Here is a 144,179-nt window from a genome sequence, read left to right as displayed (position 1 = left end):
AAAAAAGATGTTGAGACTCTAGAAAGAGTACAGAGAAGAGCAAAAAAGGTGATTAGAGGTTTGGAGACTATAACCTATAAAGAACAGTTGCTGGAATTGGGTATGTCTAGTTTAATGAAGAGAAGGACGAGGGGGGACATGATAGCAGTGTTCCAATATCTCAGGGGCTGCCACAAGGAAGAGGGAGTCAAGCTATTCTCCAAAGCACCTGAAGGCAGGACAAGAAGCAACGGATGGAAACTAATCAAGGAGAGAAGCAACCTAGAACTAAGGAGAAACTTCCTGACAGTTAGAACAATTAACCAGTGGAACAACCTGCCTCCAGAAGCGGTGAATGCTCCAACACTGGAAGTTTTTAAGAAGAGACTGGACAGGCTCTCCACTTCTACTCCTTTCAGTTGTTAAAACAATTTTAGGTGGCTTGCAAAATGATAAAAAGATAAATATGCAAACAGTTATTATTAAAGAGACTTAAATAGAAACTAAAAGCCAAGGGGGCAGGTGGTACAGGTGCGAGGTCTTACCCCATCAACCACCTCCAGCAAAAGACTCCTGCCCTGGGCCCCCAAGCCAACTGGCAGACCAGGTTTTAAGGCCCTTCCAGAAGGCCAAAAGATTTGCAAGTTAAAACATTGATCTAGAAATAACTTTGTTTTAAATTGTGCAATCGGTTCGTCTGATCTAAGAAATCACTAAAATCCCTTCGAATGCTGGCATTCAAAAAAATTACTTGTAAATCAACAGCTCTCTCCATAATTATGCATTCATCTTGTTGCTTCTTACACCTGCTTGTATTAAACTTCCTTTTCATGGAAAAACAGTGTTCCTTGTTGCCATGGTGTGCAACCTTGGAGTTGTCTATGGTTGCGTATTTTCTTTAGAAGCATCTTCTTTGGCATTTAATTGCCTAGTTCGATATGTCAGCTGCCATTCAGAAACGTAGAACTAAATTGCATCTTTGCCATCTGAATAACAGAATAGAGTTTAAAATATGGGTCTTTTAAAAGACAGAAATACTGATTCTGTGCTATTGGAGAAAATCTACTTGCTGAGAAACAAAAGGAATAAGCCCAGGTAAAATCTATGTTAAATGGACATGTTATTTTAGAAGTAATGAGAGATGCAACTACATAGCACATATGTATATAATAATAATACATGGGATGTTGCCACAGACACAACTTTGAGGACCAGTCATAAGTTTTATTATTCAGTACTATTGTAACTGAATAGTTGTTGAATGAATGTTTGGTAAGCAAGGGCTACTTGTATATAAAACAACATACAACAGGTAGACCTCTACTTATGACCACAATTGAGCCAAAAATTCTATTGTGAAGTAAGACATTTGTTAAATGAGTTTTGCCCCCATTTAATGACCTTTCTTCCCACAACCACTGTAGTTGTTATGTTAGTAACACGATTGTTAAGTGAATCTGGCTTCCCTATTGACTTTGTTTGTCAGAAGTTCGCAAACAGTGATCACTTGAACCCGGAACACGGCAACTGTTATAAGCCAGTTTCCAAGCATCTGAATTTTGATCACGTGACCATGGGGATGCTGCAACAGTTGCGTAAAAACGGTCATAAATCTTTTTGAGTACTGTTGTAACTATCATGGAAGAATGGTTGTAAGTCAAGGACATCCTGTACTTTTGAACTCTATCCTGGCCCCTGGCTTCTTGCACTTGATAAGGAGTTCCTGTACTACATGTTTGCGTGAAAAATGTGACTCCAGTGCAGTTTTTGTATGACTGCATCCTTATGCACGTGTCAACATTTGCTATCCTTCATCCCTTGCCTCCCTGACTGATCTGCCCCGCTGCTTTGAAGCTGATTGCGCTGTCTTTGTATAAATAAAATAGCATTTATATTTGTTGAATATATTTTCTTCCCCTTGGTAGATCTGAAACTGGTGTTTAATAAGAGATGAGCAATTTCAGTGAAATGGCAACTGTCAGGAAAACAGCATGATGCCTCAACACAACCGAATCCCGAATCTTACATCCATCTCTCTTTATTACTATAATCAGTGCTCTAGATTAGGGAATCTCAATGCAAGAAAACAAAAATACTCTCAGTTACTAAATAATTTTGATATCTCGGAATCGTGGCGGTCTGGAACACTTTTAAGTATTTTTTTAATTATTTTATTTTTGTTGTTATTTGATTGCTGTATGCTGCCCAGAATCACGATTTGTGAGGTGGGAGGCTATATAAATTTGATAAACAAACAAATAAATAAATAAATAAATACCCTTTTATTTTGTCAGCTACAAAATCAGAAGCTGATTCTCAGTCCACAGAGAATTACAATTTCCTTTCCTTCCTATGATGTCAAAAGTATAACATTTTCACAAGTCAGCTGGGCTGCTCACAACAGGAGAATAAAAATGGAGTTGGCCAAGTTGGCTTGAGTTGACTATGTTTGGAGAAAGTTTAGCTTTTCAATCTGGGCACCTTTAAGATGAATGGACTCCAACTCCCAGAATTCCTCAGCCAGCAACCATCCTACTATATTTTAATCTAGTCTTTTGCAAACTAGTTGTTTTATACAGTTGCCCTCCACTGATGACCACAATTGACCTTGGAATCTTTATCGCTGAGCAAAGGGATCCTTAAGCAAGATGCCACGTAATTGCTTTGCTCAATGACCTTGCTCTCCCAGCTGCAGTCATTAAGCGGAGCACCAGGGAAAAGGCCTAGGTTTCCAGGTGGAGAAGGGTGGGAAAGGGGCACAGGCATCCCACCATGGACCATAAAGCACCCCTTCTGAGTGTATTGTGACTGTGAACTGAGTTCATGGCACAGATTCCAGTATTCGAAGGGCAACCACAAAAAAGGGGGTCAACTTATTTTCCAAAGCACCAGAAGCCAGAACAAGAAACAATGGAGGGAAACTAATCAAGGAGAGAAGCAACCTGGAATTAAGGAGAAACTTCCTAACAGTGAGAACAATTAACCAGTGGAACAGCTTGCTTCCAGAAGTTGTGGGTGCTCCATCACTAGAGCTTTTTAAGAAAAGACTGGACAGCCACTTGTCTGAAATGGTACAGTGTCTCCTGCTTGAGCAGGAGGTTGGACTAGAAGACCTCAACCAAACCTGACCCTCTTCCCCTACTTAATATCCTCTAAATATGACAGACCCTCAAGCTATTATTGAACACTAGGATATAAATGTAATAAAATGTAAGCACACACTGGAGCAAATGTCGGATTACACTGATTTTATGTTGATGGTAGTTATTACTGTCATTTGACATATTTAATAGTTTTTGACTAATTGTATATTATGGCTCATGTATGTTTTGCTCTAAGCTGCTTAGAGTTTGCTGACAGGGAAGGGAAGGGAAAGACTAAGAATACCTTGATGATCTGCAAATGATTTAATAATTAAGAGGGAGCTGTATGATTTGATTGATAAGCAGAGGCTACACTGACACCCAAGGAGGTGGCCAAAATCTAATTCAATCATTGAAATGGCCAATCAAATCTATTTTTTTTTTCATGTAGGATAGGGAAATAGATAGGAGATCCTGACAGCCATTTCAGTGCTTTTTAAAGATTCCTTGAACAGGTTGAAATAAGGAGGACAGACGATGAAGGCAAGTTTTATGCAGCCTTCCATGCAATTTTAAATGTCAACTTTTTAAAAATAATATTTCAATTTTGACTCTTGTTTGCCTTCCAGACTTCTTTCCGCTAAAATGGACAGCAATGTAAGTTTGTTTAATAAATAAATAAAAACCCGAGCTGAGATGAATGATGCTATTATTTCTGTAAACATGTTGAATTTCTCCCGACAGTAATATTTTTATCTATTGTTTTTGCTATTGTTACTGTTATTGCTGTTATATAGGATTCTTTATTCTTTATTATATCATTTGGATCCGTTCCAATTTGATTTTAACAGCCAGTGTATTCCAGAACCTGCTCTATGCTGCTTAGATACGCGACCGAAGCGGCAGAAGGAATTTTTGCAATACAGGTAGTCCTCAAGCTACGACCACAATTGAGCCCAAAATGTATGTTGCTGAAAAATTTGTTAAGTAACTTTTACCCCATTTTACAACTTTTCTCACCACTTTTGTTAAGTGAATCACTGCAGTTCTTAAATTACTAAATTATTGTCAAGTGAACCTGGTTCCCCCATTGTCTTTGCTTATCAGAAGGTCACAAAAGGGGATCACGTGATCCCTGGGGACATTGCAACTATCATAAATGTGAGTCAGTTGTCAAGCATCCAAATGTAAGTCACGTGACCATGGGGATGCTGCAACTATCCTAAGTGTGAAAAATGGTCCTAAGTCACTTTTTTCAGGGCCGTTGTAACCTCGGTCACTAAATGAACAGTTGTAAATCAAGGACTACCTGGAAATCCAGACCTGTTTTGCACTTCCCCATTAACGGTTTTATGGATGTCATCAGCTAAAAATCACAAGTTCCAAAACAATAATGTACCATCCTTCCCCCACCTCTCCCTAGTGGATTTATGGACCCCCATTAGTAAGAGAATAACAGAACAACACAGTTGGAAGGGATCTTGTAGGTCATCTAGTCCACCCCCCGCCCCGCCCAAGCAGGAGACCCTACACCCTTTCTGACAGATGGCAGTTCAGTCTCTTCTGGCAGTCCAGTCCAGTAGCCATCACACTCTCAGACCAGCAAAGAGCAGGAAAAGCGGCGACCCCGACTCGCAGCGGATCGCGCAGAAATACTCCATAGAATTTCTACGGAGATTCTATTAAGCGAGATGCACCAGCCTGGGCAGCACTTGTTTTGGCTCCGCCCCTCTCGGGGGTTCCCCTGCTGCCGCCCTCGCCGCCGCGGGTTGCCCCGTCGCCCTAGCAACGGGAGAAGCCTGCCGGCCCCTCCTGCAACTGCCGCCGGGCCGCAGGGGGCGTGGCCACAAAAGGCGGCAGCCGCGGCGGGAGGGCGGCCGAGATGCGAGGCGTCTTCCCCACCTGCGTGACGAGAGCCGCGGGGATCCGCAGGTGGATGGGAGAGTCCTGAGAACCCTCCAGGTAAGCTCTTGGACTGCCCTGAAGGAGGGCGCCAACCCAGCCCGAGGACATGTTGAGGCGCGCTCTGCGTATGCTCAGAGGACCTCTTCCCCGATTCCCGGGTTCCCTCGGAAATGGCATTTGTCGACTCGAACTTGCTCTGTGCTCCGCCGAAAGTCTCTGGAAAGGGAAAGAAAGCTTGCTCTTTCCCTCCCCACCCGTTCCACTCCTCTGCATAAGGTGAGGGCTTCCAGTGAAACTAAACTTTTCCTCTGTTTTCCGTTTTAAATAGATCTGACCAAGGCCAAGATGGAGAAGACCTTAGAAGGACTGCAAGAACAAATGATGGCTAGGTAGGTGGAAGGGCAGCCCACGATTTGACATCTTTAAGACATGGATCAATTTTGGAGCACGGTGGCTCTTTTTATTCCCTCGTTGAAATGACATACTGAATTAATTAGGATTAGCACAAATTAATTGAATGAATAAATACATCAATAACAAAGCACACTCGGAAGCCCATCTTTAGAAGGGCGTAGCTGGTGCTTATCTTTTCAAGCTTCTCTGATCTTTAGAGAGTCAAGTGGAAAAGAGGAAACTTCAGATCATCAATATTGCTTGACAGCGTATTCAAGAAGTCAAGCAGAGGCCAGAAAAGCTAGTTTTTCCTTGCAGCCCAGCCAGCGAACTGATTTTACCTTGCAGAGAGTCAGTTGGAGGCTGAAAAAGCATTCTTTTTTTAATAAGTTATATTTAAAAAAAACCCAGTACAACAAAATACACAAAAATACCCTAAATGCAAGAAAAGACCAACTGATAAACAAAACAAAGGAAAAAATATATATAAACAAATCAAGGCTATCACATATCCATCAATTGTTAAACATAGTATAAACATTGTATTTAAAAAAGTATTTTGCAGTATACAATATTCAGATGGTGGATTTTACCTGTAGCCTATTCAGACAGTGTGTGAACAGTGGATTGATGGGTGCTAGAGAGGATGATTTTACTTAGCATATAGTTTCCTGAGGGTGGAGATTCGTTCTCTGAGGTTAGTGAGGCTTATTTTTTTTTCACTTGTAAAATGTATTTATTGACTCAATATTTGGCATTGACATCTTTTAAAACATCTCCTTACATAGGCTTAGGGGGTGGTCTCAGTGCAGTACCTGCTGGCCTGAACCGGGGAGGAGGAGTGCAGTCCTTCTGGGCCTTACGGGATCGGTTCCTCACCACCTTGCTGTGGATAGCACAGCTAACACAATAGTGAAGCTTCACATAGAGTTTGGGTAGCACATAGGAATCAAAGACATTCGCTTCAGAAATATCTTGGACTGCAGCTGCTTCTACAATATTTTGGATGACAAACTTCTTAATAGCTTTATCCTTGGGATCACAACGGGCACAGATGGTACAGTGTATAGCAGTGGTTCTCAATCTTTCTAATGCCGCGACCCCATAATACAGTTCCCCATGTTGAGGTGACCCCCAACCACTTATACATCACCGGGTGCCAGGGGTGTGGCCAAAGAAAAGGGGGGGAAAATGGCAGACAGCCTTTTTTGGCAACCCCCCGTGAAATGGTCGTTCAACCCCAAATGGGGTCCCGACCCACAGGTTGAGAACCACTGGCGTATAGGCTGGACATGTCCTCAGCCCTTCTTGGCGCGGCCATTGTTTCTTCTCTTCCTTGTCATTTTGACGGTGAGGAGGCGAAAGAGCTAGCGAGGCTTATTTCTAAATAGCCTTACAAATTGGCAGAATCTGGAAGATACGGACAGAATTTGGAAACTAAAAAGGGCAAACCTGATTAGTACCTGGATATATCATACCACAATAAGTTGGAAAATTAAAAAAAAAATCCTTCCATACTCTTCTCAAAAAAAAAACAACAACCCTGCATGTAGACATTAAGAGTGGAATTTAACTTGAGACATTACACCCAGCACATATATAAATGATTGCTGACTTCATATTTTCATACAACGTTTGTGCTGGGGATTTAAGATGCTACAATCCGTACATCATTTTTAAAAACAGATTTGTAAGGCCTCCTTACAGATGGGAAAATTAATCCAAGGTATGGAGCTGATTGTCTGCCTTTAACACAGGGTTTTTGTCATTAAATTGAGATCGGGACTGTCTCATATTTATTTATTTGTCATTATAGTGACAAATAGTATGGCCTGTGATCCTTCAGTTTTTTTAACATTTTTCTAAATGGGACACTGTACAGGTAGTCCTCGACTTACGACTACATCTGAGCCAAAAATTTCTGTTGCTAGGCAAGATAATTGTCAAATGAGTTTATGACCTTTCTTGCCACAGTTAAGTGAATTGCTGCCGTTGTTAAGTTAGTAACACACTTGTTAAGTGAATCTGGCTTCCCCATTGACTTTGCTTGCCAGAAGGTCGCGAAAGGGAATCACATGACCCTGGGCCACTGCAACCATCATAAATATGAACCAGTTGCCGAGCATCTGAATTTTGATCATATGACCATGGGGGGGTGCAACGGTTGTAAGTGTGAAGAATGGTCATTAGGCACTTTTTTCAGTGCCGTTGTAACTTCGAATGTTCACTCAATGAATGGCTTTAAGTGGAGGACTACCTGAAATTTCAAAGCTTCTTTAAATTTTGAATGTACTTTAGAATCTAAAGAGGTTCTAGAGCGGTATTTCTCAGCAACTTTAAGATGCCTGGATTTTAACTCGCAGTATTTTTCCTCCATAAGAACGAATTCAATTGCCTTGATAGCATTACAACCCATTGCAACCCAGAATAATGGGAAATTAAAGTCCACACATCTTAAAGTTGCTGAAATTGGGAAATCGTCTTCTAGAGATTTATGCAGCAATCACAAATCATATTGTTTCACTATTACAGATGCAAAAGCCAGTCAGCCTGTTAATTAGCACCATAACGCTGGATACTGACAGATTTAAGATTTCATTTATTAGGCTATGGAGCCATGATGGGGCTAACAGCTTTTCACTGGGGGGGGGGGGCTTTCTTAATTGACCCTCATTACTTACTGAAATTACTTTCCAAACCTGGTCAAAGAAGAGGAATGTTCTTTTTTTAAAACTCTTTAGCACGCATAAACTTGCTAATTAGGAAAAGGTTTACAGTTTGATCATTTGCCCTCATCCCTCATCAAAAGAATCTTGTTGAAAAACATTTTCAATTGTTTTCTAATTGGGCTACTTCAAAAGCTTCAGTGTAAATGGTATGATAGTACTGCAACTGTTGTTCGTAACCCGGTTGTTAAGTGAATCTGCCTTCCCCATTGATTTTGCTTGTCAGAAAGTCACAAAAGGTGATCACATGATCCTGGGACACTGCAATGGTCATAAATGTGAAGCAGTTGCCAAGCATCTGAATTTTGATCACGTGACCATGGGGATGCTACCAAAGTTGTAACTGTGAAAAATGGTCATAAATCACTTTTTCCAGTGCTGCTATAATTTTGAACGGTCACAAAATGAACTGTTGAAAGAAAAGTCTTCATTATGGTTCAGTCCAAGCTGGGACTAAACAACATGGCGATTGCTTTAGAAAGAAGGTTGCAGTTTATTGAAGAGGAGAGCCAGACAGAAAGACGGCTCTGGAAGAAAAGAGCGAGAGCACATGTAGGGAGTGGGTTTTTATACCCTCTGGAGCCTTTTGTTTGGAGTTGTTCCTGTGGCATGAACTTTGACCTGAGTCTGAGTGTGCCCTTTGGCATCTGTGGGTTAATCCTATTATGTCCTGTCTTAGAGTTTGGGTGGGGTATGTAGATTTTAGGTGTCTTTGTCTTCTTAATCTTCTAGCTTCAACCTTCCTGAATGGTTTACATCTGCATTTCTACAGAGCTGGTTTCTGCTTGGGGGAGGGAGATTTGGGACTATTAAGAAAACTGGGTATGCTTTTCTGCCTCTTTAAGATCCTTTGAGGAAATATATTTTTCTGCCTTTTTAATATTTCCTTCTCTGGGGCGGCTGACTTCCCACAGAACTGTTGTACAGTAAGTCGAGGACTGCCTGTATTCTTCACTTGCAGAGCTTTTCTAAAGTTCAAAAGAAAAAGACAGACTAATGGGGAGGGAGAGATGTCATTTTCTGTATATGTTTTAATTCGCTTAAAGGATGAAACAAATGGTTGCTTTTAGATCTGTCCCTGGTGATGCTGAACTTCAAGAACTGATGCACCAGATTGATATAATGGTAAACAAGAAGAAACTGGAATGGGAAAAGAAGCTGCAGGGATTGGAAGCAAGAATGACTATCCGGGATCAAGAGTTAGCAAATGCCCAAAGCAAATTAGATCAGAAAGGTCAAGAGGTAATATTGCATCATTTATCTTGTGAATATTGCATTGAATGGGAGGGACTATGCAATAATTTGCCTTGGATGATCTCAAAAAAAAGATAAACAGAAGCCAGCCTGGTTAATTGTAGGATGGAAGTCCAGAGGAAGTCCCAGGCTTATAGAATCAGTAGATTGGGTAGCCTTTTTTCCTTGTTGTTGCCAAGGAAACAACATGAAGGACTACATACCATTTCAGACAAATGATTATTCAGTTCCCTTCTTAAAAATTTTCAGTGTTGGAGCATTCCCAACTTCTGGAGGCAGGTTGTTCCACAGATTAATTGATCTCAGTGTCCGAAAATTTCTCCTGAGTTCTAGGTTGCTTCTCTCCTTGATCAGTTTCCATCCATTGCTTCTTCTCCTGCCTTCAGGTGCTTTGGAGAACAGGTGGACCCCCCTCTTCTTTGTGGCAGCCCCTTAGGGTTAGGGTTACGGGAACACTGCTATCATGTCTCCCTTAGTTCTTCTTTTCTTTAAGCTAGATCATGTATGGTTTCATTAAGCTAGTCCACTTATCATCCGATTGTCTCCTTTTCCCCACATCTGACGCAGCTATTGTTAATCCAATGATGTCCCAGGTGGCATGGCTCTTCTAGTTTGTGTCACTCTTGTGTTTGAGGCAGTCAGGTGAAGTATGGGAGGTCTTTGCCCAAGGATCCCAATTGGTAAGCCAGGATTCACACCCTGTGAATGTGAAAAGTGGCTCTCTAACCACTACACTATCCAGCTACCCCCACACACACAAAGGAGGGAGGGAGGGAGGGAGGGAGAGAGAGACAGGCAGACAGACACAGAGACAGACACAGAGAGAGAGAGAGAGATCAGGCATTCTCTCAGCTATATTTTCCTGATCTTTCTGGATGTTATTTTTTTTTCTTGGAAGTTTAACAGACCATGTATAAAATGTTCCAGAACAAAAATAGTATAGCCAGGGCCTCCTATCTAACCTTTCTACATGGATTGCATTCATACATAACGATATACCATTTTAAAATAATACTGTGTTGCACAAGCTGCGGAGGCTTTTTCCGCACAGAATGCTAAGCCATAATGGGTTCATGCATCATGCTGAGCCGAAACCAGACAGAAACATAATGTAGCAAAATGTGTGAACCAGGCAATAGAATAAATATAACTGATATTTTGCATTATTTATCCTCTTTTCAAAAAGATAGACTCTATAAAATAATTAGGTTTCGACAGAGCAGGCTGGAGGGAAGGAAAGGCATTCTGGCTCCTGCTAAACAGTGTTTGTGCAGAATGGATGGGACTGCATCAGCATTTAAAAAATAAAAAGTGAGCCTATTGATGAGTTATTTTGCATGCAAAGGTGTATCTCTCTACTCTCCCCCTTCTGATAACTAAGATTTGTATGCAGAGATCTGGATCAGGTTAGGGACAACCAGATATTCGTCATTCCTCAATAGTATTTTTCTGTACCAGAAGTGCACAAATCCTTTTGAATTCTAAATCTATTTTTCCCCTTCTTCCCAAACATCCTTAAATCCTGCAAATAAAATTATGACTCCTGTTTTCTTGTAGCATCTTTTCCTTTTCTGACACAATTACCATCTTCCAAGGTCACTTGTAGTTTCCATGAAGTAGTTTGAAAGAGTAACCCACAATGTCTTTTTTCCATTTTTAAATGGTCATCCAATTGCACTTGAAAATCCAGTGAGTCCATCTCTGTTGTCTCAAGAGGGATTTGTTCATCTTCAGTAGTAATTTCTGGTTCCAGCCAAATGTTAAAAATGTCAAGCCCTTCACAGACCCATAAATCAAACATTTTCTTTAAACTAGGCATCTTGTGCTTTGATAATCAGCCTTCAAGGTTTTGTTTTACAACTGGTATGTAAACAAGACAGCTTTCCCACCAAGAAGTTCTTTCTATTCACCTTTTCAAAAAAGAAAAGTTATTTCTTTCCATTTAAATATTTTAATCTTTTTAATTCTCATTAAGCAAAAGGCTGGCAAGTTCTCAGACATTTCTAAATATTACCACCTCAGAAATAAACCACCAAAGAGAAACACTCACCTACTGTGTATCTGAGGAAAGTCTCTTTTTAACTAAAGGCAAAATTAGAATCTAAAACCGTGTTTCCCAACCTTGGCAACTTTAAGATGTGTGGATTCTAACTCTGAGACTTTCAGTGCTGGCTGGGGAATTCTGGGAGTTGAAGTCCACATATCTTAAAGTTGCCAAGGCTGAGAAACACAGATCTAAAAAGCGTATTAGAATTGAGGAATGTTGATTCTAGTGTCCATAATTTAGGCTGCATCACAGCCACTAAGTTGATGACAGACCCTGTCTCCCTGTCACTCAACTCACCAGCCAAAGAAACCACCATTTCAACAGTCTGGAGGGTAGATGGGTCAATCTGAAGTTTCCTCCTTAAATCTGGAGGAAGGAAACCCCCCCCCCAAGTAACTGTGGGGCAAACCAAACTGCGATACCATCTCCAGTTAAACATCCATTTCCCCCACTGGGAGCTGGAACCCCACACTTTCTTCTGTTCAACCACAGTTAAATCTGGGGTGTTACAAGCCAAGATTTTATCAGGATGTATTTGGAAATCCTACAGTATTTTACTCAGTTTGGTATAGTGGTTAAGGCTTCAGGCTAGAAACCATCAGGCTAGAAACCAAGAGACTATGAGTTTACTCCAGCCTTAGGCACTACGCTAGCTGGATGACCTTGGGCCAGTCACTTTCTCCCAGCCCTAGGAAGGAGACAATGGCAAATCACTTCTGGAAAATCTTGCCAAGAAAACTGCAGGGTAGTCTCCGAGAATCAGATATAATTGAACAGAAGAAAATTATTCTTATGTAGCCCAGAGTAGGAATAATTTTATCGGATTTATTTAAAGGCTCAGAATAATACCCCTTTCAAATACAGGTGGGCTTACTCAGACAGAAACTGGACAGCTTGCAAAAGTCAAAATATGAGATGGCTCAGAATTACGACGCACAGCTTCAAGCCTTGAAAACTCAAGTAAGGAAAAAGTCAGATTCCTATTTTACAGTGCATGAAATATTCCAAGGTTAGTTTAGTAATTTGGAAAAATTATTACCTAATTTTACCAGTACTAAGGGGTTTTTTATTCGTGGAACGAAAGAGGTCATGATGGAATCCTTCACTAGCATTTGGATTAATAATTTCCTTCTCACTTAAATTTACTCTTTTTCCCCCAAATTGGACTGAACCGTTTTTTTATCTATGGAGATTTGGTTTGATTCATATGTTTGATTAATTGCTAATTGTGAGGATTCGCCCCAGTCTGTTCAGATGAAACCAATCAAACCACAGTCTGAATCCAGTCACCCTTTATTCTTGAAGCTCAAGTGCTCAAACAGACTAGCCGAGGAATGTGATTGTGTGAATGCAGAACATGGGTTTGTTCTGGAAAGCAATCCACCTATGAGTTCATCCATTGTACTTGGATTGTGCCTTGGGAAATGGTTATGTAAGTCCGCCCTATTCCTCCATTCGCCTGAACATTTTGGTGATTGGCATAGTAGCCCTTCAAAGGCAGCATCTAATCTTGTCCATTAAAATCCAGGAATTCCCATTCAACACTTGGGGTGTAAGGAAGAGATATGATATGTCTTTTCGATAAGGTATCTGGGAGAAGAAAGTACTGTACTGGTAGTCCTTGACTTACAACCCTCTGCTTAGTGACCATTTGAAATTACAACAGCACTGAAAAATGTGACGTTGCTGTTGCAACATCCTCACGGTCATGTGTTCAAAATTCAGATGCTTGGCTACTGACTTGTATTTATGACAGTTGCAGTGTCCTGGGCTTTGGGACCTTCTAAAAATCAAAGCCAATGAGGAAGCCAGATTCACTTAACATCTGTGATTCTAACTTAACAACTGCAGTGATTCATTTAACAACTGTGGCAAGAAAGGAAATAAAATGGGAGGAAACTCGCTTGACAACTGTCTTGCTTAGCAATGGAAATTTTCTTCTCAGTTTGTGGTCCTGAGAGGAGGACCACCCATATAGTATTTCTCTCCCCATCTGTATGTAATCTTTCTTTTACTTTTCCCAGAACGATCAGTAGCCCTTCAAGCAATGTACTTTCTGTGCCCCTTTGAATGTAAGGCTCCTGTGCTTGCAGTCATTATGTTTGACACTGACTGTCGTATTTAATTATCCTTTCTTAGATACAGAAATGGCAGGACCAACCTATATATTTTACATAAGAATCTCGCTTTAAACATACGATTTTTATTAGTCTGAGTTGCTTGCTACAAGTTTAGAATTGGGATCACAGTGTTCAGGCGGAGACATGAATGATTCTCACTGCACAGATCCACTTTGTGAGCTAGGTTAAAAAAAATATATTTTTCCCCCAATGCTAGTTATTTATCACTTAGGGCAGACATATCAAACTCGCAACGTCATGTGACATCGCACAATGTATCGGAGCTTTCTTGCCATTGCCGGCAATGGGGTGGGCGCGGCTCTGGTATGATGAAACCGGCCTGTGGGCCGCAGTTTAACACCCCTGACCTAGGGAAGCAAGTATTAGATCATTGAAAGATTAGTTTATCCTAGTTAACCCAATTCTTTGATTTTTTGAAGAAAGGCTAAGCCTGTGTACAGAAGATGGCGCTAAGTTAATGCAAAACTTTTCCTACAAACACTAGGTAGAAATTCTTTTACACAGAGGTATAATAAACCAAATAAATACTGTTTAATCATGCAATTAATTGATACCACAAATTGTAAGAAAGTTCACCTGTGTTCACCCTTAACTGCTTAGTTGTAATAGGTGGCACAATTAAAAAAAAAAGAAGTATGGCTAATTATAATATTCAAGTTTAACTGCCTTAGCCCATTCTGCCATCAATTTTTAAGAAAGAAATAATATATTCTTGGCGTTCGCTTATTTTTAGTTTGCTAAGCTGACACAAAGCTATGAAAAGCTACAGTTGCACCAATTAAAGCAAAATAAAACTCGCAACATGGAGAAATGCACAGAAAACCAAGAAGCACCTTTCCAGATGAACAGTTTAAACCAGAAATTGGAGGTAAGGATCTCTGTTTGAAGTAATGCTTCTTTTGCAAACCTTGTACTCCAAGATCAAGCCAGGGGACAGGAAGGGAAAATAAGATTATTTGTCTTTGGAGACTTGCAAGAGTCAGTCTCCTTTCACCTTTAATCAGGTATGGCGTTCTTTGGCTATCCTCTGAGAAAAAAATGATTCTAGCTTCTGTTTATTTGTTTTGTTTGTAGACTCAGAAAGGAAGGGCATGTTTCATGTAACTTTTGATGGCAAACCAGAAGCATAAGCAACTAATGTGTGTCACAGGAACTTGACACAGGCATAGAAAGGTCTGCCTCTCCCACCCATTCTGATTGCCCCTTTCATGGGCAAGCCACAGGATAGAGTAGAACAAGGGAAACACCTGACATCAGGTATACCGTGATATCATTTTGGTAATGGTTACATGAAGGACATGATTGCAGCATCTGCCGGACAACTGTGGTCTTGTCCATTAACTTAAAATTAAAAGCACACCAAGATATGACAGGAACAGGGACTTAGACATGTATTTGGAATGCATTAGAGCAGAGGTAGGCAACCTTAGCTCTTTTATGACTCGTGGACTTCAACTCCCAGAATTCCTGAGCCAGCCATGCTGAGGGGAGAGGGAGAGGTTTCCAAGCTGAGCCATGTTGGCTCAGGAATTCTGGGAATTGAAATCCCCAAGTCATGAAGGGGCCAAAGTTCCCCCATACTGGCTCAGGAATTCTGGGAGTTGAAGCCCACGAGTCATAAAAGAGCCAAGGTTGCCTACCCCTTCATTAGAGTACCACTTGAGTAGATTGCATATTTATCAATCACACCTCATTAATATCATATATCTTTTGAGACTTAGGGTAACTATGGATTCTTTTATGTACAGTTGTTACTATCAGATCAGTATGATACAGTTTCTTTGAACGTAGCTAAATTCTACTATATTGTCTGTAAAATTTGGCCACCTGTTGATAATGGCCAGTCTGCCTAATTTTGCAGACAATACAGTATAGCAGAATTTAGCTACGTTCAAAGAAACTGCATCATACTGATGTGATAGTAGCAACTGTACATAACAGTGATCAAAATTTCCCAGGTATTTGGTCAGGTAAGGAGCTATAAAATGAGCCCGTAAATCCTTATAGATGGTACTAGATAACAGGACATGAGCTGTGTTTCCAGCTGTGTTTCCTCGTTCACGGGGACAGCTCATAGGGGACTTTTCTGTATCAATCCTCCATAACTTCTATGGGGAGATTGTTGCAGTGTGCTAGAGCTAGTGTTCTCCAAAATTTAGAGGCAGCTATATAAATATTTTGCTGATTTGTGAAGTGAAACCTGACTGTTCAAGAAAACATTGTTACAGTGATTGCAACAACTAGAAACCCTGGAAAGAATGTAGAGAAGAGCAACAAAGATGATAAAGGGTTTGGAGGAACAACTGAGGGAACTAGGTATGTCTAGTCCAGGGGTGTCAAACTGCCAGCCCGTGGACCGGATGCGTCACGCCAAAACCACGCCTACCCCATTGCCGGCAATGGGGAAAAAGTTGCAACACATCACGTGACATTGCAAGTTTCACATCCTTGGTCTAGTCCAGGGGTAGGCAACCTTGGCTCTTTTATGACTCGTGGACTTCAACTCCCAGAATTCCTGAGCCAGCATGGCTCAGCTTGGAAATTTCTCCCTTTCCCCTCAGCATGGCTGGCTCAGGAATTCTGGGAGTTGAAGTCCACGAGTCATAAAAGAGCCAAGGTTGCCTACCCCTGGTCTAGTCTAACAAAGAGAAGCACTGGGGTGATGTGATTGCAATCTTCTAGTACTTGAGGGAGGGGGCTGTCACAGAGAAGAGGGGGTCAGCCTCTTCTCCAGAGTACCTGACGACAGGACAAGAAGTAACGGGTGGAAGATCCAACCGAAAACTACGGAGAAATTTCCTGACAGTGAGAACAATTAGTCAGTGGAATAGCTTGCCTCTGGAAGTTGTGGAAGCTCCATCATTGGAGGTTTTCAAGAAGAGATTGATCAGTCATTTGTCCAGAATGGTATGGGGTCTCCTGCTTGAGCAGGGACTTGGACTAGAAGACTTTTAAGGTCCCTTCCAACCGTATTATTCTATGTTCTGTGTTCATTTTGTACGCTTGTGTTGGGCTACATGACATCCAGTCACACAAAACGTGCATTAATAAAATAAACGAATAAATGTCTTAGGGACAGAAAAGTAATGAGTATTTTGGGGAAAGGGGAAGGGGACCTCTCAGCTGCCAGCTTAATTTGGGAACAACAGATTTATAAACTACCAATAAACAAGAATGTTTGAAACTCAGGGTTGAAATGAATGGCCCTTAGTGCTCGCTGAGCTTGGATGTCTTCTTGCAGATCTTTCATTACCCAAACTAGGTAACACCTTCAGTGCTAGTAAGGAGTGGGTTTTGCTCCCACTTCTTACTAGCACTCCTTACTAGCACTGATGATGTTACCTAGTTTGGGTAATGAAACATCTGCAAAAAAACAACCAAGCTCAGAGAGCACCAAGGACCCCTTAGATGTATATGTCCTGAGTATATAAAATACATTATTTGGGTATCTGCAGTTTGGAGAGTGTGCTGGATCAATATAACCCTGACCAGAGCATATAGATCTGTATGTTAGAATGTTTGGCATTTATAGGGTTAAATGCTGTCTCCTTAAGAGATGGCTTATGTGTAGTGTCGTTTTAGCTGTTCAGTGAATTCTATGTTAATAAGTCAGTGTAACCATCTTCGTTGAGTTATCTGTCTGGTCTTGAATTACAAAGCATCTTAGTTTAGGATCCAGAACAGAGGGAGAGATTCTATCAATGGATCCTAAGCATAGGGAGACATTGATGAGCACTGCTCACTGAGTTTCTTCAACCAGTAGTGTTTAATTGCTAATTTGCTGCTGGATCTACTGCTGGAGCTGTCCTTGTGTCATAGAATGTGCATTTTGCCAACCCAAATTTACAAGTTTCCCCAGAGCTGCTTCAAAAGACAGTGGTTTCAAAACAGAGTATGTGTATTTCTCTTCTCCATGGCAGAAAGAGCTGAAGGAAATGCCCCTTTCAAAGGCAGCCTTGTCTTTTATTCTGTAAGGGATGAAAGAATAGCTTTTGCATTTGTTCTTAGCTTGAAAGCAAAGCAGGGAAGAGCTGTTTACAGGCTTCTGAGGCAGCTGCAGAAAAGTGCAAAACGGCAGAACTTTACTGCAGGAAAGAATGATAGAAAACCCCATTCAAGGGTGTGTTTTGAGTGTACTTGTCTTAGGCTAGAGCAGAGGTGTCAAACTGCTGGCCCGCGGGCCGGATGCGTCACACGGAAGCCGCACCCACCCCACCTCCGGCAAGGGGAAAAAACGCACGATATGTCGTGACACATCACATGATGTGGCAAGTTTGACACCCCTGGGCTAGAGCAGGGGTAGGCAACCTTGGCTCTTTTATGACTCGTGGACTTCAACTCCCAGAATTCCTGAGCCAGTCATGCTGGGTCAGGAATTCTGGGAGTTGAAGTCCACGAGTCATAAAAGAGCCAAGATTGTCTACCCCTGGGCTAGAGAGATAAATCACTGGTTTTATTATATATTCATCAACCTATTTGGGCTGTGGTACTGGAGAAGACTTCTGTGTGTTCCTTGGACAGCAAAGGTGACCAACAAGTCCTGGAGTGCATAACACCAGACATGTCAGTGGAAGAAAAAAAAATCACAAAACCGTGTCTCACTTATTTTGGCCATGTCATGCGGGGGAATTCACTGGAGAAAGCAATTATGTTGGGAAGAGTTAGTGATAAAAGGAAACCAAACCACCAAAGAACACGGTACTGGACACCATCAAAGCTGACACCAGCCAGAGCATCGAACAGCTCAAAGAAGTAGCAGAAGATTGGAAGATGTGGAGAGACCTGACCTATAGAATTGCCAAAAATCGGAGACGAGTGAATGGACAATATCATCATCATCATATTCATCCCCCTGCCCGTCATTATCCCTGCTGGATGTGGATATGCTGATTTCTGGAATGGTGTTCAAAATCCCAAAACCAGGCGTAGGCAACTTTGGCTCTTTTATGACTCGTGGACTTCAACTCCCAGAATTCCTGAGCCGGCCATGCTGAGGGGAAATGGAGAGGTTTCCAAGCTGAGCCATGCTGGCTCAGGAATTTTGGGAGTTGAAGTCCACGAGTCATAAAAGAGCCAAGGTTGCCTACGCCTGCCCAAAACCAATGTGTTGTGGTAATTCATCATTGGAGATGCCTTTTGAACTCCATTCGTAAACATAATGACTGGTATGACAACCACCCGTGGCTCTCTGTTATTGTCTCACCACACTGATCCTGGTAGTTTCCACTAAAGGCAAATCTGGAGATCTAGAATTAAGATTTTTTTTCTGAGGCTACTAACATGACCGGTCTTCTTCGTGAACTTTAGATTAGTATCTCCTTCACTAGGATGTTGGATTTACAAAGGTGTCCTTGGGTAAGAAGAACTGTGGATGCTCATATGTAATGATTGATGGATAGCTATAGTCCAACACACACCCTATAGGGCAGGGGTCTTCAAGCTTGGCCCTTTTATGACTTGTGGACTTCAACTCCCAGAATTCCTCAGCCAGCGTGCCTGGCTGAGGAATTCTGGGAGTTGAAGTCCACAAGTCATAAAAGGGCCAAGTTTGAAGACCCCTGCTATAGGGTGATAAAATGGAGGCTGTATCAATGCAATTGTTTGCAGATCCTTATTCGGTAAGGATGCCAAGGCTATAAAACAGACAAAACAATGGGTGAATAACAAATGGCCCAAATCTCATACTGCATATGAATAAGCACAAGTGAAAATACATTATCATGTCCAGTTGGGACAGCGCATCCTCAAGTATTCATCCCAAAGAGCTATTCCTGGAAGCAGATAGATTATTAAGATGAAAGCTGGCAGGGATATGATGAAACCATCAAAGGCCTGCTGTTGGGCAGGTTAGCAAGCCTCCTTCAAGAACAAAATTGCTCATGCCATCCCTGACTCTTAATGTCGGCATGGATAATTCCAATGAAAAGGCCAGCGGTAGACCCGAAGTGAGCCCCATCTCACCTATTACCGTTTGGGGATTGATCGCCTATCTTAGCCTAATGCTCTGAATAGCTTTCCAAGCGGGGGGCCCATAAGCCTGATATGACAAATATTTTTGAATACACGCAAGAGTGCATTCATAGCGGCACCACAGCAGAACTCTGCTCCTCTGTGGGGTCCAGCAAATGAATCGCAACTAGAGGAATTGCAGCCCGGCTTCATTGCTTCAGGCTGATGTATGTGAACAAGGGCAAGCGCTTTGTCATTTGAAGGGATGGTGGAGGAGGAAGCATGGCTCTATGTGAGAATGCATCTTTGCATACTGAGCTTTTTGAACACTTAAGTGCCGAGTGTTATTAATGGCGAAGAATGTGCTTTGCACCTGGCAAGGACCATCCAAATTGTTAACAACAATGTATTATACAAGAACTTTTAAGTGCAAAGGCCCTTTATACTGAAGGTTGCACCGGTTATTCATTTTTAAGAAATATAAAGAGAACGTAGATACTTTCAATAATTTGATTGATTTTTTGTGTCTGCTTTTCTCTTTCAGGAATTTAGAGCAAAATCAAGCGAGTGGGATAAGCAGGAAACACTGTATCAAAATCATTTGGTTTCTTTAGATGCTCAGCGAAAATTATTGTCTGAGAAATGCAATCTGTTCCAGGTACCATTCTTTGCTTCTTCTCTAAGAGGAATTGGAATTAAATGAACCGTGAAGCCTAGATAAATAGTTAACAGAATATATATATTCACCCACGTTTTCTAAGCCTTAAAAATGAATATGTAGATATCTTTGCAAATGAGGTTCGTCACATTTAAATATTCCAGGAATGTGATGCTATAGGAATTTTTTTTTTGTACAAGCAGACAAATCACATTTTTAATAGCAAGGACTGTATCTCAATCACTTCAAGTGCTTTTTCCACTCACGGATATCCCTATAACTCATACAGATATTCAAGGAGGGGGTATGTTTCTACATTCCCTTGATCAGACTGCAAGTTTTTTTAGAACAGAGACTAGAGCACACTAATAAAGCAGTACGCCCAGCCTTAACCAGTGACTTCCAACAAACCAGGTATTGCTTCTATCAGAACCATAAATCAAAAATGGCAGCAGCTAGAAGGACATTCCCCACTGCTAGGTGAAGATGCTCTCTATCCATCTTTGAGTTTGTTTTTTTTTTGTTTAAAAATAGATTGGTATAAAATGTGCTATCCCCACGGACAGTCTCCATCCTGCCATAGCTGAATGGTGGTGTTCTGACTAGGACGCATGGTGATTGGTTCTCTCATCTTAGCGGCTACAGTCTCCTTTCAATACTACGCCACTTAGCATGGAAAACACCCATCAGGCAGAGCACTGCAACAGGAATTAGAAGGATCTGATTTCTCTAAGTCAGTGGTGGCGAACCCATGGCACGGGTGCCAGAGGCGGCACTCAGAGCCCTCTCTGTGGGCATGCGCATCGTCGCCCCAGTCCTAGGCCTTCATCTAGGTTTTATAAAACCTTTTCGCTTTAGGCCTCCGCCACTGTGTGCAAAAAAAAAAAAAAAGGTTCAATTAGTCAATTTCAACTTTTCGCGGAAAAAAAAAGTTCTTGCAAAGTTGGAATTGATTGATTGAACTTTTAGTCCCACCCAGTCTGCCATTACCACTGCAGCCATGCCCACCCAATGGGCCACGCCCTCCAATTGGCCACACCCAGCCAATGGGCCACACACACCTGGCACTCGACCATGCATAAGTGGGTTTTGGGTTGCACTTTGGGCACTCAGTCTCTAAAAGGTTCGCCATCACTGCTCTAGGTTGGCAGATCAGCCTCTCCTCATATACCAAATTTGGGCCCTTCTCAAACAAAAAGACGATGAAATGAAGACAGGTTTGGAAAACACCAGGGCAGAAAGAGCCCCGAGGGGAAAGAGGCAGACCCTATCACGATTGGGGAACTAGCTTAAGTCCTGCAAAATGGAAGTGGTGACGCCAACTAGCTGCTGGCAACCTTTCTTCTCCAACTAAGGAAAGTAGCAACTAAATCCCAGACCTTCTCTGTCTTCTTCTCCACATCGTACAGTGAAGATTTGCTCTCCTTTCCTCTGCCTTGTTGGAAACCAAGAGAGACAGAAGGTGGGAGGTGAGAGATATAATACAGAAAAGGCAAAGGGTGGATTAAAAATGGCTGCAGCGGCGGCTTATTGGTGCCCAGAGGGAAAGAGGTATATCCTTGCCTCCGAACACTCCCATGACTTACTCTAATGGTTACCCATTGCTGATTCACCTAACTTAACCTGCAAGATGTTAGAATGCAAAGCCCAAGGCGAGGAAATCCTCGTCTTACAACATTTGTTTAGTGACCGTTCAAAGTTACAGCAGCACGAAAAAAACAACCGTTGCAGCATCCCTATGGTCCCATGGTCAAAATTCAGTTGCCTGCAGCTGGCTCATATATATTTATGGCGCTTGCAGTGTCCCAGGGTCATGTGATCATCTTTTGTGACCTTCTGCCAAGCAAAAACTACTGCAGTGATTCACATAACAACTGTGGCAGGAAAGGTGATAAAGGGGGGGATCACTTAACAACTGTCTTGCTTAGCAACACATTTTGGGCTCAACTGTGGTTGTAAGTCAAGGACTACCTGTATAACAGATATTATATTCCTTGTAGTTATCCTTGGGTAGTATTGAAATAAAGGAGAAAATCCTGCCCTTCTACCATACAGCTAAATGGTGACTTAAGCCTGTCTCATTCATAGATCTGTTTATGCAAACAACGAAGGAAATCCTTGCTGTCAAGGCACAACGTTTATTAGTTAGCTAGAGTTTCTGCTTATGCGTTAGACAGCCATGTAGATTGATTGAAATAAATACAACATGCTGTACTTAAATACAAGGGGGATATGACTCTGAGGAAAGAAAGAAGCTGTAAGACAAGGACTCATTCCTACAATATAGGATTGCAATAGCACTTAGACATATACCGTTTCACAATGCTTTACAGCCCTCTCTAAGCGGTTTACAGAGTCAGCACATTGCCCCCAACAATCTGGGTCCTCCTCATTTTACTGGCCTCGGAAGGATGGAAGGCCAAGTCAACCTTGAGCCGGTGAGATTCGAACTGCCGAACTGCCGGCAGTTAGCAGAAGTAGTAACTACTGCGCCACCAGGCCTCTGCACAGTTTGCACAGTGTTGGGGAAACTTAAGCTTCTCTTAACTCAAGTCCCAGCTGCTTCTTTCTTCTGGTGATTGATTCTAGTTGTAAGTATGACCGGGGAGAAATAATTAGACAAAGCATCATACTGTGCATTAAATCTGCATTTCTTTCTCACTCAGTGGAGAATTAGTTGTTGATGCGTTGATCATAACTGCAAGTTTTTTCCCCCACGTGGTCTTACTTCGGGAGATCATTGGGCTTACATGGAAAACTTTGCTCTGTTAGAAGTTTGGGCTAGTCCAAGACTGAGAAATGATTGGTACTACAAGGGCATTTCTTATAAATCTCTTACTGAAATTTGTTCTAAATAAATAGACTTACAGTTCTGAAGTGCCAGTATTCTGTAGCAGTATAAATTTATGAATAGGAGAGAAATACTGCTCTTCCCAAAGCAATGAATTTCATGCAACTGTTTTCTTGTTTTTTGTTTTTTTTTTGAGAAACAAGCTCAAAATTGTAAAATCCAAATACACTGTCAAAAGCTGACGCAAAATGATGGGGATACCTCCAGCCAGTACAGAAATGAGCCACTTGGTGTCCAGAACGGTGCTTTTACCGAGCCCGCTGATAGGAACAAATTCTTTATGGAAAAACTTGAATCAACTGTGAGCGAAATAGCGGTGAGCAGAAACAAACTACAAGAGGAAAATTTAAAGCTCCAACAGGAAGTAAAAATGTACCAAAGAAAATGCCAGGTAAAGGTTGTTGTTTCTAAACGGTTGCTTTGTAATATTTTATGTAAATGATTTCTGGGTGCTGCCACCAATCTAGAAGGAGTTGTGAGCACATGAATGCTGATAGGACATATAAGTGGTCACAGCTATGTATTATGGATGTAACCAGCTTTGCCCAAAGAAAAGGAGTTTAGAATCTCTTGGATTGCATAGGTAGATCGATATAAGTTGTCAGTAACCAAGCTTAGAATGAATGAATAAATGAACATCACTTCTTGATATTCAACAGTTTTCCCCTTCCCAAAGTCTTACTATGAAATAAGAAAGATTTGGGAAAACAATAAACTGTATCCAGAATTCAAAAGAAGAATCTGTGAGGAGGTGGGACTAGGAAGCTGATCTCCTATTTAAATCCTGCAGATTGCTCCTTTAGGAGCCAGGAGGGTTTATAATGCAAAGTTAAAAAAAAAAAAAAAAAAACCCAAACCCTCTCATATATATTTTCCTGGGATGGAAAATAGAAGAGTTACAGCTGTCAACATGTAAGGAATGCCTCTAGTTATAGCCAAGTTGTGTTGTGGGTTTTCCCCCCACCCTAATCCAACATTTTGTCCCTCATTACTGTTGCAATATCTCTGACTTAAGCAGTCTTCTTTTCTCTCTGTCCTGCAACCCAAATAAAACTTTCATCAAGGATCACTGAGCTTGAATTTACAAGAACAGTGCCTGGGTTTTTTTTCCCTTTCGATCCATTAGAAGCAGAAGAAGCAGAAGTTGTGCAAAATATTGTAGCTGCAGTGAGCCATTCAGTCGGGTCTGACCCTCAGCTACTTTACGGATAAGCACTCTCCATGCCCACGCTGCCACTTGGCAACAAGGAAACTCAAAACTTCTGCCAAAAACAGCTGTAGCTTTACTGCTTTTCCAGTAATGTCTACCAGGAACATAAACCTGGACATTATCATTTAACTTTATTGTTTCCTACTGGAAGTGGGGAGAGATTGCTTTTTTTGAATCAATAGAGGCAAAGCTGCTAACAGCAACTCCCTGACTGCTGCAACAGTTTATTCCAGCCTCAAGGAATGAAGCTTCTCTTCCTAATAACCCAATTAAGGCAACTTTTCCAATATTCTCTAATGTTTCGAAAGATCTCTTTCTTTCCACAAATCTACCATTCAAGAATTCTCTGGAAAACAGATGTTCTCTCTGAATGGAAAACAGATGTTCCTTCTGAATGATATGGGCATTTCTCAGATTTTTAGAAAGTTCCACATTTTAATCAGAGACTGCTTAGAAGGATATTAGGTCCATGCTTTTCCTGGGACCTCAGTTCGCAACTTCACCCTCGGGGTTTTTTTTTTCCTCCAAAGGACCAACACTTTTTACCCTGGAATAGAGGCAAGAACTGAGGTATCTCTTAATGCACATGACAGAAATTAGAATGCAAATCTCTCTGCAGTTGGCAAGCAACCTGAAGTATTGTGATTTATCTGGCACGAGGGGCTGCACTCACAAACTAACCAGGCAAAGACTTTCTACTCCAACTTTTAATCCAGAGAAAATTCAGGAATTGACCTTTTTTCAATCTCATAGTTCAGAAAGACAGACTAACAAAGCCAGGGCATCCCACTTCTATATGATTTTTTTTAATGAATTTTTGATATTGGGAGAGATAGATAAGAGAGAGTGAGAGAGAAAGAGAAAGAAGCTTTTATAAGTTTACAATGTCAGATTAATTTTGTGTAGAAATAGCGAATTAAATAGGAGTTCCAAATGTGTGGCTTCCCTCTTCTAGGGCCTCTACCAACTACAAGTTAAAATGCCACCACACATACTGGGGTCAATAAAAAAAACGGTCTCCAGCATGAAATTGATAATCCCTATTGTCAATTCCATTCTTACTGTCTCTATTACTAGTCATTGCCACTCACCAGAAAATCTTGCAGGTTATATCTGAGGGAGGGAGGGAGAAGTAAAGATATCTGCCCAAGCATTCTCCACACCCTCTTCAAATCTCAACTCCTAAGATATCTTTGGGGAAGCCATGTTATTAAACTGATGCAAAACATATATGCAGTCTGTTGTGTGAGGTGATATGTGATTGAATTATTGAATGTAATGTCATTCTGAAGTGCTTTTCAGGATATCCAGTCCCATAAATTGTTTTGGATTACAACTGATACATGTGCATAGCACATCCTTCATGTTAACCATATTGTTGTAATCAGGACATGAGTTTTCAATGTGTACAATTCTACTAACATGAACCTGTGTGAACTTTCTTAGAAGTAAGTATCTCAAAAGGCCCCATTTTATTATAAAAAAGGCTTGCACCTTATTTGCTTTATTTCTAAGCGATCTTCCTACAGAGAGAACCTGGCAGCTCAAAATTTTATATAAAAAATGTGAAGTCTAATTTCCAAATGAAAAGTGTCTTTGGTTCCCTGGAATATCAGCATTAAAGGCCACGCAAAAGAGCTCTGAACGTCACAGAGTCGTGAAGTGGCAAGTTATCAGTGAACAAATGAACTGAGTGCGGTGTTTGGCTTTATTTAGAACACTGAAGCCAGACTCATAGAAGTGAGGAACGAACTGCAGTCTCGTGAAGACCTCTTAAATATGGTGGAACTGGAATGCCAGCAGTTGCGAAAGGAAGTGGCCAAAATCGAAGAGTATAAAAACAAAGAAGAAAACCAAGTGAAGTATGTATTGAAACAGTACATCTAAACTTCAAAAGCTGGTTACATGGCAGTAGGCCAGCTGGGAAGTAAGTCTCGGTAGCTTTGATGGCGCTTACTTTTAAGTAAGGATGCAGAGCTTTCTACTTGTGATCAAGATACATTTTAAGTGCAGAATACAAATAAAAGCAAATTGCATTTTTTTTCCAGAATCAGTTAGAATGGTTTATGCAATCCATTTTCTCTTAAACTCTCAGAAGATATACAAATGTTGCAATATGTCATGCCTTCATGTTTGATGTTTTACATCGATGGTCCCCAACCCCCGGGCCACAGACCGGTACCGGTCCATGAATCAGTGGGAACTGGGCTGCAAAAGTGGCGGATATGCACACAAAGCTTTATTTGCGCCTGTGCGAGATTAGATTTCCACCACTATCATCCTGGAAGGAGGAAAGAATTTCTCTATTTTTATAGTGTGTATCCTGTCTTCTGATTTTAGTTACTCTGACCACTGGGAAGGCAGTGTGTAACTGGTTTCATTCTTATTAGGCATCGTCAGAGATACATCACCGGATTCTATGAAACTATTAGACAATTACTACCCTAGCTATAAAGATTGTATAGAGACTTATAGTATAATGTGTTCTATACACTAAAAATACATCAGGAAAATTGGTAAAAAAAGTTTACATTGTACACTATAATTGATACTGCTTTTTAGCAATCATTTTTGTAAGGTCAGGTCTTTGTATTATTTTTTACTTACAAAAGTGTATTTTTATTGTAAGTATATTCCTGTGAATAGCTCTTGAGAAGAAAATTGATGTATCACATTTATTGTAGTAGGAGGAAAAAAAACCTCTGACTTTCTCAAAAACTGGAAATAATAAGTTATTCCAGGAAGACATTTCTTATATCTTCTCTGACTTTATTTAAATATCTTTGCTTTGGGTGGGGAGCTTGAAATTTATATTTATATATATATATATATATATTAATAGGCTTCAGTCAGCTTATGCACAGTGCATCAAGGATCTGGAAATAAAGAAAACTCAGATACTTATTCTGGAAAAGCAGCAAGACAATCTACAAAAAGAGCTAAATGAGGTATTTTTTTTTGAAGAAATATTTCAAAATGTGTCATATTATTTGGGATAATGTAGTTAGGACCAAATAACTGCCTCAAACTGAGAAGTATTCTAGTTGGAGATTGTTGGAATGAACATAGTAGCCACATCTGGTGGTTAATAATAATAATAATAATAATAATAAGAGGGTGCCTTGGGTGCAATCCCAAAACAACTGGAGCAACACTTGAACACACTTGGCATCGACAATTCACCATTAGTCAATTGCAAAAGGCAGCCTATCTGCCTATCCCAGGTCCTTGGTAAGGACTCGACAGGTAGACAAAATGCCAAATCCAGTCTGAACATCTGGCTGACTGTGCGATGATCCATAATAATAATAATAATAATAATAATAATAATAATAATAATAATAATAGTAATAGTAATAGTAATAATAATAAAGTTGGAAGTTGACCTCCATCAACCCCCTGCTCAGGCAGGTAACCCTATACCATTTCGGACAAATGGTATTCCTTGATATTTCCTTGATACTGACTTTCAGTTAGAGGTTGCAAGGCTAATGAGAGAAATACCTCTCATTAGTCTTGCAACCTCCAATTAAAATCAGTATCACGAACGATCAACCAAGCACTTCCTGCAGAAGTAACTTTTGAAATGGGGATTGAAGGAAACAAAAGAGGAAGCAGGAAACTTTTGAGAGAAAGGGTTGATGGAGCAAGAAGAGTAAAGTTCAACAGGAGAGGTGGACCAGAATGTAAGAGCAGAAGAATAAGTTGGCTGTTGGGTGGAGTGAAGCTATAAAGGTTCAGGAAGTAGATATAGAAGGCAAGAGCTGTCTGTGGAGAATCTCAGTCATCCAGGTCATGGTTATCCCAAACATGCTTTTTCACAAGGCAACTGGACATCTTATTTTTCTTTGAAGATGTTTCACTTCTCATCCAAGAAATTTCTTCAGCTCTGTCTGAATGGTGGGGAATGGAAGGATTTATACTCCTTGCAGACAGCTGGTCATTTGCATTCTTTTAGAGAGTCATTGAGGATGCCTGAGGTTTATCTGTGTAATCAGGGTCACCTGAGTGGTGCAAATGGGTGTGGAGCCTTCTTTCCTTTCCCTTCCTTTCCTTTCCTTTCCTTTCCTTTCCTTTCCTTTCTTTTCCTTTCCTTTCCTTTCCACAGTTCCAAGAAGGCTCCATACCCATTTGCACTACTCAGGTGACCCTGACGACACAGATAAACCTCCAGATGGCCTGAATGACTCTCTAAAAGAATGCAAATGACCAGCTATCTGCAAGGAGTATAAATCCTTCCATTTCCTACCATCCAGTTAGAGCTGAAGATGTGTCAGGTCCCCAAATACTTATTGATTTCCTTGCATATATACTCTTGTGCTCTTGTTTTGGGGCCTGCCAATCTATTGGGGGGAGGGGGAATAATTGCTTTCACAATTATTTTCCTCTCCTGCTTCTATCCATGTGAGAAAGGAATGTGTCTCCCTTGTTAGGGAGATGGTTACAGAGAAACGAAACTGGAGTAGACCTTGAAATGCATGCCAACTGTGCCAGTTACCCACACATCATGACACATGTCAATTGGCCGGATTTCAAATGGACATTATGACTTTGGTGGGAGGAGGAAGATTGCTGGTTTAACTATACTGTTTGAGCGGGATTTTCCCCAGATCTCGCCTTGACTTCCCTACTGTCACTAACCCCTAATAAAAGTTTCCTTTTGAGACAATGCCTGCCTCAAAGAGTTATGCTTTCTTGGGTGGTTAGCTGATGTGGGGTCTTACGAGAAGCTTCTTGGATGAGAAGCGAAACGTCTTCAAAGAAAAAGAAGTCCAGTTGCCTCGTGAAAAAGCATCTTTGGGACAAGGCAAGAGTTATAAAATTGTTTGTCACTTTTCTGTGGTTTATTGTCATAAAAGAACTAAAATGTGTCATGTGGGGATAGCTCGCCCCACCCTCTCCTTAAGATATGCCCAATAAACTCCTGGCTCCCCGTTTAATCAAGGATATGAAACCTATGAAGCTTTTGAACGTTGATGAGCTACAGTGTTTCCATTATTCAATATTAGCTATGCTGCCTAAGGCTACTGGGGGCAGTACCCTCCCCATCTTCAGTAAACCAGAGTATGTGCTTCAGTTTGGAAAGCATCCTGTATCCTGGTTTTGGCATGTAGAAAAGAGGTAATAGCCCATGGAGAAAAAAATATAATATTAACAAAAATATAATAGAGACATTTGCATCTTTCTTTATTAGAACATTTGGATCATTGCTAAATAACTGAACTGAACTGAACTGAACTGAACTGAGTAGAATGGAATGGAATGGAATAGAATGGAATAGAATAGAATAGAACAGAACAGAACAGAACAGAATAGAATAGAATAGAACAGAACAGTGGTGGCGAACCTATGGCACGGGTGCCAGAGGCAGCACTCAGAGCCCTCTCTGTGGGCACGCGTGCCGTCGCCCCAGTCCTAGGCTTTCAGTTGGGTTTTATAAAACCTTTTTGCTTTAGGCCTCCATCGCCATGTGCAAAAAAAGGTTCAATCAGTCAATTTCAACTTCTTGCAGGAAAAAAAAGATCTTGCAAAGTTGGAATTGATTGATTGAACTTTTTAGTCCCACCCAGTCTGCCGTTCCCACCGCAGCCACACCAACCCAATGGGCCACGCCCACCCAATGGGCCACACCCAGCCAATGGGCCACACCCACCCGGCACTCGACGATGCATAAGTGGGTTTTGGGTTGCAGTTTGGGCAGTCTCTGAAAGGTTCGCCATCACTGGAATAGAATATTTGGCCAAGTGTAATTAGACACACAAGGAATTTGTGTCCAGTACAGAAGCACTCAGTATATCTGCAAAGCAACAGACATTAATAATAATACCAATAATACCAATCAAATGGGAAAAATAAAGAATAAATAGTAAAATAATAAAAATAATAAATAATAATACTATAGCAACACTTTATGGGTTAATATACATAGACTTTAAACAGAAGTGGGAGCATTAGGAGTTCAGCAGAGTGATGGCAGGAGGGAAAAAACTGTCCATATCTTGTTGTCTCTTCTAGTCTTCTAGTCTTCTCTTCTAGACTCTTCTACTTTTTCCAAAGAGACTCTTTTAGTACAGTGGTGTATTTCTCTTAGATTTGTTCTACATAAGTCATTTACGGAGTAAGGTAGTCACTGAAAATCATCTCCCTGTGGGTCGGGGCACTGCCATGGTTTTGGCCATCTGTGATACAAGTGGTCCTCAACTTAACGACCATAATTGATCCCAACATTTTCATTGCCAAGCAAGACACTCGTTCAGTGAATTTTGCTCCATTTTACGTCCTTTTTTGCCAAAGTTGTTAAGTGAACCACTGGAGTTGTTAAGTTAGTGACACAGTTGATAAGTGAATCTGGGTTCCCCATCGACTTTATTTATCAGAGGGTGACAAAAGGCGCTCACATGAGCCCAGGACACTGCAACTGTCATAAGTACATGCCAGTTGCCAAGCATCTGGATTTTGGGAGGCTGCAACAGTTGTTAGTGTGAAAAACAGTCATAAGTCACTTTTTTCAGTGTCATTGTAACTTTGAATGGTGACTAAATGAAGGTTTGTAAGTCAAGGACTAACTGTAATGGAAAAGGCTAAACCAGGGTTAGGCAACCTTGGCTCTTTTATGACTCGTGGATTTCAACTCCCAGAATTCCTGAGCCAGCCATGCTGAGGGGAAAGGGAGAGGTTTCCAAGCTGAGCCATGCTGGCTCAGGAATTCTGGGAGTTGAAGTCCACGAGTCATAAAAGAGCCAAGGTTGCCTACCCCTGGGCTAAACAATGAAATGCTGCAACTACCTGGGAGAAACCTTGTAAACCAGAGATCCCCAACCTTTTGGGCACAAGGGACCAGTTACATGGTGAGAGGTTTTTCCGCAGACCAGAGGGGGCGTGGTTTTGTGTGCTGCCTGCATCCTGTGGATGGGGCTTTGCTTGTTTGTGCGGCCCGGTAGCTGGCATGCCGCGGCCCAGTACCGGTCCGCAGCCCGGGGGTTGGGGACCTCTGTTGTAAACTTGCAACATTAAATAGATCTCACTTTTCATTTTCTGATCATTCCCAAAGCCAAAAACTTCCTTTTTTCCCCTCAGCAATTCGGAGTACACAATACTCTGACATGTGTACCTAATAGCTCTAATTATTGGTACTTATTACCTTCCATGTTTTAGCAATAGAAAATAAAAAAATGGAAAAAAAAGAACAAAGTGCAGTTATATAATTTCAGGGTAAAGATGAATAAGAAATCCCTAAATCAGAGGCTCCCAACCTTTTCTGCACCAGGTGGAGAGAGGTTTGTGGAGAGAGGTTTTGCCACAGACTGGAGGGTGTGTGGTTTTGTGTGCTGCCTGCATCCAACGGATGGGGCTTTGCTTGTTTGCGCGGACCAGTTGCTGGCATGCCGCGGCCCGGTACTGGTCCATGGACTGGGGGTTGGGGACCCCTGCCCTAAATCATTTCAGAGACTTTTGATTGCTTCTTTTGTTTTAACGTTCTGAATTTAGGGAATTTTTAGCATTTCGCCAACAATTGTTAGCAGGAAAAAAAGTAACCCCACTTTTTTTTCTAATCTTAGGACAGAACAGAACAGTAGAACAAATGTCAAAGCTACAACTAACAAGGCAGCTACTAAATGTGCCTTTTCTTCAGAAGTATTTTTAAAAATACCCCGGCCACATTTCTCTTCGATTTACTCCTGAAATTTATTTCTGATTGAATATAGAGTAATATAATGTTTTGACTGCCAACTTGTTTATTTTACAAGACAGCAGGCAAATAAATTCAATAAATAAATAAATATGACCTCTGGAGGCCATTTGCTGGGAGACCTGTGGGCTCCCTGATATAGCTGGGTGGCTTCTGTAAGACGAGACAGCTAGACTGGAGGAGCCAGAGGTCCAATCTAGGAGGGCACAGCTTAAGGAGAAATTTGACACAGAAGTATAGGTAATCCTTGTTTACAACAGTTCATTTAGTGACCATTCGAAGTTACAACGGCATTGAAAAAAGTGGCTTATGACCGTTTTTCACACAACTCTTGCAGCATCCCCGGGGTCACGTATTCAAAATTCAGACGCTTGGCAACTGACTGTGGGATGAAAGGTCGCAAAATGGGGCAATGGTCTCGCTTAGCGATGGAAATGTTGGGCTCAGTTGTGGTCGTAAGCTGAAGGTTACCTGTACAGACTTCCTGAGAGGGGAATATTGTAGCACAGTGGTTCTTAACCTGGGCGATATCGCCCCCCAGGGGGCAATTTCGTTTTTCAGGGGGGCGATGGAACGAAAAGGGGGCGATATGGGGGCAATGGAGTGAGAAGTTTTGGGGACACTTTTGAGACTTTTTTGTACAGTGAATCGCTGTATATCTGTCATACAAAAACATCAGATCACTCGCTATTAGTGGATTGAATTTTGTTTTCAGTGGTCATTACATTTAAGTGTCTTGAATAAATAAGATAATAATGAAATATATGTATCACAAAGTTTGGGAATAAAGTGACGGTGGCACCAAAATTTTTCACACAGTTGAGATATGGGAAAAAGGCTGGAAATAAATTATTTGCATCGATATGTCCTGATGACAATTTTAAAGAAAACAAAAAAAGTGTTTGCATAAATTGAAGAATTATTTCCTATGTTGTGATTGAGAGGTTATGTTGGGGGAGGGGGCGATGACAACTTCCTCATTGGCTCAAGGGGGCGATTTGTTCAAAAAGGTTAAGAACCACTGCTGTAGCACTTCAGTTTTTAAATAATTACAGCGATACACCATACGTTTTGTGACATTGAGCCAAAGGAACTTCTGACCTAAACCCTTCAAAGCATGTTTTTGTTAGTGCAAACATGTCTTTAAAGAAAGCTTTACAATAGTGTTCCTCAACCTTTCTGGCTTTGCAGACTGGGGCCAGGGAGTGGGGGGAGAGGGGATGGTTCCTCACAAGTGGCAGGCAAGTGCATATGCATGTGCAGTTTCATTTGCACACTTCCGCACAGCGCTTCTGCTGCCCAGTTCCAAACGAGCCACGCCCCAGCACTGGGTCACAGCCCAGGGATTGGGGACCCCTGCTTTACAACAACCAATACTGCCATTCCATACTCCTGTGGGAACGCAGCATGCGACTTGCAGCTGCATATCCATTGGCTCTCTGGTAGTTGTACTAAAGTAAAGGAACTAATCACACACAGTGCTGAAACCTCCCCCTGCTGCTGTTATTCCAATTATTTCTTCTAGTAAAATACCTTTATGTTGGAATCCTGAATCTATTGGTGGCAATGGATAATTCCATCCAAATCGTGTTTTATGCTGAGTATCTGTTTACCTGTGGGGTAGACATTTGGGAGCGACCTAGAAAAACCCATAAAACCGCTCAGAGTAGCAGCCAAGCTGTCCATTCTGAATCAAGCCATTTTAAATTTCTGCATGCTATCACTGCATGGTTGATGTTTTTGAACAGACAGCTCCAAAAGTCACTAGTGGGTGAAAAATGATACCATATGAAAAGCTAACTCTCATTGTTACTTTTCGGGCCCCGTTTGCTGCAGATAAAGGACCAACGTTCTCGGGAAGAGCAATCCCATTGCTCTGAGGTGGAGAGACTGAGGATGGAAAACTCTAGCTTAACAGAGGAGCTTCATCAGAAGGAAATTACTATAGCAACTATCATGAAAAACGCTGCAGTGCTGGAAAAGCAGGTACAAACAGAGTTAGAGATAAAAGAGAAAATATTAGCAAAACAACAGGTATGCAGTGCAAATAGAACATGGCTAAGGTCATTTGGTCATGGCAGAGATTAACACCTATTGACATCTGAAAAGCTGTTACTTGGCATCCTTAAAACCAAAAACATGTGATGTGCTGATGTCAAGAACAAAAACGTACAGGCTGATAAAAATCTGGACTTTATATTATTCCAGAATAAAAGCTTTAATGTTTATTATTTGTCTAGAGTCCTTGTTTTTGCTTTGTTGATTTTGCTGTTTATTATATTATTTTAGTCCAAGTATTTTTAGCTGTTTTTATGTTTTTTTAGTTTTATATGCCAGCCACAATCCGTCCATTGGAGTTGGACCGCCAGTAGATTTAAATAATAATAATAGCAATAGGCACTATTTAAGCTATAAATTATGGCTTATGCAGAACTAGTAGTAGAAAAACAAAGACTGCCAGCAAGGACTGCCCCAGAAAACCTAACACTTACAATGAACTATGGGAATAAGACATTTGCAAGTATTAAAATAACATCTGTTGAACAGACCAATCAGCTAGCCTACAGTAGAGCAGTGGTGATTACAGGAGACCTGGGTATAAAAATTCGAAAATCAAAATCATATTCAATCCTAAAGTAAAAGATCAGTCTAGAGGCCAAGATTTTAAAAAAAACAAGATCAAATGCAAGTAATTTGAAGAGCACAAAAAAGCAAAAATTGAATGACTGTAAGGATCAAGACAAGCCTAATTAAAAAAAGCCAGGAAACAAAATAAAGAAACTTTGGAAACCATAAAGCAACAAATCACAGCAGTGTCTGGGGAAATTGAACACCATAAGCCGCAAATCATCCAAATTGAAGCAAAATCAGCTATTTCAATCAGACCAGAGGCGATTCTGCCCAAAGTGTAAATGACAATAGAAATTCTGAAAATGGAAAGCCAAATAAAAAGGAAACAATTCTGTGGGAAGCTCAAAAGTCCTATAATAAAAATGCAGGATGGATAAAAGAATTTGAATATGAATTTAATAAAAAAATCAAATGGAAGAATTAATAATAATTATCCTGACTACAAACAATAGCATGATAAAGGAGCAACAGTGGTACATTGAAAGATCTGCAAGAAAAAAAATAACCTTTGCTTGCAAGCAAGAATTGGTGGGGCCAGGAAATAGAGAATGTAATAGAAAATGAAGAAACTAAAGTCTCTGGGGCTTTAGAATTCAAACCGACAGAAACCTGCCACATAACAGACTTAACAATTGTCTATAAGAATGACAAAAAAAAAAAAGTCTACATAGTGGACTTGCAATACCTGGAGACAGTAGACTAGAAGAGAGTAGAATAGAATAGAGCTGGAAGGGACCTTGGAGGTCTTCTAGTCCAGCCCCCTGCTCAAGCAGGAGAACTTATACCATTTCAAACAAGTGACTGACTAGTCTCTTCTTAAAAACCTCCAGTGATGGAGTGCCCACGATTTCTGGTGGCAAGCTGTTCCACTGGTTAATTGTCCTCACTGTTAGAAAGTTTCTCCTTAATTCCAGGTTGCTTCTCTTTTTGGTCAGTTTCCAACCATTTTTTTTGTCTTGCCCTCTGGTGCTTTGGAGAATAATTTACGCCCTCATCTTTGTGGCAGCCCTTCAAATACTGGAATATTGCTATCACATCACCCCTGTTTCTTCTTTTCTTTAGACTAATCAAATATAAACTCCTGCAAATAGAAGTAGAACGACTGTGATAAAATATGGGGTGCAAATCCCAAAGCATCTGGGGGCATTAAATGAACACCACTGGCATTGAGAAAATCACCATCAGTCAATACCTTTAACATCATCAAACATCTGCCTCTCCCAGGTCCTTGGGAAAGACTTGATAGGTGGATTAATATGCCACATCTAGCCTAAACATCTGGCTGTGCAATCAACCATAATAATAGCTCTTCCGCTGTTTTTGCTTTTGCTGCTTTCTCATTTTTTTCCATCGTTTTCCAAACATTCAGCTGGTTTGTTGGTTTGTTTTATATCCCGCCTTTATTATTTTTATAAATAATTCAAGGCAGCAAATGTTATACTTGTTCCATTTCTGCAAGAGAGGCATAGCTTTGAACATCAAGTTTTTCTTGGGTTTATTTCCAATAATGGGGAATAAGAGTAGGTTTGCGGGGTTCTGAACAGTAATTTATTTATAAAAATACAGACTGAGCATAAGAAGATGTAGATAGCTTAGTCTAGAAGTGGGACCATCTGGCCCAGATGTTCCATCACATTATCCACACATGTATGCATTTTGTAATGCTGGGACAGAGAAACCTATGCATAATCCAGCCAGAATGAAGCCTTTTAAAGTCTCACCAATTTTGAAGTGAGAGAGAAAATGTTGTTTTGGTCTCTACTGTTGAAATCGATAAAATCTAACTTTGGTTTTTTCAAGTCCTCGCTTTGCCTCTTAAAAGATTCTGTTGGTCATTCTTTTTCATCAGTACCATGGCAGGATTTTGTTTTGGGTTTTTTTTTTCCAGTAGAACTACTGTACGGCAGGACTTTTTTTAAAGGATTTTCCCCCCTCTCCTTTAAGACTACTATATTGCATCTTTATATTTATTTCATCATTTATTAACATTGGCTCTATAGAAATTTTGAAAGTACTGGTCTGCGTTTGCCTCTGGTGAATGCATAACTTGAGGTAGCATTTTAATGAAAATATTTACAGTTCTCGCAGCCTTTGAGCTTTTATTTTTGTGCTGCTTTAAGGCCTCGAAGGCAAGTGATTCAAATACGTGGAGTGCTTTTTAAAAAACATGGATACAGCCTTGAATGCAAGGTTCATTGAGGCCGTATAATGTGTTGTTTTTGTGTTCTATAAGCTATTATCTTTCCTACCCATTTGTCTTGCTTGCCGCTTCTAGAGGCAATTCTATTGCTATTATTATTTACAGTAAATGCTGTATGATTACAAGATATATATATATATATATATATATATATATATATATATATATATATATATATATATATATATTTGTTTTCTGAGTTTTCGCGGGTGTTTGTATGTAGGTCTTTGGTTGTTCGGGTTTTCTCCCGCGTAAAATTGGAAGTGTCTTGGCGACGTTTCGACGAAGTCCCATTCGTCATCTTCAGGCTGGTGTTTTTCAGCTTCGTGCTTTGAGCAGCAATGTGTGGTCTTAGCTGTTTCTTCCTTTTAACTGCCAGTGGGGGTATGAACTGATTGGGTGGGAGCTTGGCTGTGTTCTGATTGGGTGGAGGTGTGTTCTGAATGGTTAGGGGCTTGGCTGTGCTCTGATTGGCTGGGGGAGTGTTCTGTTTGGTTGTGCTCAGGTTAGTCTGAGTTGCAGAGGGGTTTAAGATTTTGGGGTTAGGGAGTCGTTTGTCAATAAGGGCAGGTTTCCAAATGGCTGGTAGGCGGGAGGTATCATCTCGCTTGTTCATGCTGTGTGGGCGTTTTTCTATCTCGATGGCTTCTCTGATTATTCTGTTATTAAAATGTTCACTTTTGGCAATGGTTCTGGTATTTTTAAAGTCAATTTCATGTCCTGTGGCTTTAAGGTGTTGGACCAGGGAAGATGTTGGTTCCTCTTTTTTGACTGAGTTCTTATGTTCTTCAATGCCTGTACTTATTATTCTGTTGGTTTGTCTGATGTATATATATATATATATATTAACGATACACCTGGTGATCCCACAATCACCATCTTTTGATCACCAAGTGTATGAAAGAGGAGGGGGAAACGTTGGGTAGTATAAGTCAAGGCAGGGTATTTAATACGGAACCCCATGGTAAGAGGGATGGTAGTGAGAACGATGGACATGAAAGAGGTGGAAGTAGTAAAAAATCCACTGTGATGGAGTACCCCAGTAAAGGGGGTGAGAGGATGAAACAACCCAAGGATTTGGAATGTGTGTCTGTTCGGAGTAAGATAGGGTATACTCCTAGATCACGGATACAGGAGGAGGAGAGGGAAGTGAGTAGCAATATATGCGCAGGTAAGGGAAGCAAGGGCAAATTACTTAGTAACATGGGAATTATGACCAGAGCGTTGATTGGCCGGCCAGGACCCATGACGAGGTCCATGAGTCTGGCGCAAATTTATTTATTTATTTATGAGACTTATATACCGCTTTAAGTGCAAGCACTCTCTAAGCAGTGTACACCAGTAAGCAATGTATATATATATATATTTACATTGCCTCCAACAATCTGAGTCCTCATTTTACCTACCCCGGAAGGATGGAAGGCTGAGTCAACCTTGAGCCGGTGAGATTTGAACCGCTGACCTGTTGAACACAGTCAGCTAAAGTGGCCTGCAGTACTGCACTCTAACTGCTGCGCCACCTCAACTCATTTTTGAAATGGCTTTTTAATCTATAAATAAGTTCTCTCATTGACCTAAACGAACCCTGACATACATACATACATACATACATACATACATACATACATACATACATATATATATGGATTGCTATATATATATATATATATATATGGATTGCTAACAAAGAATTAAGGGAGAATGGGATAGCTATTTCGAGTTTCTTAACTCTCTTCAGCCACACTTACCCTTCTGAGATTCGAGCCTGGGCTGTGTGCATGTTAGGCAGCTGTATTAACCTGTAGGCCACAGGCTCCTTCTCACTTTGTCAGCTGTATCAGGGAGGGAAGAGACGGGGGGGGGAAGATTTACCTTGAGTGTTTCTTGATACACCCTGTCGGCCCAAATATGGGAGAAAGAAATCTTCTTTCTTTTTCTTTTGCCTGTATCAGCTCAATCTAGAGCCATCCACAGGCAGCAGTCGCAACTGCGACATCATTTGTATTATAAAATTTGGATTGCTAACAACGAATTAAGGGAGAATGGGATAGCTATTTCGAGTTTCTTAACTCTCTCTATATATATACACACTATATATATACATACATACACACACACACACACACACACACACACACACACACACACACACTATACCAGAGTTATAAATAAGCATTTTTCCCCCCTACCTTCTTCCCACAGACAGTGGATTTATCAAAGAAAGAGCACAAAACCTGTTTGGATCCTGCTGATATGCTGGAGTATAAGAATGGAAGGTTACACAAAGAATTCCTTAAATTGCCGAGAGACACAGACATGCCTTCCTTGGTGAATGCCATTGCATACTTTGGAGCAAACCACGCCAAGCCGGCCTCTCTTAAAATGCAGGCAAAGGAAGAGAAGTAGGTACAGGACCCCGTGCACAAATAATTCTACTTTAGCCCTTAACGTTTTTTTTTCCTTTATTTTGTTTTTCTTTTGTCCTCATTGGAAATGAAAGAGATGGGTGTTGCAGTCACATCAGAGTTGCCTTGTTGAAGACAACTGCGTGTTCATTCTTAGTTCCGCTTTTGACACCAACTATCTTCAGTATATAATGCAATGATTTTGGCTGTTCCAAGGCGATTCTGATTCAGGTAACCCTGAAGGCACAGATAAAACCCCAAGTCTCGGGGAGGGTAAAAGCCAGAGGACTGCAAAGAAACACAATCCTTTCCCTTTCCTCCCCCACCAGAACCTATCCTTCCATCCCCCCTACATGAACTAGCTAGTCTCAACTGTCAGCACCTGTCTTCCATCTCCCCCACCAATCAGTACAATTTATGAAGCTTCCTCAATGGAAAGCAAAACGTCTTTTTCTTCTTCAAAAAATCAGTCCAGTTGTCTTTTCGAAAAAGAAAGAAAGAAAGACAGGAACACCTTTGAGAGTCCAGCTTTCAGGTGTCCAGGAATAGCTGGCCAGATGCCTCTGATTTTGCAGAGTCAGCTTTTGCAGATTAACTACTGTTAATATGCAAAATTACCACACAGCTCTGTTGGGAGGGGTTTTTCTTTACTGATCCATTCTGAGTAACTGAAAAACGTTTCCGTGAATAACAAAGGTGGGTCTCTTCCCCTCTAAAGCTTACACAGCGAGAAATGCAAGTATGGACAGGAAAAAGTAAACTCCAGTACCAATTCTGAAAAGTTTTTGTCTTACCATCACTGCTAGAGCAGTGGTTCTCAACCTTTTTAATGCAGCGACCCCAACCGGTCGTAAGTCAAGGACTACTCAACCAGTCGTAAGTCAAGGACTACTCAACTGGTGCAGCACCGTTTGCAGAATGGGACTTTTGGCGGGCTCAGCAGGGCAGAGACAGCCTGGACAATTCCTATTGGCTTTTGAAAGCCAATAGAATTAGACTCTATTCAAGAGAGTCTATTCTATTGGCTTTCAAAAGCCAATAGAATAAAAGGGAGTAGCACAGCTAAGGAAAAGGGGGGAAAAAATGTACGATGTTCTGAATGAAAGCCATCCAAGGGAAAGTGTTTCTGGATAAGAAACATGAATATGAGTGCAGACGGGCAGGCGGGAATAACATGAAACCACAGAAAAAGCGATTGAGCCATTAATTAAGCCATTAATTAGGCCATTAAGGAGACCCAAGAATGAATAGTCATGAATGAAGGCTAATATACGTTTCCTAGGATATTGTTGCAAGATCCAATCTGGGTCGGTCATCAGGATCAGAGGTTTAATCTTCCAAGCTTTTGGACTTGTGCTGGAGCCCATCCTGAGGGAACTTCTCTCTCGGCTGAATGGCTCCAGCATGAATCTGAAAGCTCAGAAGACTAAACCTTTGGTCCCGATGCCCAACTCAGTTTGGATCCTGCAATAAAAGTCACATGGTTTGGTGAGTATGTGCTTAATAGTTCTCTTTATTTCAGATAGCTGCCTTAAGCATCAGCTCCTTCACACATACACACGTCAAAGGAATTAATCTAAAAGCAGGGATAGATTTGTTTGTTTCTGACAAAAAGAGTGGGAAAATTAATGAGCCTACAAGGAGGGTAAGAGGTGTTGAATAGGAGGGACTGAAAGAAATGAGAGGGAAGGTAAGATGACAGCTGGGATGGAAAATGCGAAGCCCGTATAAAAAAAGTATCAGGCGGCAGATTAATCTCCCGACCGAACAAATGGAAATGGCCATGAGGAAAAAGAATGCAGAAGCTGCTCAGAGCAAAATGCAAAGAATTGTGTTACAGAAGAACGTGGAGTTATGCTAATGGGAAATATGAAAAAGGATGCTTGGAAGAACAATGAAGTGAAAGAAGATGCAGATGAGGGGGGGGGAAATGCCCCTAAGAGAATGATTGCGGCACAAAATGAGGGTGAAAGACAGATACTGTATAATGTCCATAAAAGAAAAAAAATGGCAATGGATGCCATGAAAGAGGCCGAGGAATAGTTACTTGCTGCTCCTCTGATTCACGTGAAGAGAACAGGGAGGAGGTAGCAGTGGGGACCAATTAGGCCACTTAAAACCCATCTTCCTCCAGTCAAGCCTGCTACCAACCTGCTTCTTTATCCTCTTCAGCTATGCCTTGAGAGCCACTACAGCTGGCACAGTACAGCAGCCATGAGTGGGGGAAAAAAAAGGAAGCACCTCTCTTAGTGGAATGTTCAGAAAATAAGAAGCTTTTCTATTAAACCAGGAACGAGCTTCTGTCAGACACACAGAAACAATATTCACCACCGGATTCCCAGCCGCCTGCAAGTGTGTGGGTGATGGTGAGATGACTAATCTTCCAGGTGACTTTATAGCTACTGCAAGCATCCAGATCTCCTTCTAAAGTGGATGTAACCATGCCATTAGAAATCGTGGGCGTTCCACCACTGGAGGTTTTTAAGAAGATATTGGACAGTCACTTGTCTGAGATGGCATAGGTCAGTGGTGGCGAACCTATGGTGTGCATGCCAGAGGCAGCACTCAGACCCCTCTCTGTGGGCATGCGTGCTGTTGCCCCAGCAGAGTTCGCCAGAGTAGCGAGCATGTGGCGTTTGGAAGTGACAGGGCAGAAAGTGAGCGAGCATGTGGCGTTGGCCCCCCGGGGATGCCCCGGAGATGGCGAGGGACTTGTCCCAGCCATGCTCACCTAGTGGGCCGTGACCACTGCAGCCACGCCCACCCAGTGGGCCACTCCCGTTTTCCCTGAGGGCATCACAATGTTGATGCAGCCTTGGCACTTTGCAATAAATAAGTGGGTTTTGGCTTGCAGTTTGATTGCACTCAGTCTCTAAAAGGTGTGCATCACTGGCATAGGTTCTCCTGCTTGAGTGGCGGGCTGGGCTAGAACAGAGCTTTTCAACCAGTGGTACGGGTACCACCTGTGGTACATTGGCACCTGGAAGGTGGTACGCGACTATCCTAGAAAAGTGGTTGCAGGGGAGAGGAATGAGCTGAACCGGTAGCAGCACTGCACAAGCCTGAGTGAGAGATGGCTGGAGCTGCAGGGCTGTCAGGGCTCAGTGGAAGCACCAGGATCAGCGCCAGGCTCCAGCTGGAGCTCGGTGCTGATCTTGGCGCTTTTGGTGAGCCCAGAAGAAGCGCCAATCAGCTGGAATGTTGAAGCATCTCCAGGGTCTTGTGATTTACATTCAGATGCATGGCAACTGATTCATATTTATGACAGTCACAGTGTCCCAGAGTCTTGTGACCAAACCCTGCTGCAACTATCCAGCAGATGGGGGGAATAAAAACCAAACACCCCCCACCCCACCCCCACTGCCAATCCTCAACAGAAACGCTTACAACAATGAAAACCTCGGACAGGAGGAAGAGCGCCGCCGGGCGGGTGGGCAGGCAGGTGTCTTGTTCGGCTGTGGCTTGGGGGGCACTTTTTTCAGTGCCATTGTAACTTCGAACAGTCACTAAGCAAACTGTTGTAAGTCGAGGACTACCTGTACTTTATCACTTTTTTCCTTTTTTTTTTTGGTCATCAAGTTTTTGACATCTTGCTAGGCAACTGGTGGTACTCGGATGTTGGCATAATCTAAAAATGGTACAATGGGTGAAAAGGTTGAAAAGCTATGGGCTAGAAGACCTCCAAGGTCCCTTCCAGCTTCTATTCTATTCACATTCATGTTGGTTCCTGCAGAAAAGTGAAGAATTAAGAAAAGTGTGGTGGAGGCAGAACAAGCAGCTGCTGTTGAACCTGAAGTCTAGATCAGGAGTCCCCAACCCCCGGTCCATGGACCGGTACCAGGCCACGGCATGCCAGCAATCGGTCCGCACAAACAAGCAAAGTCCCATTCACGAGATGCAGGCAGTACCCAAAACCACGTCCGCTCCAGTCTGCAGAAAAACCTTTCTTCATGGAACCGGTCCCTGGTGCCCAAAAGGTTGGGGACCTCTGGTCTAGATGGATTGTAGATTCATTTGAGTACAGGTAGTCCTCAACTTAGAAACCGTTCACTTAGTGACTGTTCGAAGCTTTTTCCAAAAGGCAACTGGACTTTCTTGCTGTTTTTTTCCCCTCTTTGAAACTATTTCACTTCTCATCCATGAAGCGTTTTCAGTTGTAGCTGACTATTGGGGAATAGAAGGATTTATGTTCTTTACAGCAGAGGTCTTCAAACCTGGCCCTTTTACGACTTGTGGACTTCAACCCCCAAAATTCCTCAGCCAGGCATGCTGGCTGAGGAATTCTGGGAGTTAAGGTCCACAAGTCATAAAAGGGCCAAGTTTGAAGACCCCTGCTTTACAGTCATCTGGTCATTAGCGTACTCCCTCCCCCCTGTTGAGGGAGGCTGTCTAAGCATCTGAGAAGAGTCACTGCCCAAAACATCTACACACACAACTACTTGTGGGTGGGGGACTTCATAATGTACAATGGTATTTGAGAATGACTTTGGGAGGCAGGAAAGAAAGCTGCAGTTTGGACAACTGGCTTGTAAAAGATGTCTCCACTCACAGAAGTGAGGATGGAGTGAGAAACATTTCCTGGTTCTCCAGAGAGTAAAAGGAAAGGAGAGGAGAAATACATTCAGTCTTGCAAGATTCTGTCAATGTAACCTTGCAATAAAGATAGAACTAATACTCCTGGTTGTGCTACTTATCTGGACTCCCTTGCAGGGCTAACAAAATGAGATCATACCATTAATGGCGACAAAAGTCCAACAGAAAGTTGTAACAGTAGATTTGCTATTCTAGACAGCACACCTGAGATCAGCCATATAGAACAAATGGCTTTTTGTAGCAAGCGAATAAAAATGTCCTTGCAGTGGTGATTGCCAGACTGCATTGACACTAACGATCTTAGAACAACTGATATGACAAATAACACTTCTCAGAAAGCTAGAAGACATGTGAATTGCAATAGTTAAAGACTTGGGGCTATGGTAATGATATCACCAGTAAAGGGAAGAATAGAATAAAGCAGACACAGTCCAAACGTGTCTTTCTTTCTGTTCTTCTCTTGCAGTCTGCCTGGAATATCCCAGCCAGGCGTTCAGGATCCCCTGAGTCACTAACAGATTGATTAAATAAAAGATGAAGTCAACCCCAAGTTGAAGCTGTTGACTTCAAGGATCTGTTCATCTAGTTTTCTTCTCAACCATGTAGAAGTGATTGGTAGCTGCTCTTCTGGCATGGCTTTCTTAATTTCCCAGCCAGTCTGTCTCACTTCCTCATGGTCTCCTACCCAAATTCCATGCAGGCCTGACCCAGTTGTGGGTCTAGAGCCCAAACAAGATCAACTAAAGATGGCCACCTGCTGAGACACTTAATAGGGCAGTGAAGATTAAAGGAAAAGGCAACAGAATTTACCTGGATTGCCCGGATGATTTTAATTAGGCTTCATTATATAGTGCGTGTGTGTGTACATATATATAACCACAATGGCTGTATGGTGAAGGATGCTGAGTTTGAGACCCAAGCACCATGCGACAGGGTGAGTTCCCGTCCTTGCCCCAGCTCCAGCTCACCTAGCAGTTAGAAAGCATGCAAGTGTGATTAGATAAATAGGTACCACTTTGGTGGGAAGGTAACAGCATTCTGTGTGCCTCGGCGTTTAGTCATGCTGGCCACATGACCACAGGACAATGCTGGCTCCCTTGGCTAAGAAACAGAGATGAGCACCACCTCCTAGTGTCAGACGTGACTGGTCAGAGGAAATCTTTATTTTTACCTATTATTTGGTAATCGGTTTCTCTTCCTCCCCCCCCCTCCCCACACACACCCAGCTCAATAGAAAATTATTTTTATTTTTAAGAGTAGGGTTCTTTGGGAGTGATTTCCAGCTTTAAAGGAATTGGGAAATTTGGGGGTGGGGAAGTGTTATAAGAGGTGGGTCCCACTTTTGAGGACATTGTTTGCTCAGTTATAGATACCCTATTTGAAAAATGAGGTTGTGATTTAGAGATACAGCCCGCACCAGCTTTTTAGGAAACGTGTGCTGGATTTGAAGAAGGCTACGCCAGCTTTTAATGCTTTTTAAGAGGACCTGAGAGTAAAACAGCTCGACATAATTGGGCTCAATCTATGGCAACTGTTTGACAGCGTACAGTGACAAGAGCCCCAGTCAGCACTGGACACCTTCGATCTTTCAAACCTCTTTTCATCCCTGTTGTTTTGCTGGTAGCAGAGTTTTGGAAATGAACCTGGCCCTGCTTGCTCCTTTCTAATGACACTTTAGGTCACTGCAGTTTATTAGAGGTTCTCTCTGACAAAGCCCTTGCAATTACAGCGGAGGGCAAACCAATGACGCTGTGCGTGTTGCCATTTGTCATATGTTAAATAAGGAGACAGGCCATTCCATAATACTCAGAGAACAATTACAATGTGATCATAATGGTCTTTGAGGCCCGAAAAAAAAATCAGATTTGATGGGACTAGCTGAGCTCTGGAGTTCTGTCAAGCAGCAAAAAGGGGCATTGTCTCCAGTGATAGGTTTTTTTTGTTTTGTTTTGTTTTTTGTCCAAAGCAGAAAGAGCACAAACAGCTGTAAAATCTTTGAATTTTACAATAGTTGTGTGAAGTCTACCTCCTTGTTATCGCTTTCACCGCTTTGCCTGTACATAACATATAAATAGTTAACCATAAGAGAGGATGCACACCTCTGAAGCTTCAGGCATGAGATTATGGATGGGATTTTCAGAAGCTGACAGTTACAAAGCAGGTTCTGAAATTCCTCAGATACCTTGAGATGAAACTCAGTGGAACCTACGTTTAATCAATCCATCTGAATAGAGCTGGAAAGGATCTTGGAGGTCTTCTAGTCCAACCCCCTGCTCAAGTAGGGACCCTATACTATTTCAGACAGGTAGCTGTCCAGTCTCTTAAAAACCTCCAGTCATGAGGCACCTACAATTTCTGAAGGCAATCGGTTCCACTGGTTAATTGTCCTCCCTGCTAGAAAGTTTCTCCTTAATTCCAGGTTGCTTCTCTCCTTGAATAGTTTCCATCCATTATTTTCACTAAGTTGTTTTTGTATCCTTAAACATTTGCTATTGACACTATTTGACATTCAGCTAGGATTACAGGTAGTCCTCGACTTACAACAGTTCGTTTAAAGACTGTTTAAAGTTATGAGGCCCTGAAAAAAGTGACTTGTGATCCGTCCTCGCACTTACAACCGTTGCAGTGTTGAAACTGGCATGTATTTAGATCAGTGGTTCTCAACCTTTCTAATGCTGTGACCCCATAATACAGTTCCCCATGTTGTGGTGACCCCCAACCACTTATACATCACCGGGTGCCAGGGGCGTGGACAAAGAAAAGGGGGAAAAAATGGCGGACAGCCTTGTTTGGCGACCCCCGTGAAATGGTCATTTGACCCCAAATGGGGTCCCGACCCACAGGTTGAGAACCACTGATTTAGATGGTTGCAGCATCTTGGGCTCACGTGATTGCCATTTGCGACCATCCCAGCTGGCTTCCCAGTAAGCAAAATCCATGAGAAAGCCGGGTTCACTTAATGACTGCAGGCTTCACTTAACAGCCTTGGTGATTCACTTAACAACCATGGCAAAAAAAGGTTGTAAAATCAGGGGTGACATGCATAAGAACCCACCTCCCGTACCAATGTCCCAGTTGTGGTTATAAGTCAAAGACTACCTATATAAGAATATATTATGTTTCATAAGAAAAATTGTAGTAATCGGTGCTCAGTCATTGCAGGGTGCAAATATGGCTGACCGCCTTCGCAGCGTTTATTCTTTTTATACAGTTTTCCAAGCAGCAAAAGTTTAACATGGCAATAGCGTAGCAATAGCATTTCATTGGTTAAACTCCTTACCAATCCTTAAGAATATAGAAGCCAGAGGCCCAAAACAGGGTGCAGTTTGTTGCAACATCCTGTTGATGTAAGCTAGCTGATATCAGGCAGGTGAGGTCATTGTACCAGCCTGGGGTATTTTCCCACATTGCCATGGTGATGCGAATGGATGAGATAATGTAGAGAGAAGAGGCACACAGGCTTTGGAGGGGCAGTTTGCTGCCACGACCTCTACCTGGCCCCTATCTCTACAAAAATGGCCCTATCTCAATAACAGGCTAATATTTTGCCCAGATACACCATACTTTATTCAGAGACACCAGCATAACGCCCCGCCGTTTCCAGAGCCATTTGAAAAGTATTTTCATCTGTTTGATTTTCTAAACAGTTAATGGATTTAAGGCTTGAGTCCGCGGATGCCCCAGCTTTCTTGATGGTGAAAATTTTTAACCACAAAGTCCTAGGTGACCTTTTTCACGTGGTATTTTTTTTCATTTGTATACCGAGAAATCAAGGACTAAATCTTTGTCTTCCAGGAAATGACTGGTTATAAATTGCACAAGTTAAGCCTTACAGTAATAAGATGCAGAAATTATTTCTCCTGATCTGTTGTTCCTACAGTAGATTTCCTCCATATTTCCACTAGCCTAAAAAGTTGTGTGTCCTTCTCTGGCAATATACAAAATGCACAAAGCTAGGAGCTATCAGGGCCCGAGTCGCCATGGTATAGTTTGTCTACAGGCTGCTTTTTGATTTTAAAAACTGCTTAGTCTGCCATTCTTGATTTTCTTGATTTTCTTCTTTTCAAGACTTGGGAAAGCACAAAACGTCCAACAGCATATTTCCCATCTTCGTTATATATATATTTTTTTCTCATTTTGCCAAAGCTCAGAGTTTCCCTTTGATTTAACAGAGGCTTATTAAAGAGATTTTTTTTAAAAAATAAAAAAAAATCTAAATCATATTCTTTTATGCTTTTCTGAACCTTGGACAGATATTTCCTTTGTGGGGGAGTATCATATTGTAAAGCCTTCCTAATATGCCCCCCTGGTTTTCCTCCCAATATTAATTTTAAAAGCCATATAGAATGTGTTAATACTATGTAATAAAAAGGTAAGGGGAGGGAGAGAAAAAAAACCCCAGTATGTAATGTAAATGGCTCAGTAGGAAATTATTTTAATAAGCAGTCTGAATTACGTCTTTCATCTCAGCTCTTTTCTCTCTTGCCAGATGCAATTTTGAGAAGTTTCATTAAAAGTACTTCAGCGCTGGTACAGCATGAAAAGTTGTGTGTCATTTCAGGCAGTACCAAATGAAGGAATATCACATGAAATTTTAACGTGAATGGAAAAAGAAGACAAAAGAATATATGTAACTTAGGCTTGAAGGGCAGAGTCTTTGGCGCTCCCTGTGCTTGGTTGTTTTCTTACAGATGTTTCATTACCCAACTAGGGAACATCATCAGGGTGAGAGGCTGTGGAGTTTGCTCCCTGTTTGATATAGCGGTAGGGCTTAACTTATGATTAGTCATTTGGTGACCATTCCAAACTTAGGACCTATCTGGAAAAGGAGATGCCCCCTCCCCATGGTCATATGACCGCACTTTGGGTACTTAGCACCAGGCCCGCATTTATGACCATTTGCAACATCCCACAGTCCCGCGTCTGCATTTTACAACGGTTTTGCCGGAAACTGCCATTTCCTTCCATTTTTTTGGGGGGGGGGGACAAAATTGCACCATGAGTTCATTTAACCCAGGGGTCTTCTAACTTGGCCCTTTTATGACTTGTGGACTTCAACTCGCAGAATTCCTCAGCCAGGCACGCCTGGCTGAGGAATTCTGGGAGTTGAAGTCCACAAGTCATAAAAGGGCCAAGTTGGAAGACCCCTGGCTTAACCAGTGCAGCGTTCACACTTACAGCCATCTTGCTCGTTTAACAACTGCCACATAAAAGACAAACTCGGGGCAGTCACATGACCGACCCGTTTTTATGACTGTTGCGACTTAATTGGCAGGCTCCGTTACAATTGGTAAGTCAAGGATTACCTGTACAGTCACCTGCCCTACTAGGAGGTGTGGCATTCTCCTGGGTGATTCCTGGATTAGGGTATTGCTTTCTGCTTGATTGTTTGCCTCGTTATTTAGATGCTGGCGGCCGGAGGGATTGTATCCTGGCTTTTTTTGTTTCCTCCTTGGCTTTTTTATTCATCTCTTTGGAATGGCGGGTAAATTGGTTTATCTCTATGCAACTATTGATAGCTGATTTGTGTGACTGCCAGGCTTCCAGGAATTCCCTTAAGATTTTGGATGTGGCTTGGTCTGGGATGCTTCCAGTTTCCCAGTTGAAACTTTGGTTGAGTCTGCCCTGTGTGGTGAAATTAAGGAGTTTCCATCAAGTTTTCTGCATTGGTGTTCATGCATGCACTCTGCCTATCTGTATTATATAGTGACTGTTATAATGTTACACTGCATGTTGTAGATGACTCCTGTTCTTAGGCTACTGGGTTTTGTAGTTTACTGAAGATGTTTTTGAGGGCTTTAGTTCAGAGGTTCCCAACCTTTGGGGCACCAAGGACCGGTTCTGTGGAGAAAAGTTTTCCCAAGGATCAGAGAGTGTGTGGTTTTGTGTGCTACCTGCATCCCACAGATGGGGCTTTGCTTGTTTGTGCAGACCGGTTGCTGGCACGCCACAGCCCAATACCGGTCCACGAACCGGGGGTTTGGAACCCCTGCTTTAGTTGGTTTGTGTGCTTTGGTGATGCCATGTGGTGGTAATAGCTCGTTGGTTGTTTCTGAGACATTTTGATGTGTGGTAGTGTTTATTCTTTTCATATCTTGTGTTGGTTGTACTGTAGCAAGTTGAGTGGCCAGACACTTTTTTGATAAAGTTGCGTGGGTATAGCTTTGTGTCACAACCATTGACCTTCCAAACACTTATTGGCATATTTCCATTCTATATGGCAAACAAAGGCATTTGCACTTCCAGTTGACTTGTGCAGCCTCCCAGGTCTGTGTTCTTCTCTTTGGGTTGGTCCCAGTGATGGTTTACCTTAGCTTATAGGGTACAAAACCTCCTCTTAATTGCCCTCCATCTTATTCCCCCTCCTCCTGCACCAATTAACAATTATCTAGAGGGGGAAGGAGGATGAAGGGGTGTAAAATTTAAAGTATTTATTAAGCATCACAACATCATCTGTCTTCCGACATGTCTAGCTTCCATCTGAGTGCACTAAATAGCTCCACTCAGTGGCAAATTGAATTATGTTTTTTCTGGATTCTTTCTTAAACTCTTCTAGGTAGAACAACTAACCATTTTATTATTGGAGCACTTGCGTTGTACAAGTCAACTTGCTGAAGTTTCTGTTGCTGGCTTGAAGGACATATAGAGATGTGAAGTTGGTATTTGTTTAACTGTGATGGCTGCTGTTGACATTTTCCCATCCTGGTACAGTAGCTTAGGAAAAAGCTATCTACCTTTTTTTGAAACTATAAATTTAAATGGATGAAATAAAGATTATGTATAAATCATGGAGTCCCAAATGGTTGGTTTTTTTCCCTAACTATGCAAATCTCTAGAAGTACTAAAGTTTTCTAGATCTCCTTACGCTTCTTTGATGGCAATCCAGAATTTTGCAGCTCATATTTGGCAACGGTAAACCTTGACATCCTGAAAATTAAATGCATCTGTGATTCTGGCTTTGACTTTTGATTTTTTTTTTAAAAAAAATTAAACAATCCATGATGGTTTTCTCCTTAAAGCTACTGTTAAATTATCAAATATCAAACAGACGTAGGTGAACCAAACCATTACTGTAGCTTATTTTAACTCAAGGGCATCGTTTATTTTATGATGAATGTAAAACCAACCTCGTTCTGTTTTAATTTGCTGTTCTGTTACCATGGCAATTATACCAAGCTTTTAAAAAAAATCGGCAAGGATAAGTTTGGGAGAGCAAAAATAAAAATGTGTTGGGCTTTGGGAAAGATGGGAGTAGATAATTGGCAATTTCTAGATGCCATGCTAATGGGTTTCTGCTATTTATAGGCACTCTTCCTGATCATGTTTGTCCAGTGGAGGGAAAAAAACAAAAACAAATGGATATAAATAATTTTCCTTCTCCATCTGTTTTACAGATACTTAAAATTTGGAGCAGAGCTTCTTAACTTTTATGTGTCAGATTCCTTTTAGAATATAATGAAGCTTTAGAGAGAATATCAGCCATGCCCAAGTTGTACACGGGGTCCATCTAACACAAAAAGATAACAGAAAAATTGGGGGCAGATGAGTCTTCTAACAGGATATGGCAGTGATGGCGAACCTTTTAGAGACCGAGGGCCCAAACTCTAATCCAAAACCCACTTATTTATCGCTGGGTGCCAGATGGGCATGGCCTACTGGGTGGGTGTGGCTGTGGTGGTCATGGCAGACTGGGTGGGTGTGGCCAAGGTGGGCATGGTCACCTCGATGTTGCTCGTGGGGAGGGACGCCTGTGGTGGCTGGGCAGGGTTGAGGGAGATCCAGGGGGTCTCTGGCAGGTGGGGCGGTGGGCAGGAGGCTCTTCCTGTGGGATGAGGCGAGGCAAGGCAGGGCGGGAGTGCCATTGTCGCAGGGCAAAGTGAGGCAGGGGCCAGAGTGGCTGCTGCCTGACACCATCGGCCCCCGCACAGAGGCCAGCAAGCACATGGGGGCTGACAGTGTCCTTCAGCAGCCACAGCCTGCCGGCCCCTTGACTGGCGCACTCTGGAGCTTCGCAGCCTGCCGTCAGACTCATGCTATGCTATCCTATCTTATCCTATCCTATCCTATCCTATCCTATCCTATCCTTCTATCAGGCAGGACAAGAAGTAATAGGTGGAAGATCATTAAAGAGAAATACAACCTAGAACTAAGGAGAAATTTCTTGACAGTGAGAACAGCATGCCTCCAGACGTTGTGGGTTCTCCAACACTGGAGGTTTCCAAGAAGAGACTGGACAGCCATTTGTTCAGAATGGTAACAACAACAACAATAATAATAATAAAGTTGGAAGGGACCTTGGAGGTCTTCTAGTCCAACCCCCTGCTCAGGCAGGAAACCCTACACCATTTCTGACAAATGGCTGTCCAGTCTCTTCTTAAAAACTTCCAGTGTTGGAGCATTCACCGCTTCTGGAGGAAGGTTGTTCCATTGTAACTGTCAGGAAATTTCTCCTCAGTTCTAGGTTGCTTCTCTCTTTGGTTAGTTTCCATCCGTTGTTTCTTCTCTTGCCTTCAGGTGCTTTGGAGAATAGCTTGACTCCCTCTTCTTTGTGGCAGCCCCTGAGATATTGGAACACTGCTATCATGTAACCCTGAATCCTTCTCTTCATTAAACTAGACATACCCAATTCCAGCAGCCGTTCCTTATGTGTTATGGTATAGGATCTCCTGCTTGAACGGGGGTGTGTGTGTGTGTTGGACTAAAAGACCTCATATTATTATATGTTCTAAGTTCTATCAGATCTGTATTATCTCTTCACTAAGTGAGCATAGTTAGTAATAATGCATGGCAGTTTGTAAAGCCCTGAATGTTGTAAAGGCTCTGATAGGCCAACCATAGGACATCTGATGATGTGATTGGTTACCATATGGCAGGGGTCCCCAACCTTAGCAACGTTAAGACCTGTGGACTTCAACTCCCAGAATTCCCCAGCCAACATGGCTGGCTGGGGAATTCTGGGAGTTGAGGTCCACAGGTCTTAACGTTGCCAATGTTAGGGACCCCTGCCATAAGGGACTCTGTGTTTGGGTCGGTGGGCTGCAAGGAGCCCTCTGGTTTAATAAAAACGGCAGACTTCCTATCAAAAGCAAAGTCTCACTAATAGACATTCCTCTGCCTTCACAGAGTTTTGATCCACACACAGGAGGGACCCTGAGGAGGTTGTGTCAAACTAATTCCGTTTGGCATATCATCGTGTATTAATTTAATTAGTCAGTATTTCAGCCAACTTCCCAAAAGAAGCCAAAAGATATATGCATTGTTTCATTTGTTGTCACAGTGCCAAGATTGATAGCAAAATGCAGTAGTGCTGCACTGTGATAAACAGATGTTCTTCCTAGCAACAGCAGCAAATGCTGGATGTTTGGACAGAGTCCAGACTTAAAAAACTGAGACCTAAAAGGCACTTCTGGAATACAATACAGGTAGTCCTTGACTTACGGCCACAACTGAGCCCAAAATTTATGTGGTTAAGCGGAAACATTTGTTAAGGGAGTTGTGCCGTCTTGTACGACCTTTTTTGCCACACTTGTTAAATGAATCGTGGCAGTCGTTCAGTTAACAACATTGCTATTAAGTGCCCCTGGTTTCCCCATTGACTTCAGCAACAGCACTCAGACTTATTTACCACTTCACAGTGCTTTACAGCCCTCTCTAAGTGTTTTACAAAGTCAGCCTATTGCCCCCAACAGTCCTCATTTTACCGACCTCGGAAGGATGCAAGACTGAGTCAACCTTGAGTCGGTCATGATCGAACTGCTGGCAGTGTGAGCAGGGTTAGCCTACAATACTGCATTCTAAGCCCTGAGCCACCACGACGCTCTGCTTCTGACTTTGCTTGTCGGAAGGTCACAAAAGCTGATTATATAACCCCCCGTAGACCAGTGATGGCAAACTTTTAGAGACCGAGTGCCCAAACTGCAACCCAAAACCCACTTATGTATCGTCGGGTGCTGGGTAGGCATGGCCCATTGGGTGGGCAGGGCCAATTGGTGGGCGTGGCCCATTGGATGGGCGTGGCCCATTGGATGGGTGTGGCTTTGGTGGTAACGGCAGACTGGGTGGGACTAAAAAGTTCAATCAATCAATTCCAACTTTGCGAGTCCCGCAATAAGTTGAAATTGATTGATTGATTGACCCTTTTTTTTTTTGCACACGGCGGTGGAGGCCTAAAGAGAAAAGGTTTTATAAAAACCAGCTGAAGGCCTAAGATTGGGGCAATGGAGCGCGTGCCAACAGAGAGGGCTCTGCGTGCCACCTGTGGCATGCGTGCCATAGGTTCGCCACCACAGCCTTAGACACTGCAACTGTCATAAAGATGAACCTGTTGCCAAGCTTCTGGATTTTGGTCACGTGACCAAGGGGATGCTGCAACGGTCGTTTATGAAAAACCGTCATAAGTCATTTTTTTGCACTGCCGTTGTCGCTTTGAACAGTCACTAAATGAACTGTTGTAAATTGAGGACTATCTGTATGAAGTCCCAGGAACTGGTGGGGTGGTTTTGTTCATATAAACGTTGTTCACATAAACCAGGGGTCTTCAAACTTGGCAACTTTAAGACTTGTGGACTTCAACTGGAGTGGCTGAGGAATTCTGGGAGTTGAAGTCCACAAGTCTTAAAGTTGCCAAGTTTGAAGACCCCTGATATAAACTTTCTGAGCAACCTTCCATTCAAGTATATACAGGTAGTCCTCGGCTTATGACCACAGTGGGCCCCCAAATCTCCGTTGCATGAGTTGTTAAGTGAGTTGTGCCCCATTTTTACTATGTTATTAAATGAATCACTGCAGTTCAGTGAATTATGCGGTCATGAAGTGAATCCAGCTCCTCCCCCATTGACTTTGCTTGTTACAAGCCAGTTGGGAAGGTCACAACATGGTGATCGCATGACCCCTTGGATAGTGCAAAAATGTGTCATAAATGCAGGTAGTTTGTCGATATGTTTTTAGCTGCAGTTGAAGGACCTGGTCCTTACCGGTAGTTCTCGAGTTATGACTTATAGTTAAGTTAATAACATAGTTGTTAAGTGAATCTAGCTACCCCATTAACTTTGCTTGTCAGAAAGTCGGAAAAGGGGATCACATGATCTCAGGGACACAGCAACGGTCATAAGTACGAGCAGTGGCCGAGCATCTGAATTTTTGATCACGTGATCCTGGGGATGTTGTAACGGTCATAACTGGGAAAAACGGTCATAAGTCACTTTTTTCAATGCCATTGTAACTTTGAACGGTCTCTAAATGAACTCTTGTAAGTCAAGGACTACGTATGCATGCCGGTTGCCACGAGCCCAAATTTTGATCCCATGACCACGGGATGCTGCGATGGTCGTAAGTGTGAACACTGGTCACGAGTCACTTTCCGTGGCATTGTAACTTCAAACGGTCACTAAATGAATGGTTGTAAGTGAAGGACTGCCTGTATTTGATATATTGTATATAAAATTAAAATATATTAGAGTGTAGACAGTTTAAAGTTTTTTCCTGCCACATGGAGGTTGCCTGCCATTCCCTAAAAGAAAGCTGGATGGACAGATTTGTACCAAATATTTTGCTTGTTAGGAAAATTATGAAGCTCGGACTGATCCCATAACCTTGTAAACATTTTGCTCTTTCAGGTCCGTGCAGAATTCAGCCCAGTCTGCATTATATGAACACTGGGGATGCTGCCGAACATGTGTTCCTGGCTGGCATGGCCTACAGGATGTTATAACTCTTGGAAGCAATGGCACCTCACCTCCTGAAAGATCAAGCAGAGTTCGTGAACCTGTAGCAGATGGTAGATCTCCATCCCCACTGGAGGTGCTCTCACCATTTTACTGCACTTCCTTTCCTGAAAGGAATAAATCTGATATATTGCTGAACCAGGTCTACATTATGGAAGAAAGACATATGGTAATTTATTATTTTGCTTCATAAGAAAGTGGTCAGTATTCACTTGGCGAACTAAGGGGATGCCAAACTTTTTCAGCTAGTGGGCACAAGTTTTAAGAGTCTGTTGTGGGTCATCCAACAAAATGACAGCTGTCAGAAACTTGTGTATTCACAAATGACAGCAGTGGTAGACATCTCAGTCCCACGAGGTCCATTTATCAACCTGTCAATTTATCAACCTGCTTCTCCTGCTCTCCAAGAAGTTCTTCAATTTCAACTTCAAAAGTTCTTCTGTTTGGTTTTTTTTTTTCTAGTCAGATTCACACACTTCCAAACACAATACAGGTAGTCCTCAACTTATGACCGGGGACTCAATGACCATTTGTTAGGACCATGGTTCTACCTAAGGAGTTCTTATGACCCAGATTCGAAGACCTAATGGCTGCTTCCTCCGACGGTCACATGACTGCACTTCTGGCATCCGGGCCACACTGATATCCATTTGCAGTCATGTGACCATGATTTATGCGGTCATGTGACCATGGTTTGTGACAGTTTTGTCAAAAACTGAGATTTACGTTCACTTTTTGGCAAAACTGGGCCCAAAAGCAAGCCATTGGTTTGCTTTGCAATCACAACGTTTGCTTAACAACCTCCACAAAAAAAAGGTCGCATAATCAGATTGTTCACATGACAATCCGGTAGCTAAATTTTATTGAGTCCGGAGAATCAGCTGAACCCATGCTGCTTCTGGAAGTCCGTTCTAGGCCTTGGAGGCCTGGAGGAGGTCTTCCAGGCCCAGAACAGCCCACAGGAAGCGCATGGATGTCATTTCCAGAAGTTTGTTCTAGGCCTCAGAGGTCTGGAGGAGGCCTCTTAGGCCCAGAACAGCCCACAGGAAGTGCATGGATGTCACTTCCGGAAATCCATTCTAGGCGTCAGAGGCCCAGGCATGCATCCATGCAGAGAACCAGATGTTCAGGTATTTGAATACCACCACTGGTTAGGACCATGATGGGCAGGCTCAATTACGGATTGTAACTTGAGGATTACCTGAATTTAGCTCACCCTTTCTATTTTATAAGGTGCCCTATGGAATCTACTATGCTTGTATCGTGCCAGTTGCACATGTATTTATTTAAAACCTTCAAGTCTGTATAAGCAGGGAACTGATTCACACCAATGCAACTGTGTGTGAACACATTCATGCTCAGAGATATCATATTGCCAGTCCCAACTTAAAAGTCAAGTAGATAGTCAAAAGGAAAAAAAAATTAAATGTGCAATCAGCCTACATTTAAAACTTTACGTAGATCTTTTTAAAAAGAAACATTGGTTTTTTTTAAAGAGGTATGTAAATATGCTACTTTACTCTCCTATTTTATTTCAGATTTAGATGCTCATCCTTTCGGTATCATGGAAATCTCACAATTCCATTTTCTTTGCTTGATAATTCCCCAGGAAGCATTAAATTTACTCTGCCCAAAAATTGTCACGTTAGTGATAATATCCAAAGTAATATAAACATTATAACTACTGATTCATTTGTAATGGTTCATTCATGCACATAAGATCACTTAATTTTGCATTAAAAATGGGAGAAAATAGATATGCAAGAAACTAAACTGAATATAAACCAGTATTTCTCAATCTTAGCAACTTTAAGATATGTGGACTTCCAACTCCCAGAATTCCTCAGCCAATGTAGCCAGAAGTGCTTTTCTAAAATTATTCACCATAATCATTAAGCAAACATTGCAGTCATTAGGCAAATTCATTCATTTGAATGACATTTTGTGAAAAAAATTGGTTAAAATATCACAAATCGCAGTTATGTTACTGCGGAACATTCTAAGTGATTATAAAGGCAATCAAATTGGCTGATAATACAAATACAATTACAATTGCATCAAATTGGCTGATAATATAACCCTGATTAATGTACTATTGATTTCAGACCAAAATAAATATATACATAGATAATGGAGGAGAGGCTGTTTATATGTATACTCTTTCCTTTCCATGTTGCAGACTGTTTCTGCACCTTCTTCAACATTAGATTATCAGTTTGGGCTGCTAAAGTTCTAACGACCACTAGATGGCAGCAGAGTGATAACAGAAAACTTTCTACACTTTGCTGCCATCTAGAGGCCCACTGGATTATACAGCCTGGATATAGGACGTCATAATATCACTGGAGGGCCAGGCAGGTTATCTGTAAAGATTGCATGTCTAAAAGATATAAAGCATACTTGCATTAGTGCCCCAGCACTAATAAGAAAAGCTGCCTAATTATACCTATCTTTATTGTGCCAATTCTTTGTGTCATTCAGCCTTCCCCAGAGACTTTGTTCCCGGCCGCTGCAGCAGAGAAATTCCTACAGGAGGAAGAGAGGCGAGCAAAAGACTTTGAACAGATTTTAAACTCTCACATTGAAGAACTGCAAAGGCAATCATCAAACACCATAAAGAACTATGCCACTCTCAAGCAAACACACCTCAGATGAACCTTTAAAAAAAAGAAAAACCCTTAAATTGTACAGATAATCCCTGCACCAATCATCAATTACCATTTAAAAAAAAAACTTTAGTCAAAGAAATTTTTGTAATGTGAGATTTTATATCGTTTCTCTATGGATTTCATTTCAGCCATGAATTTGGAAGATCGTGTATCAAAAGGTCTAAAAAAAAATCTGGAAATTAAATATGAATACTTTTTTAATTTTTAGTGCGATCCAAATTCTGTTTCTTATTTGAAATGCTGCATCCAAAATGTTCTATGACACTAATTCAAAGTGGTTGCAATGCTAGGAACAAAATTCACACTGAGGTGTCTCATCAAAACAAGAAACAGTTTCAGGTATTTATCTATGAGTAACCATAGGGATTTAGAACACCCTCTAGGGAGGCATAAATCTGGGTGACCGCTAGATGGTGCCAAAGCAGTGCAGAAAATCTATTTTGCTACAGTCCACTGATTAATTATATTTTTGCAGCCCAGATGCAGTAACATTAGCTTTAGCCTTCTTTTAATTCAGGTACAAAAATAATTTTCCCTGGAAAAAATCTAACTAAATAAACTGAGGGGGGGGGGAATAAACTATAGGTTGATTCTATGTTTCTGTTTTTCAAATGAGATGCAGACCCTTCAAAACGATTATCTCTTTCAGGGCAGGAGGGATAAAATAGGAAATTTTACTTGATTCATTAAGGTAAGGTGACCAACCGTCCTCCTTTAGGGAGGACAGTCCTTGTAAGTTCTGTCCTCTCTTGAAAGATGTCCTCCTACATGTCCTCCTTTTTGATATTTGAAGACTAATCTGTAAATCTCTGTATTCGATTGATGCCGATCCGATCCATTGCGTGTGATGTGACATATTTATATTTGACATGACGATTCGTCAAGGCTTGGTACAATGTGGCTAGACGCAATTATGAGACACATGCGCTCCGCACAGGAGAATTGTTTTGAGAGAGTGTGCCGCGCGCAAGTGGCTTTGTTTACTTCTTATCGAAACACGACATGGCATACACGCATGCATTAGACTCACTTTTTTTTCTTCAATTTATTTGCGTCCTCCTTCTCATTGTAAAAAAGTTGGTCACCTTAATTAAGGAGATTGCTTTAACAAATGTTTTAATGAATCTTTTCTAGATCTATATTGACTATTATACCTATAGATAATTGCTCACTTTGGAGGAGTTGGGGGGCCATATCAATGCAATGAACGAATGTCTATGTCAGGGGTAGGCAACCTTGGCTCTTTTATGACTTGTGGACTTCAACTCCCAGAATTCCTGAGTCAGCATGGCTTAGCTTGGAAACCTCTCCCTTTCGCCTCAGCATGGCTGGCTCAGGAATTCTGGGAGTTGAAGTCCACGAGTCATAAAAGAGCCAAGGTTGTCTACCCCTGGTAGATTCTCAGTCATCCAGGTCCTGGTTGTCCCAAAGGTGCTTTTTCAAGAGGCAACTGAACTTCCTTTGCTTTTCCTTGAAGATGTTTTGCTTCTCATCCAAGAAGCCTCTTCAGTTCTGGATGAGAAGCAAAACGAATCGTATAAAACCAACAATATTCAAGTAGATATTAACATAAATAAAATACTTATTTGTATTTTGTTTTGTTTATTTGTTTGTTTATTTAATTTATTTGTTGCCCATCTCATGTCAAAACAACTCTGGGCAGCTAAAAAGAAAACCCTATGTTTTATTAGCAAATAAAAAGTAATATGAGTGGAGTGACATTGTTTTAATTTTATTGGCAAATATCTTCGACATCTGGCAAAACAAAATTGATTTTGCAGATCTCTGCTGCACTTAATTATCCCGGAGAGTTAACTCTCCAGCCTCTGTTTGAAAACCTCCAGTGAGGTTCAGGAAAGTATCAAAGGTGCCTTATGAAGAAAGAGTCCAGAAATCCTTAGAAGCCACAAAAAAAGAAGTTCAAGAAGAGAAATACGCAACTCTCTGAGCACCATCATGCCAAAATCTTCACTTGAAGACACACAATTCATTGGAGAATTGCAAGGAACGTGTCCCATCAATAATGAAAGAAACCAGGAAAGGATTTTATGTTTACGCACAAAAAAAATGAATGAAACTTTAATCACATCATCGTAGTCACCGTTTTGACTTTTCAGACCACACCCTGTCGATACCCTTCGGCCTGGAAAGGAGGATTTACAAAAATGTCAAATGCGCTTAACATTTTAAAGAAAAGTGGGGAGAAAGAAGAGGAGAGGGGAAGAGAGCTATTATACTGCGTATTATCAATTCATTTTATAAGAAAATGATTTCCACCCTATCAGAGCCTGAACAACCTCTTAACTCAGTATGTCTCTACCTTGGCAACTTTAAGATGTGTGAACTGCAATTCCCAGAATTCCCCAACCAGTCAGGCTATTTGGGGAATTCTGGGAGTTGAAGTCCACACTTCAGTCGCTAAAGTTGAAAAACACCATCTTAGATCAATCTGAAATCCCAAGAGTGTTGCAAGTGCTCTTTTCTAACTGGTCTTCAGAGTCTCTCCAACTATGGCTACCAATCAAACTGTACATTCAGTGGTGAGATTCAAATAGGTGAACAACCGGTTCTCTGTGTGGATGCCGCTTCCGGAAGTCCATTCTGAGCCTGGGCAACAAAAAATTAGCTACCGGTTCTGTCAAAGTGGTGTGAACCGGCTGAGTCCCACCGCTGTGTATATTGCTATTGATCTTTCAAACATTTGAATATATAGAGGTCTCAGCAGATGGCAATGTCAGCTTTGTCTGGACAAAAGAGGCCAGCTCTGTATTTGGATGGGAGACCACTAGTAAATCCTAGGGCTGTAGATCAAACTGAGAAGTTAAAAAAATAAATAGGAAAAACAATGAGAAACTACTTTCATACAAGGAGTCCTCGACTTACAACAATTCATTTAGTGACCATTCAAAGTTACAATGGCACTGAAAAAAGTGACTTAGGACCATTTTTCACACTTACGACCGTTGCAACATCCTTGTCATCACCTGATCAAAATTCAGATGGTCCATAACTGGTTCCTATTTATGACGGTTGCAGTGTTCCAGGTCAGGTGGTCACTTTTTGCAACCTTCTGACAAGCAAAGTTAGTGGGGATGCCAGATTCACTTATCAACCATGTTACTAATTTAACAACTCCAGTGATTCACTTAACAACTGTGGCAAGAAAGGTCGTAAAAGGGGACAAAACTAATTTAACAAATTTTGGGCTCAATTGTGGTTGTAAGTCAAGAATGACCTGTATTATTGCAAGAAAACCCCCTTTAATATTTCCGTTCCTTCAACCAGGAGCTGAGCTCAATTCAAAGGAGGGAATAACTCTTTAAGACAGTGGTTCTCAACCTGTGGGTTGGGACCCCATTTGGGGTTGAACGACCATTTCATGGGGGTCGCCAAACAATGCAGTCCGCCATTTCCCCCCCCCTTTTCCTTAGCTGTGCTACTCCCTTTTGTTCTATTGGCTTTTGAAAGCCAATAGAATAGACTCTCTTGAATAGAGTCTAATTCTATTGGCTTTCAAAAGCCAATAGGAATTGTCCAGGCTGTCTCTGCCCTGCTGAGCCCGCCAAAAGTCCCATTCTGCAAACGGTGCTGCACCAGTTGAGTAGTCCTCGACTTACGACCGGTTGAGTAGTCCTTGACTTACGACCGGTTGGGGGTCACGGCATTAAAAAGGTTGAGAACCACTGCTTTAAGAGCATTTACTGTAGTTAATAAGTTTACATTGCTTATTTTGGAGGGGGTCAAGATGACAGCTAGATAATCATCCTGCCTGGTTTTTAATGTGTGTTTCATATGCCACATCCATAAAAAAATTATTGGGGCTTTGATTGCATGATTCTGATCATTTTTACTTTTTTTTTTTTTTGACCATCAGCCTTGGCACCCTCTACTTTTTAAGGTGAGATTGCAAGTCAAAGACTAGGTGTGACTCTTTTCCTCAATCAGTGGCACATCTCTTCCAGGGAATTACTTCACTGCCTTTCTAATGGATTTTTAGGCAAAGTGTAGGAAGTCAGCAGCCCCACCTCCCAGAGAATGAACTATTTTGGGGAATATTAAAAGAGGCAGGATAGAATATTTACCCTGAAGGAGAAATGGCAGAAACCTGAGGAGGTCAATCTTTAGAAATGAATATTTTTTTTAATTCACTCAGAAAGACTCAGGCCACACTATTCATAAACAAAATGCCTTCATTCACAGCTGATCAGATTAGAAAAACAAAGACTCCTAAAATCATCATTCCCCACCCAGCTCCAAGGACAGGACATGAACTCCAAGCCACAATGGGAGTCAGGAAACAATAAATAGAATACCAAAAAGACACACTCAAGCACAGGTCACAGTACATTTCACAACAGGCATTTCAAGTATAAAGCCCAAATAAGGTATAAAAACCCACCTACTCTCAACTCCATTTTGTCAGCTGTCCCAGAACTGCACGCTATTGCTGGTTCTGCTCATCAATAAACAAGACCCTTCTTTCCTATGCAACCTCCATTTTATTTCTAGCATCTTAGCCTCCATTTTATTTCAAGCGTCTTACTCCCGGCTTGGAACTGGATCTGATTTTTCTTTCAACAAAAGCATCCCTGGTGCCTTCATCCCAAATTAGAGAAAGAGATGTTTAGTCTCACCTTCATAGAAGACGAGCTAAATACCTGTATCACTGATGATGTTACCTAGTTTGGTAATGAAACGTCTGCAAGAAAACAACCACACTCACAGTTCAGCCCTGAGCTATAAATATTCTCTTCTATCTGTGTCAAATAATTGTATTCCATCTTTCCCATACTGATATGACAAAGCCCAGAAATTATGTGGAACACAGAAAAATAAGATGCAACCCAGAACTGCCAGGTAGATTTTACACCGCCTGTATAGTTAGTGCCTCTCTCGAGAAAATGGTTTGTGAGACACGTGTACAGTTGACCAAAATAATGTCTGAGCAATAAAAATAATGAGTCCCTGCAGGAGATAACTTTTAAAGTTGAGGAGACAGGCCTTCAAAAAAGGATGTGACCTAACCTCAATAGGCATCTGAAGGTAGCTATCCAAAATACAGGCTGAATGTTGTGTTATTCAGAAGGGGATTTGGAAATTGAAAAGGTAACAGCTGTAGCCTAAAGCACTTGCTGCCTCACATGTTGGGGCAGACTTTGATAAGTACAAGGTGGTTCTAATTATAGACCACATTTTATTAATCTTACTTATTTATAAAGCACCTGTTCTCCAAGAAAGATTTCACTTTCATTTTTAATCTGTACACAGCATTTACAGATTCCCTATAGAAGATACTTGGTGTGAATGTGGAGACGAACACTCCATTTCACATGTGCTTCGGTGCATACAATGTCCTTCGACATGTTTTCCAAAGCACCAGAAGGCAGGACAAGAAACAATGGATAGAAACTAGTCAAGGAGAGAAGCAACCTGGAACTCAGGAGAAATTTCCCAGCAGTGAGAACAATTAACCAGTGGAACAGCTTGCCTTCAGAAATTGTTAGTGCTTCATCACAGGAGGTTTTTAAGAAGAGGCTGAGCAACCTCTTGTCTCAAATTATACAGGGTCTCCTGCTTAGGCAGGGGGTTGGACTACAGAGTACAGAGAAGAGCAACAAAGATGATTAGGGGACTGGAGGCTAAAACATATAAGGAACGGTTGCTGGAATTGGGTATGTCTAGTTTAACTAAGAGAAGGACGAGGGGGGACATGACAGCAGTGTTCCAATATCTCAGGGGCTGCCACAAAGAAGAGGGAGCCAAGCTATTCTCCAAAGCGCCTGAAGGCAGGACAAGAAGCAATGGGTGGAAACTAAGCAAGGAGAGAAGCAACTTAGGAGAAACTTCCTGACAGTTAGAACAATTAACCAGTGGAACAACCTGCCTCCAGAAGAGGTGAATGCTCCAACACTGGAAGTTTTTAAGAAGAGACTGGACAGCCATTTGTCCGAAATGGTGTAGGTTTCCTGCCTGAGCAGGGGGTTGGACTCAATGATCTCCAAGGTCCCTTCCAACTTTATTATTATATTATATTATATTCCTAGATAGAAGATCTCCAAGGTCTCTTCCAGCTCTGTTATTCTATTATGTACAGAGGAAGACCTCATATTGTCAGAAGAAAATGTTCACATGGCCAGATAATAGTTGAATGTCCTTCAGTTTTAAGCATTTATGTTGCATACTTTTACTCATGCTATATTTCTATGACCTATTTTATTATTTTATTCACTCAGTGTTGAATGTTATATGACTATGTAGGTAGTCCTCGACTTACCACCACAATTGAGCCCAAAGTTTATGTTGTTAAGTGAGACATTTGTTATGTGAGCTTTGCCTCTTTTTAGAACCTTTCTTGCCACAGTTATTAAGTGACTCATTGCAGTTGGTAAGTTAGTAACCTGATTGTTAAGTGAATCTGGCTTCTCCATTGACTTTGCTTGTCAGAAGGTTGCAAAAGGTGATCACATGACCTTGGGACACAGCGACGGTCATCAGTATGAACCAGTTGCCAAGCATCTGGATTTTGATCACTTGATCATGGAGATGTTGCAAAGGTCATAGCTGTGAAAAACGGTCATAACTCACATTTTTCAGTGCCGTTGTAACAGTTCACGAAATAAACTGTTGTAAGTCAAGGACTATTTGTAATGTTTAGGTGTTTCTGATAGGAATAAAGAAGCATTTTCATAGGACCATATTTTACAATATGGTTGTTTTTTTTTTTGACAAAAAAACCACCCCCACTTAGTTTTGGTTTTAGACAAAACTGTGCTATAGAAAACAATGGATTTGCCTAACAACTGTGTCGTTTGCCTAATGACCACGGGGTTCGTTTTGCTAAATTACCAGTGCAAAAAAAAAAATTGTAAAATTGAGTCTGTCATTTTTTATGACTGTTACATCTTATGACCATAATGGGCAGGCTCCATCACAGTCACAGTTCAAGAATTACCTGTAATGCAGAGGTCTTCAAACTTGGCCCTTTTATGACTTGTGGACTTCAACTCCCAGAATTCCTCAGCCAGGCACGCTGGCTGAGGAATTCTGGGAGTTGAAGTCCACAAGTCACAAAAGGGCCAAGTTTGAAGACCCCTGCTGTAATGCATATTACAGAAGGGCTGTCAAACACAGTTCTCTGTTGCCTGGTATGAATGTGTCTGGTTTGTTATTCCAGACAATAAAGTAAATTTGCATGTAAGTTGAGTAGGTTATTGTCAGTGTGTTTTTTTCTGCCAGTGGAATGTTGTTTCTCAAGTCCTTCTTTATTAAAATTCTGGAAAAAGCCTTGCAGGGCCCAAGGGCTCTCACTCACTCCGTTGCATCTTTTGCAGGCAATTATCAGAAGTTCCTTTTTCAGACCCAGTTTCCTAAAAGACGTGTGTGCTGCTGTGATATTAACTCGTGGTAATGGCCAGCTTCTTAGGGCACATCTGTCTGTCTGAGTTAATAAAGTGGAAGGAAAGGGAAGATTGGGTGCACCAGTCCCTAAAACAGTCATTAATACACAGCCTCGGGCAGAATAAATATATTAAAAACAATTGAGCTGAGCTGAAAATTGATTGGGAAGTTTCCTCTACCTTGAGGTTTATGCCACAGTTCAGTTACACGTTCCCTTATTCAGTGCATATGGGTGATTTTGCTCAGCTGGGGTCCAATACTAGCAAAAGCGAAATCAACACCCCCCCCCCCAAATTTGTTTCAAATATTTAAATCTGGTTTTTTGGAGCCTAGAAAGAATCCAGATTTGTGAAAAGTGACAAGAGTGGCACGCTAAAGAAGGGAAAGAGGAGATACTGGGGTTTAGAAGAAGACTGTGATTGGAGCCAGAATTAAATATATCTCTGCCTGCCTGCCTGCCTGCCTGCCTACCCATCCATCCATCCATCCATCCATCCATCCATCCATCCATCCATCTATCTATCTATCTATCTATCTATCTATCTATCTATCCACATACATACACATATACATACACATACACATACACTCTGTGTGTATGTATCTGTGTATGTGTATAAATAAATAATAAATATAGGTAGTCTCAACTTACAACAGTTTATTTAATGACCATTCGAAGTTATAATGGCACTGAAAAAAGTGACATGACATTTTTTTCATACTTATGACCATTGCAGCTTCTCCATGATCATGTGATATACATTTGGATGCTTGACAACTGACTCACATTTATGACAGTTGCAGTGTCCTGGGGCCATGTGATCACCTTTTGCGTCCTTTTGACAACCAAAGTCAATGGGGACCCCAGATTCACTTAACAATTGTGTTGTTAATTGAACAACTGTGGTGATTCACTTAACAAATGTGGCAGAAAAAGTCATAAAATGGGGCAAGACTCACTTAACCAATGTCTCACTTAGCAACCTAAATTTTGGGCTCAATTGTGGTCGTAAGTTACTTAACAACTGCCTTGCTTTGCAATGGACGTATGGATCTCAATTGTGATCATAAGCTGAGGACTCCCTGTGTGCATGCGTGCGCACGGGTGTGTATATGTGTTTGTGTGTGTGTGGTGTAAAACAAGAGGGAAAGGGTACTGAATGAATGTGAATTGATTATAAAAGTGAATGGGCAGTAGAAAAAAGTTAGACTGAGATGTTTTGGCCATATGAAGAAAACAAATAAGGTTAAACTGTTAAACGGACGGCAGAATGGAAGGATGGAGAGGAAGGCTATGACCAAGGAACTTACAGGTGCTTATAGACCCATCACAAAACTCTCACTGATGATTCACACCTGACTCACCACAAGACCCTCACTTGACACACCCACACTTGATTCATCACAAGACCCTCACCTGATGTGACCATCACAAGACCTGCTGACCACACAAAGCCCTTATAAACAGAATACGTATGTTGTATGTAGTATGTTTTAGGTGTGTGTCTTGTATGTGTTTCACTTTGAGAGCCAGCAACTAAATTTCATTTTTGATGTGTATCATTAATGTGGAATAATGAACAATCACTAGAATAATGATGTATCTGCATAATTACTGGAATAGTACTGTGTTAGTAGTATGTGACTAACCTAATGTGCATTGTACTTGGATGCAATGTACGTAGCAAACTCTCCATTGTATACCCGTGAGAAACAAACCTAATGTATTACAATGTGTATTCCTTTGTTCCTGAGAAAAAGGAAAGTATAAAACTGAAGTCTGAACCTGCCCTCGGGGTTCAGAATTGCTTGTTGTTATTGCTTCTGAACCTGCGCAATAAATCTCTCTGCTAAAACCCTCTGGAATTCTTTCATTTTCCACAAGATCGTTATGCCCACAGTAAAAAAATGACAATAAAGGTTATCTCATCTTATCTTATCTTAAGAACACCAAGCTGGCATCCCCTAAACTCCGCTGAAGATGTTACTTAGCCTGGTAACAAAACATTTGGAAACCAACCCACAAGCTTGGAGAATTAATCTTCACTCTGACTTATAGGTATTCCTGAGAAAGCACAAAAGCTGAGGGAGCTGCCTTTTTTTTTTTTCCTTTAAATATTCAAGACAAACTTTTCCAAGTCATCTCTTTTTCTCGCTCTCTGTTAACTCATTGTTATCAAGGAAGGAGATTTGAATTTTAAAAATGCCATTAAAGTAGGTCAAAGTATTGCTGATTTCTTTATCTGAAATTCATCCAGCAGTCATGAATAATACACAATCCTGAATGTTTTCTTCATTGGCAAACGTCTTGTTCCCGAGGTTAACCCTGTCGTTTTTGATGACTAGAGACCCTTTCTAAACATTAAGTCTCTAAGGTCTGGCAGTGGGAGTGGCAAAGGACTGTGCTAAATTTTGGCATTAAATGAGGAATGGAAGGCCCATCCAAGGGGATCACATCTGATCATGGCTTACCCATTGTCAGCTGCCACATTATGCTTGCTTGTGCTTCGCCACATTATGATGACAGACTGCCATGAACTGTAGGGAAGGAGAAACGCAAAGGGGAAAATGAAAGTAATTGCTGTATCTCTTCGAGAAGCTGCTTCTCTTATGGAAAACGGAAGGACTCTTATGAATTCCAGAGGGTTTTAGCAGAGAGATTTATTGTGCAGGTTCAGAAGCAGTAGCAACAGCAATTCTCAACCCCAAGGGCGGGTTCAGACTTCAGTTTTATACTTTCCCTTTCTCAGGAACAAAGGAATACACATTGTAATACACATTGTAATACATTAGGTTCGTTTCTCACGGGTATACAATGGAGAGAGTTTGCTACATACATTGTATCCAAGTGTAATGCGCATTAGGTTAGTCACATACTACTAACACAGCATTATTCCAGTAATTATGCAGACACATCATTATTCTAGTGATTGTTTATTATTCCACATTACTTCGAGGTCACGTGGCATACCAGCTAGGTATCATCCTGTACCTGAACCGACTATTAGGAAGACATTCTACCTGAACTTGACTAGTCACATGGGGATGGGCAATGGGAGGCAGCTAAGGGAGGGAAAAGTTGAACTAGAGGATTTTGGTCCATGATGCTCTGATCTGGCTATGCTTTACTGCAATATACTTGACTTCTAATAAACTATACCAGTGATGACGAACCTTTTAGAGACCAAGTGCCCAAACTGCAACCCAAAACCCACTCATTTATTGCCAGGTGGGCGTGGCCCATTGGGTGGCGTGGCTGTGGTGGTCATGGCAGATTGGGTGGGTGTGGCCAAGGTGGGCATGGTCACCTCAATGTTGCTTATGGGGAGGGACAACTGTGGGGGGTGGGCAGGGTTGCGGGAGATCCAGGGGGTCTCTGGCAGGTGGGGCAGTAGGCAGGAGGCTCATCCTGTGGGGTGAGGTGAGGCAGGGTGGGGGTGCCATTGCCATGGGGCGAGGCAGGGGCCAGGGCGGCTGCTGCCTGACACCATCAGCCCCCCCACACAGAGGCCAGCGAGCGCATAGTGGCCGATGGTGTCCATCAGCAGCCACAGCCTGCCGGCCCCTCCACCGACACACTCCAGGGCTCCTCAGCCTGCCGCCAGAAGTTCAAAGAAGCCACCTCTGAGCTGGATGGCTGGCTGACAGCTGAGGAGGCAATGCAGTGGGTCGTGCCCGGGAAAAGAAGAGCATGCGAGGCCAGGAGGGACTGGGGGGAGGGAAACCAGCCATGCCGGGATGCATCCAGTCACGTGGGACCTCGTCGAGTTAGCAGGAGGCTGGTTGAAGAGGGACAGTTGCCATCTCTTGGGCACGGCGTGTGTGCCCACAGAGAAGGCTCTGAGTGCCGCCTCTGGCATGCGTGCCATAGGTTTGTCACCACTGAACTATACCTTTCTCAACAAATAGAACTAGAGGTTTAAGTTGTGGCAGGTCTGATACCAATATCAGTTTTGGGGTGGACACTATAAATCTAAAGCTTAACTCCAGGCAGGATTCTTCCTTGGAAATCCCATTTAGTCCAACAAATCTACAATCTTTATGAATTCTATAATTTTTCTTCTTCAGTTGGGACAGAAATTAACAAATAGCTCCAAGTACCTATTTAATATAGGAATATCTTTTAGCTCCTTCCTTTGATTGTCATTTTTCAGCTTGCTGCCAAAGCGATCTTATTTGTTTTATAGTTTTATACTGTAGCTGCCTGGTAGCCTTAGTTTTGCCAGCAGATGACAAAGGTGATTTAAAACATTGAAAACAAGCTTTGACTGACATCAAGATTTTGCATAGAATATTGTGATTTCCTTTTTAATCAGATGTGACCCAGCCTCAGGGCTGTTCCATTGGAGGAGGATATATTTTGCAGGTGAAGCATGGAAAAGATTGCCGGAGTGAAAATAGATCAAAAACAGCTTGTTTTGGAGAGAGAGAAATGAGATTTTTCAGATGAATTGGGGTATATCCAATAACAGGCATTTGGGGAGGGGGACTCAGATCAGGTTCTGACCATTATGCTGGAGGACATAATCCGCCCCCCAAAATGGATGAACATAGCACTGAACTGATTAAATTGCCTTTCATTTAAATGTTATTAGACTAGACTTTGATCATGAATTTAATAATTTCCCCCATTTATCACCTTAAATATTACAATTTATTCACAAGTTATGGAGCTTCCCGGGCTATCAACAATCCTAAGGCTCCAAGCTTGACAGAGATGCCTGCAGAGGGAGGTCCAAAAAGTTAAAATGGCCAATTAAAACCCTGCCGTTTTTATATTTGTGGGATATGTGAAAAAAGAATGGAGCTGCCATTTTGACTTATAATAATAATAATAATAATAATAATAATAATAATAATAATAATAATAATAATAAGTTGGAAGGGACCTTGGAGGTCATCGAGTCCAACCCCCTGCTCAGGCAGGAAACCCTATACCATTTCGGACAAATGGCTGTCCAGTCTCCTCTTAAAAACTTCCAGTGTTGGAGCATTCACCACTTCTGGAGGCAGGTTGTTCCACTGGTTAATTTTCTAACTGTCAGGAAGTTTCTCCTTGTTCTTCTTGCTTCTCTCCTTGCTTAGTTTCCAAATTTTTGCTTCCCTGTGTTTGCCTTTTTAAATTCTTGACTGCTTAGATGATTGGAATTGCCCTTTTACCTCACTTCCTTTTTAAATTTACCCTTCCAGCAATACATCCTATGCTTTAGCTTCCAGAGATCCTCAGTTGAGTCCCAAAGTTCTCTTTCTCTTCTAACATCTTTTTTACATTTTGGTTGAAAAAGGTGAGTGCCTTTGCTAAATAAAAATGTAAAACATTAAACTTGGTGAGTGAGTCCCTACTAAAACTCCAAGATCCCTCTCACAGTTACTACTATTGAGCAAGGTACCCCCTATACTATACCTGTGCATTTGGTTTTTCTTGCCTAAATGTAGAACCTTGCTTTTTTCACCATTGAATTTCATTTTGTTAGATAGCGCTCAGTGTTCAAGTCTATCCAGATCCTTCTGTATCTTAAGCCTGTCTTCCTGAGTGTTTGCTATTCCTGCCAGCTTGGCGTTGTCTGCAAATTTGATGAGTTCCCCATCTATCCCCTCGTCCAAATCATTGATATAGATGTTGAACAGCACTGGGCCCAGAACAGAGCCCTGGGGCACCGCACTACACACTTCCCTCCATGTAGATGCGGTTCCATTGAGGACCACACGCTGAGTACGGCCAGTCAGCCAGCTACAGATCCATCTGGTGGTGGTGCTTTTCACCCCACATTTTTCTATCTTGTTAAGTAGTAGGTTGTGATCTACTTTATGAAATGCCTTACTGAAGTCCAAGTAAGTTATGTCCACAGCATTCCTCTGATCCACTAATTTTGTCACTTGGTCAAAGAATGCAATAAGATTTGTCTGGCATGATCTATTTTTGACAAACCCATTTTGGCTTTTAGTAATGATTTTGTTTGCCTCTAGGTGTTTGTTGATTCTTTGTTCGATTATCTTTTCCAGGATCTTCCCAGGCATTGAGATCAGGCTGATAGGTCTGTAATTTCCTGGGTCCATTTTTTTTCCTTTTTTGTAGATGGGAACTACATCAGCTCTTTTCCAGTCCTCTGGTAGTTCCCCTATGCTCCAGGATCTTTGAAAAATATAGTTCAGTGGTTCTGAGATCACATCTGCCAGTTCCTTGAGAAGCTTGGGGTGTAATCCATCTGGTCCTGGCGATTTGAACTCGTCTAGGCTGGACAGGTGTTCACTTACCATTTTCTTGCCTATCTTAACTTGTATTTCTGTTTTGTTTTTTATGGCACTATCTTTGATAGATTGGTCTGTTTTTTCCCTTTTTTTATTCATATTAGTAAAGTTGGAAGGGACCTTGGAGGTCATCTAGTCCAACCCCCTGCTCGGGCAGGAAACCCTACACCATTTCGGACAAGTGGCTGTCCATTCTCTTCTTAAAAACTTCCAGTGTTGGAGCATTTACTGCTTCTGGAGGCAAGCTGTTCCACTGATTAATTGTTCTCACTGTCAGGAAGTTTCTCCTTAGTTCTAGGTTGCTTCTCTCCTTGATTAGTTTCCACCCGTTGCTTCTTGTCCTGCCTTCAGGTGCTTTGGAAAATAGCTTAATTCCCTCTTCTTTATGGCAGCCCCTGAGATATTGGAATACTGCTATCATGTCCCCCCTTGTCCTTCTCTTCGTTAAACTAGACATACCCAATTCTAGCAACCGTTCCTTATATGTTTTAGCCTCCAGTCCCCTAATCATCTTTGTTGCTCTTCTCTGTACTCTTTCTAGAGTCTCAACATCTTTTTTACATCGTGGTGACCAAAACTGGATGCAGTATTCCAAGTGTGGCCTTACCAAGGCATTGAAGAGTGGTATTAATACTTCACGTGATCTTGATTCTATCCCTCTGTTAATGCAGCCTAGCACTGTGTTGGCCTTTTTGGCAGCTGCAGCACACTGCTGGCTCATATTTAGGTGATTGTCTACTAGGACTCCGAGGTTCCTCTCACAGTTACTACTATTGAGCATGGTGCCACTTATGCTTTGTGTAAAGACAGATGCAAAAAACGAGTTAAATAGTTCTGCTTTCTCCCTGTTGCTTGTCACCTTCTTGCCACTTTCACCCACTAATGGACCAATCATTTCTTTCACTTTTTTCTTGTTTGTTACATGTTGAAAGAAGCTTTTTTTGTTATTTTTGACATTGGTCGCAAGCCTTAGTTCATTTTGAGCCTTGGCTTTCCTCACTTCATCTTTGGAGGCTCGGGCTATTTGCTGATATTCTGACTTAGTTATGTGCCCCTCTTTCCACTTTCTATACTTGTCCTTGTTGGACCTTCTTTCCCTATGAACATCTCTGGCTTAGTATCTCTAAGCTATATACCTACTTTGAGTCAACTCTAAGAAATCAGGCTTTACTCAACTTTGGGACCACTTTTGAAGCTTGTGAGAGCTTTGCTGCTGCATTGTTTTTTGATGTTACTAAGATCCTAGCCATGCTGAAAAGGGAATGAATATATATAACCCATATTCATATGAATTATTAAGGGAGCCCGCTTGGTCTAGTGATGAAGGCACCAAGTTACAAATTCTAGTCCTTCCTTAGACATGAAAGCTGGCTGGGTGACTTTGAGCCAATCACCAGGAGATTGTGAGTTCTAGTCTCTCTGTAGACATGAAAGCTGGTTGCATGACTTTGGCCCAACCACCAAGAGATTATAATTTATAGTCCCATTTTAGGCATGAAAGTCAGCTGGGTGACTGGACCAGTCCCTCTCTCTCTTAGACCAACCCACCACACAGGGTTATTGTTGAAAAAAATAGAGGAGAAAGGAATATTAGATATATTTTCCAATCTGAGCTATTTATAAAAACAATAAAGTTGGGATAAAATAATCTAAAAAATAGATCAGATTAACAGTGGGGAAAAAAGAAATAAATAAAACCTAAAAATGGAGGATTCTTTATCCCACCCAGCCCCCTTCCGATCATTCATTCCCAAAGCCATGGTGGCACAGTGGTTAGAATGCAGTATTGCAGGCTAATTCTGCCGACTGCCAGGGGTTCGATCCTCACTGGTTCAAGGTTGACTCAGCCTTCCATCCTTCCAAGGTCAGTAAAATGAGGATCCAGATTGATGGGGGCAAATATGCTCAGTTTGTAAACCACTTAGAGAGGGCTGTAAAGCGCTATGGGGTGGTATATAAGTCTAAGTGCTATTGCTATTGCTATTGAGCTCATGTCCCCTCCCACCGAAAAAGCTAAGTGTATTCCTGACACCAAATGTTGTTTGCCTCTGATTTTAATTTTTGAGAAATGGCTTGGGAAGAATGTGAAAAAAGAAACATCTGCTGTGTCTCTCCCATGCCTCACATCCTGCTCCATGTAGATTTCCAGCAAGGCAAATTTCTCTCTACCCTGCTTATGAATCCTTTTATAATTCAATTCCCCTCCTTCATAAATATTTTTCCTGACACTTTGAAATAAAAAGTCACTACCAAGTGGGTGCAGGCTGGATATTTTACCTCAGTATACAGATAGTCCTCAACTTACAACCACAATTGAGTCCAAAATTTGTGTTGTTAAGACATTTGTTAAGTGAGTTTTGCCCCGTTTTGCGACCTTTCTTTCCACAGTTGTTAAGTGAATCACTAACAACTTGATAAGTTAGTAACATGGTTGTTAAGCGTTATCGGGCTTTCTCATTGACTTTGCTTGTCAGGTCGCAAAAGGGGATCACATGACCCCGGGACACTACAACGGTCATAAATATGAACCAGTTACCAAGCGTCTAAATTTGGTATACATAATCATGGAGATGCTGCAAAGGTCATAACTGAGAAAAACAGTCGTAAATCACATTTTTCAGAGCTGTTATAACTTCGAACGCTCACTAAATGAACCTGTTGTAAGTTGAGGACTATTTGTATAGTGAGGACTATCCGTATAGTAGTCCCATTGGCTTTGTCAGAAAGTTGCCAAAGGTGATCACATGACCCCATGACACTGCAACCATGGTGAGTCAGTTGCCAAGCATCTGAAATTTGATCATGTGACCACAGGGAGGCTACAATGGTCGTAAGTGTGAAAAATGGTCAGAAGCCACTTTTTTCAGTGCCGTTGTGTGAATGGTCACTAAATGAACTGTTGTAAATCGACTACTCTAGCAAGGAGCAAAGGAAAACTGAAGTAAAATTGCAAGCACAGTCAGGATCACATGACTTTCACTTAGTGGCCCTTTGCTTAAAAGCAGAGTTGTTGGTCCCAATCGTGGTCGTTAAATGAGGACTGCCTGTATACCCAACTGACTCATATTTATGACGGTTGCAGTGTCATGGAGTCATGTGATCACCTTTTGCAACTTTTTGACAGGCAGGGTCAGTGGGGAATCCAGATTCACTTAACAATTCACTATGTTAATTTAACAACTGCAGTGATTCACTTAACAACAGTAGCAAGAAAAGTCGTAAAATGGGGCAAAATACACTTAACAATTTCTTACTTGGCAACAGAAATTTTGGGCTCAATTGTGGTTATACGTTGAGGACTGCCTGTTATTGCTATAATTATTATATTGCAACCTTTCTTTAAAGAACTACATACAGTATGCCTTGCAACACGTAGCTTATTTTAGGAGTTTTAGAAATTATGCTAATACTTCCCTGAGAGAAAGTTGGGATGTTCCTCCTTGTAATACCCTTGTATTATTAATTCCCAATTCTTAAAAAGCACCATTTTTTTCCACTTTTTGTTCTTTATGGTCTTTGTATAAATGTTTGATACACCTTTGAGGATGACACCTCCATTGGCACAATTTAAATTTTGAGGCCAAATACTGTATGGGACCTTAGTAATATATGTAGGAATCTTTAGACAAAGATTACAAAGAGGAAGGAAATAAATAAATCCTGGATTTAAAGAGGTTCAGTCATGTAAAACTAAAATACCCATTTTCCCATATCCTCACTCTGAAGATTCTGAACTGAAAGATAATAAAATTACAAAAAGAAATTGCCTCTCTAAATGCTTGAAGTCACGATAAGATTCATCATAAGATTGCATTGCAAGCCATAACACCATGCTATAAATGGATTTGTGCAAAGGGAAAAAAAAGGTGGTTAGAAATATATGTAAAATGGCTTTATCAGGTAATAAGCACTTCTGGTAGCTTGATCATATGATGAGGTAGGGAAAAAAAGCAATAAGATTTTTCTGTTAAAATGATTCTAATAAATCACTCCCATTCTCCTAGCATCACTTCATGTTAAGGGAAAAAAACAGCTTGAAAATTCTGCTAGTGAAATGCTTTGCTTCTTTTAATTCCTATTACTGTATGCTAAGTCAGGAACTTTTTCTAATTTTGCTATAAAGAAGAGGGGGTTAACCTCGTCTCCAAAGCACCCGAAGGCAGGACAAGGAGCAATGGATGGAAACTAATCAAGGAGAGAATGTCTATGGAGATTCTCAGTCATCCAGGTCACAGTTGTCCCGAAGGTGCTTTTTCAGTTGCCTCTTGAAAAAGCACTTTTCGATCAAGGGAGAAATTTCCTGACAGTTAGAACAATTAACCAGTGGAATGACGCCTCCATAAATTGTGGGTGCTCCAACCCTGGAGGTTTTTAAGAGGAGATTGGACAACTATTTGTCTAAAATGGTATTAGGGTCTCCTGCTTGAGCCGGGGGCTGGACTAGAAGACCTCTAAAGGTCCCTTCCAACTCTGTTATTCTGTTAATGTGTGTTAGATTGATCTCTAAGCAGTAAATATGGATACTGCCCTTTTTATTTTTGCATTTTCTTTTTTATCGCTTTTTATTTATTGTTTATCAACCATAACCCTACTAATTAAAGCAATTCCTGTCATGTGGTATTTTTTTTTGTAAGGACAAACAGGCCACACAATGCCTAAAGCTAAAATCATATTAAGGCTAAGTATACCACATTACGCATACCACATTAAGGCTTAGAATGATGTTTACCACCAGTTCATGAATTTTACGGATACTTAACAGCATTGTAGGGCTTATTCAATAAAATATAGTTTATTGTGGCGTGAACTCAGTGCCCCTATTGGTCTTGTGTCTAAATGAAAAGGTGAAAAATTACATTTCTGCTTCAGCTTTCACTCTTCTATTTTTTTAAAATGGATGTTATCAGACGAAGACCTAAGATATCATAATTTCACCAAAATGTGCCAAGCCAAATTTAGAGGCTGCCTTTTGGATATATTTAAGGATTTGGAAACACTATTTTAAGCATATTCTGACTATAAGCACAAGAAAGAGCTGGGTTACATTCCCTTATTACTGCAGTGTATCTCAAAATTAGACTACAAAGAGCCTGGGTATTTGCATTTCATCATGTGGTAAGCCATTGTTTTAGTATACTGCAGGGGTAGGCAACCTTGGCTCTTTTATGACTCGTGGACTTCAACTCCCAGAATTCCTGAGCCAGCATAGCTCAGCTTGGAAACCTCTCCCTTTCCCCCTCAGCATGGCTGGCTCAGGGATTCTGGAAGTTGAAGTCCATGAGTTATAAAAGAGCCAAGGTTGCCTACCCATGGTATACTGGATGAACCAAGTCATCAAGTTGTACTGTAATTTAGTTTACCTGTTTGAAAGTATAAACATCACCTTTTATCTCACCTTTCACTTTATATGTCAGCTCAAAGAAGCAAACATACCTAAAATTCCTGTTTCTGTTTTCCCCGAAACAATCCTGTGAGGGTTTGGTTGAGAGAGAGAGAGACTGGCCACCAAGCCAGCTATTGTGCCTAAGGACAGACTGGAACTATCTCCTGCTGCATCAAACTGGCTCTTATAGCAATAGCACCTAAGACTTATATACCACTTCGTAGTGCTTTACAGCAGGCTCTGAGTGGTTTACAAATGTCAGCATATTGCCCCCAACAACTTGGGTCCTCATTTTACCGACCTCGGAAGGATGCAAGGCTGAGTCAACCTTGAGCTGGTCAGGATCGAACTCCCAACAGTGGAATGCAGAGTTATCCTGCAATACTGCATTCTAACCACTGTGCCACCAATGGCTCTTATGATATACAGATAGTCTTCAACTTATGACCGACTGCTTAGTGACCCTCTCAACTTACGATGGACATCCCCCCAAAGGCTGCCCTACCCTATAGCCATATGACCATATGTTGGTTGCTTGGCAGATGGCCCATATTTACAGCCATTTGCGGTGTCCTGCAGCCACATGTCTACTTTTTATGATGTTGTTGATGTAACCGGAATTTACTTCCAGTTTTCAGCAAAATCTACCTATAGCAGACAATAGGTTTGCTTTACGACTGCTGTTCTCTTAACGATTGCCACAAAAAAGATAGTTTGGGTCATGTGATGACCTGCTTTACTACTGTTGGGTTCTATTACAATTGTAACTTGAGGACTACCTTATAAGCATAGCCAATGCATTATTTTAAACCAGTTTTGGCAGGATTAATACAGGTTATGTTTGAAGAGCAAATTGAAAACGTAGTTCAGCTCAGAATGCTACAACCAGGTTGTAAGTCAAAACTAATAATTAAAAACATGCAACTGTGGTGTTACAATGGATTATTTGCTATAATTCTTTCAATGCCAATCTGAAACAAGGATTAGAAACTTAAATTGTTTGGAAATAAAATACCTTAAAGTTAGCCTCTTCTGGATGATGTTAGAAAAGTAGGACTTTTAAAAAAAAGTTTAGACATTTTTAAAAATCAACATTAATACTGTCTGAATTTCCTACCATTTTAGTAGAACAAACATATCTGATGTGAACTTAAGAATTATCTTAAATTATTCATTGGTAAAGCCTCATATGGAGAAAGGAACTATTCTGTTTATATTCTGGCTTAATTCTGAGGAATACATCATCTATTCTCTGTCATTTTCCACAACAGAACTGTTTCAAGAGGAAATCAAGAGGAAAGACTTTTATGTAAGACATGTTCTCTTTATTCCAAAAAATAAATACTTTTTTAATCAAAGATTTTCAAATGCCATTATATAATCACAACAGAAGGGGAAGGTCCACTTCTTTGGCAGCTGTGAAGCCAACATACAAGAACTTGACAGGAGCAATGCTGCTGACAAACTCAAAGCTGATTTATACAAATCTCCAAAAGCAACAGAACCCCCTTTTTAGGAGTGAGCAAGAGACTGTTAAAGTCTAAAAGGCACATTATGCTAGACAATAAAACATACTTTGTGTCCCTGCAAACAAGTATGTTCTATGTTACCTTCCACCAGAGCAACTGTGGACTGTGAATTAAGTCAGAGAAAGAGGATTCCTTTGTAAAAGGATTATTAATAACAGTGATTAAAAAAGGATCCCCTGGGGAAGAGGGGACTTTGATTAGTTGTTGGAGCTTGGCATGCCCACCCAAGGGGCACAGTTCTAAATCCATGTCATTCAGTTGTATTAGGGCGGGTGGCCACATAAACAAACACCACAATCAAAAGCACCACCACAGTCAAGGTGGGAAGCACCACAGTTGTGACTTGCTGACGGGCTTCGTGCATTGCTTGCTTTCTCTCCTTTTTGTCTTTGGATGTCTCTTTTTTGGGCTTCCCTTTCAGCTGTCTCATTCTCCTTCCTTTCTGGATCTCTAGTCAAGGAAATCGAACCAAATAGCCAAGAGGTGTCAAATGCGCAACCAAGAGATGCTTCTTCTGGTCGACTTCGTCCTTCTTGGCGTTGGATGGGGTCCTGTATAAAAACCTGGAAGATAGAGAAGAGAGAAATGATAGTCCGGTGGAGGTTGATGGTGTTGGTCAGAGGCGTCCAAATGTGGCCCCCTTTAAGACTTACGGACTTTATAGACTTCAGCTCCCAGAATTCCCCAGCCAGCATAGCTGACTGAAGAATTCTGGGAGTTGAAGTCCATTAGTCTTAAAGTGACCAATTTCGGAGAGTCCTGGTGCTAGTGAACAAGAGTGACAGGGTTAATACTGAGAAATACATCCTGTGCAGCTGGGAGCTGACTCCCTAAAGTGTTTCCAAAAGTTGCCAATTTTTTAACCTTTTTTTATGAGATAGCTATGCCTTTCTGTGAATAGCCAAGCCCCTCCCATATCTATAATCAATTTTTTAAAAAAGGATGATAGTAGTGGGAGAGCTACTCATCGTATTTCAGTAAACAGCCTGTGAGTTTTCATATTTATTTAGCAAGAACACTGAAATCTTTGAGACTGCAAAATGTTATTTATCCAAAGGGACAAGTAGAAAAAAATCAATAAAGATACACAAAACCTGTCCTCATTTCTACACAGTCTTGTTATCTAGACTTATCCAAATTGGTAGGTTACTGATGTACTGGGATTTTAAGTTCCAGATTATGTATTATATATGGAAAGGAGAGGATACGATATTATTAAAGTAAAATTTCCTAGTCAGTGAGATTACCAGTGTATATTTCAGGTGTCGTGAATATTTTCCACTATGCTATTGAAGGAGTCATCAATTTAAGACCATTTGAAATTACAATGGACCTCAGCTACTTATGACCAGTTTTCAAAGTTATGACAGCCACACATATAGGCCATAGTCACATGGTCTCATTTTGGGTGCTTGGCAATTAGCTCACTTTTATGTACGTTTGCAGCATCCTGCAATCACATAACCACAATTTGTGACTTTTTTTTTGCCAGTTTCCAGCATTTATTTCCATGTCTGGCAAAAAACACCAATGGGGAAAACGGATTAGCTTAATGACTGCTGCAAAAAAAAAATGTAGTGAAACTGGGCCTGTCATATAATGTTTGATCTAGAACCAGAACATCTTATGATAAGATATTGGTCTACCTCTGGAGTCACAGTATATAGACAGATAGCTTTACTCCACAGGCCATATCCTTACCAGAAAATGTAAAACCTGCTTTACCTATAAAAATGAATTAGCAGGATTTTGCTAACTTGGATTATGGGAATCAAGCTGTTTTTCACATGCTGACAGTTGCAAAGATTTGCAAATCTTTCATTTGGCCTCCAGTGTACTTCCAAAAACTCAGCTTGAGACGCAACTTTGTGGTGTGGCTGAAAAATAGAAGGGTCTTGGAATTAGAGGGACAGGATCCAAATCTGGGTGGCATGATTATTTGCAGTATAATATAGTCAAGGTTAATGTGCATTTTTTTAAAAAATCATTATGTTAGACATTCCATGTCAAAACTACAGAATAGATACAAATCCAGGTTGTGCCTGAAAACACTTTTGTGGCTCTCAGCACAAGCATTTTATACATGAGAAATAAACACAAAAAGCTAACTTATTGTGGGATAACAGAATTTTGTCAAGGGAAATGTAAAATAAATCAAGAGAAGCACTGGAGGTAGAGGGATATAGTTGTCAAAGGTTTTCTTATTTACTGTTATTACAAAGATTTAAAGTAGGCAAAAGAGTCTGGAGTCTGAAATAGAATTGGGTACGAATGAAGAACATGCAATTGATAAAATATATAAACTTTTATTAAAATTTGAAACAAGAAGAAGTGAAAAAAAGTTTGATAAAGTGGATTGTAACTTCATTTAGGTCAGTGGTTCTCAACCTGTGGGTCGGGACCCCATTTGGGGTCGAATGACCATTTCACGGGGGTCACCAAACCATGCTGTCCGCCATTTTTTCCCTTTTCCCTAGCTGTCCTACTCCCTCTTATTGGTGGCCACACCCACTTGGGGGTCACCACAACATGGGGAACTGTATTATGGGGTCACGGCATTAGAAAGGTTGAGAATCACTGATTTAGGTTATAATATACAAATGGTTAATGGAAAATATGTGGCTTAAGGAACTGAAAATCACACTACATTGTAATCATAAAGACAGTTTTTATAAAATGATTGGACTATTGGTATCATTTGTTATAATTGTTACATATATAATTGTATGTATGTATGTGTGTGTGTGTGTGTGTGTGTGTGTGTATAAAAAATAAAGTTTGCTGTCCAGCTGGCTTCGGTTTCAGAAGCTGGATCAAAAGAGTTATTTGAGGCTTTTATGCTGGTTTAAAAAAGCTAAGTTGAAAAGGTGGAACTGACAGCATCTCTCTTAAGAGCCATCACTGTCACAATCATAATGAATGCTAAAACAACATAACATGAAAATTATATAGAATCTACTTTATCCGCAGCGAATGGTGCACGATGGCACAAATCTCTGTTGCACCCAGCTCTATAATTATAGGCCTTTGAATGCCATGCCAGGGATGCAATCACCAAAATGGGTTGGACTGGGACAAAGAAGTGGGAGGCCTCAGGAAAGCACTGAATCAGGTTTAACCCAGTTTAAATCAAATTAATGAAATATAGTCCATATTACACTATTTTACTTTTTTGTTGCGTTATTTTTTTCCTTTAGAGCAGAGGTCACCAACCTTTTTGGTTTGGCAGCCTGGAAAAGGAGGCAGGCACCGTTATGCGCTGCACACACACACAAATGGACCACGCGTGAGCATACATGCACACGCAAATGGGCCACGCATGCACATGCGCAAATGGGCCCAAGCAAGGGTGAGAGCCATAAATGGGGTGGCTCTAGTGTCGGTAGGACATTCAGGGGCAGGGTGGCACTAATGCCGTGGAATGCACGGAGCAGCGCTAGGGCCGGCAGGACACTCGGAGCGGTGCTAGTGCCGACGGGATGTTTGGGGTGGGGCGATTGTAGCACTGGTGGAATGCTCAGGGCGAGGCTAGCGCGAATGTGGGAAGTGAGTGCACGCACACACGCTCATGCACTGGCCATCCCTTCACGTGGCCTGGTGCCCAAGAGGCCACGACCCAGTAGTGGGCTGCGGCCCACAGGTTGGGGACCCCTGCTTTAGAAAGAACTTCTGGAAAGGTTTTGGGATACATCAACAGGCCTATTAATTATATATCCAATACAATATTTCTCTTGATATATCCACCATAATTGCAGTACAGGTGATCCCCGGCTTACGACCACAATTGAGCCCAAAGTTTCCATTGCTAAGCAAAATAGCAGCCAAGGGAGCTTTGCCCCATTTTACAACCTTCCTTGCCACACTTGTTAAGTGAATCACTGTAGTTGTTAAATTAGTAACCCAGTTGTTAAGTGAATCTGTTTTCCCCATTGACTTTGCTTGTCAGCAGTTTGCAAAAAGGGATCCCATGATCCCGGGACACTGCAACCGTCATAAATATATGCTGTTGCTAGGCGCCCAAATTTTGATCATGTGATCATGAAGATGCTATGACTGTTGCAAGTGGGAGGGCTAGTCATAAGTCGCTTTTTTGAATGCTCTTGTAACTTTGAACACGTGCTAAACAAAGTCGAGGACTGTCTGCACCAGGTCTCAACAAACAGACTGTGTACAAAATACACCTTTCCTGTGCTGAAATCAGTAAAGAAATTGTAACTGTAAGCTGCTCTGAATTTCTTTGCAGAGAGAAATGGGCGGCATATAATTTAAATAAATAATAATAGATAAACTGAATGTGTTTGGCTCTTCGTCTTTTCTTCCCTTTTCATCACTTCAACAACCTAAAGATTCCTCATTTCCTGGCTTGGAGTGCCTACAAAATAAACACCTCAGCCTGAAGTTCTTTCTGATAGATTAAAACTACAGTTTTGCTTACTTAAACTAAGCCTCACGAAAGTCACTGAAACATAACTTGCGAGCAGATGCGTGATGAATAGGGCCTTAAATTACAAACTGAAGTGAAATATTGGAGCACAAAATACTTGGCCATAAAAGCAATGGGCTGACAGAATCACAAGCTGCTGTGGTTTAAATTTGACTTTCTTTTATTCGGAGGCCCCTGGATGAGATGGGCAGCCACAGAGATTTAAGAAAACAAATAGTAAACCAATACAACGTATCACAACTTTTCCGCTATTGTTTGGTTTTTCAAAATAGGCATTTTTTGGATCTAATTTAAACTTAACTAAATCCAGTGACTGCCAACTCTGGAGTAAAGCAGCAACTAAAACCGTGAACAAGAAATGACCAAATTCCATTCAACTTTGGCCCCATATAAAGTCTCTACAGAGCTTTAGACAAACTGCTAGTTCCTCTATAATTCTTAGCGCTATTCTACACAGAATTACAGTGACATTTATCTGTGGTAATTTAAAGACTAAAAAAAGCAATATATGTGCCCATTATTATAATTGTTTAACCTTAAGTTGTTAAAGACCACTATTATTAATCATGCTTCCAACTGAAAGCTAAATTGTTATGGTTACTACATAAAAATAGATTCATATCTATCTGAAAAGCTGTGGAATGGATGCTTAAGCCTCTGTTTTTCTGGTAGCTTGGTTTTCTTGTAAAAGAGAGCTGAGTGGCTTGCAGCCTAATCAACTTGACTTTATAACACCTACAATCTCACTAAGGATATTAAAAGAAAATACACGTTTCTGCGGTCTTGTGATTGCAGTTTGGATGCTCAGCAATCAGCTCACATTTACGGCTGTTTGCGGTACCACACGGTCAAGAAGCAAAGCTTGACAAACTCTTGGCACATTTCCACGTGCGTCAATTTCAGAGGCTTCATAGTGCTGAAATTATAAAATTAGGTAGAACTCTAATTCTGAACGATGGCTCAGTGGTTAAATATGCTGAGTTTGTCAACTGGAGAGCTGACAACCTAGATTCCAGATCTGAGTTCAGTGCAACAGGGGGAGCTCCTGTTATGTGGCCCAGCTCCTTCTCATCTACCTGTTTGAAAGCTTGCAAATGCGAGTAGATTAATAGGTACCACTTGGCCACGCAACGGAGATGAACACTGTGCCCTAAAGTTGGACATGACCAACAGGGAAACTTTTCCCTTTCCCTTTCTGCAAAACTATTGCCAAAACTCATAAAATATCCCAGGGCTGAATGCTTACCTTTGGCTGGAGGTTCTCTTTCTATAGCTCCTGTTTCTAAAGTCTTGTTTTCTCCAAAACACTGGCTCACGCCACCAACAAAGAGACATTCATGCTGAAAGAAAATAAATAACTTTATTTTAGAAAGTTGGCCTAGGAACTTCTATCGATAGCTTAATAGAACAATTGATTATAAATCCTAATAGAATTATCAAAAAGTATTTAAACCTAGAGAACGTGGTGGTTAAGGCATCAGGCTAGAAGCCAGAAAACGATGAGTTCCAATCCCACCTTGGGCATAAAGCCAGTTGGGTGATTTTGGGGCAGTCATTTTCTCTCAGCCCTAAGAAAGCAACATTGGCAAACCACTTCTGAAAAACCTTGCCAAGAAAACTGTGGGGACTGCCCAGGCAGTCTCCAAGAACTGGACATGATTGAATGGAAGAAAAAAAAATATTTAAGCCCTATACAGAAATAGAAGAGAGCATCTATACAGAATGTACAGGTAGCCCTTGACTTACGACTGATCACTTAGCAACCATTCAAAGTTACAACAGACCTTACCTGGGGGCTACTTATGACCCAGATTCAAAGTTCTTTTTTAAAATTTACTTATTGTTTGATCATAACAGGTAAAATACAAAAGAGAAAAACAAACAAATAAAACAAAATGAAACAAAAGCATGCTTTTAGCGCCAATAACAACAATAACAAAATGGTGTACAAAAATGGAGAAAAAAGGTGATCCAAATATCAAATAAATTTAACATTTAACATACAGGTGAATTCAAAGCTCTGATGGTTTCCCCCCTCCCCAATCGCAGTCACGTGACTGAATTTGGATGCTTGGCAACATGGCTGCCTAGACGGGCATCTGCTGGCTGCATTATAGGCTGCAGCAGCATCCTATGGTTACACAACAATTTACAATGGTTTTGCTGGTTGTGGTTACTTCTGTTTTTTTAGCAAAACTGGTCCTATAGCGAATCATGGGTTTACTTAACGATTGCCGCAAAAAATGTAATATAAAAATCCGGTTGTCCATGTTGAGGACTGTAGCTGACTAGAATTCTAACAGAGCCATATTATATAGTAGTATTTTGCTGAAAATCTCATTTATGCTTAGTTTTTTAACCGCAGTCTAACCATTTTCCCCCTAGGCTTCCATAATATTTGCTTCACATCTATTTGGACTATTTTTTTTAATAACTGCATCCCTTATTATAAATTTAATAAACCAAATCTTGTTTAGAACATTGATCTGAACAGCAGCGGACCCACTATATTAAGTGATGATGGTAAAAGTGATAGTTCCACAATTATTGGATTTCTCACCTTCACATCCATGAAAATCATGGCTAAATCAAAATACAATGCTGGAACTCTATAGAGTATAAACTATAGAGCGTTGATCATGGTGCAGGATTCTAATGGTGATGATAACCCACATTAACTCTAACAATGGAACATTTTAGATCAGGGATCAAGGTTGATTTGCACATCTTAGTTTGCAGTGATATATTTATAATACAGAACACACAGCTAAAATAAAGAAACTGACTTTCAACAGCAAAAAAGAAGAAAAACAGGAAACATGTAACATGCCCTTTTGTTTGCTCCAAAAATACATTTCTTTTGGACAAATTTTCCAGGAGCCAGTATAATTATTTCTCCTCTACCTCCAGTTCCCTATTTTCAAGGGTAAGAAGCTTTTAGTTATATGCAAAGCAATTCTGGGAAAATTAGGACAGCGTACAAAATTACTATCCTTGAGAAGGCAGAAGGAGTATTTCTCTTCCTTGGCAAATTACAGGCCTAAATCAAAACTGACCCGCCATTAGCAAAACATTGCTTTTAACGGAAGTGCAGATTTGAGAGTTTCCATGCTTTCCAATTGCATTTGGAAAAAATGAGTTTCATCTCTGCCTCTAGCCAGAATGATAGAAAGTAGGAGAAAAGGGACATTCAATGAGATTTTAATAGTTCCCAACATCAGGAGATGGCTTTGTAGCTCTCATGTACCTTCTCTAGGAAGGTGCGAAAGGGAAGGGAGGAAATACAAGTGGTCCTCAGCTTATGACCATAATTGAGCCCAAAATTCCTGTTCTTAAATGAGATAGTGAAGTGAGTTTTGCTCTATTTAACGACCCTTCTTGCCACAGTTGTTAAGCGAATCGCTGCAGTTGATAAGTTAGTAACACAGTTAGTAACACAGAAGGTCGCAAAAGGGGATCACATGATCCACCCAGGACAATGCAACCATCATAATTATGAGTCAATTGCCAAGTGTCTGTATTTTGATCGTGTGACCAGGGGGATGCTGCAATGGTCGTAAGTGTGAATAATGGTCATACGTCACTTTTTTCAGTGCCACTGTAACTTCAAACAGTCACTATATGAACTGTTGTAAGTCGAGGACTATGTGTACAGCACCACAAGCTGGCCTGACAGGGGATGCTATTTAAAAGGCCTGGAAAGGCAGTAGTCCAAGTCACCCTGGGGAGTTATTATTGCAAGAGCCTCTGATATATTCCAAGCTGCTGTAATATTGGCTTACATTTCAGCGATGCTGTGAGGGAAAATGAGAGAAAGGTTAAGTCCAACCATTTTGCACTCAAAGGCTGAGAAGTGAATATTAGGAAGTAGGTTTACATGAATAGCGATCATGGATTATTAGAGCGTACAGGTAACCTCAACTTAACAACAGTTCATTCAGTGACCTTTCAAAGTTACAACAGCACTGAAAAAAAGTGATTCACGACCATTTTTCACACAACCGTCGCAGCCTCCCTGTGATCAAAATTCAGACGCTTGGTTCTAACTTTCTGAATTCTTCCTTCAACTTTAACTGTTGTTGTTTCTTTTCTTTATGCTTTTTAGCAGTATAGATTATAGCCAACCCTCTGAAATATGCTTTAGCCGTATCCCACACATTTTGAAGCGATGTTTTTTCTTGTTTATTTTGAAGAAAAAAAATCCATTTCCTTTGTCGCTAGTTGTATAAACAACATGGCGACTGCTTTAGGAAGAAGGTTGCAGTTTATTAAAGAGGCGAGCCAGACAGAAAGATGGCTCTGCCAGGAAAGAGGAGAGAAAAAAGAAAGGGGTGAGCAGAAGAGTCTTCATCATGGTTCAGTCCGAGCCGGGGATAAACAACATGGCGACTGCTTTAGGAAGAAGATTGCAGTTTATCCCGGCTTGGACTGAACCATGATGAAGACTCTTCTTCCAACAACTTTTTGCGACCTTCTGCCAAGCAAAGTCAGTGGGGAAGCCAGATTCACTTAACAACCGTGTTACTAGCATAACAATTGTTGCAAGAAAGGTGATAAAATGGGTGAGAAGTCACTTAACAACTGTCTCTCTGAGCTATAGACATTTTGCTATCAATTGTGGTTATAAATTGAGGACTACCTGTCCACTATTCCTAGGATGGAGAAAGAGTAACTGGCCAAGGTTATCCATGATAGACTAGAACTTTTCCTTGCTCCTAATCTAACGCCTTAACCACTAGGCTAGATTGACTCTCTTAAAGCAACTTGTTGCAAGGGGTTTTGGAAGCTGGTTCTGACTTCCTCTGCACGTGTATGTATGCACAGCTTTCTTACTAAGAAAGCAAATGGACATATCTTTGGACAGGGCTCCTGATGCAACAATATGACTCTTACAGCTGCTTCAACCAATTGCAAGATGCTTTGTATACCTATATTACAAATCACATCTTTCAAATCCTTCAGACAACAGGTAGTCTTTGACTTACAACTGGTTGCTTAGTGACCATTCAAAGTTACAATGGACTCCCCCATCCAAAGTTACTTACGACCCAGTTCCAAAGTTAGGATGTCTGTGGTCATGTGAATGAATTTTGGGGTGCTCAGAAACCAGTCGCAGTCATGGCTGTTTTTAGCACCCCTTAGCCACGTTTACTGCAATTTACAATTTTTCTCTACAAACTGGCATGCACTTCCAGTTTCCAGAAAAAAACACCACAATGGGTTTGCTCAAATACTACCACAGAAAAGGTTACAAAATCAGGTCCAATCATGTGAGGATTCACTTTACGACTGCCATGACTTATGACAATAATCGCCAGACTCAATTACGATCTAATTATGAAACTTCAAGAGCTTCAGTGAAACCTGAATTCTGTTCCTATAAGAAGGCAGCTAGGAGATCCTGAGTCAATCATTCTTTCTTTATCCTAGGAAGAAGGAAATGACAAACCACTTGTGAAAAAAGTTGCCCAGAAAACTGCAGGGCTATCTCCATATAGTAACCAAGGAGTCACGATCTACTTAGACAAAAAGAATCATCTTTCCTCATAATACTGGAGAATATAAACCGATAAATGAGACAGATTAATAGACTGCGCATTTTCTATACAATATTTAACTTCTCTGCAGAAAAATAGATGTCATATGGTTCTGAAGAACCTCTACTGTTCACTTTGCACCCTTCTAATACAATGTTGGGAAAGAAGTAGAAAGAAATAGAAAAGCAATCAAGCAAGCAAACCAAAAATCTAATCCCCATGTCCAAAAAACCAAAAACAGAAAAACGGCATCCGTGATCAGATGGCCTCTACATATTTCACAATTACAATTTTCTACGGTACCTTGACGGACAGGCAGAATGACTCACAGAAAACATCTTCGAAACATTGTTTTGTTTTTTTAAAAAAACCACAGACGGACATATTATATTTATTGTATGCCATCATATTCGGCGGTATCTCACAGCCCGGTTTATCTATTTACCGGCCAGTTTGAAAAGAAACTTCAAAAGAAACAAGAAGAGCTTCGGAGAAAGATGACAAGGATCCTGAAAGGAGACTGAAGACATTTGAGAAGACTTAAAATACTTTTAAAATAATTGAAAGGTTGTCTCCTAGAGGCAGGTCAAGACCTGCCCTTCTTCTCCCAGATTGCAAGATACAGAGTAATGGATTTAAGTTATGGGAAGGCAGATTCCAACCAAATGTTATGAAAAAGAAAACCCTTTCTAACACTACAAGTCACTTGATGGCAGAACCAATTATTTAGAAAAGTGATGGGGTTCTTTTCCCTGGATGGATTCGAGCAATCTGTCGAGTGATCTGTCACGGATGCTTTAATTTGGATTTCTGCACCGAGCAAGGGGTTAGATTTAATGGCCCCTTCCAATTCTATCCTTCTGTGAAAGAATAACCAGCATTTGATCTTTGCCATAATTATTAAAGCTAACAACAGTATGTTGCACAATGACAGGTAGAGAAAGCAAATGGGTCATACAGCTGCTTGTTTTTCTCCTTATAAAAAGGAGGAAGGAGAAGGAAAGCATCCTCCGTACAGAATACATAATAATAAGAGCTGGTGAAGAGACCTTAGAGGTCTTCTAGTCCAACCCCCTGTTCAAGCAGAAGACCCTTTTACCATTCCAGACAAATGGCTGTCCAGTTCTCTTCTTAAAAGCCTCCAGTGATGGAGCACCACAACTTCTGAAGGCAGGCTGTTTCACTGATTAATTGCTCTCACTGTTAGGAAATTTCTCCTTTGTTCTAGGATGTCTCTCTCCTCATTAGTTTCCCATCCATTGTTTCTTGCCTTGCCTTCTGATGCTTTGGAAGATAGCTTGACCCCCCTCTTCTTTGTGGCCGCCCCTCAAATGTTGGAACACTGCTATCATCACCCCTAGCCCTTCTTTTCTTAAGACTAGCCATACGTAGTTCCTGCCTCTGGTCTTGATATGTTTTAGTCTCCAGGACCTTTATCATCTTAAATGTCAAGCTATGAAGACTGCTTGCATCTTCTAACTTACTTACAGTTGGGGGGGGGGGGAAGGTTTGGAATGCATAGGTGGATTTTATCCGGATGGGAACCAAGGTCACCGAAGAAATGTTGTGACAAACAGCAACATTCTTCTCATAATAACTGTCTGCAGAATAATTGGACAATGTGATCTGACCTGTCAGGGAGGGGAGGGTAAGTTTTACTGGTTTAATTATTGTTTTCCCATCATATTGCTAGAGCTGGTTTTCCATTCTTTAGTGCCGGTATGCTGTATCCAATAAAGTTTTGCCTTAGAGATCGGAATGGTTCTGGTGTATTTACTTCGGTGGAATCCTTAGCTGGAACTTTGCCACTTACCTGCTCTTCTCTGCACTCTTTCCAAAGTCTCAACATCTTTTTTATAATCCAGTGAACAGAACTGGGTGCAATATATTCACATCAATTGTACCTTTGCGATGTTTTGGATTTCAAAACACCCCTCTGCATGGGACTGATCTGAGATGGGCTTAAGCAGTAATGAGATAATCACACTTCTAACATCAATCAAGCATTTTTTGTGGAGTCAGCCATCCAGGAATAGTCTTCATCCTAAATTTATTCTCTGGACTTGTGGCTTCTACTTTTGAATCTATTTATATATAGGTTTTCCACTGAAGTGGGGGGGCGGAGGCTAACCCACTAAATAAGATGTATCTCAGTAGCAGGACTATGATACATGTATACAAGTCTTTTGTCACTCTGCATTTGATGTCAAGTTATCTTAGATCATGAGGGGTTCTTGGTACTCTATGAGCTTGACTGTTTTCTTGTAGGTATTTCGTTACCCAAACTAGGTAACATCATCAGTGTGATGCACATCATTGCACTGGTGATGTTACCTAGTTTGGGGTAATGAAACATCTGCAAGGAAACAACCAAGCTCAGAGAGCACCAAGGATCCCTCATTTCAACCCTGAGCTACAAATATTTTCCTTTAAAGACACCTCAGACCAGCCCAGCACAGTATCTGTGTTTCTACCACTGGATTTACTCATGAGATTTGGGAAGGGTTGGTGGTAGAATTGCACTTTCAGACTTACGAGACAGATGTCGGCCTCACAGGATAGAATCACAACAGGATGAGCTAATTTGGAGAAGCAATGGGTAGAAACTAATCAGGGAGAAAACCAACTTAAGGAAAAATTCCCTAACAAATAGAACAATTAATCAGTGGAACGACTTGCCTCCATAAGTTGTGGAACACACTGGAGGTTTTTAAGAAAAGATTGAACAACCATTTGTCTGAAATGATATAGGGTTTCCTGCTTGAGCAGGGGGTTGGACTAGAAAACCTCCAAGGTCCCTTTCACTAGTTCTGTTATTTCACTTTACGGTAGGCCTGCATTGACAGAATCTTGCAAATTTGAAAGTGTAAAGTCACCTTTAGAGATGAGGAAACTAGGCAGGGTCCCTTCTGAGTCTCTTGCCCTTCCCATTATACAGCTGTGGGCTACGCTGTCTCTTCTCTGACCATTCCCTAGGAGCATCTCTGCATTTGTTCTCCCAAGGTCTTTCCCATATACCGTTACAAATCTCAGTGGCATGATTTGGTGATGAATCACCATCTTTGACCGAAGCATGAATTTTGTTTTGTATAGAAAAATTCTACAGGAGAATAACAAATCAGCTGAAGCTGTTTCATAAGCAGAACTTATATAAGCAAATCCATAAGAAAGTGGATCGAAGAAGAATAAATTCAACGTTCTGGAATGGGCCAAGTAAAAGTCCAGGGCAAAATTCAAGAGAAATGATGTGACAGGATTCCTAGTTTATGCCAGAAAACTCAAATGCTAGTGAATTGAAGTGGTTTGCCACAGAGGCATAAACCACATTCCTACACAGATGGAAGACTGTTCACAAATTACGGGAAGCATTTGCTTGCAATTCTTTCAGTTAATGGTGGGGTAGGTATCTGAGCTTGGCAACCTGAAGATGTGTAGACTTCAATTTCCAGAATTCCTCAGCCAGGATGCTACTCATCTTCAAGTTGCCATGGTTGAGAAACACCAATTCAAGGGGACAATTACTTTCCTATACTGGCATATCGTTTGTGAGATTATTTTGTTTATGAAATAAATGAACCAAGTATTAAATACTATTTCTTCATCCTCTTTATACATCTGTGGGATTCACAATAAGCTTTGATAATATTCAACATGCACAATCCAGAACACCTGTAAGAGAGAAAATAGTTTTCTACCAAACTGCATAAAAATGGTTAGTGTGCTTATTTATGGAAATGGCAACTCAATAAAGAGAGAGAAGGAACACTTTTACAGTTCATGTTTCAGTAATAACACTCACTCGCTTCCGCAGGTATTCAAGCACTTTCGCAGTATGTAATGTAACATCTGCGCAAGGAATTTATTGACCTCATTTTCCCAAAGTACAGCACAGTGAAGCACAACACAAAGATCTCCTGAGTGCTTCTGAATCAAACCCCAGTTGGCATTAAAATTCTGGCACAGAAAAAAATAAATCTTTCAGGCACTGAACTTGGCAGGATGGCACCCATATTAGCAATGGATTATTAATTCTTAAAATTACGAAATTGAAAGGCTTCCACACAGGTGATTAGAGGAACCAAACAAGAGCTTGGTTTAGAGTTTGGGCTAAATTCCAACAAAAAGAGCTCAATTCGTTTTGATCTTAAATTCTAGGATAATCATAGATCTCTGCTCCCAGCACTTCCATTAACTTGACATCCTATGCCAGACATGTCAAACGCAAGGCCCGGGGGCCGGATGCGGCCCACAAAGTGGTTTCATGTGGCCCGCGAAGCCATCCTGGAAACAGTGAGGGAACGGCCCCCGCTGCCTTGGCCCTGGCCCAGGCCGGCCGGGAGCCAATGTACAATTTTGTAGTGGCCATCTATGCTGAAACGCATTCAGTCTTAGCTCCACAAGGCCATCTAGAAACAGCGAGGAACCAGCCCCTGCCGTGTCGGTCCCGCCCCCTAGGTGCATGCTGGGGAAGTGTCACCCTTTGTGAGGAATGAAGAAATGGACTATGCCTTGGCGCTTGACCTGGTCCCACACCCTTCTGCCAGAGACCCTCAGATCTATCCGATTCCTGCCCAGGCCCCCACAGGCATCCTTGATGCGAACGATGTAGAGCTGACCATGCCCACCCAGTAGGCCACACCATCCACGCCCACCCAGTAGGCCGCACCCACCCTGGCCACCCCCCCACCCCCCCGAGAGCAACCGCAATGCTGATATGGCCCTCAATGAAATTAAGTTTGACACCCCTGTCCTATGCTATTCTACATCAATTTAGACAAATGATTACAAATTTTCAGAAATGATCTATTGTTGGTGCTAAGAATTTATATATTTATATACAGATACAGATACATAAATCATAGATAGCTGGTTGATGGCTAGATGAAAGATACATAGAGATGGAAGGATGGACAGACAGACAGACAGATAGATACAGATAGTCCTCAAGTTACAACACTTCATTTAGTGATTGTTCAAAGTTACAACAGAACTGAAAAGTAACTTATGACTGTTTTTCACACTTACAACCATCCTCGTGTTCATGTAATCAAAATTCAGACACTTGACAACTGACTCATATTTATGATGGGTGCAATGTCCTGTGGTCATGTGATCACCTTTTGCAACTTTCTGATAAGCAGGGTTGATTAGGCAGTGGCACAGATTTCAACTCTTCTTCTCCAAATACTTGAATCCCACAAATTCAATATCCCTAATTGGAATATCCTAAAAATACAGCCATGACCTATAAATCATGAACATTCTTACAGAAGAACTAATGGAGATGGTTTATTGTTTCCTTCTCTCCTAACTCGTAAGGGGAAACAAATTGTGAATTAAGAGTGATTTGATGTCTACTCAAGGATAGTGCCAAGGGACCAAAAAAACCCCAACTGACCAGCAGTTCTTCAGCAGTAGAATATTACAGAAAAAGAAGACTACAATAAAATTATTCTTGGGTCCTCCTATGAATGGCAGATTCATATCCCCAGAGGGGCTATATCTTGAACCGTAGATTAATATCACCTTCAGCTTTTTTATAGCCCAATGGAGTGACAAGGTCTGAGAAAAGGCCAAATAATTAGAGTTTATCTTTTAGGTTTTTCATTCACAGGGACTTAAAAGTTATTGAGCAGAAATACTGTAGAGTAAGCTGGTTGGGTCAAGCAAATGTCAAAAGCTCAAAGCAGATCAAGACTGCCATAAGAACATCATTGGTCAGGGGTTCTCAACCTTGGCAACTTTCCTCTGGCTGAGGAATTCTGGGAGTTGAAGTCCACAAGTCTTAAAGTTGCCAAGGTTGAGAACCCCTGTCCTTGACTCATCTAGTCTGTTCTTACAGCAGCCAACCAACTATGCAAGGAAGCCCAATAGCTTCCCAGCAGACGGCCTTCAGAAGCAATTCCACTACCACTGTGGCTAATACTGTATCTACTGCCAAAAACGCCAATGCAGTGTGCCCTTTTCCCCTCTTAAAGCAAGATGTTCCCAGGTGTTTAAAGATCACTTGAAGGATTAGCACTGCTTCATACGGCACTAGTAGGACCACACTTGGAATACTGCATACAGTTTTGGTTTATCCAGAACCAAAGACAAGAAACAAAAGGATGAAAGAAGAAACAATATAATCTACAAAATAAAACTGTTAACGATTGCAACCAGTTCTACGTGGGACAAACATCACGCCAATTAAAAGCCAGGATCCACGAACACTGGCTGGCAGTCAAACGCCATGATCCCAAATCCTTAATCTCTACCCACACCAACACCAAACACCACAAGTTCGATTGGAGCAACAGAAATATCATCGGTCACGCTCTCACCCGCCACACTCGTGAGTTCATTGAAGCCAGGCACTCCACAAGCAATTCCATCAACAGACACATTGACCTACAACCAGCCTACGAACCCCTCAGGATCCAAATCAACCCCATAGCCAACCAGAGACAGCACAGGCCCTCAACCAACCTACACAAGCCCCCCTCCCACCAGCAGTTCACCTCCCAATGACCCTCACCTGATGTAACCACCCTATCACAAGACCCATCACAAGCCTCTCACTGATGACTCATACCTGACCCATCACAAGACCCTCATTTGACACACCTACACCTGAAGCCCTTATAAACAGAAGAACACGGACACTGACATCCCTCAACTCCGCTGAAGATGTTACCTAGCCTGGTAACGAAACGTTCGGAAACCAACCCACAAGCTCAGAGAACGAACCTTCACGCTCATCCTGCACCCGGGCTACAGATACTGATCCGCCAGTATTGCAAACCTCTCTAAGCTGTTTACAGAGTCAGCATATTGCCCCCAACAATTTGGGTTCTCATTTTACCAACCTCAGAAGGTCGAGTCAACCTTGAGCTGGTCAGGATCGAACTGCCGAATTGCTGACAGTCGGTAGTCAGCAGAATTAGCCTGCAATACTGCATTCTAACCACTGCGCCACCATGATTGTTAGGTCGAGGATTACCTATATTCTAGTCACCCTCTAATATCACAGGAAATGACAATAGCTAAATCAGAAACTATTTCTTCCCCTCTCTCCAGCTAAGCGTAATATTATTAAAGAAGAATGGGACACTGCCGTTCCTTTTATTCACCTTTTAAATCTGCTGTGCCATTCTTTTTCACTGGGCAATCACAGCCAGGAGCGCAGCAACCAATCTCCTGCACTTGAATTTATGAAGAACCTTTTTGCTATTATTTAAGGCATAATTATAGGCAGCTCGGAAAACAGCTGATTTAATTCCCTGTTCATTTCTCTTAATACTGTGTAGAAAGACAGCAGGGCGTCCATATTACCAGAAGCCCTTTTTTGCTGAAATAAATTCCTAACTGAACTTTTAAAAAGATTTCCCTAACACAGACAGGTCAGGTAAACATGTTTTTCACATTTAAGTTTCCTCTCGCTTGAACAACAGGAGGTTCTCTTATAAAAACCTGCAGCTCGTTTTGCACCCCTTCGGTGCCAATGACGGAAAACAAGTTCCCGCCACAGTAGAAGAGATTCATTCAGCTTTGGTTCGAATGGGTCAGCAGATTGCCTAACTTTTTTTCCTCTGTTCAATGAACCCATACACTTTGCGCTCTGGGCCCCTGGCAACTGCCCTGCATTTATGCCTGTTTGCATTGTCCCCCAGTCACACAAACCATTGGTTCACTTAATAACCGTGGTGTTTGCTTAATGACCACAGAAAAAAAGGTCATAAAATTGGGTCTATCACGTAGGTCAGGGGTCCCTAACCCCTGGTCTGTGGACCAGTACCGGACCGCAGCAAGTCAGCAACTGGTCTGCACAAACAAGGATGCAGGCGGCACACAAAACCACGCACTCTCAGGTCTGCGGAAAAACCTCTCTCCATGGAACCGGTCCCTGGTGCCCCAAAAGTTGGGGACCTCTGACGTAGGTGACTCAATTTGCGACCATCAAGAGTTCAGTGTGGAGCTAGTGGGATAATATGTGGGACCGTATGAAACAGAACAAGGCAAAATAAATATTTCACTGACCCATATTGATTTTCCCCAACACAAGCATGTTTTACAGGTAGTCCTCGATTTACGACTGATCCCTTAGCAATCACTCAAAATTACAACTAGCCTCCTGGGGGGGGAGACTTATGACCTGGATTTTAAGTTCTAGCAGTGCCCCCCCTCCCACTGTGGTCACATGACTGCACTTTGGGCACCTGGCAACTGGCCTGCATTTATGCCTGTCTGCAGTGTCTTCCTGTTCACTTGACAACTATGCTGTTTGCTTAATGACCATAGCCAAAAAGGTCATGAAATTGGGTCTATCACATAGGTGACCCAATTTGTGACCATCATGAGTTACAACCATGATAGGCAGATTCCACTGAGGTCATAACTCGAAGACTTCCTGTATGGACCTAACCATTAGAATATGGGTCTTAATGGCCTAGCATTTTTTTAAAAAAGTATCTTGGAAGACTAGTATAATAGAAACATGGGGAATAATAATAATAACAACAACGAGTTGGAACGGACCTTGGAAGTCTTCTAGTCCAACCCCCTGCTCAGGCAGGAAGTCCTATACCATTTCAGACAAGTGGCTGTCCAGTCTCTTTTTAAAAACATCCAGCATTGGAGCAGGTTTAACAACTGATTAATTGTTCTGTCAGGAAATTTCTCCTTAGTTCTAGGTTGCTTCTCTCCTTGATTAGTTTCCATCCATTGCTTCTTGTCCTGCCTTCTGGCGCTTTGGAGAATAGGTTGACCCCTCTTCTTTGTGGCAGCCCCTGAGATATTGGAACACTGCTATCCTCATCCTTCTCTTCATTAAACTAGACATACCCAATTCCAGCAACAGTTCTTTATATGTTTTAGCCTCCAGTCCCCTGATCATCTTTGTCACTCTTCTCTGTACTCTTTCTAGAGTCTCAACATCTTTTTTACATCGTGGTGACCAAAACTGGATGCAGTATTCCTAGTGTGGCCTTACCAAGGCATTGTGAAGTGGTATTAACACTTCACGGGATTTTGATTACATTATCTGTAATGTTTTATGTTTGACCTTATCTACTGGCACTTCTAAAGCATCTCAAAACCTGCATAATTTTTCCTGTTCCTATCTCAGCATGGTCCTCATGACAGCAACATAACACATGGTTCTCTTTCCTGCTGCTTCTTATTAATTATTGTTATTATTATTCTTATAATTAGTACCTTGAGGTATAATTTCAGACAAACAGAAACAGCTCTTAGATGATGAACTCTCTTCCTCCCTAATGATTCCCATTTATTGCACCAAATATAAAATCTCCAAATTATATTATACAAAATATGCCATCTTATTCTGTACCATAATAGCAAGATAAAAAAACCACATTTTTGAATCATGTAATGTAAAAACCAGAAGGAATCTGGATTATTTAATCCAATGCTTCCCAAACCTTTTCTTTCATTAATCAAAACTGCTTATCATGAAAATTTAATCGAACTTGGAAGTCTGGTTGTTACGTTTCTTCCTCCAGCACTGTTGTAACTTCAAACGGTGAATGGGTATAACTTGAGGTACCTGAGGGCTAGCTGAGGAATTCTGGGAGTTGAAGTCCACAAGTCTTAAAGTTGCCAAGTTTGAAGATCCTGCTTTACACCAATTTAGATGTGCCTGTTGTGATGGGTAATGGGTTTGTGTTAGTGTTACCCCCAAAAAAATCGGTTTAGCCCATTTTAGCTAATTTATCCAGATTTGGGAAGCACTGATCTAGTTCAATTGGCTTACTGCAGAAATGCACTACAACGGTAATCTTAGCTCTTTAGTGAGTTTTCCATCGCTGGGTACCTTCCAAATGTGTTCTGTTTCAACTTTCATCATTCCTAGGTAACATGATGACGGGAAACAATGGTTGGAAACTGATCAAGGAGAGAAGCAACCTGGAATTAAGGAGAAACTTCCTGACAGTGAGGACAATCAACCAGTGGCACAGCTTATCCCCACAAATCGTGGGTGCTCCATCACTGGAGATTTTTAAGAAGAGACTGGACAATCACCTGTCTGAGATGGTATAGGTCCTCCTGCTTGAGCAGGGGGCTGGACTAGAAGACCTCCAAGGTCCCTTCCAGCTCTATTCTATTCTATTCTATTCTATTCTATTCTATTCTATTCTATTCTATTCTATTCTATTCTATTCTATTCTATATGACAATGCAGGCTAAGAATGCTAGAAGTTGAACCTCAGAATCTTAGGAAGGTACAAGTTTGGGAAAGACTGTAATCCAGAGGCCCCCAGAGGCCCCCGACCTTTTGGACACCAGGGAGAGAGATTTTTCCACGGACCAGAGGGAGCATGGTTTCATGTGCTGCCTGCATCCAGCGAATGGGGCTTCACTTGTTTGTGTGGCCTAGTTTCTGGCATGCTGCAGCCCGGAACTGGTCCACAGACTCGGGGTTGGGGACCCTGGCAGTAATAGAGTGTTTATGAACTCCTTCAAGATGAAAGAATCAGGGTTGCTGGTTGACAACATAGTACAGTGGTGGCGAACCTATGGCACGGGTGCCAGAGGCAGCACTCAGAGCCCTCTCTGTGGGCACTCGCACCGTCGCCCCAGCCCTAGGCCTTCAGCTGGGTTTTATAAAACCTTTTTGCTTTAGGCCTCCACCGCTGTGTGCAAAAAAAAAAAAAAAAGGTTCAATCAGTCAATTTCAACTTCTCGCGGAAAAAAAAAAGATCTTGCAAAGTTGGAATTGATTGAACTTTTTAGTCCCACCCAGTCTGCCGTTACCACTGCAGCCATGCCCACCCAATTGGCCATGCCCACCCAATTGGCCACAGCCAGCCAATAGGCCACATCCACCCGGCACTCAACGATGCATAAGTGGGTTTTGGGTTGCAGTTTGGGCACTTAGTCTCTAAAAGGTTCGCCATCACTGACATAGTACATTTAAAGGCAAACTAACCCACAAGCCAGCATCAGGAGGAAACCAGAGATTCTGATCAGCTCTCAACCCTAAAGGACATTACTATGGCTAAGTGGTTGCTGGGTAATCTGTTACCGGGGTAGAATTTGCATATGGAATGCGGTATTTGGTAGGCAACAGACATCAGAAGATGTTCATCCAATTGGCTTCAGGTATGGAAATGAGAGCCCTGGATGTGCAATTGCCCGTATCTGAGTTAGCTGCTTCTTTTTTTAAATATACAACCTCTCGCACTCCGCATACAAATGCACGCCTCAGCACCTGACCCCAACTCGGTATTTTCCAACAGCACACTTAAATGGAAAGCTGCCCTAGGGATCCATGGGGCTCAGAAATCACCACAAATCACTCATTTTGGACCAAGGAGAGGGGTGGGGGAAGGAAGCATCCATCCACCTTCATGAAATGAAGGTATTTGGAAAGCTATTCTGAGTTAAAACAGGTTGCTGTCCCCTTTAAGCGCCATTAAGGGGGTCCTTTTGTGGTGTTCCTCAAAGAGCTTCAGGGACATTGTGTGAGAGTGTGCTAAACTCACTCTCTTTTGACACCTTGTACTCCAGCAATAATTCAAAGAGGATTTGGGGCTGAAGGCCAAAATATATGATGAACCATTGCAGGAATTGGGTATGTCTAGATTAACGAAGAGAAGGATGAGGGGGGACATGATAGCAGTGTTCCATTATCTCAGGGGCTGACACAAAGAAGAGGGAGTCAAGCTATTCTCCAAAGAGCCTGAAGGCAGGACAAGAAGCAAAACAGATGGAAAGTAATCAAGGAGAGAAGCAACCTAGAACTAAGGAGAAATTTCCTGACATTGAGAACAATTAATCAGTGGAACAGCTGGCCTCCAGAAATTGTGGGTGCTCCAACACTGGAGGTTTGTAAGAAGAGATTGGACAACCGTTTGTCTGAAATGGTATTAGGGTCTCCTGCTTGAGCCGGGGGTTGGACTAGAAGATCTCTAAGGTCCCTTCATATTCTGTTATTCCTCCTTAGCAGCCATCTTTTCCAATTGTCTTATGTATTTATTTCAATTTATACAAAGAGTAATTTTGTGACATAATAGCTTATGTATTATATTGTTGTTGTTGTTAATTGCGAAGTCGTGTCCGACCCATCGCGACCCCATGGACAACATTCCTCCAGGTCTTCCTGTCCTCCACCATCTTCTAGAGTCCATTTAAGTTCACACCTACTGCTTCAGTGACTCCATCCAGCCATCTCATTCTCTGTCGTCCCCTTTTTCTCTTGCCCTCCATCTTCCCCAGCATTAGGCCCTTCTCCAGTGAGTCCTTCCTTCTCATTAGGTGGCCAAAGTATTTGAGTTTCAACTTCAGGATCTGGCCTTCTAAAGAGCAGTCGGGGTTGATCTCGTCTAGGACTGACCGGTTTGAACGCCTTGCAGTCCAAGGGACATGCAGGAGTCTTCTCCAGCACCATAGTTCAAAGGCTTCAATTCTTTGGCGCTCAGCCTTTCTTATGGTCCAACTTTCACAGCCATACATTGCAACTGGGAAAACCATGGCCTGGACTATACGCACTTTTGTTGGCAGGGTGATGACTCTGCTTTTTAGTATGCTGTCTAGATTTGCCATAGCTTTCCTCCCCAGGAGCAAGCATCTTTTAATTTCTTGGCTGCAGCCCCCATCTGAGGTGATCTTGGAGCCCAGAAAAATAAAATCTGTCACTACCTCCATTTCTTCCCCATCTATCTGCCAGGAATTGAGAGGGTCAGATGCCATGATTTTGGTTTTCTTAATGTTGAGTTTCAAGCCAACTTTTGCACTCTCCTTCTTCACCTGCATCAAGAGGCTCTTTAGTTCCTCTTCACTTTCCGCCATTAGAGTGGTATCATCTGCATATCTTAGGTTGTTGATATTTCTCCCGACAATCTTAATTCCAACTTTTGATTCATCTAGCCCTGCCTTTCTCATGATGTGCTCTGCATATAAGTTAAATAGGCAGGGCGACAGTATACAGCAGCGGTTCTCAATCTATGGGTCGCGACCCATTTGGAGTCGATCGACCATTTCTCGGGGCTCGCCAAACAAGGCGATCCGCCATTTTTCCCCCTCAGGGGGCGCCACCGCGCATGCGCACCGTGCATGGGGGCGCCACTGCGCATGCGCACGGCGCATGCGCAGCACGTTTGTGTGACAGGGTCACCGTCACACAAACGTTGAGAACCACTGGTATACAGCCTTGCCGGACTCCTTTTCCAATTTTGAACCAATCAGTGGTTCTGTGTCCAGTTCTCACTGTTGCTTCTTGACGCGCATATAGGTTTCTCAAGAGACAGATAAGATGGTCTGGTATTCCCATCTCTTTAAGAACTTGCCACAATTTGTTGTGATCCACACAATCAAAGGCTTTTGCATAGTCAATGAAGCAGAAGTAGATGTTTTTCTGGAACTCCCTAGCTTTCTCCATGATCCAGCGTATGTTGGCAATTTGATCTCTAGTTCCTCTACCTCTTCGAAATCCTGCCTGTACTTCTGGTAGTTCTCGATCCACATACTGCTGGAGTCTAGCTTGTAGGATTTTAAGCATAACTTTACTAGCATGTGAAATGAGTGCAATGGTGCGATAGTTTGAACATTCTTTGGCATTGCCTTTCTTTGGAATTGGAATGTAAACTGACCTTTTCCAATCCTGTGGCCACTGTTGAGTTTTCCAAATTTGCTGGCAAATTGAGTGTAGCACTTTTACTGCATCGTCTTTTAAGATTTTGAATAGCTCAGCTGGAATATTGTCACCTCCACTAGCTTTGTTGTTGCTCAGATTTTCTAAGGCCCATTTCACTTCACATTCTAGGATGTCTGGTTCGAGGTCAGTGACCATCTCATTCGTGGTTATCTGGGACGTTAAGCTCATTCTTGTATAGTTCTTCTGTGTAGTTTTGCCATCTCTTCTTAATCTCTTCTGCCTCTGTTAGGTCCCTGCCATTTTGGTCCTTTATCATGCCCATCTTTGCATGAAACGTTGCCTTCATATCTCCAATTTTCTTGAAGAGATCTCTGGTCCTCCCTATTCTGTTGTTTTCTTCTATTTCTTTGCACTGTTCATTTAAGAAGGCATTCTTATCTCTTCTAGCTACTCTCTGGAATTCTGCATTCAATTGGGTGTATCTTTCTCTTTCTCCTTTGCCTTTCGCTTCCCTTCTTTCCTCAGCTATTTGCAAAGCTTCCTCAGACAGCCATTTTGCTTTCTTGCATTTCTTTTTCTTTGGGATGGTTTTAGTTGCTACCTCTTGTACAATGTTGCGAACTTCCATCCATAGTTCTTCAGGCACTCTGTCTATCAGATCTAATTCCTTAAATCTATTTGTCACCTCTACTGTATATTCACCAGGAATATGATTTAGTTCATACCTGAGTGGCCTAGTGCTTTTCCCTACTTTTTTCAATTTAAGCCTAAATTTTGCAACGAGAAGCTCATGATCTGAGCCACAGTCAGCTCCTGGTCTTGTTTTTACTGACTGTATAGAGCTTCTCCATCTTTGGCTGCAGAGCACATAGTCAATCTGATTTCTATGTTGACCGTCTGGTGATGTCCATGTGTAGAGCCGTCTCTTGGGTTGTTGGAAAAGAGTGTTTGTTATGACCATCGTATTCTCTTGACAAAATTCTATCAGCCTGTGCCCTGCTTCATTTTGTACTCCAAGGCCAAACTTGCCTGTTATTCCGGTTATCTTTTGGCTTCCTACCTTAGCATTCCAATCCCCCATGATGATAAGGACATCATTTTTTGGTGTTAATTCTATAAGATGCTGTAGGGCTTCATAGAACCGGTCAATTTCATCTTCTTCAGCACTAGTGGTTGCGGCATAGATTTGGACTATTGTGATATTGAATGGTTTGCCTTGGATTCGAAATGAGATCATTCTGTCATTCTGGGGATTATATCCCAGTATTGCTTTTCCTATTCTTTTAATGACTATGAAGGCTACTCCATTTCTTCTGAGGGATTCTTGCCCACAGTAGTATACCTGATGGTCATCTGAGTTAAATTCACCCATTCCTGTCCATTTTAGTTCGCTGATTCCTAAGATGTCGATGTTCAGTCTTGTCATCTCTTTTTTGACTACATCTAGCTTGCCTTGATTCATGGATCTTACATTCCAGGTTCCTATGGAGAAAAAATCTTTACAGCATCGGACTTTCCTTTCACCACCAGATATATCCAGAGCTGAGCGTCCTTTCGGCTTTGGCCCAGTCGCTTCTTTCTTTCTAGCCCTCCGCTCTTCCCCAGTAGCATATTGGACACCTTCCGACCTGAGGGGCTCATCTTCCAGCGTCATATCTTTTTGCTTTTTAGTACTGTCCATGGGGTTTTCATGGCAAAGATACTGGAGTGGGTTGCCATTTCCTTCTCCAGTGGATCACATTTTGTCAGAACTCTCTGCTATGATCTGTCCGTCTTGGGTGGCCCTGCACAGCATAGCTTATAGCTTCATTGAGTTACGCAAGCCCCTTCGCCACAACAAGGCAGTAATCCATAAAGGGGATGTATTATATAGGTAGTCCTTGTCTTATAAATATCTGTTTAGTGATGACTGTTCAAAGTTATGATGGCACTGAAAAAAAAAGGGATTTATGACCATTTTTCACACGACCATTTTGTCATCCCTGTGGTCACGTGATCAAAATTTGGACAATTGGTAACTGGCTCATATTTATGACAGTTGCAGTGTTCCAGAGTCATGTGGTCACCTTTTGTAACTTTCTGACCTTTCTTTGCCCTTCTCCTTTTCCATCTATGGCTTTTTTTTGAAAATATCATTAAAAAAATGTAACACACAAGAGAAATGCACACAAATGATATTACTGAAAATCTGCAGTATTTTCTACTATGACATTTCATGGGCTGGGTTCCCACATTGTGCTAAGCCATTATTTACCAAATAAATCACAATTTGCTGGGCTCCCCCTTGAACCAAGCAAAACCCAAGACTTATAAATGTCAAAAGTTGGAATCAGCCAACACGCTAAGTAAGACATAATCGAGCCGTAATTAAGTTAGCTTGATGTATAAACTAGATTATATAGATCCAATTGAAGAGAATATATGTCGATTTTGAATCTTGTGCTGTCTTGTGCATATTTTTACTCAGTGGAATGCCCACTCTATGTAATTAAACCTATTTCTAAATAAATTCCACAATCATGGGCCAAGAATCGGTCATGCATGCTTCAACTCAGTCCTAAGTGTATCAAACTCAGCTACAATCAGCACTTTTATTTCCAGTTTGGGAAAAACAACGCAGCAGACATAACGGTGTATGTTCTAAACAACTTGAAATGGCAAACACTTGCTCTCCCAAGTCATCCATAAATCAGGACTGACACCAGTAGATTATTACTCAGTCTGTTCAAAGCACCAATATGGTCCTAAGAGAGCTGGCATTATTTCAAAAACTGGTGAACGCTGGTTAATATAAATGCATATGTTTTATTATTATTATTTTTACCCTCAGCAGGCAATTTTGTAAATGAAACATCAAATTAGAGACAAGGTAGGGCTTTTATTTGCAGTTTTATTTCACTCCCAGAAACACCATTGATTCAACAGGGAAAAGATCTTGCCTTCCCTTTGACAGAAAGCCAATTTTGCTGTGGCATCATTGAAGCACTTTATATAAATATTAACCAAGAGAATTCTTCTAGGTCAAAAGCAGACAAGCTTACTTTAGGCTCAATGATTGCCTCAGCTGCCAGTAGACACTGGAAGAGAGGAGCATGTTTCAAATTAATGTGTTTTTCCGCCTTGTGTATCATAAGTTTGTGTGTATGTGTGTGTGAAGGGAGAAGATTTGTCAAGTAATTCCAGTTCACAAAACAAAAACAACAATTTTACAAAAGTCGGGGAATTCAAATTCAAAGAATGCAATTTAGGATTGCTGAGGGACTTCCTCCATGGAACTGGAGAGGCAAAACCTTTTGTGTGTGAGATAGACCAGTGTTTCCCAAACTTGACAATTTTAAGGCATGAGGACTTCAACTTCCAGAATTCCACAGCCAGCAACGCTGGCTGTGGAATTCTGGGAGTTGAAGTCCACATGCCTTAAAATTGTCAAGTTTGGGAAACACTGAGATAGACCAATGTTTCTCAACCATGGCAACTTTAAGGAGTGTGGACTTCAACTCCCAGAATTCCCAGAGTTGAAGTCTAAAGTTGCCAAGGTTGAGAAACGCTGAGATAGGCAACCTAAAAGATACCCTTATACAATCTAGTATGTTATCAGTAAAGACCAGTCCTTGAACTGCACCTAAACACTTAATGACAATGTAGTCGCCACAGCCATTTGGGGAACTGAATTCATACACATCTGGAAGACATCAAGTTTGAAACCCTGATCTGTTTTTTGTAGGTAGCTGTTTTTTCTGTTCCTAGAGCAGCGGTTCTCAATCTTTTTATACGGCGACCCACGGTCACACGACGCGCCGCACATGCACGGCGCCGCCCCGAGGGGGAAAAATGGCGGATCACATTGTTTGGCGACCCCCGTAAAATGGTCGTTCGACCCCAAATGGGGTTGCGACCCATAGGTTGAGAACCGCTGTCCTAGAGAAAGACTGATCTCCTCACTATCCCTCAATCCAGTTCCCTCAAGACATACATTCTGGAATTCCTAGCTAATATGGATTTCATGCATCTGAAGGCATCAGGACAGGTTAGGTCAGAGATAAAAGAGAGGTCATGTTGCACATATACCATGTTCACCTTATGATCTGCTGTCCAAAAGAGTTGCCTCACTTTATACAATGATGTGGCTAGTCCTAGCTGATGTCAATGCAGTAGAATTCTACTTTGTGAGCAAGACCTGATCCGTTTAACCGACAAATGGTTGTCCAATCTCTTCTTAAAAACCTCCAGTGTTGAAGCATCCACAACTTCTGGAGCCAAGTCATTCCACTGACTAATTGTTCTCACTGTCAAGAAATTCCTCCTTAGTTCCAGGTTGGAACTCTCCTTTATTAGTTTCCATCCGTTGCTTCTTGTTCTGCCTTGAAGTGCTTTGGAGAACAAGATGACCCCCTCTTCTTTGTGGCAGCCCATTAGATATTGGAATACTGCTGTCGTGTCACCCCTAGTCCTTCTTTCGATTAAACAAGACATATCCAATTCCTTCAACTGTTCTGAAGAACAGCTGAAGGAATTGGATATGTCTTGTTTAATCGAAAGAAGGACTAGGGGTGACACGACAGCAGTATTCCAATATCTAATGTTTTAGCCTCCAGTCCCCTAGTTCTCCTCCAGGGTAATAGTTTTGCTTCAAGTGTTGAGGGCCAATAATTTATATTTATTTATTATTTATTAAATTTATTTGATGCCCATCTCATTTCAAAAAGACTTTGGGCAGCTTACAGAGTTAAGATAATTCTGAATACTTTAAAAAGTTTGGGCCCTCCACGCAGGGTTCAAGCCGTGGGAGAAGGCTATGAACTTTGTGTTGTTATGTAGCCTGTAGCTGACAGCCTCTCTAAACAAGCTGAAGGGCAATGTGGATTTCAGAACCACCTCAGTTACAACACTTCTAATGAAACCTACCTCCCACTTATTGCAAACTTGGTTTTTACCCTGGGAACCAACGCTGTAGCAAGTAACTGCAACTGAGTTGGTTTCATAATCACAGAAGGAGTTCATCTAGCCAGCTTCTCCTTCAGTGTGTGATCTGCAGCCCAGGACGTAACTACAGCATAAATGACAAATGATTGTTCAGTTTTCAGCAGAGACGTTTTCAGTAAGAAGAACCTTACAACCTCTAATCCTACTTCTTCTTAACTACAATCTTTATTTTTCTCTTTCCACCCACTTCTTTGCCCTCTCCTCCAGCAGAACACAAAATAAGTTAGCTCGATATGACAGCATTTCAATATATCTGGATGCAGCTGACATGTTTCCTTTTAATCTTCTCTTCTGCAAGCTAAATATGCCCGGCTCCTTTTATCATTTGTCAAAGGACTTGATGATTAGAATCCTTCCTATCCAGTTTGCAAGTGGATCTAAGACAGATCATCCTGCAGAGCTTGACCATGAGGAGGGAGGACAGGAGTGCATAGATGAGCCATCTTCGGCTCCAAAGCTTGCTGCACGGAGAGGCAAGCAGTGTTTCTCACCCTTAGCAATTTTAAGACGAGTGGGACTTCCACAAGCCTGGCTGGGGAATTCTGGGAATTGAAGTCCACCCATCTTAAAGTTGCTAAGGTTGAGAAACCCTGGCTGCAAGGTATGAACCAGAGTTCAACTGCACTCATTTGATCATCAAAATAATTCACAGGCTCAGATCTTAGCTCCCATTTAGATCTTGCATAACCTTGATCCCTGAGGTTGCTCGATTTGAACTCCTGGCAAATCAACCAGCATATCCAATTGGAAGGGATGCTCTGAATGTTATTTAGCTACATCTGGCAGGCCAAGTGAGTTACCCATCTCGCTAAAGGCTCTTTTGTGCATCTGTGCCTATGAATGCACACATGCTCACGTTAAACAGGGTTGCTTTCGTATAATTTTCCTTATTTTTTAGAAATATTTTATGGAGATGGTGAATTATAATCTGCTTGCCAGAGCAGAAAGAGGATTTACTGTATCCGTAAAAGAAAACATGTTTAAAATAAAAAGTAGGACAAAGAGGTAAGTAGCCCCTACTGAAGCATGCAAACAATCAGAGCTTTCCAAGAACAAATTTACAATGGTACCTTGGTACTCAACTGCTTTGAAACTCATCAAATTTGGTACTCAACACATTTTGACATGAAAATTGTGTCCCAAAACTCCTTGTTCGCTTAGTACTCAATGCACAAGGTAGAACTTGTTGATAACAACTGTTTTGTGACTCACTATATTAAAAAAAATCTGTTCAGTACTCGTTTTTGGTACTCATCGCGCCTTCTGGAACTTACTAACGACGAGTACCGAGATACCACTGTAATTTAGAATTCTGGGTTTCTTCCCACTTGTTCCCAGAAATCTAAAAGCTGCTCACGTCATTTTATAGCTACCATGATTATACACCAAAAAATGGGTATTATTTTTTGGTGTATAATCATGTCAGCATCCAGCTCGAGAATTCAAATAAAACTCCAGGTTCATTCCGTTTCCGAAAATCTTACTGTTTATTGAATTCACTCCTTGGTTATGTCGAAGCAAAACTAACTCTGAAGTTCCAACACCAATTCATAGACTTAAAACAATAATTCTCCCAGCCAACCCCTACCCCCAAACATCTTATGTTATTCATATCAACAAGTTCACTTTGTTATGGGAACCGTCTGCTTCAAATCCACACCTGTTCTGGTGTCCTTGAAAAGGTTTCAGTCTCTCACGGTCTTCAGTTGAATTGAAGAGGTTTCGTTTCTCCATTTAACCCACTTGAAAGTAACATCTCCCTCCCACACACACACACCTTAATCTAAAGGCAAGATGAAATGCAGAGGCACATAGGTGCCAAAGTTTCATCCTTGATAGCAGATTTCTCTGGTAAAGTAACAACTTAACTTACAACCATTCATTTAGCAAATGTTCAAAGTTATGATGGTGCTGAAAAAAAGTGATTTACAAGTGGTTTTCGCACTTACAACCTTCACAGCATCCCAATGGCCAGGGAATTGTGACTTGGGTGCTTGGCAACTATCACACATTTACAACCATTGCAGCATCCCGCTCTCATACGATTGCTATTTGTAACCTTCCCAGAAGTTACACATTTCTCAGCCTAACCCACCTCACAGGGTTATTGTTGTTGTTATCATGGGGAAAATAAAAGGAAGAAGGTGTGTTGGTTATGGTCACTGCCTTGAGTTATTTGTAAAAAATAATAAAAGCGGGATGGAGGTAGTCCTTCACTTACAACAGCTCATTTAGTGACTGTTTGAAGTTACAAGAGCTTTGAAAAAAGTGACTTGTGACCGTTTTTCACACGACTGTTGCAGCCTCCCCCTGGTCACGTGATCAAAATTTAGAGGCTTGTTAACTGACTCACATTTCTGACGGTTCCAATGTCCCAGGATCATGTGTGATCACCTTTTGTGATCCTCTGGCAAGCAAAGTCAATGGGGAAGCCAGATTCACTTAACAACCACATTACCAACTTAACAAAGGCAGTGATTCACTTAACAATTGTGGTAAGAAAGGACATAAAATGGGGCAAAACTCAGCAACAGAAATTTAGGGCTCAATTGTGGTCGTACGTGGAGGACTAACTGTATAAATAAATAAACAAATCCTTTAACTGTGGTCAGAAGTCGAGGACTAACTTGACCAGTAAACGCAAATCCGAATATATATTGATAAGAACTCATCATTGCCATCCTAGCGTTAAACCAACCCTTGAGAGATAAGAAATAAAAGCTCTTTTGCAATTCGACTTTTCAGGTTATTTCACTGCACAGGTTGATCAAGGCAGAAATCCACTGCATTAACCTTTATTAAAGCAATTGCTAAGCATCCACATCCTGACAGATCCTGCTGCCAAAAAAAATCTATGTGGTCGCTAAAAGTTGACACCAACTCGATGGCATATAATCAATCAACAGGCTGATGCATTTTGCAGATTGCAAACATCCTACCTTTTGTGTGCTTGTTAATGATATTGATGGGCACATTTGAACGAAATCCTTTCAGCAGCAAGTGGGATGTTAATTTGGAAAGTTAGACTGCCTAACAAGTCTTCCCCATTGGATTATTATAACGTGGCTGTCGGCCTTCACACACTTTTGGTTTTTGCACCACTGGTAGTTTTATCAAAGGAAAAGGGAAAAGAAAAAAGGAGTTAAGATAAGATAAAGAGGCCAGTTTATCTGAAACATATTGGACCCATTCCCAAAGGTGCTTTTTCAAGAGGCAACTGGACTTTCTTCTCTTTCTTTGAAGATGTTTTGCTTCTCATCTAAGAAGCTTCTTCAGCTCTGACTAGATGGTGGGGGAATGGAAGGATTTATACTCCTTGCAGACAGCTGATCATTTGCATTGAACAGCCCTCTCTCAACAGAGGAGGGATATGACATCATCTATCTCCAGTCTACAACACATTCCTTTCAGCCGTTGTGTGTACAGTAGTGCCCAAAATTGTGGAAACCTTTTGGGAAAAGTGTACAGTAGAAATGCCACCTTTGGTTAAGTTTCCACCAATTTTTCTTCTATTTTTTTTTATAACTGTAGCCTTGTTCACTTAATAATACTATTTTACATCGCTTTCTGGGCGACCAGTCAACTCTTTGCACCATGACTTTAATTTTATTATATTTTACAAGCTCACTAAATGAAAGAACACAAAGGCAACTAACCAACTTGATAGCGATCACATAACACACTGACAAATGTCCTCCTCTCAGCTTCAATACATGACATCAGTAACTGAATCCTACTGTGATCTGATTGGCTCATTGCCAAAACAAGATGATACCTGATTGGCTCTCTAAACACTCACGCTCATTGGCTACAATCAGATGAAGGAAAGCTACCTGATATCAACCTAAGCAAGTTGTGCTTCCTTTTTCTGGTTATTTGGCTATACCTTTTCATAGAATACAGTACAGATAATTGAACAAACTTTGTTGCATTACATTCTTGATTAAATTATCTTTCCATTGATATATAATTTATGGTGTTACTTCAAAAAAAAAAAGTGGCGTTATTAGCCATCAAACCTCAAAAATACACTTTTCCTAAAAGGTTTCACAATTTTGGCCACTACTGTATTTGCAGCCATCAGAACTTTGTAATTAGATCATACATACCTTTTGAGGGGTCTGTTGTAACTTTGAATGCTTGCTAAGCAATTGGTTGTTAAGCAAGAATAGCTTTAAGGTGAACATTTTATTAGTTTCTGCTCTGAAATTACCATATAAATAATATTTTGGCTTAACGTGATTCTCTTCTGGTGTATCAGTTTCTCCTTCTAGAACAGTGGTTCTCAACCTGTGGGTCGGGACCCCATTTGGGGTCGAACGACCATTTCACGGGGGTCGCCAAACAACACAGTCCGCCATTTTTTTCCCCTTTTCCTTAGCTGTGCTACTCCCTTTTATTCTGTTGGCTTTTGAAAGCCAATAGAATAGACTCTCTTGAATAGAGTCTAATTCTATTGGCTTTCAAAAGCCAATAGGAATTGTCCAGGGTGTCTCTGCCCTGCTGAGCCCGCCAAAAGTCCCATTCTGCAAACGGTGCTGCACCAGTTGAGTAGTCCTCGACTTACGACTGGTTGAGTAGTCCTTGACTTACGACCGGTTGGGGGTCGCGGCATTAAAAAGGTTGAGAACCACTGTTCTAGCACTTATTAACCTGGTTTGCCCACTATTATTCAAAATTCTAAACTAAAGACAACTAAAGACAAACAACTATGGCTGGATTTCAAATATACAATTTGAAATGAGATTTCCTTTTCCCAACTTTACCCTTAAAAACCTGAAATCCTTGAAAAACAACAACAGGCATACAATTTCCTGTGATGTCACATCATGTTGGTAAAATCATTGTCCCAGTTCTCTGAGACAAACCCCCTCCCCAAGTCTGGAAAAATTAACCACACAAATACTGCCTATTTTATACACTTTCATCATTATACTGCCCTTTTTTAAGCTAAAAAAAAAAAAAAAAGACTTCAAGCCAAAGCTGGAAAATAAGAGAGCCCCTGGAGATTTTCCTTGGTCCTCTTCAGGATGTACCTGTCTAATATTTTAAAGATTTCTTTAATTTTTTTTTTTTTTTTAAGGAAGCTGGATTGCAAAAAAAGCCAGTAGCAAATACCTAGGGCCCACGGGCATTTCAGAAAAATAAAAATAGTGGATGGTGCAACCTAATTAGAAGTGGGCCAAACTGCCTGGGAGAGAGATGTACAAGACTGTGGAAAAGAACATTACTAAAAGGAATAATTTATCTTCTGCTATATGAGTGTTTTGTAACCAGCGATACACAACGCTGTAGTGATTTTATGAAAGTGCAAGTCTCTGTCATTTGATGTTGCTGACAATGCTCACAGCATGTTCTCAAAATCCCAATTTGGCCCACTGGCCCAAGTAACACCTTCCCTCCCATCAGATTTAGGCACGTAGTATGCATGTGGAGTAGGGCAAAACATAATTATGAACAGCCCTCACCAAACAACGTAAAAGATGGGAATAGGAAATAGGAAATGTATGTTAAACGTTAATTCAACCATCACTTGGGGCTCAGAAATGAGAATCCCTCTCTTACTTTTCTTGTGACAAAAGCTTAAGCAACTGAAGCGGAAAACGCTTTTAAAAGTGAAATAAAACAACCCTGTTGGGATCAGTGCTTTCTTTGTTCAAAGAGACAATTCTGAGCAGGGACTATAGGGAGGGGATTGGAGAAACGAAGCTTTATTCACAAATCACCAGCCCTGTGTCAAAAACAATGAGAGTCAAGAATGCAAATGAATTTAGCTCAAAATCAGGGCCTGGCAATCAATAAAAGGAAGGCTTGAGTGGGAGTCGATTCCACAGGAGGACAGGAGGAGTAGAAAAATGCAGGGGGTGGAATGAGGGAAATGAGGAAAAAAAAAAAAAACGCCATGGAAAAGCAAAAGTGGAAAGCTGGCGTGTTTGAGGGAAGGGACAATAGCAAGAAAGCACAGGTGTTGGCTTCAGCAAAAGAGCTCCACAGGTTTGAGACAGAGAAAGAACAACAGAATAAGAATAGAACAACAGAGTTGGAAGGGATCTTGGAGGTCTTCTAGTCCAACCCTCTGCTCAAGCAGGATATTAACAATAATAATAAAGTTGGAAAGGATCTTGGAGGTTATCTAGTCCAACCCCCTGTTCAGGCAGGAAACCCTATACCATTTCAGACAAATGGCTGTCCAGTCTCATCTTAAAAACTTCCAGTGTTGGAGCATTCACAGCTTCTGGAGGCAAGTTGTTCCACTGATTAATTGTTCTAACACAGGGGTCTTCAAACTTGGCCTTTTTATGACTTGTGGACTTCAACTCCCAGAATTCCTCAGCCAGCGTGCCACAAGTCCTAAAAAGGCCAAGTTTGAAGACCCCTATTCTAACAGGAGACTCTATATCAGTGGTGGCGAACCTATGGCACACGTGCCAGAGGCGGCACTCAGAGCCCTGTCTGTGGGCACACGCTCCATCGCCCTAGCCCCACCTCCCCTGCGGCCCCCTCACCAGCAGTCCCCCAGGAGGAGAGTCGTCCTGAGTGCAGCCCACATGGAGCAGCACAGCCAAGGACATGGCAGTGGGGACAAGACGTGGCTGCCATGGCGCTGCTGGGCCGCCTGGGCGATCTGCGGTGGGCCATGGAGGTGGTGGGTGGCCCTGTAGGTGGGCAGGGGTGGAGCGGGGGCAGGCTGGGGGTGGGGCGGGCTTGGGGTGGGCAGGGCAGGGATGCAGAGGGTGAGGTGGGGAGCAGAGTGGGGGTGGGGGCGGGGCCGGTTTTGGGGCACTTGGTCTCTAAAAGGTTCACCATCACTGCTCTATATCATTTCAGACAAATGGTTGTCCACCTCTTCTTAAAAACCACCAGTGATGGAGCACCCACAACGTTCCACTGGTTAATTGTTCTCATTGTCAGGAAGTTTCTCCTTAGTTCTAGGTTGGTTCTGTCTTTATTAAGTTTCCATCCGTTACCTCTTGTCCTTCCCTCAGGTGCTTTGGAGAATAGATTGACCCCCCACTTCTCTGTGACAACCCCCTCAAATATTAGAAGATTGTTATCACCTCAGTTCTTTTCTTCATTAGACTACACATCCCCAGTTCCAGCAACCCTTCTTCCTATGTTTTAACTTCCAGATCTTTAATCATCTTTGTTACTCTTCTCTGCACTCTTTCTAGAGCAGGGGTAGGCAACCTTGGCTCTTTTATGACTCGTGGACTTCAACTCCCAGAATTTCTGAGCCAGCATGATTCAGCTTGGAAACTTCTCCCTTTCCCCTCAGCATGGCTGGCTCAGGAATTCTGGGAGTTGAAGTCCACGAGTCATAAAAGAGCCAAGGTTGACTACCCCTGATCTAGAGTCTCAACATCTTTTTTGTATCGTGGTGACCAAAACTGGAGGCAGTATTCCAAGTGTTGCCTTACCAGAAAAAGTTAGTGTGAAGTCAAGGAGAAGAAAAAAATACAGATTGTAGAAAAAGGATACGTATTTGAGAAATCAGAAAGAGGAAGCAGCAATCAAGAGGGATGTCATCTGTTTTAAGATCTTGTTTGAGCTGGCTTTAGTCAAGAGGCAAAGCAGCTGTTTGATATGCAGAACAGGCCCTGAACCTTTTGTAGAAGAGACAGAAAGATCTCTGATCCCTTGACAGATTTATTTTATTTATTAAATTTATATGCCTCCCATCTCACTGTCAGGCATCAGTGGCTAATCCGGGGGGATCGGTGATAGAAGGCAGTGACTTCCTAAAATACAGAAGGTCTTTTGCAACCTTCTGACAAGCAAACTCACCAGATTCACTTAACAACCGGGTTACTAATTTAACGACTGCAGTGATTCACTTAACAAATGCAAGAAAAGTTGTAAAATCGGAGAAAGCTCACTTAACAAATTTCTCACTTAGCAACATAAATTCTGGGCTCAATTGTGGTCATAAGTCAAGGACCACCTGTACTGCATCATCTGGGTGTAAGTGTTTACTCTTTCTGGATGCTCACCGTAATGCCACCCGGTCATATGCAAGGAATGGTGTTTGCATTACACCAGTGATAATGTTGCTTTCATCACTTTGAAGAGTATTAGATGCTGTTGGATGCTTCTGTGCATGGGCTATAATCTAAGCTGTAATAAAGTATACAGCTGTGATCCAGCAGCTTATGAGACAGGGGTCTTCAAACCTGGCCCTTTTATGACTTGTGGACTTCAACTCCAGGAATTCCTCAGCCAGCGTGCCTGGCTGAGGAATTCTGGGAGTTGAAGTCCACAAGTCATAAAAGGGCCAAGTTTGAAAACCTCTGTTATAGGAAGTACACATTAGATACCCTAAGTAAGTGCAAAAGCACTGCTCAGGTTTCTCATTTTTGCTCAGATTGCTTATATTTTAAAACAGGGATCCCCAACCTATGGTCTGCGGCCCAGTACCGGGACGTGGCCTCTTGGCCACCAGGCCCCAGGAATAGCTGGTGAGCCCCGCCCCACTTGAGGTAGCACCGCCGCGCAGGCACTAGCAGCTCCATTTGCGCATCCACAGAGATGCTAGCACCGCTGCCAATGTCACGCAGTCACCAGTGGCCCGTTTGCACATGCGTGCCTATGTGTGCGCAGAGCCATATACGTACACTTTCTTTGCTGCTCCCTTTCTTTCCAGGTCTCCAAGCCGGAAAGATTGGGGAACTCTGTTTTAAAACACTGCCTGGCCTTCCTCTCCTTTCATTGTTTTGCTATTCTTCTCCCCTGCACACCCATGAACCTACATTTCTCTCGGATTTCTGCACACACAGACCTCAAACACTGGCAATGTTTTATTGAACTCCATTAATCCATCCCTGAAGAGCTTTTAATTGCATTTTGCAGGATACTTTAAAAATAATAAGACTCATGATGCCATTGCCCAGACTAACCCGGAGATTAATTTGCAATGCACTCTATAATCCACTTTCCCTTTGGAAAAAAACAACAACAAAAAACTAATGGAGTGAATTAATATGGCGCGATCATGAGGAACTTGGCATCATGGCGCTCAGCAAACACTTTTGGATTGGCGATATAGGAAGCACATAAGAGGTGATGTGGCCTTGGAGTTCTTGGAATATTCTTACTCCTGCTTAAAAAACACAACCACAGAGACCTTCTCTAGACAAGTAGTCCTCAACTTACAACCATTCATTAGTAACCATTCAAAGTTCAAAGGCTCGGAAAAGGTGACTGTGTTTCCCCCAAAATAAGACCCAACTGGAATATAAGCCCTAGCAGGATTGTTCAGGATGCTCGTCATATAGCCCCCACCCAAAAAATAAGCTCCAGTTAAAATCGTCAGCCAGACAGATGCATTTAGTCCGTATTTCCCTGAAAATAAGACCTAACCAGAAAATAAGCCCTAATGCAGTGGTATTGAACCTATGGCACGGGTGCCAGAGGCAGCACTCGGAGCCCTCTCTGTGGGCACACGTGCCGTTGCTCCAGCCTCGCCTCCCCCTGCGACCCCCTCCTCTCCAGCAGCCCCACTGAAGGAGAGTCGCCCCTGAGCGGGGCCCACGCGGAGCAGCGCAGCCAAGGACATGGCAGCCAGGCAGCGTAGACAAGACTCTGCCCTCACACTCCATCATGCACAGTTGATGCTGCAGGTCACGGGCAGAGAGCGTGATCGCCATAGCGCTGCTCAGCTGCCTGGGCAATCTGTGGCGAGCCCTGGAGGCGGTAAGTGGCTCTGCGGGCAGGCGGGGTGGGGGATGGGGGGGCAGAGTGGGGGCAGGGCCAATTTTTGGGCACTCAGTCTCTAAAAGGTTCGCCATCACTACCCTAATACATCTATTGGAGCAAAAATTAATATAAACCCCATCTTATTTTCGGGGAAATACATGGTATCACTGGTTTTCATACTTACAACCATCGTAGCATCCCTAGGACCATGTGATCAAAATTTGGGCACTAGGCAAAATGGCATGTATTTATGACACTTGCACCATCCCGGGATCATAAAGCACCATTTCTAAACTTCCCAGCCAGCGCAATACAATCAAAGCCAATGGGGGAAAGCCAGATTTGCTTAAAAACTGCCTGGCTCACTTAACAATTGCAATGGTTTGCTTAACAATTGTGGCAAAAAGGTTGTAAATGGGACAAAACTCACTTAACTATGGCCCTAAGGGGACAAGGACCATATTTACCTTTTGAGTGGCAGGCAGAAGGTGCACATCAAAAGACAAGGCCATTGGAGAACAAACTACAAGTAGTCCTATACTTACAACAGATCACTTTGTAGAGAATGTTATGAACCTGAGACAGTTTACAACAGAAGTCTTCAAACTTGGCCTTTTTATGACTTGTGAACTTCAACTCCCAGAATTCCTCAGCCAGGCACACTGGCTGAGGAATTCTGGGAGTTGAAGTCCACAAGTCATAAAAGGGCCAAGTTTGAAGACCCCTGGTTTACAAGATAATCTTTGACTTACAACCGTAACTGAGCCTGGAATGCTGGTGGTAAATGCTTATGCCTCTTCCAACTCTGTTATTCTGTTCTGTAAGTTAACTACAACTTAACAACAATAAGGATATCATGGAGCACAAACTAAGCATGCATCATCCTGCTTAAGCACAATCATACCTTGCCCAGTATAATCCTACATGAACTTCTCAAATTTTACTCACGTCTCAGCCTTTTGATCAAAATTTTGCCAACATCTTCCCAGGCATACTTAAACAAATCCCCCTGTAGTTTTTGCACTTATTCTTGCTGCCTTTTCCCTTCTATAAATGGCCTTTTTCTAATCATCCGACAACAAGGTAGTCTTCACACACCAACACACTGCATTAAACTATCCCTCTCCCATTGGCATCTACAAGGGGGGAAGTGACAGTGTATGCATCATTGCACAAATGACATGAATAATGTACCTGGATCATGTTGCATAATGATATAGGTACAGTGGGGGGGGGGAAGTATTTGATCCCCTGCAGATTCTGTACGTTAGCCCACTGACAAAGGAATGATCAGGCTATAATTTTATTATAAATAAAATAAATAGGTTTATTTTAACAGTGAATGATAGAAGAACAACAACAAAAATCCAGAAAAACGCATTTTCAGAAAAGTTATAAATTGATTTGCATTTTAATGAGTGAAATAAATATTTGACCCCTTTGCAAAACATGACTTAGTATTTGGTGGCAAAACCCTTGTCCGCAATCACAGAGGTCAGACATTTCTTATAGTTGGCCATCAGGCTTGCACACATCTCAGGAGGGATTTTGTCCCACTCATCTTTGCAGATCCTCTCCAAGTCATTAAGATTTTGAGGCTGACGTTTGGCAGCTCAAATCTTCAGTTCCCTCCACAGATTTTCTATGGGATCACGGTCTGGAGACTGGCTAGGCCACTCTAGGACTTCAATGTGCTTCTTCTTGAGCCATTCCCTTGTTGCCTTGGCTGTGTGTTTTGGGTCATTGTCATGCTGGAATACCCATCCATGACCCATTTTCAATGCCCTGGCTAAAGGAACGAGGTTCTCACCAAAGATTGACAGTACATGGCCCTGTCCATCGTCCCTTTGATGCAGTGAAGTTGTCCTGTCCCCTTAGCAGAAAAACACCCCCAAACCATAATGTTTCCACCTCCATGTTTGATGGTGGGGATGGTGTTCTTGGGGTCACAAGTAGCATTCCTCCTCCTCCTAACATGGTGAGTTGAGTTGATGCCAAAGAGCTTGATTTTGGTCTCATCTGACCACAACACTTTCACTCAGTTCTCCTCTGAATCATTCAGATGTTCATTGGCAAACTTCAGATGGGCCTGAACATGTGCTTTCTTAAGCATGGGGAACCTTGCGGGCGCAGCAGGATTTCAGTCCTTCACGGCATAGTGTGCTACCAATTGTTTTCTTGGCAACAATGGTCACACCTGCCTTGAGATCATTGACAAGATCCTCCTGTGTAGTTCTGGGCTAATTCCTTACTGTTCTCATGATCACTGAAACTCCACGAGGTGAAATCTTGCATGGAGCCCCAGACCGAGGGAGATTGACAGTCATGTTGTGTTTCTTCCATTTGCAAATAATTGTACCAACTGTTGTCACCTTCTCAGCAAGCTGCTTGGCGATAGTCTTGTAGCCCATTCCATCCTTGTGTAGGTCTACAGTCTTGTCCCTGACATCCTTGGACAGCTCTTTGGTTTTGGCCATGGTGGAGAGTTTGGAATCTGATTGATTGATTGCTTTTGTGGACAGGTGTCTTTTATACAGGTAACAAGCCAAGATTAGGAGCACTCCCTTTAAGAGAGGGCTCCTAATCTCCACTCATTACCTGTATAAAAGACACCTTGGAGCCAGATATCTTACTGATTGATAGGGGATCATATACTTATTTCACACATTAAAATGCAAATCAATTTATAACTTTTTTGAAACGCGTTTTGCTGGATTTTTGTTATTGTTCTTCTGTCACTCACTGTTAAAATAAACCTACCATTAAAATTATAGACAGATCATTTCTTTGTCAGTGGGCAAACGTACAAAATCAGCAGGGGATCAAATACTTTTTTCCCCTCACTGTACTTATTCTGTAGGATTTGCAGAAAAACATAATGATTCATGCCACTTCATTTGGATATCACCAAGTCTTCTACTAGGCACCTCTACCCACTTCATAAGCCAACCCGTACCTATATTTTAATTTCTCCAGTTACAGTATTTATGCCTGGAGTATTATCATATTTCAACATTCTTAAAGGATTTATGATGTCTTTCTCCTCATTTTTCTTGGATATTCGCATTTGTGTCATGTTTTTTTTTTCTAATTTCATTTTCTGAGATAGTACTGTAACTCTCCCACAAATTTCTTCAAGCTTTCCCTCATTTTAGATTCGTATATTAAATCATTCACTAAATGATTAATCGCATTCATACTGCTGGGGGTTTCTTATTTAGACCTGTTTGTTTAGTTCTAAAACAACGTTCTGCATTTTCTCTGCCTCTTTTAAAAAATCCCCTCTTTAATACATTCATTGGAACCATACAAGTGGTCTTTGACTTATGACCACAATCAGGACCAGAATTTCAGTCACTAAGCAAAGCTGCTATTAAGTGAGTCACACCTGGTTTTTATAACTTTTTTTTTTTAAAAAAAGACAAAAGATATTTTTATTACAAGAAAAGCAGTTGAACAAATCTAGGAGAAAGTAGGCTATTAACTACAATAATTCAAGCAAGGAGGTAGGAAGGAACAGCCGTTTCCTCTGCAAGCAGGTTTCTCTTTAGAAGCCTTTTGACAGTCAAAATTAATTTCTTGGAAGGGGGGGGTTCCCCATTGGCCTCTCAATCTTAAAGGTCCTTTAAGACTCCCAGCGCTGCTCCTGTGGCTGTTATTGCTGCCGACACGGCGGCCGGCACCCCTGCAGCCCCAATGGACTGCAGGGTGGCAACCACGCCCCCAGCGGCCACTCCGCCTCCATTCATGATGGCAGCAGCAGACATCATTTTGGCCCCAATTGAACCAGCCGCAATTCCTGCAGCATGAAACCCAGAGCGCCAGCTGCGGTTGGGATGCCCACCACAGCCACGCCCAGGCGCAGCACTGATTTTTATAACTTTTCTTAATAATAATAATAATAATAATAATAATAATAATAATAAAGTTGGAAGGGACCTTGGAAGTCATTGAGTCCAACCCCCTGCTCAGGCCTTGCAGGGCAGTTAGATAGAACTGTAAGTGAAAACAATAAGAAAAGACTGTGGGAGTGCTGGAATTTACAACACCACAAATTATTTTTAAACATAAAAGGGTTTTAAAGCTCAATCCCTTATCCTTACCTTATCCCTTAATCTGCCCAAAAAAGGATATCTATCCTTTTTCCTGGGTATTATCCTTTATCCTTATTTTTAACATCCACTCCACTCTACTTTAATATCTACTTTTTTAAAGAGCAGAAAAATTCAATCTTGACCACTCTAGTGACGTCATGATCTCACTAGCAGATGTCATTTCCCTCATTGGGGGAAGGCATAAAGCAGGCATGTCAAACTGCCAGCCCACGGGCCAGATGCGTCACACCGAAACCGCGCCCACCCCATTGCCAGCAACGGGGAAAAAGTCCCGATACATCGCACGACGTCATGCGACGTTGCGAATTTGACATGCCTGGCATAAAGTGTGCCCCCCCCCAGGCCAAAAGAGACTGCTTATCTCTCTCCTCCCATGATTATCTCCTTCATCAGCCATTCCATACTGGCAAAGCAAGGTTCATGGACAGCATAATTGACAAGGACAAACTTGACTTTAGTCTTAAACATGGATAAGACATTTGCCCATATGCCTGAGCATGGCCAGCTGCGAGCATAAATAAACAGACAGATAGATAAAAATCTAATACAGGCAGTCATCTCATGCCTGGGAATTCTGGGAGTTGAAGTTCCCACAGTTGAGTTGTCACGATTGAGAAATACTGCTCGAAGGCTTTCCACATTGCTGTTTCTAGGTTCAATATTTAATTGGACTAAAAGATGTTTAAGGCCTTCCCAACTCTAAATGACCTTTTAAAAGACAGACCAGCATGACTATACAGCTAAAGGGAAAAGCCCAAATGTTAATAGCTACTGTAGTAACTGTTGGAGCAACAAGGTTAATTAGACCATTAAGGTTAGGGACAGAATATTGAGCGAAGTGGCTTGTCTGGTAAGAGAACCAATAAGAAAATGAGAAAAAAACAGTTCCCTGGATTTTGAAACAGTTGGCTGCAATCTTCCAGGGAATTACAGTGAGGGTGAAATCCCTTATTCCTGGTAGATATTCTGAAAGCTATTTTATTTTATTTTGCATTGAAGAGTACCAGCTACTGACAGTTCTACTGAGACTGGAATGGCTTATATAATGTAATAAGTGAATAAGTCTCCACATCACCTGTTTTGGACCCAGCAGGAACTCAATAAGTAGCAGCAATCTTAGATAAAACTCTGAGAGTGAGGCTCATTCTCAGATGTAAAGTTCATCGGTCTCACCTTGAATGGAAAGACGGCCCATATCTCTTTCAGTGTAACAGAAAGAGCTAAAGTCATCATTAAATACACTCTATTTCAGATATGACACTGTGCCACAATGTGACTTATCTGCTTATGGTTTGAGTACTGATAGAAGAGAATTGTCAACTGCCATCTTATGTTTTGCTTGTGCTTTGCTGCTATTCGGTGACAGACTACCATGAACTGTGGGAGGGGGAATAGAGGAGGGAAGGCTTGGGGAAAATGGAAGTAAATGCTGTATCTCCTCTAGCTGCTGCTTCAAGGTCACCCAGCTAGGAGGAGAGAGCTGCATACCAGACAACGGTTGAACTGACCATTATGAAAACATCTTGCCTGAACCCAACTGGTTACAATAGGGTGGGCAAGGAGGGATAGTTAAGGGAGGAAAAAGTAGAACTTAGGAATTTTGGCGCACGATTCTCAGTTCCGGCTTTGCAATACTGCAATACACTTGACCTCTAATAAACTATCCTTTCTCAACAAATGGAGCCAAGGATCATTTCTATTTAGAGATTTAAGTTGTGGCAGTTCTGACAAGAATATATGTAGCTCAGGGTTGAAAAGAAGGGTCTTCAGTGTTCTCTGAGCTTGGTGGTTTTCTTACAGACACTTCATTACCCAACTAGGTAACATCATCGATGCTAGTTTATGATTTGAGGGTTCAGATCTTAGGAACAAAAGCGTGCCCTGCTGGACTGGATCGGACTTCTGTCTCATGTCATCCTCCATTCTCTCTTCATGGGGCTAAGACCAAAAGACCAAAGTCTCCAAGCAAAGGTCTTCAGAGGCAGTCCTACTACCATCAAGGCCAACAGCCACTGATCCCAATGACGTTCATAAATAGTTCCAACCTTTTTCAAAGCCAGTTAATTTGGTAACCAGCACCACATCTCATGATAATGAATTGCAAAATTGAATTGTTCTGGTGCCTTCGCGATCTATGTAGGCTGCTTGGAACTGAAGTGATTGGATGCCATTTTCTTCCAGAAGTAGGATGGGAGGTTGATTGATTTTCTACTTTCCAGTACTGTGGACTGCAGGTAGCCCTCGATTTATGACCGGTCACTTAATGACTGTTCGATGCTACAACAGTCTCCCCCACAAAGGCTACTCATGACCCGGTCCCATAGTTATGACCACTGCAGTGTGTGGGGCCTGGTAGGATCGGAAGCAAGCCCAAGGCCTGCAGGGACCCCGAGGCATGGGAAGCAGAAAACATGATGCCGCAGGTGATGTGGGAAGCCTTTGGAGGCCGAGAGAAGGCCTGCACTAGGAATCCGAAGCCCTCCCCTGGAACCCGAAGCACCCCAGGCTTCGCTTAACAACTCTTGTGTTTAACGACTGCCTCGGGGAGAGCAGGGATAGGTGGTTGTGAGGCAATCATACAGGTACTTCACTTAACAGCCGTTATGACTTCCAACTGTAGTGAGCAGGCTCCTTTATGGTCGTGGGTTGAGGACTACCCATATAATGAACAGAAAATGGCTTATAGTCCCAATTCACTTATTGATCAAATTTGACTCTGCTCAATTTTGGCGGTCTCTGAACGTTATAAATACCCAATTTCAGCATGATAAAAACTTGGCTGATGATTCCATTATTTCTTCTTTGAGATCATCCATAATCTCTTTGTATTCCAAAACCTCTTCATGCCTTTTCCCTAATAATCCTTTAAAATACATGCAGAATCCACATCCTGGAACCCAATGATATTAGAGGTTTGTCTAGGTCAGTCTGAGCAAGACTCCTAAATGCGCCCACTTCACTGTCTTGTAATCTGTAGCTCGACAAACAATTACTGCTGGAAAATTTGCTTCGGATGTCACTGTTTGAAAAAACAATTTGATTGCTTAAGCCCCCCAACTTGGGCAGCTCATGTCATTATGGTAAGGACTGTTACATTTCCAAGCGCACGCAGGAACCCACCTAAAATGCCTGAGAAGCCAGCCAAAGCACATCTTCCTACATCTCTTTCCTTGTGCTGGCTTTGCAGCCTATTAAAGCCTAAGATCAACAGCCAAACAAGAAAAGGAAACTATACGGAAATGTTAATATTACCGACAACCGCACCCCGCTTATTTTGCTGAAAATAGAAAATGTAAAAATTACTCCTGAAAGCACCACGCCTTTTACTTCTTGAACAGAAATGTGCTACTTAGAATTCAGCATGTATTTTATGAAAGTGTGATTTTATTTCTATTTTCAGTTTTACTGTTTTATTTCAACGGGGAAGTTTTCTTTTTTCTTTTAGGTCCTCTTTTAGAGCACAACATATCTCAAAGTGAGTTGCAAAACAAAAAGGACAACCTATGCATAAAATAAAGGTAAAGGGGTCCCTGTAGATTTTATTCTGCTGGTCACTGCCAACTATAGGGGATGATGCTCATCTCCGTTTCAAGGCCATTAAGCCAATGCTGTCCGAAGACATTTCCGTGGTCATGTGGTCAGCACTGTACCTATTTATCAACTTTGAATGCTTTTGAACTGCTAAGTTGGCAGGAGCTGAGCGAGGACGGCAGCTCAACCCGTCACTTAGTGCTTGGGTCTTGAACCTGGGCTCCCAGCTTTCCACCTGACAAGGCCAGTGTCTTAACCACTGAGCCACTGCACTTTATGCATGCAAGCTCAGAAAATGCACTTGGTTTAGGAAAGCTTATTCCCCAATAAGAACACACCAAACTTAGCCTTAGCAATTTTGCACAGGACCCAAATTATGGCTAAATGCAGGCTGTTGGACCTTATGCTGCTAACAGTAGGCATATGTATTTTAGTGATTACTTGTTGAGAAGTATGAAATAAATAGCAATTCTATTAAAAACCACAAGTGTTGTAGCAAAACGAAAGTACAAATTATACAGATTGAGATGGCCACATGAAAGTCGCTTTTTTAAGGACCTGTAGCATGGCTGAAATGCTATCGTACAGGTAGCCCACGATTTATAGCCGCAACAGAGCCCAAAATGTCCATTGCTAAGCAGGCAGTGAATATTACCCCACTTTACGATCTTTCTTGCCACAATTGTTAAGTGAATCACTGCAGTTATTAAGTTAGTAACACGGTTGTTAGGTGGAATCTGCCTTCCCCATTGACTTTGCTTATAAGGTCTCAAAAGGGGATCTCATGACCCCGGGACACTGTAACCGTCAAAAATATGTGTCATTTGCCAAGCGTCTGAATTTTGATCACATGATCATGGGGATGCTGCAACAGCCATAAGTGTGAAAAATGGTCATAAGTCACTTTTCTTAGTGCTATTGTAACTTTGAATGGTCACTCAACAAATGGTTGTGTGGGAAGTCAGCCCCTCAGAGAAGGAAATATTAAAAGGGCAGAAAAATATATTTCCTCAAAGGATCTTAAAGAGGCAGAAAAGCATGCCCAGTTTTCTTAATAGCCCGAAGTCTCCCTCCCCCAAGCAGAAACCAGCTCTGTACAAATGCAGATGTAAATGATCCAGGAAGGTTGGAAGCCCCCAGCTAGAAGATTAAGAAGACAAAGACATCCAAAATCTACATACCCCACCCAAAGTCTAGGACAGGACATAATAGGATTAACTCACAAATGCCAAAGGGCACATCCAGACTCAGGTCAGAATACATGACACAGGAAATACAAAGCTTCAAACAGGAACAGGAAACAACTCCAAACAAAAGGCTCCAGAGGGTATAAAAACCCACTCCCTACATGTGCTCGCTCTCTTTTTCCCCAGAGCCATCTTCCTGTCTGGCTCTCCTCTTCAATAAACTGCAACCTTCATTCTAAAGCAGTCGCCATGTTTATTCCCAGCTTGGACTGAACCACGATGGAGACTTTTCTTTCAACAGTTGTAAGTCGAGGACTGCCTGTATGCAAAAGGAATAGTCTATTGCTTTGCCGATAAACACCTTTCAGCTCACCAGCATTCCTTTGGGGGTCCCAAAGCCCTCCCCCATCGGAAGGGCTAAAAGGCTTCTCTTTGCATATATTAGCCCTTAAAAAAAAAGACTAGCCACACCTAAATCAGAAGTGCTTTTATTCCGGACACTGCCTGCACTTGGCACTTAACTTTAACTTTATAATGCTCAAGATAGCCATTCAGCCAATAAAGTTCACAGAATGTCAGAGTTGAAACATGGTGTTCAATCTACTCCAGCGTTTTTCTTTTAAAAAATATATTTTATTGATTTTTTAATATAAACACCTTGATATTTGGTAAACAGTGTATTGTCTGGGTTTATGTTTACAAAGTAATCACTAACAGTCATTTTCTTTATTCCGAAGTCCACATAATAGCTTTGCTTGATTTTCTCTTATTCCAATAATATTCTCTTTGCAACCTTAAATTAATACAATTCTTATTAATTTGATAGATAACAATTAAATATAAAGATTTTTCTAAAATTTCTACCAATAATAATCACATCAATATCATGCTTCTTTTCTATCTGGTCATCTTGGTTGCATCGTCATGAATCCTGTTTACAATTCCTATTTAAATTTATTTTTCCTACAATGTTCAAACCATTTCTACTGGTTAAAATTTTCCCAGAGTTAATTACCTTAAAGTATTTTTTAAAAAAATATATTTTATTGATTTTTAACATAATCACCTTAATATTTGGTAAACAGCATGTTGTCTGGGTTAGTATTTACAAAACAATCAATAACAATTAATTTCTATAATTCTATAGTCCATATAATGGCTTTGCTTGATTTTCTCTTCTTCCAATAATATTCTCTTTTGCCAACCTTAAATTAATACATTTCTTATTATCTGAATAATGACAATTAAATATAGACATTTTTCTCATGTTTTGCAAATAATAACCACATCAATATAAAACTTCTTTTCTAATGGATCGTCTTGATTACCTCATCATAGATCCTGATTACAAAATTCTTATTTAAATTTGTTTTCCCCACAATATTTAAAGCATTCTTACTGGTTAAGATTTTCTCAAAATTAGTTACATATAAGTATTTAAGTCTTTTTTCTCATACAAGCCATCCCAACACTTCTACATTTCTCATATCTTAAAAAAAACAAAAAACAAAAAAAAAACAAAGAAAACATTTATTTTATATAAACCATCCCAACATTTTTATATTTCTCATGTCAAAAAACTGGAAGTCTCAGCTGGTACATATTTTGAGGTTCCTCTTGGAGGTCCTTAAGAAGCAGCTACTAAAGGCCTTTGCACAGATTCATCTAGCGTGTCAATTGCACCCTTTCCTGGACCAAAACACATTGCTCACGCTCACGCCTTGTTCACCTCTTCTTTGGATTACTGTAATGCACTCTACATGGGACAGTCCTTGAAGATCACCAGCTATAACTGGTCCAGAATGTGGCGGGGTGACGTTCACAATGCCCCTAGATTTGCCCAAGTAACACCTCTGTTTTTTTTTTATTAAAAGTTTTACAAATTACAATATAACCCCCCCATCCCCTCCCCCCCACTTCCCAGAGCTGATTACAGGATAACAAATAAACAAACATAATCTAGGTAACATAAACCAACTATACTATCAATCAAAACCATAACACACTTTAACTCCTTCTCAAAACAAATATTAACAAATTGAAACAAAAATAATAATACAATTAATACTATTAATAATTATCTAAAATCTACTCAAAAGCAAGGTAATACTTTTCAGTTTCATACTTCTTCTGAATATAATCAATCCATCTTCTCCAAACCATAATATATCTTTCTTGTGAACGGTCCTTCAAATAGGCGGAGATTTTCGCCATTTCTGCTAAATTAGACACTTTAAGTATCCATTCTTCCAAAGTAGGCAGTGAGGTTTTCTTCCAATATTGCCCCACCAATAATCTTGCAGCAGTTATAAGGTTCAACATCAAATTAGTTTCTTTAACATCCAAATCTACAATAATACCCAACAAAAATAATTGCGGAGTAAACTTTTATCTTTTTCTTAAAAATCTTTTGAATATTCCACCAAATCTTAATCCAAAAAGCTTTAACATCTCTACAAGTCCACCAAATATGAAAATAAGTTGCATCTAAATTTCCACATCTCCAACATTTGGGCTGTAAATTCGGATACATCTCTGTTGTACAAGCTGCATTGACTTCCAGTTTCCTTCCAGGTGCAATTCAAAGTGCTGGTCATTACCTGTAAAACCCTATATGCACTGAGCCAGGTAACCTGCAGGACTACCTTTCCCTAAGGACATCTACCTGTTCTACAAAGTTAGATAGGGAGCGTGCCTTTCCCTGTCAGTTCCTGCCCCTGAAGTTCAGCAGGACTCTGTCCTTCTAGCTTTCTGAAAAGCATCAAACATTTTGCTTTTCCTGCCAAGCACTAGGACCAGATAACCATGTCAGAAGTTTAAATGGTTTGCCAGGTTTTTGTTTTGAGTTTGTATAGTTTTAATATGATTTTTATTTTGCTTTATTAACGGTTGCAGGAACTGGGGATGTTTAATGAAAAGAAGGAGTAAGGGTGACATGATCGTAGTGTTCCAAAAGTGAGGGGCTGTCATAAATAAGAGGGGGGTGGTCAATCCATTCTCCAAAGCGTCAGAAGGCAGGCAAGCAATGGAGGGAAACTAATCAAGGAGAGAACCAACCTAGAACTAAGAAGAAATTTCCTGACAGTGAGAATAATTAATCAGTGGAATGGTTTCCTTCAGAAGTTGTGAGTGCTCCATCACTGGAAGCTTTTAAGAAGAGATTGGACAGCCATTTATCTGAAGTAGTATAAGGTCTCCTGCCTGAGCAGGGGGTTGGACCAGATGCCCTCCAAGGTCCCTTCCAATTCTGTTATTTTGTTAATTTTTTATTGGGAGTCACCCAGTGATTGGTATAAGATGGACAGTTATATAAATATTTTAGATAGCTAGATAGATAGCTGAATGGATGGATGGATGGATGGATGGATGGATGGATAGATAGATAGCTGGATGGATAGATAGATAGATAGATAGATAGATAGATAGATAGATAGATAGATAGATAGATAGATAGATAGATAGATAGATAGATAGAATGGAATTCTGTGTACGCAATATGAAGTGAATTCTGAGACTTCAAGTGCACACATCTTAAAAGCTGTCAAATTTAATTTGAAAACCATTGACCTGATCCAACCTTTTGCCCAGAGAAGGAATCTAGTATTACAGCAGCCTTAACATTTGTCCACTCAGCCTCCATAGAGCCCCTCACTTCCCAAGACAGTCTTGTCCACCCTTAAAACATTTATTAAATTTAGGAATGCTTTTACAATGTCCAACCCAAATCTACTTCCTTGTAATATAAACCCATTGCTTCATGGAAAAAGATGGATATAGCTATTCTAGATTGTCTTGCAGGAAAAAACAGATTGAATGATTAAAAAAATATTGTTTCAAAAAGCATTTTCCTCAAGAAAAAAAAACCATAGAAAATTCATCATCTAATATTTCCCCACACATTTTCTGTTGCAAGGATCAGGGAATTGTGGAAGAGGGATTCATTCTGCTTCAGACCATCACTTCTCTAACCTAATCACCCGTGGCCAACAGCTATTGTCTTCCAGTGAAGAGGAAGAGTTCCAGTATTATTACTTTCTTCTTTGATGCCACTAAGGTCAGCTGCCTGGCAGGCTGGTAACTTGGAGAAGATAGTTGCCAGATTACATACAGCCTTCACATTTATCAAATGAAAACATGACATTTTTATACAATGTGAAGGGCACCCTGAGTAAACCCTTTAAAGCAGAACTCACTTTTTATGAACAGCACTAAGAAGGATGAGAGGCGTGATGATAATGCAATACCAGCAAAACCCAGCACAATTAACTAAATGGCAAGGCACTTGATTATAAGGAATATTTTCTCTTTAGTATGGTGATTGAATGTTATTCAGCAATTGCAAAAGTGTAGCACCGTGTTCCCTGTTTTGTTTCCAGTTTGAATATGTGTGTGTGTGTGTGTCTGTAGGTCTTTGGTTATTCGGGTTTTCTCCCGTGTAAAATTGGAAGTGTCTTGGCGATGTTTTGATGAAGTCCCATTCGTCATCTTCAGGCTGGTGTTTTCAGCTTCGTGCTTCGAGGAGCAATGTGTGGTCTTAGCTGTTTCTTCCTTTTAACTGCCAGTGGGGGTATGAACTGATTGGGTGGGAACAGCCCCCGTTGCCTTGGCCCTGAATCATGCATTTCTTCATTCCTCATAAAGGTGACACCTGCCCAGCATGCACCCAGGGGGCGGGGGCAACATGGCAGGGCCTGGTTCCTCGCTGTTTCCATACGGCCTTGTGGAGCTAAGACTTAATGCGTTTCAGCATAGATGGCCACCATAAAATTATACATTGGCTCCCGGCCAGCATGATTCAGGGCCAAGGCAACGGGGGCTGTTCCCTCACTGTTTCCAGGATGGCTTCGCGGGCCACATGAAACCACTTCATGGGCCGCATCCGGCCCCTGGGCCTTGTGTTTGACATGTCTGTCTTATACCATCCCAGTCAAATGGTCCAGTCTACTTTGAAAACCTCCAGTGATGGAGCATCCACAGTCCCAAGAGGCAAGCTGTTCCATTGCTCCCACCATCAGAAAATTTCTCCTTCTAGGTTCTAGGATTTCCCTTTAACAAGCTTAACAAACTGGTTAAACTATTTAAGCTCTAATAAACTGGGACACTTTGTGTTCTAATCCTGCCTTAGGCATGAACCCAGCTGGGATGACCTTGGGCCAGCCACTCTCTCTCAGCCCTAAGAAGCAGGCAATGGCAACCCATTTCTAAAAACAGGAAAGCAGGAAAACTGCAGGGATGCTTTAGACCAGGGGTGTCAAACTGGCGGCCCATGAGCTGCATGCGTCACCCGCCACACGGCTCCACAAAGGCAAAAAAACATGATATGTCACGATACGTCACGTGATGCGATCAAGTTTGACACCCGTGTGTTAGACAGTTGCTAGGAGTGAACACTGACTTGAGGAAGGAAGGAAGGAAGGAAGGAAGGAAGGAAGGAAGGAAGGAAGGAAGGAAGGAAGGAAGGAAGGAAGGAAGGGAGGGAGGGAGGGAGGGAGGGAGGAGGGAGGAGGGAGGGAAAGGAAGACAGACAAAAAGAAGACAGGAAGAGTGTAAAGGAGAAAGGTGGAAGTGAACAAAAAAGAGGGAGGAAGGAAAAAAGATAAGAAGGAAGGAAGGAAAAGGGAAAGGGACAAAAGAAAGAAGAGAAAGGAAGGAAAGAGGATGGATTATGGAAGGAAGAAGAAAGAGAAGGAAGGAAGGATTATAATAAAACTTATCTTAAAAACAGCTTGAATTGCTAATATTTTAAACTGAGAGCAATTTTCTCTATTTGCTTTGTTTAAAAATTGTGCTGCAGGAGCTCCAGGTCCTTCTTAGGCTGAGCAAGAGATGAAACATATGTCCCATAGTTGATTTGGACTACAACTCCTTTAAGAACCATGGTTGCCACCAGACAGCTTACGCTCTAGAATAGTCAGTTTAGGGCTCACACCTTTTCCTCACAGAGGCAAAAAGAGGAAGCTTTTGATAATGAATAGTTACTGACTTATGTTGGAGCTGGTGGGATATCCACTGTGCAGGATTGTTCTGTTCTATAAATAAAGCGTGTTTTTTTCCTAGTTTTACAATATGAAAGATCACTGGCTCTCTCCAGTGTTATCATGAGCAATCCAAATAAAAGATCCAGCACAGATGGAATCTGTTCTCAGAGATTAGGAACAGCAGGGGCTTTTGTGGTCTAACTGGCTAGATCAGCGGTTCTCAACCTGTGGGTCGGGACCCCATTTGGGGTCGAACGACCATTTCACGGGGGTCGCTAAACAATACAGTCCGCCATTTTTCCCCCCTTTTCCTTAGCTGTGCTACTCCCTTTTATTCTATTGGCTTTTGAAAGCCAATAGAATAGATTCTCTTGAATAGAGTCTAATTCTATTGGCTTTCAAAAGCCAATAGGAACTGCCCAGGCTGTCTCTGCCCTGCTGAGCCTGCCAAAAGTCCCATTCTGCAAACAGTGCTGCAAGTTGTCTGCAGCGAAGGCGAGCTGTCTGGAAATTTCCACCCCTCTCTGCTGAGCAACTACTAAAAATGTAAGTAAAAGAGGGCCAGGGGTGGGAGGTGGGAGGCCAGCGGGCACAGGGAGGGTTGCTGGTTGCCAGCGGGCAGGCAGGTATCTTGCTCGGCTGGGCTTGGGGGGGGCACCTTTTTCAGTGCCATTGTAACTTCGAACAGTCACTAAGCAAACTATTGTAAGTCGAGGACTAACTGTACTTTATCACTTTTTTCCTTTTTTTGTCATCAAGTTGTTGATACCTTGCTAGGCGACTGGTGGTACTCGGATGTTGCGATATCCTAAAAGTGGCACAATGGGTGAAAAGGTTGAAAAGCCCTGGAGTAGAGTAGAGCTGGAAGGGACCTTGGAGGTCTTCTAGTCCAGCCCCCTACTCAAGCAGGAGAACCTATACCATCTCAGACAGGTGATTGTCCAGTCTCTTCTTGAATATGCCTGTACGTGACAATGTCTTGCTTGCTTTGCTCCCCACCCCATTTAAAATGTTCCCCTACTTTAAATGTAGGCATTGTAAACACACAGTTGATCCTAGTTTACCAAAATGGATGAAGCCAATCATTTTTTTTTGCATGTGATTTTTATTACATTAGTTTCATTTTTAAAATCATTAGCCTCCTGTATTTTGACTTATTCTCTCATACTGAAAAAAGATCAATATGATAGACAAAAAAGGGTCACAAACATTGTTTTTGAAGTTAATTGTCAAGTTAGGATACACAGCTCAGCCTGTTTCATTCTCTTTCAAAACAGATTATCTGGCCAAATATTAGACCTTCATTTTGATTTTTACATCAGCATACTTCTCTGATTTTTTTTCTGTATTTCCAGTTACAGCAGCCCCAAAATTCTAAGGATTTTCTCAAGGCTTAAAACAATATTCTGTCTTTGAATGCATTCCAGGTTTAATCTGTATTAAGTACTTAAAACAATGGTCAGATAATGCAGCTGTATTATAAGAGGGTTTAAAAAAAAGGGGGGGGAACATATTCTAATTAACAGCTTTGTCACCATGGATGAAAAAGCAGAAATCACTTTAGCTCAAAGCTTTTTCAATTTCTACTATATCCTAATTGAAGATCAGAAATCTATGGCCACCCACCCATTAATCTAAGCTGGATGGAATAAATTGAAGATACTCCAATGAAGGCAATTAAGGAGAGTTAGAAAGGAGAAAAGGGACCACTTTTTCCAGAATTTCCATTGTGAAGCAAAGTGGTGGTTAAGTCAGTTACATCCAATTTTATGACCTTTTTGCCATAGTTGAGCGAATACGGTCATTAGGCAGATCTAGTTTCTTCCCTTGACTTTGCTTGTCAGAAGCCAGCTGGGAAGATCACAAATGGTGATCACTGAAACTGTCATAAATACATGCTGATTGTCAAGTTTCTGACTGGGTATGCTGCAATAGTCATTAAGTATGAGGGCCAGTCAAAAGTCACGTTTTCAATTCCTTCAAGTAACTTCAAATACTTGCTAAATTAATGGTTGTAAATAAAGGATCACCTATGATAAATTGAAAGATGTAAACACAAAACACAAACTTTTAAGGAGTGGCAGGCCTAATAATTTGGCCCTTACGTTAACTGGTTTAGATCTCCCAAAAAAACAGTGCTTGTAACTAAGGATCCTATGATGCTGCTGGACTGGGCAGATCCAACATTTCTGGCCCACTGGGGGTTATTAAGTGCTTAAAGATCGAAAGGATGCAGAGTCTTAACCTAACCCTTTAATTCTTAGAAAAAACACCCAAGGCCCAGATCAAAATGGTTTGGTCAATTCACATCAGAGGTCTCTTGCAGATCAAGGTTTCTTCTATCTTGTTTTAGTACAATGGTTCTCAACCTTTTTAATGCCACGACCCCCAACTGGTCGTAAGTCGAGGACTACCCAACCGGTTGTAAGTCGAGAACTTTCCCTGCCCGGGAACGCCACACATGCGTGGTGCCGCCCCCCGCACCGGCCGAGGCGTAGCTGGCAAGCGGCAGAGATGGAGCAGGCCGACCACTGGCTGGGCCACCACTGGCCCAGCCCAAGGGAGGTAAGGCACCCACTGGGCCCCACGCGCATCAGCAACCCTCCCTGTGCCCGCCGGCCTCCCACCTCCCACCCCTGGCCCCACAGGTTGAGAACCGCTGTTTTAGCATTATACCAGGCATGTCAAACTCATGACATCACATGACATCGCGCGATGTATCGGAGCTTTTTCGCCATTGCCGGCAATGGGGTGGATGTGGCTCTGGTATGATGACACCCCTGCACTATACCACCAGTTCAGTTTGAAGTAGGGTTAAGATGTTAGGCTGGAGTCTGGAGATATGTAATCATGCTGAATACTGAGCACTAAAGTTCATTTTCACCCAGTCACTCCCTCTTAGCTCAATCTACTGTTGTTGTAAGGCAGCGGTCTTCAAACTTAGCCCTTTTATGACTTGTGGACTTCAACTCCCAGAATTCCTCAGCCAGCATTCCTGGCTGAAGAATTCTAGGTGTTAAAGTCCACAAGTCATAAAAGGGCCAAGTTTGAAGACCCCTGTTGTAAGGGGGAAAAAAATAGAAAAAAGAATTTGGGGGGGGGGGGGGAAATATAGGTACTCCTCGACTTACGACCACAATTGAGCCCAAAACTTTTATTGCTAAGTGAAACATTTGTTAAGTCAATTATGCCCCATTTTATGATCTTTCTTGCCACAGTTATTAAGTGAATCACTGTAGCTGTTAGTAACACAGTTGTTAAGAAAATCTGGCTTCCCTATTGACTTTACTTGTAAGAAAGTCACAAAAAGAAACACATGATCCCGGGATATTGCAATCGTCATAAATATGAACCAGTGGCCAAGCATCCAAATTTTGATCAAGTGTCTACACTGGGATACTGCAATGGTCATAAGTGTGGAAAACACTCATAAGTCACTTTTTTCAATGCTGTTGTAACTTTGAATGGTCACTAAATGAACTGTTGTAAGTTTAGGACTACTTGTATTAGTTTTTCAACTGGAATAGACTGTCTTGGAGAAAGGGTGGGAATTAATAGAGAAAAATAAATGTAACAAATAAATAAGTTTTGGCCTTGCGTAAGTCCTAGAAGCACTCTTGGGCAACAAAATGGTCAGGCAATTAAAACCCATAGCATTGTTGGAAATCTGCTCACATTCCTCCCAAAAAGAGACAAAGATAATCCACAGAGGTTTATTGAAAAAACAATGATTAAACAAACGTTGTGAATCCAGCTTTATATCAGGCTGCTTGTCCAACAACCAAAGGAAAGCATACAATCGCTGTGGGTACATATATTCTAGTCATGTCAGCTTCAAACATACAAATATTTTGTAAGAATCCCTGCCTAGATTTTTATATATGCATAAATAAAATATGGGCTTTATTTAACGTATATTGTAGCATGGGGGTCAGAAATGTGAACATAGCACTTACTAGAGGTTTGACAATGTGAAGCTCAACAGGATGCAAGCTAATTTATCAAAATTAAAAATGGAAGTGTGGAAACAGCACTTAATTAAATTCAAGATCACTTAATATGCTATTTAGGTTGCTCAGCAGCCAATAAAAACTGGGCAAGGAGCAAAAATTCTATTTGTAGAGGATGGCAATGAAAAAAAACCCTCTGCTCACAACACTCTTAAATAAGGACCATCATTTCAAAATCTGGATTGTTGATACAGCTGCTGCTGTTATTATTATTATTATTATTATTATTATTATTATTATTATTATTATTATCAATCATCACACAGTCAGCCAGATGTTCAGACTGGATTTGGCATTTTGTCTACCTATCGAGTCCTTACCCAGGACCTGGGATAGGCAGATGTGGATGTTTGATGGTATTACAGGTATCGTCGCAGGATGGAAGCAGTTCCTAATAAGGCCGCCTTTTGCAATTGACTAATAGCAAATTTGTCAATGCCAATGGTGTTCAAGTGGTGCTCCAGTTGTTTTGGGATTGCACCCAAGGAGCCTATTACTATTGGTACTACCCTTGCTTGCTTTTGCCACAGTCTTTCTATTTCTATTTGTAGGTCTTTGTATTTTGTTATCTTCTCCAGTTCTTTCTCTTCTATTCTGCTCTCCAGGCACTGCCACGTCCACTATCCAGACTTTTTTGTCTTTCTTATCGACAATTGTTAAGTCTGGGGTGTTATGTTGCAGGTGCTTGTCTGTTTGAATCTGAAGTCCCAGAGCAGTTTAATTTTATCATTTTCTATGACTTTCTCTATTTTATGATCCACCAGTTTTTGCTTACAGGCAAATGATATTTTTTGCAGATCTTCCAATGCACCATTGTTGCTACTTTGTCATGCCGCTGCTTGTAATCAGTCTGTGCAATCTTCTTGCAACAGCTTTATTATTATTATTATTATTATTATTATTATTATTATTATTATTATATTATCATCTTGCCAAACTGAAGGTCGGTGCTTAGATAGGATGGTGCAGTGGTTAGAATGCAATATTGCAGGCTAACTCTGCCTACTACCAGGAGTTTGATCTTCACCAGTTCAAGGTTGACTCAGCTTTCCATCCTTCCAAAGTCAGTAAGAGGACCCAGATTGTTGGGGACAATATACTGACTCTATAAATTGCTTAGCGAGGGCTATAAAGCACTGTGAGGTGGTATATAAGTCTAAGTGCTTTTCATACACTGTTCTTAGCCATCATGTGTGTTCATTTTGACTTACTATGGTATAGGAACCAGTAAGGCAGGTTTAATGAATAAACTATCATTAAATAACTGAGAATTTAGCACATTGTGTAAATCTAACTACAGGTAGTCCTCAATTTATAAACATTCATTTAGTGACCAAAGTTACAATGGCACTGGAAAAAAGTGACTTATGACCTTTTTTCACACTTATGACCATTGCAGCACCCCCCTGGTCATATGATCAGAGTTCGGATGCTTTGCAACTGACTCATATTTATGACAGTTGCAATGTCCCAGAAGTAAAAACCAGTTTCTGGAAAAAAAATATTGTCAAGTGTGGTCATGTGACTGTAGGATATTACAATGTCTATGAGTGCGGGACAATTGCTGAGCAGCCAAAATGCAGTCACACGACCTTACGGTGGAAATAGACAGCCATCAGAGCTTCAGAACCAGGTAGTAAGTACTTTCTGGAGGATCCATTGTAACTTTGAACAGTGAATAAGTGGCCAGTCACAAGTCAAGGACTACCTGAATCAGATTGGAGAAAAAACAAGGTAAATCCCCACTTAGCCAGGATGATGGCTAAGGAACATCTGCCAAATGAGGTTAGAATAGCCATGATGAGCCTAGCCTACCTCGCAGGATTGATGTGAAGTAAATAAGGAGTTTCTGACTTGCCTCCAAATGCTTAGAAAGAAGACAGGATGAAAACTCAAGTTACTCTCTTATCGTCCACATAAAATCAGAAACAATTAATGTCTCTGCGTTCAGGCCATGAAAGCACAACCTGTATTGCCGTTACTAGGAAAATGCAAATGTAAAAATCCGTTTTTGCTATCCCAATATTTCCAATAAATTCAACTTTCCTCAGCATTTAAATCTCTGCCATTTCCCTTAAGTATATGCCTTAGGCTAGAAATTCTGTTTCTTTTTCAAGAAAGCTGTTGTTCCTCTCAAGATTTACAAAAGTTTGCTTCCCACCACATCCCGATTCTCCATTTCTAGGAATCAATCTTAGATCCCCGCACCACGGTCACACAAACCTCTTCATTTGATCACACACTCCAGAACCCTTCTGAATGAATGGCTACTTTGGGAAACACAGCAAACTTCAACTTTTACTAGCATTGGAGTTTGGTGCCCTCCGGAGGTGCGACTTCCACCATCACCAATCCATTCAGCCTTTGTGAACTGGGACTGAAGGAGGCTGAAGGATAGGTGTGAAGGATACCGGGAAAGCGCCGACAACTAGCAACAATTGCTGTGTTTTTTACTATTCAATTCAGAATAGAGCTGGAAGGGACCTTGGAGGTCTTCTAGTCCAACCCCCTGCTCAAGCAGGAGACCCTACACCATTTCAGACAAGTGAATGTCCAGTCTCCCCTTAAAAACCTCCAGTGATGAAGCACCTACAACTTCTGAAGGCAATCCGTTTCACTGGTTAATTGTTCTGTTAGGAAGTTTCTCCTTAATTCCAGATGGCTTCTCTCCTTGATTAGTATCCATCGTTTCTTGTCCTGCCCTCTGGTGCTTTGGAAAATAAGTTGACCCCCCCCTCTCTTCTTTGTGTGTATCACAACACAGCTTTAGCGTGTAGTAGAAGACCTCCTCTTCTACTCCACGCTTGCTAAGCAGCCACCAACTCCAGCCGCGTTTCACCCAACCTGTTCTGAGCACTCGGCCCGTGCAGCGCGCCTTAATTTATGACTCCGTGCGTCATGGGAACGCCGAACACCGATCGAGAAACCAGCCCTCGCCCCGAAAACCGTAACCTGTATCTTCTCCTCCCACCACCACCACCACAATTCGGGAGGGAGGGAAAATTCCCGGCGTTGAGAACCCAACTCTTGGAGGCGGAGGAGGCGGAGGAGGCGAGTAGCGGAGAAGCCCCGGGAGCGCTAAAGGGGAGCGGGCGGCAGTCGGGCACCGCCAGCTGCGAGCTCGGGAAGTTTCAGGCGGCCCAACTCTTGCGAACCGCTTCTATACGGGGCGTCTGAGGCCGAGGCTGCCGTGGGGCAGAGAAGCAGCCGGAGTCTCGCTCCGTCCCGCCCTCAACCCTCTTCCAGGAAAGACGCGGGACTCTCTGCCCTTTCTCGGCATTCGGCCTGGCCGCCCTTTTGGGGAAGGCGCGCCTCTCGCCGCCGCCTCCTGCAAGCGCAGCCGCTCCTGCCTCGCCAGAAAGTTCCGCTCGGGCTCCTTCTCCGCCCGTCTGCAGCGCCCCAGAGGCCTTGTCCGCCGTCCGCCCCGGGCCTCCCTCCGCCCCCGCTCGCTCTTTCCTCCAGGGGCGCCTACTTTCCTGTTTCCGAGGAAACGTGGCGTCGGAAGCCGCGGCACGGAGGCTCCCGCGCGCAACGCGCCCACCTTAGGCGCGCCTTGCCCAGCCCAAACTTCTCCTCAGCCCTCCGAGCTGCCTGCTCCTTGGCCTCCCCCCTCCTCCCAGCCGGGCGCTCCCACTCCAGCCAGGCTTTCGCAGCCGCCCACTCTCGGCAGGCAGCGCAGCGCGATCCACCAGTCCGGCGCTGCCCAACTTGCCCGCCCCGCAGGAACTCACCGGCGCGCACGTGCTGGCGCTCCCAGCCGCTCCCAGCCAGGCTCGCCTTGGCCCGGGGGACGTGGCAGAAACAAGCGGCTGCGACCGCGGCTCCTCCCCAGCCCAGCTGCGAAACGCGGGAGACGCCTCCCGGCTCCGCTCTAGCCGCAGGCGGGACGCCCTCTGCCGAGCGAGGGCCGCCTGAGCCGGCTGCCCCAGCGAGGATGGGAACCGTCGCTGGATGGCCGGTCCCGGCGGCGGCTGGCTGGCTGGCTGGGTGAGCTGGATTTCCTGTGGTTCCACTCGCGGCGCGGCATCCTTTCCCGCGCCCCCCCCCACCTGTTTTTTTTTTCTCCCGAGAAAGGTTTGGTTTTCGCTCAAAGGCGTTGTAGAACTGGTTGGGTTCCGACGACACGCTCAACGCGGGTCAACGAAGGTAAACGACTGCCTGGTCTCGCCACCTCGAAGATGAGAACCCGTCTTGTTTGGCGTGTGGTGCAGCCCAACCTGGGAGTGAACGATACCGACCATGATTGGATCTTGTGGGTACCCAGATGCTCGTAATGGGTCTCTGCTTATTATGATGATGTTGTAATTGCAGTGCTTTGCTTCGATTAGCAGCCCTAATGGTCCTGCTGGAATAGGAAAGTGAGATATTAAATGAATAGTTAAAGGTGAAAAGCCCAGTCTGTTCTCTCATCCGTTGTGTTCATGTGGTCTTTCCTCTGACTTTTAACCCTTTGGAATAAAATACATCTGAGCACTTGCAAAAGAAAAAGAAAAAAAGTTGCAGGAGACCTAGTAGTTCAAACCACACACTTAGCTCAATCTGAACCAGACACATTAAAGTTAGTCTGATTGGCAGACCTGTTGCTTTATATAGGAGATTTCTGATCCCGTTGTAATCAGCCACTGAGGCGCTTCTCCTAGATCAGGGGTTCCCAATTTCTAGTCTGGACCAGCACCAGTCTACGGTATGCCAGAAACCAGGCCGTGCAAACAAGCAAAGCCCCCATCTGCGGGATGTAGGCAGCATACAAAACCACGTCCCCTCCGGTCCGTGGAAAAACCTCTCTCTGTGGAGCTGGTTGCTGGTGCCCAAATATTTGGGGGCCGTTGCCTAGATGAAATCTGCATGGAAAAGAGGATGGAGGGGGGAATGGAAAAGAGTGGTTTGAAAAAGCGGGTATTCAGCTTCAATTGGACTGTCTGCAGAGGAGGGGTAAAAGTGCATATCCCCCCCCAAAAAATATTTAATGCATCTGCTGCAAAGTTGGGGGTTTCCCCGGGCCTCTTGTTAAGATAAGATAAGATAACCTTTATTGTCATTTTTTTATTGCAAATTTTTAAAATTTTTACAAATAAAGAAGAAAAAACAAACAAAAAGCAAAAAAAACAACCCTACCCAACCCACCCCAACCCTCCCTCTCCATCTCCCCAATCTTCCCAGAGCTGAATATAGGCTTAATTAGAATTTATAAGAATCTTAAAAAAAAATTTAAAACAATCATAAATATATCTAAATACATTACATAAACAACTTATAAAATAATTAACAATAATATATATGTAGGAAAAAAAAGCATAAATATTAAAAAAAGTACTTAAAAAGAAAGAAAATAAAAAAAAGAAAAAGAAAGAAGAAAAGAGATATTAAAAAAATAAAGATAAGATAAAAATAAGAAATATAAAGAAAAAAAGAAAAAGAAAAAAAATACAATCTATAAAATAATAAAGTTTATATTTAAGTTATTGAAAAACTAAGTAATATTTTTTATATCCAATTTATGTTGTATAAAATCTATCCATTTTTCCCATACCGCAAAGAACTTCTCTTGCGATTGATCCTATTGTCATTTTTTTTACTGTGGGCACAACGGCACATATCAAAAATGAAATTTAGTTGCCCGCTGTCAAAGTGAAACACATACATGACACACACCTAAAACATACTATGTACAACATATATATAGACCCACACCCCTACATATACATAGCAAATAAATATAAAATACTGTCCATCTTGAACATGTAACGGAAGAAGAAAGCTTGAGAGTTCACAAGGTTAATGCCGTATGGCAGACATGTCAAACACAAGGCCTGGGGGCCGGATGCGGCCCACAAAGTGGTTTCATGTGGCCCGCGAAGCCATCCTGGAAACAGTGAGGGAACGGCCCCCGCTGCCTTGGCCCTGGCCCAGGCCGGCTGGGAGCCAATGTACAATTTTGTGGTGGCCATCTATGCTGAAACGCATTCAGTCTTAGCTACACAAGGCCATCTAGAAACAGCGAGGAACCAGCCCCTGCCGCGTCGGCCCCGCCCCCTGGGTGCATGCTGGGGAAGTGTCATCCTTTGTGAGGAATGAGGAAATGGACCATGACTTGGCGCTTGTCCCGATCCCACCCCCTTCTGCCAGAGACCCTCAGATCTGTCCCAGGCCCCCACAGACACCTTTGACGCAAACGATGTAGAGTTGGCCATGCCCACCCAGTAGGCCACTCCCACTCCATCCACGCCCACCCAGTAGGCTGCACCCACCCCCGAGAGCAACCACAATGCTGATGCGGCCCTCAGTGAAATTGAGTTTGACACCCCTGCCATATGGAATGAAACTATGGCTGAATCTGGATGTTCTGCTATGGATACCACGAAGCCTCCTCCCAGAAGGTAACAAGGAAAACAGGTCGTGAAAAGGATGTGAGACAGTTTCATTGTTACAAAACTGTCAGGCCTGAATACTGGAAATTGATGGAATATTTTTTTAAAAAATCACACAGTATTTCAATAAACATCTATGTGGGGAAAAATGACTATTCTACAGTGGTGACGCAACTAAAAACCACATATAGAATTATTTCTCCAATAATAAAATAGCTGATTATCTTTTGGGAGGTTTTTAAACTCTTCTCTGCTTATTTACAAAATGTATACTTAGTTTTTTTTTTTGGTTAACAAAACAGCTAGGCTTGTGTTTCTGTAGCTTGAAAATGGCATAGTTTGGGTTTAATGATTGTTTTTAACTTTTTATGTTAACTTTTTATGTTTTACTTATATGTAACTATAAACCGCCAGAGTTACCCTATGGCAGGGGTCTTCAAACCTGGCCCTTTAATGACTTGTGGACTTCAACTCCCAGAATTCCTCAGCCAGACACGCTGGCTGAGGAATTCTGGGAAGTCCACAAGTCATAAAAGTCATAAAAATCCACTTTTAGAATATGGCAATATTCAAGTACCACCAGTCGCCTAGCAAAGTGTCAAAAACTTGATGACCAAAAAAAACAACAACAGAAAAAGGGATAAAGTACAGGTAGTCCTCACTCACAAGAAATTGAGATGAGCACCGTGCTCTAGAGTCAGACATGACTGACAAGGAAACCTTTACCTTTATGAACACCACAGTCCTGCAGAAGTGGGACAGGAGAGATTTTTTTTAACCTCAAAACCACTCTCGCCCTCAGTCAGGAACAAACGGCTAGATTTAAGTTATCATATTTTATACATATTATGCAAAGATTTAAGATCCCTGGAGAAATCTATAATGCTGGGAAAGATGGAAGGAAAGAATAAGAGATGACCAGCACCAAGTTGGATGGATTCAGTTACAACAGCAATGGTTGCACCACTGGAAGAAATAAATGACCAGGTTGGTGGCAGAGTGCCCTGCAGAAGGACCATGTATATGAATATTAAGTATCCACATCTTGATGACATATAGGTAAAGGTAAAAATAAAAATTTCCCCTCTCCAGTTGAGCCTGACTCTAGGACATGGTGCTCACCTCCATTTTTAGTTGAGGGAGCCAGCATTGTCCAAAGATATTTCCGTGATCATGACTATATGCTGAGGCACACCAAACATTGTTATCTTTCCACCAAATTGGTACCTATTTATCTGTTTGCATTTGCATGCTTTCGATGCTGGCTGTGGAATTCTGGGAGTTGAAGTCCACATGCCTTAAAATTGTCAAGGTTGAGAAACACTGTGCTAGGTGGACAGGAGCTGGAGCAAGTAACAGGAGCTCACCCTGTCACGTGGTGCTTAGATCTTGAACCTGGTCAGTCAGCTTTCCAGCTCAGAAGCTCAGTGTCTTTAACCACTGAGCCATCACATTTCCTTGATGACACATAACCAACCTTTATTCAGGTGTGTTGCGCAAACACAGTCTTGCTACTTCACAGCTTCAGGAAAAAAAGTTGGACATAGAGATGAAATAAATTAGGGAATAATCTAGAGCAATATTTATCAATCTCAGCAACGTTAAGATTTCAACTCCCGCAATTCTCCAGCCAGCATGAGATGTACAGATAAATACAGGTGTATAAATAATTGCAATATTTGTATACTGCCAGTTTCACATGGAGGCTTGCCTGTAATCTTTGATACAAGGTTTATGAAATACAAGGACTTTCTGGAAGACAGGGCAGCGTTCCCATAAAGTAGTGGATTTTGATCTAGCTAGTTTGAGTATGTACTAATGGTAAGGAGTATAAGCAAATCAATAGTTAACTGGGTTATCCACATTTCTTGTGTTATTACTGTTACTTGTGTGCTGCCTATGTGTCAGATGCTTGACAATTTACAGTACTAAAACATTAAAACAACACATGGCAAATAGAGCTTAAATATCTCAGCTGCTAACCACATTTAAAAATCATCCTTTCTAAAAGCTCTGTGGAGAACTGTTTCCTCCATTTTCTTAAAAATAAGAAGGTCGCATCCTGATCAC

The 144,179-nt window shown here is 41.7% G+C and overlaps 1 protein-coding gene and 1 long non-coding RNA gene across 5 annotated transcripts; one reads left to right on the top strand and one right to left on the bottom strand.

Annotated features, from left to right (window-relative positions):
- Positions 1-4,896: 4,896 nt before the first annotated feature.
- Positions 4,897-59,410, top strand: DEUP1 (deuterosome assembly protein 1). Of its 4 annotated transcripts, XM_039338126.1 has the most exons (13): positions 4,897-5,024; positions 5,296-5,356; positions 9,157-9,328; positions 12,252-12,347; positions 14,262-14,396; positions 20,022-20,135; positions 23,123-23,377; positions 25,913-26,058; positions 27,039-27,144; positions 33,723-33,872; positions 38,920-39,119; positions 55,331-55,607; positions 57,920-59,406. In XM_039338126.1, the coding sequence occupies exons 2-13, from the start codon at positions 5,313-5,315 to the stop codon at positions 58,091-58,093; spliced, it is 1,869 nt and encodes a 622-aa protein (XP_039194060.1). In that variant the 5' UTR covers positions 4,897-5,024; positions 5,296-5,312; the 3' UTR covers positions 58,094-59,406. The 4 variants fall into 4 exon arrangements, with proteins under 4 accessions (XP_039194060.1, XP_039194061.1, XP_039194062.1 ...); XM_039338127.1 differs by lacking the exon at positions 14,262-14,396 and having other exon boundaries at positions 57,920-59,410; XM_039338128.1 differs by lacking the exon at positions 57,920-59,406 and having other exon boundaries at positions 38,920-39,123; positions 55,331-55,440.
- Positions 59,411-78,440: 19,030 nt separating this feature from the next.
- On the bottom strand, positions 78,441-139,776 carry LOC120305832. The gene is made up of 3 exons (XR_005556100.1): positions 139,473-139,776; positions 84,357-84,450; positions 78,441-79,229 (listed from the first exon to the last, which is right to left on the bottom strand). It is a non-coding gene; the product is annotated as an uncharacterized LOC120305832 (long non-coding RNA).
- Between the last annotated feature and the right edge of the window lie 4,403 nt (positions 139,777-144,179).

This window comes from Crotalus tigris, unplaced genomic scaffold (genome assembly GCF_016545835.1).
Source record: "Crotalus tigris isolate CLP2741 ecotype Arizona unplaced genomic scaffold, ASM1654583v1 scf7180000017691.523996, whole genome shotgun sequence".
NCBI classification, from domain to species: domain Eukaryota; kingdom Metazoa; phylum Chordata; class Lepidosauria; order Squamata; family Viperidae; genus Crotalus; species Crotalus tigris.
This window is presented reverse-complemented; position numbering and strand designations above follow the sequence as displayed.

Coding starts and splice junctions, on each gene's coding strand:
- DEUP1 (XM_039338126.1), top strand. CDS start 5,313: ATGGAGAAGACCTTAGAAGGACTGCAAGAACAAATGATGGCTAG. Junction 23,378..25,912: donor TGTACCAAAGAAAATGCCAG/GTAAAGGTTGTT, acceptor GGCTTTATTTAG/AACACTGAAGCCAGACTCAT. Junction 33,873..38,919: donor CTGCAGTGCTGGAAAAGCAG/GTACAAACAGAG, acceptor TTCTTCCCACAG/ACAGTGGATTTATCAAAGAA.